This window comes from Chenopodium album, chromosome 7, assembly GCF_948465745.1.
Source record: "Chenopodium album chromosome 7, dcCheAlbu1.1, whole genome shotgun sequence".
NCBI lineage: Eukaryota > Viridiplantae > Streptophyta > Magnoliopsida > Caryophyllales > Amaranthaceae > Chenopodium > Chenopodium album.
In genome coordinates this window covers 70,760,111-70,902,298 of record NC_137840.1, presented here as the reverse complement: position 1 = coordinate 70,902,298, position 142,188 = coordinate 70,760,111, and the positions used below count along the sequence as shown (strand labels likewise).

Here is a 142,188-nt window from a genome sequence, read left to right as displayed (position 1 = left end):
ATAATTAACAAAATTCTGTTTGAGATAGCAGAATAATCTACAAAACAAATAGGTAAGAAATACAAACCTTGTCAAGCTTGAGTCCTCCAGATCCACCATGCTTGTTCCCCCAAACCACCTTCCCATTTTGATCATAACAAACTCTAATGGATACCAGCCCTCCTGATCGTGTTATATGTACTTCTCGAACCCCTGTATATATTCCATCATCGAAGTTTGATCCACCATCACCACCCCACGGTCCAAGTGACAGGACTTTCTTGTTAATCCCAGGAACTCTAACATGAGTAGTAGGGAGCATCTATTGTTGAATTTGTCAAAACGTTAATCAATTACAATTTTGAGTTTTAGCTTGACACAAAATAAATCATTAGGAAAAAAAAAGAGATGAAAATCTTGTCCATACCCTATGTGTCTCCAAAAGATTTGTCTGCGGTTTAGATTTTACGTAAACCCCGATTGAATCAAGGTATTCACTGCTCCATCCATGAAAACCCACTAACATCTCATCATTAACAGGCAGTGAGAAAGGAGCTCCTTGCTCAATACCAAAAGGTCCATATTTTTTCCTGTTGGTTTGCAAGGAAAGTGAGCGGACAATCACTGGACCACCTTTCGGAATAGAGCCACAAAATCCGCTAATTGAGACTAGATATTGAGTAGGGTAGTCAAGCTTGATCTGCACAACCATAGAAATTTATATATTTTGAGAATCTAAAAGTCATCTAATATACAAGCAGATTGTATAATGAACATAAATAATTTTGTTTTTGGTTTGAAATTGGACACCAGACAATAATCAAGAACAGGCTCAGATCATTATAAGGTTTTATACTACTCCGTACTCCATTAAGAAAATTGGAAAGCTTGGTTCAATCAGAAGGTAACTAACTGAAGACATATGAATGTTACCTGATCAGTCCTAGTACCATTGTTGCCACCATGCTTGTCAGACCAAATTGCGCGACCCTTCTTATCATACTCAAACTGGATGGAATGGATTCCAACTGAACTGGTAGAGATCACTACTTGCCTTACACCGGAATAGATTCCATCATCCCATTCATACCCACTTTGACCTCCCCACGGTCCATATGCTATGTGCTTCACCTCGCTCCCCATCAAGTTCTGTCAAGATCAGTTCACAGGATAAACAAGATCAGTGAATAAATTAACTGACAGAATAAAGACACAAAATGTATGATCAATGAACACAATAGCTTCAGTTACCTTTTCACTATCAGTTCAGCAGCAAATTCTCAGACGTTGTCTCGTGTGTAGGAGAAATTTGACGTATTAGAAGTTAAGCAGGAAAAACATTATGGTCTCAGTAGTTTCTGATTCTGCAGAAATCTGTGTTCCTGATTTATAAAACGGATAGTACAGTAGTTTACGTGGACGTCAATCCAAATTTTAGAATCAAATATTGTCTGCATCTCTTCCTTTAGTATAAGGCTCGAAATGAGAATATGATTCACAATACAGGTATGAAGAGTCCTTTCACAAAAAGCTGATTCTTAGTCAATTTGCAATACTTAACTGAATAGACAACGATATATGCTGATGCCTCCACTGTTAGTCACACTTATCAGCATCTATCATCTAAGTAACTTATTTTCAACAGAGAAAGAAACATACGCATGTCCAAACAATTGAATATAATATCCTACAAAATTCAAGGACGCATCTAATTTACTTACTTTCAACTGAGAAAGAAACATACGCATGTCCAAACAATCGAATACAATATCCTATCAAATTCGAGGAGGCATTCGAATCTCTTAGATAATGGCTAGATGCTAAGCTAAGGCATCTGCTTTATCTTTTCGTTCATTAACTGAGTAATATGCTAGATGTTGATCAAGAATCACCAGAAGATAATATGCCTTACCAATTTTTATTTAAAATTAAACCAAATCAACCACATTTCACGCAAACATTGGCTGCAGCGAGAGTGAATATGCAAAGAAAACTGAAATATCTTGCCAACTCTGGTATTGCAGGATAGAAAATTAGGCATGGAGCATTTCTGTCCATATATACTGCAGAATCCCCCATATCTTTGATCAACTTTCTCAATATTTTGCAAAGTTTTATGGTGTACAATTTGGATAAAACATATTCTAGCTTACTCACAACAGTCGCCGGTGTAAATAAGCCAAGCCAGATCAACCAACCACCCTATGTACGTCCATAATCACATACACAGTCGGTCATTGGTAACTAGCATAAGCAGACATTATACAAAAAATCACATTTGTTAACTTTCATTCCCATGTTCATCTTCATGTTCAAACACAAATATTCAAAATACTCGACGCGAATGCTGCTGTGTTGAAATTGGCAGAACCCTAAATTTGGTACCAGTAACATCACTTTGACCTACTCAATTGAAAAATATTCTACCAAAATTTAGAACAATATAGATTTCTTATTTATATCAGCTCGTAGTGATGTCGAAGATTTGATCCAAAAGGACAACATATATCATCTATAACAGCCAGTTAAAAGCTCGTTCGACCAACAAGTCTCTTCTTATATGGTCCAGTACAATTGGAATAGCTCAATACTTTTCCAAAGTATTTTATACCACCAAAATGCACAGCACCATCACAGTACTAAAATCAGTTATTACAACATACTCAATGAAAAGAGCATCAACACCAACAAATGGACCATAATCTTCAATGCAATGAAGTCAAAAATCTTAGCTTTTGCTGAACTTACGACCAGATAGTTTTTCTGACTCATACAGCATGTGATTTATAAGTCCTCTTGCCGCACTGCATACAAACAGATTGAAACCATCAGAAGTCCGAAAACTGGTTGTTTTAAAAAAGTAGATTAAGGGCATATCACAAGGAATAAGAGAAGCAATATGCACCTCAAAAACTCCCTCAGTTCATTTTATTAGCATACTAGGACCATTTTACTGATATATTTATATTAATTTAACCTCTTAAACATCATCCCTCTTAGAACCAGAAACAAAGGGGTATAAATCATGCAGATTAAATGGGCTAAAGAATATTGTGAAAATGAAATACTAAAAGTTGTTTTGTGTTGTCACAAATGGTTAGAACTAAAGCTAAAGCTTACTCATCCTTTAACTTGTGAATCTTCTCTGGATCTGTCTCATGCATGTTTCTTCTGAATTGCTGCCTCACCAAGTCAACCAACAGTTCTGTGTTATATTGCTGCATATTCAAGACAAAATCAATAGACAAATGTCAAGAAACATATATACTTTTTACTTTTATACACTTATATAACAATGGTTATAACAATGGACATAAACAACTGATCAATAGAATATAAGAGCAGCCTGAAGGTCAAATGGCGAGAACTTATTATTCCATTAAAATTATGAATCTTCTATTGTGGTTTCTGAATCTAAACAATAGTGGCCTAATAGCCATGCAATTGTTATCATGATCTGTGAATAAAGTTGCCAAACTCAAGAATTATCAAAACCATAGATGTTTTTAACAGTGGCTAATACATCCACTAAATTATTGAAAATTTGAAATCATTGATGAATTAACCCCCACCAGTCTTGACGGTTGTACAATTAATAAAAATCTCTAACCAAAGCTAAACTACTGCTCTAATGCCTCAAAACTCAGATCGCTTAAGACTATATTTTGAGATAAGCTCAAACCTCATACAATCACTCATCAGTGAAGCTTCAAGTGAATGTAAAAAGGCCAATTTTGGTTTCAAATTATCTAAGATGGGCAAGATCGTATTTAAGGAGACTTTTGGTTATATTTTTAAAGAAAAGAGAATTACTTAATCTGGAATTCTGAGTTCACTCATGTTTCATTTCAACATAATTCATCCATGTCATATCCCCTCAAACACCTTTCTAGGCCAAAGCAAAAAGGAAAACAAGAGAACTCCCTTTCTCTATTCACTCTTATTTCCCCTTATTCTTTGAAAGAGCTACAGTAGTACTGATCAATGATAGAAGCCATCTTTTTGGGGACATTAAAGAAGAGGGGTGCCTCAGCAGCATTAGAATCATCAGTCGAATGTAACAACAGCCGCATCCTATAGAATTCCATTGTGTTAAATTGCACACCTTCATCTCTATGCTTTGGAATAGACTAAATCTATGACATCACCTATAGTTAAACCATAATATTGGTTGTTCCACGAATTTCTACTCAAAAGTCATTTACCAAAGAAGTTCTGGACTTTAGAAAAAGGCAACTTTTATCATCTTCAAATTCAATTCTTGAACACTCAGTAACCATAGTAAAACGTACAGAGTTCCATATATTGTTATATCCCTGAATTTCTAGATCATATAGATATCACAACAGATTGAAGTCGCATAATATGGCCTTCAAGGTTCACATTCTTCACATGAACAGTGACCCCCAAGCCCCCCCCCCCCCCCAAAAAAAAAAAAAAAAAAAAAAAAAAAAAAAAAAAAAAAAAAAACTTTATATTTGATACCTACAAACCCATATCTAAGGCTTTGATTGATTGATTGAAATCCATATCCATATAAAAATCCTTACAAGTTTCGAATCACAAATTCAGCTTCATCATACAAATATCAATTCAATGTCCAACTAAACACAACCCCTATTGCACCTCCATTCTTAAAAAAAAGGCGATATAGCAGCAACATTGCATTTCGAAATCTCCAAATATTCCATCAATTTTCCTAATTTTGGAATGAATTGAGCCAAAGTTATAATCTAACAGATCATCATATACATATAAATTAATAACATTTCCCCTAAAACTAACGGATATCAAGTAATTCAGTGAACAAAAGATCGAAAAACCGGCGAAACGAAAATACGAACCTTAGCGCCAATATATTTAGCTCGTCGGAGGCATTCACGGTAAAGCTACAAATACACAAACAAACAAATGAAATTCAAATCTCCTACTACCAATTTAATTCCAAAAAAAAAAAATGATCAAATTTAAAGGTAAAAGAAGGAAAAGATACTAACTCTGATGGCATTGTTGGCGAGTTCTGGAGGCAATGAGGTTTGCAATGACGGCATTATTGCGATTTTCTGCAAATTCTGTGTGATTTCACCCAAAAAAAAAAAAATGAAATTCAATCTGAAATTAACAAGAAATATTGTAGAAATTAAGATGTAATTGAATCAAATTACATGAAAAATTAAACCAACTAAGATAATTAGAGATTAAATTTTCGAATTTTAGAGAAGATTGAAAAGAAGGGTTTTAGCGAAAGTTGGAGAGAGAAAATGAGAAATTAAAGAACCTCGGAAAACCTTGTTGACGAGACTGTGTTGTTCGGAATCTTCGACTGGGTAGAAACTGTAAAATGGTAAGCGTTTAACGAGTATTGTATTTTTTTTCTAGTACTGTTTTTTTTGGGCTAAGGCCCAGAAGATATGGGCCTAGCCATGTAGTAGCCCATTCACACTTCACCAGCAAAGCTACTGTGACTAAAAAGGCTAGAATTATGAGTTTATGACTTTGAGTATGACTACGGGATGATATCAAAAACAGAAATCAGAAAAAGGTGTTTTTACTTTTACGTTATCATTTTTCAGAATTATCATGATTTTAATAAGTTTAAATGATTTTTGATTCATTATATGACTTATTTCATATGGTTTTGAAAACCACAAACCACAATTATGCCAAACGAACCCTATATTTTATCTATAAAAAAATAAAAATAAAAATAAAAATAAAAAGTTTTGATGATTTAAATAGAGATTTAGAGGTGATCATGAGTGGTCATTGAGTTATATAGAAAAGAAAAGCATTACACAAAAATATCAATTTGGGAGGACAATATTCTCATGCCCAAAACATGATGAACAAACACATAATTGAACAAACACAAAATGTCTACTCCGTATTTACCTTTATCTTATGGACTACTTAGCAATCAACATTATAACTTGTCACCTATTGTTTCTAAGAGGCGAGACTAGTTTATTAATATGAGACATAGGGAGTAACATGGTGCGAGGCCTTAAATTGTTAAGAATGAATTATGTATGTCCATGCACTAGTGCGGGACTACTATGCGTCACTTCATATGTGGCTATGTGTATCTCGCGTGCGCTAGTGAGGCTGTGAGGGAGACCATTTTCATGGCTTTCAAGTAACGGTAGAAGTCTTATACATACAATAATTTTCTCTACAATCTAGATTAATTATTTCACCCTAATCCATTCCCAAGAACGTCCGCCTCTAACTTACACCTAGTAACCCAAACATACAAAAGTCAACCTACAATGAATAAAAAAGTATTATACCCTAACTACTACTACGGATTAATATACATATTTTCTTATAAACTTAACCCTTAATAACCAGCAAACATTAGCAATATTGTTGAAACCCATCACATCTCACTTGTAAATATCCTACACTAGTTAAACAGGAAAGACAGTTTATTATAAGTTAAATTCTTTTAAGCTTGTAATTGAACCGATTTTCCTCCTCCTCCTCTTTGTTTGGATTGCCAAGACTCGTTTTATTACTTTTATATAATCTTTAAAATGAACAAGTCACATGGTTAAGGCATGTTCTGATTGACTGAACTGAACTGAACTTATTGGAGCTGAACTAAACTGGACTAAATATTTTATGAGATAAGAAAATTAAGAACTGAATTGAACTTATTGGAGCTGAACTAAATTGAATTGAATTGAAAATAATCTAAAGAGAACAGACCCTAAGTCTATAAGACATAGGTAGTCTAATACTGAAAGGGTTCAATGGATCGCCCACAAGTTTTTTTTGCATTGAGAAACGTACGACGACGTAAAACATGAATATATTACTAGTTATCAAGGGCATCACAATAATTATCATCTTCACATGCATGCCCATTTCACATTATCAACCCTTGCTTGGTTCTTTCACTTATAAAGAAATACAATAATCAAAATCACAAGACCCCAAAATAATGAAAATATAGTACTAGAAGTGATGATAAAATGAGAAAGAGAAAGACTAGAAGAAGCATGTGAAAAAGGGACAACTACCCATGTCATGAAATTGAATATTGAGAATTGCCAGGTAGTTTATTTTGGGAAATTGGGTTTTTGAATTGGTTTCGGCCCACTAACGTAATCCAAACGCAAACCTTACTAGTAATATTTTGAAAGCCCGAAAACAACGTGAGTGACAAACGGCGCATCTACGGTGTCTCGGTGTCTCCTCTTTTTTTGTTTCCTTACTATTTTCAACTAATTGTACGTACTATACTAGTACTCATCACTTACTAATTACTATCACGCCTCTTCAACTAAATTCGTGACATTTAACTACATAGTCTACTACTACACTTATTAGTCGTCTACGTCACTTATGTCACCATATAAAATTGATCCGTAACATATTTTATATTCGGTGCAAAATGTACTTATATGACATGATTTAGATCGAGTGTTTGATACTCCGTTGGTTTTTTTGTTACTGCCGACAAAATAGTAATACACATGACATATTATAGACGTGGTTACATATGTGATTTAGATCAGACTTGTATATTGATAAGTTTACGTAGTCATGCGACATATATCATATTATCATAGTAATAAGTAATATGCTTCATTAATTCCAAATATATGACCTAAAATGAGCTTATGTGCACTCTAATTATCTTTCATATGCATAGATGATCTACATTTTCTCTTCCTTTTTTATAACTTTTGAAAGATACACATCAAAACTTGTTTATTTGTTTGTTTGTTGTTTGTTTTCCTTACTTGTTTGTATAGTTGTCCCACCTCTTAATTTCGAAGATTCGATACTATTATATAAGATCATTGACACAAATTTCATTATTAAGATGGTATATAAATTAATAGATTTAATACCATGATTAACACTCCCCAAATGGATAACTACATATATACGACCACCACCTCCCAAACGGCCAACACCATTTAATCACCAATATAATTAATGTAATATATAACATATGAATATATAATATCCTTGGCTTGGATAACAATGAAGATCATAGACATCGCATTTTCGTATTTATTAACTCAATGACATGAACCACCAAAATTGTTATTTTGCACTGGCTTGCCTCTTCTGTCTATTTGTTTTTAATACTGCTGGACCACTGGGTTTAATTTGGTTTGTTTTCGCACACAATTACTCTTTTTTTGAATATTATGTCGTTATATAATGTCATAACAACTAAATTTAATTACTCTCTTTTTTTAATATTATGGCGTTGCATAATATTATAACAACTAAATTTAACCAAGGATAAAGTACGTATCATAAATTATCATTGAGATATATATAGGTCTTCTGACAAAGATTAAGAGCCTTTATACGATAATTTATAGGCTTATGAGTACACAGTTATACAAAGGTTCTCGACGTGTCATGTCGTGTAAAGGATTTATCGCAAAGAGATCATATAATGATATAAATAGTTTAAAACCGTCTTATGTTCACAAATTTCATCATGCTACAAGACTAAACAACATTATCTTTACTTATTGGAAAGATTATGGATAAATAAAATGAAAAGGTTGTGAAATGAAAAGTATTATTCACAAATTATATATATAACCATTAAAAAGGTTGATGATAAAAATAATGGCTCCCATTTTTTATCTCCTTAGCGAATAGCGACTAAGGATACAAAGGTACGACCTATAGAATTGATCATATACAAGTATGGTCGTAATGGTTCCTTTTTTTTTTTTAAGGTTACATCATTATGGCATTTTCACTAATAACACAAGCAATAAAATTTAGTACACCGTTACACACGTTTACTCGTTTAGTGACGAGTAACATGGACATCATGAGTTTATAACAACTTTGCTTTAAGCCTTTTTTACTTTACTTTGATGTTTCCACTCTTATTTTCTGTTTTGCTTTCTTCTTTGAAATCTTACTTTTTAAAGTTTCAAACCCTGACAAGAAATTGTTTAAGGTCATTCTCCTGAAAATGAAGCACCATATTATTACTAATACAATTACTTCACATCTATAAAATATTTTAAATGCTAATTAGTTTTACATTTAACACCTTGAAAGTTTATTATCCGTCCTGATCTCATAACTAGATCGATCTACATAAAGTTAGAAATTTTCATACTCCGTAATTATACTTCACGCCTGTTCTAACTGAGCTGAACTCAATTGAACTGCTAAGAGCTAAACTGATTGGAGCTGAGAGAAGAAAATTAGAAAATGAACTGAAAATAAGGCGAAGAGAACAGACCAACAGTCAAAAAGCCGAACTCATTTTCTGGCTTGATTTAATCATGGATATTATATGATGCACAAAAGTGCGTAGTCACAGTTGTAATAAGGTTAACCACCTCGTTATAATTAATAATAATAATAGTGACGTTGAATGATCGAAAAAAGAAATAAATCCGCGTAAATAATCTCTTCCACCGACTCCAACCAAATGGCATAATTGCATGAACAAACGAAAGAACATTATGGTGGATAACAATTCAAGTCACACCTCTATTCTTTCAACACTCAATTAAACAATTAAGGTCGTTTTCTTACATTAGCTTGATTAGTTTAGGGTTTTGGTATTAATTGATGATAATGATGATGCGTGTGGGTCATACTTGTTAGCTTTGCTTAGCCTTATGGATTATGTGTTTCATGATTAATTCTTTGAACATATCTCATATTCTCTCTCGGATTTCTTCAATGCACAGAGTCGAGTACGTTATCATATATAAAAACGTACGGTTAAGTAAATGGTCAGTTTAATGAAGAAAAAAAAAGCACGTACTAGATGAGTACTGATGAAAATGACTTGAAGAGACAATCTAATTAATTAATTGTAAAACTTCAATTCTTGTCATAAACTCATAATACAAGCAATTTTTCATATTGAGTATCTAAAGTTAAATGTAGTTTCATAATTATTAGAAATGGAGTTAATTTAACAAATGAATTTGAGTTAAACGTCTATGTTAAGTCATTGACGTAGAAAGTACTAATTTGGTGAGGTGGACCTTCTTTTTCTAAAGTTTTCATTTTTTTCCACTTATCACTAGTATGTGTTTTTCACTCATTTAAAAGTTTTTATTTTAAGACTCATTTTACCGACAAAAAAAAAAATGATTTAAGTGTTTGATCATTTACAAGAATTTTTACTAAACATTGCAAATTAATTGATTTCTATCATATATAATCAAACTTTATGAATTTCAACTACAAGTCTACAACTCTAAGCTATAAGGGTCTGTTCTCTTCAGCTTAATTTCAGTTTAATTCAGTTCAGCTTCAATCATTTTAATTTAGTTCAGTTCAGATCCTAATTTCCTTCTCTCATAAATAATTCAGCTCAGCTCAAACCCTAAATCTATATTGAAGTAATCAAAACTTTAGTCACAACTCTTTCACAAGCAAGAAAACGCTCTCATTATCAAAACAAGTATGGAGTAATAAATATAATGCCACCTTAAAATCATATATTAAAAACCGCAAAACACATGTTGATTTAAAATACATTTTCACAACTCAAAAACTTTAGGATTTATAGTTATCATTTTATATACATTCAACTTTTTTTGAGACATGTCTTATTCACTAAGTTTGACTAAAAGGACTATGTAATCAAGAGGATTACATGTTAGAAATTTAGCTTACAAGCAAGTTACTAGCTTAGATCTAGTTACCCTTAATCATGTTGTGTAGTGTGATGATGATGAGATCTGTAGATTAGAAAATGATGCTAAAAATTAGATCTATATGACAAATGGAACTATGGTAGGTCCAATATTAAAGTAACTAATCTCTTTAAACTATACAAATCAAAATCTGTAAAGATCATATTAGGTAACTAATATTCATGTGACACGGTAATTGAAGACAAAGTTTACAATTAAATTAAATGAGTCTTTTTGACATTTAGTGGAATTAATTTATTTGAGTAATTTAATTAGCAAATGATTATCATCATAATATATTAATGCTTAAGTTATACAAGTACGAAGTCTTAAATTTTTGGAGGTTCCCTTCAAAACACAGCAGTCTGAAACTCTGAAGTCTGAACACTATACAGCAACGTTATTACGAAGAAATTAATAAAGAATTGTATTAGTTATACTGAATTTTTAGCACTTGCATTTGTCGTAGTGTTAAAAAGTTGGTAAATCTAGATTTTCTGGAATATATGAACATGTTACATGTATGTCCAATCAAATGCGCAATTGTGTTAAAAAGTTTGCTTAGCTTAGCTTGGTGCATGACTTTTCTTTATCGAACATGACATTATTGACATATATTATATCATTAATTATCGTGTATAACTTTTGAATTTTTTATATCATATAATTTTTTATATCATATAAATATATGATACACAAAAATTACATATAATTAATAAAATTCCCTCCATTCCTAAATTATATTTCTACTTTTATTATTTATTCCTTACATAATAGAGAGGAGTAGGAATATAATTTAGGGACGAAGGGAGTAGTGTATATATACGGAGTATTATTTTACCTCTCAAGAATATAACATATCATCCCTCAATATTAAACAACATTAAGTCCATCTCGGAAACAACTAAAAAAAAAGATCGGATTTGATAAAGAGGAAAATCATACAATAATTCAAATAAATAAAGTTGGTATATTCTTTTCTTTAATTTATTCATTTGGTTTGTAGCATGGGGTCTGTTCACATTTACTGAATTGAACTGATTGGAGCTGAACTGAACTTGAATATTTTATGAGAGAGGAAAATTTAGAGCTGAACTGAACTGAAATGATTGAAGCTGAACTGAACTGAAATTAAGTACGGAGTAAATGTGAACATGCCCTTAGTGGCAATGATTTTTTTTTGTTATTTTTTTTAAAGGTCATGTATTGTTAAATATAGTTGGTATACTCACCTTGTTCCTCCTCTTTTCGCCTCTATTATCTTATAATTTTACACTTACCCTATAACGAAAGGCTTGCTCTGATTTATTGATCTAAGCTGAACATGTCCTAATACTTTATATTAATGTTAAAAAAATGAACCTCCGTAGTATTAATTTGTTGAATAGCTAACAATACTAACTTAATAAAGAATCCAAATTATACAAATAGATTGAATGTACTACAATGACAAATTAAGTACTCAAAAAAGAGTGATGTTTAAGACAAAAAAGTACCAGAAACACATAAATAATAATGAGACAATAGTAAAGACAAAGGAAGACACATATAATTTTTATCAAGAACACTATAGGTCAATATGTATAATTAAATTGGGTCCAAAAAATCTAACTTCAAAAAGATGGAATCCTAATTTTTTTGACAAATTATACTAGTATTATAATTTGAATTTAAAAGCAGAAATACCCACGATTGAAGCCATATAGTACATTAGTAGCGCTGTCTTAGGGGCTATGCTCCAAAATTGTTTTCTAGCCATATCCTCGTGATACTTTACCATGTTTGTTTGCTAAGGAAAGTGTCCCCCCATTTACATTTCTACGTACAACACGAGAACTTTTACTCCTTATGGTAACAAAATGACAATGGATTGACTATGATCACCATTGCTACACTACAACATATGATGCCACCTCTAGATTTTAATAGCGGTCGAGTAGTCCATATAAGTAATTACGCTTGCACTTGACTGTCGAAAATTTATCTCTAAACAACATTTGTGAATTGAATTTTGTGACATTTAATATCATACTTACATAGATTATTTATGTATATATAGGGCGTGTTCGGCGCTAGCTTTTGAGTAGCTTTTAGGTAGCTTTTAGTGGTGGAGGTAGTTATTATTAAAAGTTAGGATTATTAGCTTTTGAAGTTAGAGGTAGCTTTTGAAAATTTAATGTATAGTTTTAAAAATAAAATATTGATTCTTAAATGTAACAGCTACTCAACCACTACTTTACCGAACACTCATACCTAAATTATCTATTTTCACAGCTAACAACTTGTTGACAGCTAACAGCTACATACACAGCTCACAATTATCTCCACAGCTACAGCTACCTTCACAACTATATTTTGCCGAACATGCCCATAGAGTATATTTTATTTATTTTTGGTTTTTATATCGGATTCTTGTAGCAATAAGCTAGTAGATTGTAGAATAGTCAAGTGAATTATTTTTTACATCATGTTAGATCACCAGGCCAACTAGTCTAGATCACTTTGCATATCAGTTATATTTATAGATTATATTAGAATTTCGAATATAATGATACCAAAACAATATACGGATTACTCAATAATTCATATTTGGCTATATACTAAAATTATAAAACTTTTGGCAAAAATTGGCGTAGCTTTGAAAGCATTCTTCCCCCATCCACAAAACCAAAAAGAAGAAATCAGAATAACAGCAGATAATGGTCTAGTTCATGATCTAAATAATGCCCCACCATCACAAATTTGAGATATTTTTGTGATATAAAATTAAATTATTTGTGACCATACCTTAAAAATAGTAGGACATACCCTCCAAAAATAAAATTCATAATATATTCATGGGCATATATAATTGTTTTTTTTGACAGAATTTGATAATTGTTAAAGGTAGGCAAAATAATTTAATGCCACTTTCTATAAATTCATAGAATTTGGTGTTAGAGATTGAAATAACCCATAACTACTTCCTTTTTTTTTTTTTTTTTTTTTTTTTTTTTGAGTTTCACACGGTTTACCTTAGGATTAATCCGGATTCGGGGATCAGTTTTGAGTGGTTAGGTTTCAGTCCCCTCCCGATTGTTGTTGTGGGGATCAAACACGAATCCTCCCTACTAAAGTGTAGTCCCAATCACCTACACTAACATCCAATTGGTACCCATAACTACTATGGATATACTCAAGGCCGTCAGCCTCCAAGTTCAATCTTAGGTGACAAAATATTTATGGGTCAACAAACTAAACTAAAGGGACAATATGTATGTTACATGTTTCTTCATTCCAAGTTATTATCTGACATACCAATTTAATAATAACCAGATGGAAGTACGATCTATCTTACTATCTAGATTCTAGACAGGGTTCTTGTAAAATCATGGGTTTTGATTAGTATGTGCATTCATATTGCTAGAATTTCTTGTTCGGTGGAAATTAAATACTCAAAATATTACGTATATAATGCATTGGAAAGACTGAAAGATTTTTTTTTAACTTCATTGTCAAGAATAATAATGTGAACGAATTTGGCTATAAACTAATATGCATGGAGTACATCTATAAGAAGATTGAGTACACAAAATAGTTAGACATTTTCTTTATATGGTGTAAAGAACATGTACAAATGTTGAAATGTACATATTATAAGTTCATGGTAGCTTAGGGTATATCGTAATGTGGTAGTAATTATGTAGTATGAGTAGAATTGATAATTACTAAATGTTTTTGATAAGATTGTTAGGATTATTTAGATATGATCATTATTATGTCTAAAAATAATCTCTTAATTTTTTTTTTTAAAAAAAAACAATAAAAAAGTATAATTAATCTTATAATATTTCAAACCGAATACATACCTCTTTTTGTGTGAATCAAATGACATTATTTTGAAACGATAAAGTTTAAAGATTTTCTCTGAATTTATTGGATACATAATTTTTTTTTTTGGTGTTTAGAGAGGGCGGAGGTGAGAATCGATCCCAGGATCTCTTGAAATCGGAAGGGAAGCTCTAACCACTTGAGCTATCCCTCACTCTCACCGGATACATAATTTTTACAAAGGAGTATTTCTTTAATAAAATCAAATAGAGTGAGTACAACGATAAAATCAGCATACATTAATGTGAAATTGCTCAAAAAATCAAACTTTGATATGATAAAGTTGGAGAATAGATGAATTACAATTACAATTAAGTATACTAAATGAAAATAAACACTACTATGAGATTGGTTTCGTTTGCAACCACTTTGAAATTCCAACCACTTCCATGGACTTATGAAGAACTACAACTACTAATTTAAGGGGAATAAAATTCATCACCATTTTCCTCTCATCCTCATTTTAAATGTCACAAAATGTTGAATTAACTAGTAGACATTCTACAAACATGTTTTTCCTAAAACCAAAGTAATATATTTTTGTTAAAAACAAAAAAGACAAATTTAAATATTAGCTTAGGCATATATTCAACCTAGTTGCTTTCAAAAAAAAAAAAAAAAAAAAAATCTAGTTGGATTGCAATAGTATTTTTTAACATGTATAATTTTCATCTAGTGACTGTAGGTTTTTACCAAATAATATACTTAATTTAAATATATTTGAATTTATCTGAACATGTGACCCTTAATCCCTTATGAACTCTCATTGTAGTCGTAGATTGAATTGAATTTAGTGCTATGTATACACTCTATGATTATGTTGATCCTATTTTTCCTCATAAAAAATGTTGAGCCTATTTTATTTAAGCGTATTAATCTTTATCTAAAATCATATTTGTTATCGTAATCTTACTTAGTTCTTGAAAAAAATAATTCAGATAAGGGTTAGGGTTACCATAGATCATCTCAAATTAATGGAAATTAGGCGAATAAAATTAAATACATTCTATGGGTGTGTTCAATTTCTATAATTTAAATAATCTAAATTTACATGATTTTATCTTAGTTGTATAAACTAGGATAACTCTTATCCCATCTTATTAATCTGAACTTATTTGGCTTGAAATTATTATTAATTATTAATTTAATTAATAAATGGAAATTAGGTGGACAAAACTAGACTGATATGATAATATAAGGGATAATATGTTTAACTAAGATAGGGGTCGAATTTGTTAGAAAAATAAAATAAAAGAGTTGATAGGCTAGGAAAGTAAAAGTTAGTAAGGTTCAAATATTCAATAAGATCCAAAAGATAATAGGGATAATAAGTTCAAATAGAATTAAAGTTGATAAGTTTAATGATAAGGGTTAACACGACATAATTTTTTATACACACGCCGGGTGCACATACACTTACGTGCACGGTGCAACCGAATGTGTATGAAAATTTTCAATAACACGATCCATATTTAATAAGGTCCAATAATATACGATAATACTCTGTATAATATAAGATATATGCTAATACGGAGTAATGTATAAGATAACTAGATAAGGTTTGATAAGTTCAGATATTTAGATAAATTCATGCATATGCATATCATATTCTATACGCAAGTAATGGTACTTACTCGTAACTAATAATTTTTCCATACGCAAATAATGATAACTATCAATTAATTTTCACAGTAAAATATGCTGGATGGTGGACTAGTGGTAACCATCTATAATTAACTAGTAATTCCTTTAAAATTGGGATTAGAAACTTATAATTAAGGATTAGAAACTTCTTTCACATAATTAAGTAGAGAAAGATACGCCTTCAAAGTTAAGCAAATAACCTTCTTCTTCCATAGTTTGCAGCGCTCTAACGTTCAAAACATTTAATCACCCACTTCTTTAGAACCACTTGCATTTTTACCACTTGCATTTCTTTATTTACTCCAAGTTAAAAAATCTTTTTTTTTTTTTTTTCTTCACTAATTTCCATTAAAAAAAGCTTCAAACTTTACCTTTTTAAAAAGATTATTATCATTTTTTTTTATAATTTTATTTATATATATTAATATATATTATATGAGCTCATATTAATAATGTGGCAGTGAGAATGAGAGTGTGAAGTGAACACATTGATACACTGTTGCATGGCCTACTTCTCCCACTACCTTCCAATCTACAATTTTTTTATTAAATTATTTTTCATTTAAAATTCTTTTGATAATTTTTTCAGCCATTTTTATTTTTTAGCTCAAATTTTAAGCTCAAATTGAGTACAAGTTAACTTCACAAATACTACTTTCTCTCTCTATCACATTTATAAAATCCAAAATATTTTTGGGTTTTAGAGAGAGAAACAATCCAAGAAAAACCCAGAAAACAGAGAGTTTTAGAGAGAGAAAACAGAGTTATTTGCAGAGAGAATGGAAACAATCTCAGTTTCCAAGCTGATTTTTTTGAGCATTTTTCTGGGTTTTTTCCATTTGATAAATTCAGCTAGAATTGGTTATGATAATAAGGGTATTACCATTAATGGCCAACGCAAACTCCTCATTTCTGGTTCCATTCATTATCCCAGAAGTACCCCTGATGTAATTTTTACTTACTTTCTCCCTTTTTGCTGAAATTTTGCTGCTTTATTGAATTTGTGCTTCTTTTTTTTTTTTTTTTTTTTTTTTAAAAAAAATAATAATTATTTGTTGCATTTTAAGTGGGTATGTTTAATTTCTTGATATTTTGAAATTCATTGTTAACAATGTAGAATATTTTTAACTATATTTTTGAGCTTTTAGATGATGAAATGGGTTTTTGTTATTTGTTAATTTTTAATATATAAAAATAAGTAGTATAGATATTTTGAAATTAATGGTTACATCGTGGAGCTTTAAAAATAAATTCTTGAGATTGGAGTTGTGGGAATTTGCTACTTGGTGAAATGGGTATATTATTGTTAAATTTGAATTACTAGTTGATAATTTTTTAATGGTATAGTTTAAATTCTAAATAATTTGAAATTAATTGTAACATTTAGATAATATTTTATTATTTTGTGAGTGCAGATGTGGGAAGATCTTATAAAGAAGGCTAAACATGGAGGACTAGATGTTATTGATACTTATGTATTCTGGAATGGGCATGAACCTTCTCCTGGAAAAGTATTGTTCTTGGATCTATATTCATCTTTATTTTCACTAATCGTAGTCCGGATTTAGTTGTCACGTTAGTAGTTCAAATTACACTATCCGCGTGACAATTAGTTTGGCACGACGTGAGTATAAGAATCTAATTTGTTGAATATTAATTGGAATTTGCAGTATCATTTTGAAGGGAGATATGATTTAGTAAGGTTCATAAAGATAATTCATAGAGCTGGACTGTATGTTAATCTCCGCATTGGTCCCTATGTTTGTGCTGAATGGAATTTTGGGTAATTATTATTATTATTTTTTTTTAATTGTTCTAGAATCAATTCTAGACTATATTTTCAATTCTTCATATTTTATAAGTGATAATTAAAAAAAAGCTTTCTAATTTTAGTAATAATTTGGTTTGTTTTCGATTTCCTCTTCGATTGGATGCAGTGGATTCCCTGTATGGTTGAAGTATGTTCCTGGAATCAGCTTTAGAACAGACAATGAGCCATTCAAGGTCCTGAATTTTCTTTTGCAAATTTTTTTAATTATTAAATGTACTGTAATCTCAGCAGAATTTTACTGAAAATTGTTATTTTTTTGGGTGTTACTGTTGTGATTATACAGAGAGCAATGCAAGGTTTCACTGAGAAGATTGTTGATATGATGAAAAAAGAAAACTTATTTGCATCTCAGGGTGGTCCTATCATCATGTCTCAGGTCTATTGTCTTATAATTTTCTCCCTTACCATACGCCGCTTTTCAGTTTTGCAGTTTATGGTTTTTGATGTGTTTAAATGAAGTCGCGTGACTAGCACTCACATAACTTGATCATGTTTATTAGATTGAGAATGAATATGGTTCGGAGGAAAAGGAATATGGGGCTGCTGGTAAAGCATATGTAGACTGGGCTGCAAGCATGGCTAATGGATTAAAAACTGGAGTCCCTTGGTTGATGTGTAAGCAAGATGATGCCCCGGACCCATTGGTAAGATAAACCTACCTTCAAATTTGTAGTGAAACGTGATTAGGTTCACGATTAGGTAGTATAAATGGTAGACCATTTGACTGATATATTTTGTGCTTTCTGGCGATAGATAAACACGTGCAATGGTTTCTACTGTGATTATTTCAAGCCTAATAAACCAAACAAACCCAAGATGTGGACTGAAGCTTGGAGTGGATGGTAATACATTTGCTTTTACAACTTATACCGCTACTTTCATTGAAGTCCTGTTTGCATTTTGTCATTCTTATTTTGGTAATAACATTCTTTGCTGTCATTTGTAGGTTCACTGAATTTGGAGGTCCAGTTCATGAGCGACCAGTTGAAGATTTGGCATTTGCGGTTGCTCGTTTTATACAAACCGGTGGTTCATACATCAACTATTACATGGTTAGTAACTATGTTATGATCATCCTTTTATTGTTTTACTGATTGATATTAGAAGGTTCATGCCTATCGTATTTTGCTTACTGATGATTGCTGCTACTCACAGTACCATGGTGGAACCAATTTTGAACGAACAGCTGGTGGACCATTCATTACGACTAGTTATGATTATGATGCCCCAATCGATGAATATGGTAAGACTTGAGCTTGCATATCTTTGTTTGATGGGTATAGGGTGTCCTAGCTCACAACACAACCTGTAGTAAAATAACCTGACAATATGTTAATGTCTTGTTCGTTGTTCGTCAATTCTTAAGTAGAAGACTTGAAGATTTCACTTGCTGTGATCAAGCAGTCTAATTAGATTTTAGAGTAGCTTACATTCATCATATATTAATGCAGATAAGTTTATAAAACATTGCATTTACATTAAGCTTGTTGAAGCGTTGCATTTGCATAAGAACATATATATTTTTTCGCTCTAAAAAGGTCATGTTCAGCTGGTATAAGAACATTATATTTTGTCCCATGGGTGCATTTGGTATGGTTGGAAACGGAATAAATTGGAATCAATGGTGGAATCAATAAAATCAGTTGCCACTCAGTTGAGGAGTGTAAAAGGTGGGTGGAATCAATTACCCTTGATTAAGGAAAATTGTTGCCACACCCTTCAAGCCAAACAATCTATAATCGAAATACTTACGTGATTTCATTTCCAGTCATGAAGATCTTCATATCCAAACATGCTTAACTTTTTTGTACAGCTTGGAGTTCAATTTGTATGACTATGCAATTATATTTTCCATAGGAGTAGTTTGAATTCCAAGTCAGCTCTTCAGAGGAGAAGCTTTTTCTTTGAAAACCCTTTTAGTAATTACACAAAAAAAGAACATACTACCTCCATTTCAAATTATGTGCAACGATTAGACATTTTCTACTCACACTTTATGCTAAATCGTTGCAAAAGGAGGTAGTAAATCAGATGAAAATATGAAATAGACCTTCTTTCCACCAAACGGTGCCTAAGAAACAAAAAAGGACAGTATTCTTGCCATTCTTCTGAGAGCTCTCTTTTTGCCCTTTTAGATTACAAAAGGGTGCTTGGTACCTATCATTGAGTTTAATTATTGGTGGTTATCTAAGACTTTTCCCATTAAATGTAATATTGTTCACAGGTTTAATTAGGCAACCGAAATATGGGCACCTAAAGGATCTACATCGAGCCCTCAAGCTTTCAGAACGAGCATTACTCTCTTCGGAACCAGAAATCACTTCATTGGGAACATATCATCAGGTCAGTTTCTATTTCTGTAAATTCACTTTTTCTTCGCCTTGTGTTGTTTGGCTGATCAACCATTTTTGCAGGCTTTTGTCTTCAAAGGTCAAGGAACTTGTGCTGCTTTTCTTTCCAACTTCCATTTTACTTCATCAGCCAGGGTGAAATTCAATAATGAGCACTATGATTTACCTGCTTGGTCTATTAGCATACTCCCTGATTGCAAACACGTAGTCTTCAACACTGCTAAGGTAAGTCATGAGTGTGTTTACTATTTGTATACTTTAATTGTGCCGAAACTCTATATTGATGAGGCTTCAATTCTTGTCATCTAGGTTGGAGTTCAAACCTCACATACTCAAATGATACCAGCCAATTCTCGGTTGCTCTCGTGGAAGATGTACGATGAAGATCTTTCTTCGTTGGAAGAAAGCCCAACAATGACAGCTCCTGGACTACTAGAACAGATCAATGTCACCAGAGATAGCAGTGATTATCTTTGGTACATGACCAGGTAAGCTCCCAAAAGTTACTTTTAGTTCTTTGTTTTCCTCCTAGTTCTCGGACAGGAAAAATAGAAAATGAAAAGAATATGACTTACCTACTGCTCCTAATTGTACAAGTGAAGGATGGTTTATGCAACAATTGATTTGTCCCCGTGTAGTCTGATTTATAAAAAATTACCTAAGAATTACCAGAATTCATAAAAAAGTACACTTGCTTTCTGTATGACTGTATGTAATGCTTCTTTCTATGGAATTGATGGCCCAGTGTGGAATGCACTTATGCACAACCAATTTACCATTTGTTATGATAGTCTGAAAGCTGATTTGGCATCTAAGCGTCTTACCTGGCCGCTTCTTTCTGTTGGTTTCCAAATTCGTCGAAAGGTGCTGCTTCTGTAAAATCTTGACATTTTGTTGTTTCTTTACTCCAGTGTCCATGTCAGCCCATCAGATTTGCATGGAGCTCCCAGTCTCATGGTGGATTCAGCAGGGCCTGCACTTCATGTTTTTGTTAACGGAAAGTTTGCAGGTATCTTTTCTCTTTAATCTTCAAATAACGATTTCAATTATTTGAGTTGGGAGTGATTATGCCAAGCACATAAATGTTGTGCGAGGATAAATAAAGACAGGGTTATGGTTAATGAAACAAAAAATGAAAAAGCTATTATTTTTATAAACAGGGTCAGCTTTTGGGACTAGGGAGGACAGGAGATTAACATTTAAAGGACCAGTCAATCTTCACTCAGGAATGAACAGAATTACTTTGCTAAGTGTGGCAGTTGGTTTACCGGTAAACTTCTGACCGTGATTTAAATGCTTCAAATTTTAGAACCTGATCTCATTAACATGCTAATAAAAAATCTTTTAATGATTTGTTCATTAAGAATATCGGGACACATTATGAAGCATGGAAGACTGGAGTTCTTGGTCCAGTGGTGTTGAATGGTCTTAGCAGTGGCAAGAAGGATTTAACATGGCAAAAATGGTCATATCAAGTGAGTTCCATACATAATCGACACATTAATTTGTTCGTTGATGAACCTTAAGAACTTCAGTAAACTAGTTATTTTGAATGACAGGTTGGATTGAAGGGAGAGAATATGCAATTATCATCTCCAAATGAAGCTTCGTCTAATGAATGGATTGATGCTTCACTTGCTGCACAGAAAACTCAACCCTTAACTTGGTATAAGGTAAGAACCTGTGTGTTGCATTTTTTTTCTTCCCTTTTTTTAGACTATTTTATGACTTTTTAAATTGTAATGAAAAGTAGTCTCCCCCATCCGCTGATATATTCGCATTGTAATGTTTTAGGCCAACTTTGATGCACCTGGTGGGGTTGAACCATTGGCTGTAGATATGAAAAGCATGGGTAAAGGTGAAATATGGATCAATGGTAGAAGTATAGGAAGATATTGGACTACTTATGCAAAGGGAGATTGCAAACCTTGCAGTTACGCTGGAACATACCGTCAAGGAAATTGCCAATCTGGCTGCAATAGCCCAACCCAAAGATGGTAATAACTGATTTTATCAGCATTTACTGAAATTTGAATGTAAGGGCATATCAATTTAGACGTGTTATCTGTTGAATTTTAGGTACCATGTTCCAAGGGCTTGGTTAAAGCCAACACAAAATCTGATGGTTGTCTTCGAAGAACTAGGTGGGGATGCATCAAAGATCTCTTTGGTGAAGAGATCAGTGTCACGTGTTTGTGCAGATGCATTTGAACACCATCCAATGGTTCAGAACTGGCGGGTAGATTCCAATGGCGATCAGCAAATAATGCACCGTACGAAGGTTCACTTGCAGTGTGGACCAGGGCAGTCCATATCGTCCATCCAATTTGCAAGTTTTGGCACCCCATTCGGAACTTGTGGAAGTTTCGTCAAGGGAGCATGCCACTCTGAGAGCTCCCACGATATAGTAGAGAAGGTACATCTCTATACTATACCTTACTTCGCTTCACCTTTTCTTCAAGTAAAATCTTGTTTAACAATATTTTGTTCCTGGGTGCAGCTTTGTGTTGGTCAAAGAAGATGCTCTATTCCTATATCCAACTCAAATTTCGGGGGAGATCCTTGTCATAACACGTTGAAACGACTAACAGTTGAAGCTATTTGTTCTTAAGCACAACCACCAAAACCAAACCAGTCGAAACTTTCCAGTTTGTAAAGGCTATGGCGCTCTACGACCACGTGTGTTCATATAGAAATTGATAAGGGAGGAGGAAAAGGAAGACGAAGATAGATAAATAAAGGTCAAAGACCAACAATGGCATCTTATCCTTATGGAAACGGATACACAATTCAGCAGATTATACAGCAAGGTGTCTGTGTATAGTTGCCATTCCCTCACCTTTTATTAGGGAATGAGATCGAAGCAAAGGAGTCGATAATTATATATTCCTAGTATTATTTATGTGTGTTCCAGGAGTAGGTATCTTAGAATTATGGTTGCTTTTCGATTTTTTCTTCTTCATATCTTTGTTTGTGCTCCATCCTTAATCTATGTGTTTTGAACTACTCCGTAGTATTGTTTATCATTTGAGCCTAATTCAATGAAGTAATTCATTTTTGGCACTGTTTTATGTAAGTTCTAGTCGCCATGAGAGTGATGGGCACATACATACAGATCATCAGCACTTCAGAATGCAAAAAATGCAGGCATGCAGCAGTCAGTCATATTGACTCTTGTTCATAACTTCATACACTGCAAGGAATATGACTTGAGTTTGAATTGACAAAATATATGTGTCCGCCCAATTAAGTTGGACGTGTTTTAATTTGAATTTATCGGAAAATAATAGGCCACTTTCTATCAATTTAATTCCTTAATGTTGCAAGTCATGTAACGATGCGTGCATGGTACACCCGTTAAACACCGTGCCCACACAAGAGGGCGGAGGGCCTGAGGAATACAATGCTTAAAGGGCAATGGTCCATTACTGTGTTTTATTGACAAAGCCTCATTTTGACCATTACAGAAAAGAAACCAAATATGAAATTGAATAAGAAAGACAGTTTAGATTTTTGTCAAAGTGAAAGCTATAAACCATAGCATTGATAACAAATAAGGATCTTTAACATCAAACTGTCCATTCAGTTCATAAATTGGTAGTAACCCTACTGTTTGAACAACAGATTGAAAAACCCGAACACAGTACAGAGAATGAGAGAAAACTATACAACTTCTATTCGGATTTGATTGTCAAACTATAGGTATAAATCACACAATCAACTCATCTAGATAAACATACCCACCACGAAAACACAATATTCTTTTATCTTAAAAACCATAAACCCAAAGCTGAATCATACAATAATAAAGTCATAATCCAGGATGTACTAACATGGCAAAGTAAAGAACTCATGAATAACATCATTAGGTGGATGGTGCGGGATCAGCCTCAGGCAAACTTCGACCAGAATGCTTAATAACGAGTTTCAGAAGAGTCTCTTTATTTGCACCTACGAACCTGTTAACTTCTTTTCCGTCTTTCAGGAAAACAAAAGTTGGCATGGACTGGACTTTATAATCCTCAGCAATAGTCTGAAAGCAATTGATTTGCAACACCAAGTAAATGAAGCTGCAATTAGAGTAAACATAGAAGTAGCATTGTGGCAAATTTATGCTTTCAGAATTTCAACTATTTACCTTTAGCTCATCAACATCAACCTTGAAAAACAACACATCTTCATACTTGTTGGCAAATTCAGACAGAATTGGTGCCATGAAACGACACGGTGCACACCATGTTGCAGTGAAATTGATCACAGTCTGCCATAAAATTATTCATTTAGTACCCAAGACTCTTAAACTCGAACAATTGATCATCGTTTTTTATCCTAACTCCCCAACACAAAGACATTAACAATGCCTTCGACAACTCACAACCTCAAACAAACACAAACACATAACTCGAAATCCAATCCAACTGTGGACAACTTCATATACTACCTCCGTTACATATTATTTGCAACGATTAGACATTTTTCCTCTCTACTTTATGTCAAATCGTTGCAAATAATACGTAACAGAGGTAGTATTAAACCATTTAATCTTCTATTCCATCCTAACCAACTAGGAGCAATTACCCTTAGTTGTGGAATGTGGATTGTTTCGGCTCCAATCCAGATTAATCAGAGTCTAATAGCACTAACTGTCACACTCAACGCTGATTGTTTCACAAAAAAGTCAAAGTAAGATCAATTCAAAAAAAGTCAAAGTAATATAGACGTATTAACATTTCACCGATCCAATCACTTTCCTCACATTTTATGAACAAGAAATCGTAAGAATCAATCAAAAATACACAAATACATGCAATTTAAACATCAATACCATCGAAAATCAAACAAAAAGATGACCAATAATCAATCAAAGAGACCTAATACATGGAGCATAACCTTCAATAATGAGTCAAATCCCCTAATTTCTCAAAATCTACCATTTAATAATACAAAGTTCAAAGAAAAATATTAATTTGGTAGCAAAATAAAAGTAATACGAAGTAATAAAGAAAAAGTTACCAATTTCTTAGATTTTCCATCCTCAAAATTCTGCTTAAATTGGTCAAGAGTTTGGCAACTAAGAACTTCCGCCATTGTTATTTCTTGTGTTTTCTTTCTCTTAGCTTTCAGAAGGTTTCGTCGAAAATAAGAAAATGCGAAAATCAATATTATCACTTTATTGTTTTATAGTTGGGTCGCAGAATTTTTGGTCTGGCCTTTGCTATTTACTGAGTATAATTTTATACTACTTTCGATGATTTTTTTTAGGTTGTAATTTTGAAATTTTTTATATCTCACAAATCAAAGTAATATCCCAAATTTGCAACTAAAAAATCCAGAATTATTACATTTTTTTTGACGTGGTATTCATTAATTTGTTAATGCGAGTAACAAATAAATTAATACTCCCTCCGTCCTTTTTTACATTTTTGTTTGTAAAATTACACGGAAATTAAGGAACTAAGGATAAAATAAATACAGTAACAATAAAACAAAACACAATGGGAAGTACAAAACATTAAATGATGTCTTTGAGTAAAACAAAGATAGATTAATATTTAATGATACCATGCCATTAATCCTTTGCAAAAAAAAAAAAAAAGGAAATAACATGCTCCTATTGGAAAATTAAGAACCAATCATATTCATCTAAATTTAAGAGTGAGAATAGGAAATAAGAGTGAGAAAATAAGAGTGAACATTAATTACAAAACAGAAAAAGAGGGATAATTTGGGATATTTGGAAAAAAAAATACTTACTTAAAAAGGAAAGGAGTAATGTAATTTTAAAATACCTAAAAAGGAAAGCAGAAATGTAAAAAAGGGACGGAGGGAGTACTATTTGTGAGTAATTTATTTCCATTTGTTTAATCAAAGATCTAGTAAATTATTTGTATTTCCATTCAAATTATACAGCTAGAGAATATTTTAACAATGAAAGATACAGAAAGTGATGAATGGATATGTTTTTAAAAGAAAAATAAAAAGATTGTGTAAATGGAATAATTGGTGAAAAGCTTATAAGATAAGGAAAGAAGTATGAAGTAAATCTACATTTATTACCACTTTAGAAAAAGGGTAATGCAATACATAGCCCTTAGGGCTATATATAAGCATTGAATTTACTCTTGGAAAATGTATAAAGTTAGGAATTCATGACAAAAACACGCGCAAATCGGTGTAATTAGTGTGTTTTTGTCATGATTTTCTAAATTTAAACAATTTTCAAGAGTAAATTAAATGTTTATATGTAGCCCTTAGGGCTATGTATAGCATTTCCCCTTATTAAATTGGTAATTACAAATTTAAACCTTCCGTTTTACCCATTTGTCCGTTCTTTATAGTAACTTCGAGTATAAATAAGGTAAATAAATACGGTAACAAATACGGAGTATATTTTCCAATACATTCATTTATTAATTTTTTTTAACGGACATATTTTGAATTAATTTTATGTTTTTCTCATAATAAAAGGCTATACATAGCCCTAAGGGCTACATATAAACATTTAATTTACTCTTGAAAATTGTTTAAATTTAGAAAATCATGACAAAAACACACTAATTACACCGATTTGCGCGTGTTTTTGTCATGAATTCCTAACTTTATACATTTTCCAAGAGTAAATTCAATGCTTATATATAGCCCTAAGGGCTATGTATAGCATTACCCTTTAATAAGTTACATCACTTAAATGTACATACCAATTAAGGATAATAAATTAATAATGCCATAATGGTATGACTCCCATATGCGTATATTAACTGCAATTTTTTTTTTAAAACCATTAATTGCATTTATACAAGGCAAAAGCTAACGAACGTCCCGGAACGTTGGATAAGCTAGCTAAAAATAGAAAGATTAAATTAAGAACATTAATTACACCGATCGACGCGTGATTTTGTCATGTTTTTCCAAATTAATACCATTTTAGATAATATTTTAAATGCTTATTTAATGCCCCAATGGTTAGAATACAATTATTCCTACACTGGGATAATCAGCATAATCATATCTCTAAAATGTGTGCCTCAAACTAGTGGGCATGAGGAATTCGATGCTTTAAGCCTTTTAACAGTCCCTGAAATTCGATTTTCCCATTTCGTACAAAGGTGAGATGCTAAGGGTGGTTTCAGAGCTAGTTTATATGAACTCTTTAATTTCCTTTGGCATAAGTTTGGTTTCAGAGCTAGTTTATATGAACTCTTTAATTTCCTTTGGCATAAGTTTTCGGCCTAACAAGTAATCCCCCTTTCGAACCACACAAAAAGACTAGCAAAGCATGGGTGACAACTGACAAGATTTTAAATCTTCTTCCTGAGATGAAGTTATTCAACAACCAGGTACTGGGTGGTAAGCCCTCCCCTGTCCCGAGAACCCCCCACAACGGGGTTCGATTTCTCATTACCTGTTACAGGGTATACTACTACTTCGACCTGGTTTTAATGGTCACGTTATAAGTACAGATCACACTAGTAATGCAACAACTAATTCCACGCAAAGAAAGCAATAATAATTGTAAGAAACAACTGATCAACTCTTAGTTTAGCAATAAGCATACCCATGAGAACACAAGTAATCCCACAAAATACAGTACATTATTCGCTATTCTGTCACTGGTAACAACCATAAACCACAGCTGAATCATACAAGTATTCATAACCCAGGATATGGTAAAACATTAATAATACTTAGAATAAATAAGTTTAACACGGTAGAGCAATGAGCTCGAGATTAACTTCATTAGGTTGATGCTGATGCGGAAACAGTTGCAGGAACTGCATGCTTCTCTATTTTGGCGAGGAGGGCATCTTTGTCAGCACCCACAACCTTGTCAACTACATTTCCGTCCTTTAGGAAAATAAAGGTCGGCATTGCTTCAACTTCATACTGCTCAGCAACACTCTGCAAGCAATGATTTCCAAAACAAAATTCATGACTGCAATTATACAAATACAAAGAAACGAAGTAGCTATGGGGGGCACAATTGTGGTTTAAGAGTTTCAGTTACATACCTTCAACTCATCAACATCAATTTTGAGGAATACCACATGTGGGAATTTCTTGGCATACTCGGCCAGAATGGGTGCAATGAAACGGCACGGTGGGCACCATGAAGCAGTGAAATCAATCACAATCTGCCATAAAATTCATCAGCTTACTAATCCAGTAATCCCAACTCGAACCACAAAGAAGAAATCATTGTTTTTGACAGCTCAAAACGTCAAACAATCACCCAAAACCATACTTGAAACCCAATTGAGAGTCAACATAACCAACAAGTGTTTTGATCGGCTAATAAGAGGTAATATTCTAGCTCAACCGGCACTAGTAAGGACCATATACTGATATACCTTCAATTGGCGCACACCATACTCGAAAGTTGAAACCCAATTGGAATTCTATTCCCATAAAACCAAGAAATCAATGACCAACAAGACTTTAGATCAGCTAGTTATCCCTCCAATTGGTGTATGTCCTCACTCAAATCCGGATTAATCGTAGTCTAACGAGATCTGGATTATTGGGGTCTCCTAAAAACATTACAACACCAAATATATCATACTACTTGTGGATTATTAGGGTTTCTTAAAACATTACTCACCCAAAATAGCATACATTCACAGAAAGTCCAATTTGTGCTTCTTGTAATAACTCCCAACTTTCTTCACTTTTATCCCAAATATCATCAATTCATCATTCCAATTACTTTAACCCTAAACAAAATTCTCAATTTATTTTCGATGAATTAGGGTTTGACATAATTAATTTTAATTCAAATTATCAAATTCATAAACATCAAAAATCAATCAAATTAAATTCCGTATAAAGAATTAATCTTTAAATTCATTCAATTCAACCCAATTGCACATGTAAATCAAATCAAATCAAATCAAATCAAATGCTCCGTAATTCATAATTACATAAATACTTCCCCAAGTTACATTATTAAATCACAAATTAATAAAATTTCATATAAATTACATCACTCCATACCAAACAATCACGTAAAACTTAGAAAAAAAAAAAAACACCCAATTCTTCACCATTTTTTTTTTTAAAAATAATGCAATCATATATAAAAAAAATACTAATAAATTCGTCACAAAATCACAAAAAATAATGACAGAAAAATTACCAATTTGTCAGGACTTTTGTTAGAATCAAGCTGCTGCTTCCATTGGTCAACGTTGTGGCATCCAACAACTTCAGCCATTTTAATTTCTTGAATTTCTGTTTTTCTAACTTTTTTGAGACAATGAAAATCGAAGAAGCGATGATTTAGCTTTGGTTGAAAATGGAAAGATTCACCTCTTCAACAGTTTATAAAGGAATATGTAAAGTTGGGCCGCGTATTTGTTGGGCTGGGCCCATTTTCTTTATTCGCACTATTAACTTTCCTTAACGCGGTGTTTTAATATACCTTCACGTGAGTAATTTAATTTTACTCCGTATTTGATTTTCTTCTTCTTTTTATTCAAAGGTTTTTGTAAATTTGTTTTATCTTTCCATTTACGAAACAGATAGAGAATATGCCAATATGGGATATTTGACCTTTGATATTGATAGATAAAGAAAGTAATCAAGTTTATTTTGATATCAAGATTATCACTATTTTTATGGGAATTTCCAACGCGGGTTCGTATAGGACCTGTTTATATTTACAGAACTGAAATGATTAGAGCGGAGCTGAACTGAATTGAACTGATTTGAGCTCCGAGCTTAACTGAACTGAACTGAAATTAAGCTGAAGTGAAAATACCCAATTTTCTACCACAGTCAATGTCAATCTCTGAATCCAAAAACCGGAAAAAAAAACTCTAACCAATTGAGATATCCATAATCCCTTACTCGCCTAACTAAAAATGTTTTATAAGTTACATGTAAGCCAGGCATGTCGATAAAGAAAAGATAAGCCCACTTCAACTTATAAAAACAATTACCTAAAATATGAAAGGAACCTGTTTTGGGTCAGCCTTGCCCACCTAGCGTGCCCATTAATTCTCTAATGGGCCAGGCCGTATTTATTTCTAGTCTAATTGAGCCCATCAGCCCAGTCGTCCGGGCTCGGGAGTACAGTCCTTTATTTATTTCTCTAATAAATGTAACCCAAAACCCATGAGAGTCTTAATGATGGCTACATTATTCCTAGTCTTATGCTTTTAGGTGACTAATGCCTTAAATCGTCAACATATTCAGAATCACAGTGGGTGTACAAGGAAACACTAGACAATAAGCAATTGCCAGGCTTGACACTTTGTAGATCTTTCCTTTATATATTCTCAACACTTAATTAACACGAAATATTTATCCATCTGTAGCGTATATTTAGCTTCCGCTTGAGTAGACAACCCTCATTCGCATCCCCGTGGGAGTTGGAGGTGTTCATTCGATAGACAGAACCCTATATATGTTTTTTTTTTTTTTTTTTTTTTTTTTTTACTTCTAACAACAAAACTCGATCTTTGACATGGTATTTACTAGCAAACGGGACACAATAGCGATCCCTCAAGACTAACTACTGTATAATCCACTTCCATATATGAATTAACCCTAGGAACAACAATTCTGTCACAATTAATATGCAGATTCGATTTACATATATCTTGTTGGTTTGAATAAAATGCTACATACACCCCAAAATCCGCCTTAACTTGGTTAGCCAATTCGCCAAGATGATACTGATGTAAGCTAATCTTGGTGTTAATTATAGTCCGTATGTACAACATTGGTGCTAATGTGCTATCCACAGTATAGCAAACACATAACGTGCTCTAAAATTGTCAAAATCGAACTAATAGTACTGCATTTTTATTTCTTATTGCCTAGGTTTATAAGGGTACATATGGCTAAATTAATACTACTTATTCATTATTTGTTTATAGAATTGATGTTTTACCTAAAAATTAATGGTTTTTAACATTTTCTTGGTGCAAACAAAAGAATGATGTATAAGGACTAGAAAACGTATAGGCATAGGAACATCTTAGCACAATCGATTCAATTCATTTGCAAGTTCAATGCATGTGTAAAATTCTGTATGGCTGCGCGAGTTTTTTTTTTTTTTGGAAGGGGGGGTGCAATTGGACATATGCTAGTAAAAGACTCAAACTAAGACCTACATCGAGGTTATTATGTATTCGAATGGTCAATTATACCATCAACAAAGTAATACATCTACAAAAACAATAATTGTAGGTCCAAATTAAAATCATGAAAAAAAATCTACATACAAAATTACAAGAGTGTGGAAAGTTATTGATGTATGAACAAATGAAATAAATAGAGAATCATATCACACCATAGGAATAGAGAACACTAGACATGACATGCATTAATTATGATGGTGAAACATGTCAAATTATTTGATCTAGCCTCTAAACTCTATACAAGTATATTACAAATCAGTGTATAGCAAATTATTATACCACTAATTAAATTTCAAATTGCTTATTGATTCTCCCAATTATATATAATCCGATATCTAAGCACGTTCAAATTGTATTTTATGACCTAATAAAAATTCTATTGGATTTAATGTGAAACGTTTTCAGTGAAAATTAGTTTTCATGAAAGACGTATTTTCAAGGAAAAGTACAATTGCACTTGTTTGGTTGCATACAAGAAAAGTTCAAGAAAAATAAAAAATAGGAGTGGGAATATGGGGATGGATGAGAGAGAAGTAAAAAAAGAGGTTATAAGGAGGAGGGAGGAAAATGTAGCTTCCCTTAGCTTGCTTTATAAAGAAAAATGTTTTCCATTAATAAGGATACAATTTTCCACCATTGGGAAAATTGTTTTTCATCCCTTCACAAATCTAATAAAAGAAAACGGGAAAATCATTTTCCATACAAACATTTTACTTCAAACAAAACGGAGCATTATTTATCCGATCCAACTCATCGATCCCCTCCTGATAAGATTGAAAGAATAGTAATAAGAGAATATAATCTCAAACGACTCCAAGTGCTCCTTGGGAGATCGAGTCAAACTAGTGACCTCCAAATCACAAGCTCAACCCGGCCCTTTACCACTAGTTAAGCAATTTTTTTTAGGGAACCATAAAGGCAACAAGGTGATGAAAATCGATTCCAGTATCACCTAATAAAACCGGGAAGCTAACTCTAAAGTAGTTAAAGAATCTACTCCTTTTGTACCCAATTTAAGCAATCACTTTGTAGATTTGTTAAATAAACTACAATTGATTTAATCATTAAATTTAAAAGATAATTTTAGAGCACAATTACAAGATAAAAGAGCACAATAAAACCCTAGTGCAATCCTTGATCAATCTTGAATTAAGTCTCCGATCTCCTTCCTTAGTTTAAAGATATCTTAGCTTCCAAATTGCAAAGTTCTGGCCCCGTACAAGTGCCATGAACTATGCATGTATAGTTGTATTGAACTTCAAATTACTTTATTAGTTCCCAAAATCTGATTGAGTTTTAATAGAATCTTATTAATGTGCTGGGCTTTATATTTTTTTTTGACTTTTTTGTCACCCTAATTTGTCAGCTAATTACAATTTGTTAACTAAGGAAATCACTAATGTGGCACAGGATTGGCATATATGGGTTATAATTCAATGAAAGTTTGCTTTTAAGGCTATGTGAAATTCGACTAATTTCAAAATTTTAATGCTAGCTTGTTTAGCATTTGACTAATTAAATTGGAACAAATTTGCATTGGTTATTAATTAATTAAAAAAAAAAAACTCGGTGCATAGTTTTATGTATGATGATAAAAATAAGATAAATAATAAATAATGCATCTCTCAGGGCTAAATATAAGAAGATCAAGAAAGAAAGATTAAGGCTATTCAAAAAAAAAAAAAAAAAAGAAAGAAAGATTAAGGGTCCGTTCTTTTCAACTTAATTTCAATTCAGTTCAGTTCACCTTACTTCAGTAAATCAAAACAAACCCTAAAAGTTATTAATTTAAAAAGGTTATGTTATATATAGCCCTTAGGGTTGCAAATATGCATTTAGGGCCTGTTCACATTTATTGAGCTGAACTGAACTGAACTGATTGGAGCTGAGCTGAAATGATTATTTTATAAGAGAAGGAAATTAGGAGCTGAACTGAACTGATAGGAGTTGAACTGAACTGAACTAACTGATTGGAGTTGAACTTTACTGATTGGAGCTGAACTGAACTGAAATTAAGCTGAAGTGAGCAGACCCTTATTTTGTTCACCTTATTTTCACTTGTTTCAGATGTAATAAATTCAGATAAGTTCGGTTAAGTTCGAATAAGTCCAATTTAGGAAAAATAAGTTCTAATATAAGAGATACCCAATTACAAAAATCAACTTAATTAATATATTTTCTAATTTGGTACTCCATATTAACTTAGGAATGCATGACAAAATAACATACAAATCAGTGTAATTAATGTTATATTTACATTTATGCATTTTTTTAACACCACAATTGTTTTTTCTTTTTAAAAACGATTGAAAAAAATTAAAACAATTATAAAAAAAAAGGTAATTTATAAAACCCCTTTTTTTTTAAAAAAAAAAATTTTAGGATAATTTTGTCATAATTTAATATAATAATAATTATAACGCACTCGGCACTCCATATTATATCAAATATAATAATCATATAACTAATATATAAAGCTAAACTTTTAGCCAGGTCACGAGGCAGCGACACTTGGCGTTCTAACTTTTCGCCAAGTGTCGCGCCACGTTGGATAAGTTCAAATTGACTTCATAAGATAAAAAAGTTAGTTTATAATTCTATTTTGAATAGAATTTTAGGATAAAATTGTTTAGTTAAAGTTTTATTTTCGATAAAATAAAATTTGAGTGTCACGCCACGTTGGTTAGATTTAAATAGAGTTCATAAACAACCCGGGCATCGCACGGGGCACAAAACTAGTTTCTTATATAAATACATGCATGTGCTCCCTAACTATTTAGTACAGCTGTACAGTACGATGAAGGATACTTAAGTCAAATTTGATCTACTAATATCATTATTAATGTGGGGGCATGCACAATTTCTGACCTAAATTAGCAATCCTCACGTTTAATTTGACAATCAACGAACACAGTTAGTGCTACATTTGGCTATAAATAGGCATCATAAATACCTCATTTATGCAATAACCTCAAAGTAGCAAACAAAAGAGAGATATTAATTACTCCATAAATCGAAAGATTAATTAATTATTACTAATAATAGCACATTATGGAGAAGATTAGAGTAGCTAATGTAGCAATTTTGGGCATGACTATTTGTTGCATGGCCTTTTGCTTTAATGTGGCTAATGCCTCTGATCCTGGTCTTCTTCAAGACTTCTGTGTGAGTGCAAATGATCCTCATTCCGCAGGTATATATATCCACCAAAATTATACTCATTTCGAAATGTTATTGATTATGCTTTTCACATTCTTACTTTATCGAGTATGTATTAATTATTTAATTTTTAGTTATGAGTCGTTACACCTTTCTTTTTAGTCTCTACCCTACACATAAAAATTAACTTTTTACCCACTTTTTTATGATATATGGAGCTAGTACTTAGTTACTTTTGCCTAAGAATTACTCTGAAAAGGCGAATTACTCTCAATAAATATATATTGAGAGTGAGAGATAGCCCAAATGGTTAGAGCTTACTTCCCAAATTCAAGAGATCATGGGATCGATTCTCACCTTGACCCCGCCCTTATGGTTCTCTAAAATCAGTGCCCTATTTTATGTTTAAATTCTCTCATTAGTATTGCTACGTTTATAACTTGAGTTTCAATAGTTGTATTATTGTATAGGTTGTACCCCGTACAAGCCTTACAAAGTTTTCAAACACTTAGCTAGTTAATTTTCTAATATTTCTCCGTAAATTTTATTTTTCAGTGTTTGTGAATGGGAAATTCTGCAAAAATCCAAACGACGTCAAAGTGACTGATTTCTTATTCAAAGGGTTCAATAAGCCTGGAAATACAAACAACCTTCAAGAAGCATCTGCCACAATAGTAGACGTTAACCTATTCCCGGCACTTAACACACTAGGGGTCACCATTGCTCGTGTAGACTTTGGGCCTTATGGTCTAAACACTCCTCATTTGCATCACCGTGGATCTGAGGCTTTCGCGGTGATGGAAGGAACCCTATACGCGGGTTTTGTCACTTCTGATAACAAACTCTTTGACACGGTAATTACCAAGGGGGACGTGATTGCGTTCCCCCAAGGTCTAATCCACTTCCAAATGAACATGGATAACACACATGCTTATGCAATAGCTGCATTTGGTAGTCAAAACCCGGGAAGAATTAATGTTCCTAATAGTTTATTTGGAACTTCACCGCGAATTTTGGATGATGTTCTTACTAAGGGATTTCAGGTGAGTGTGAGGGAAATCGAACAACTTCGAGCACAATTTAATAACACACCCATTGATACCGGGAGATCCATTCTCAAGTTGCTATCCGAACGTTCTTATTAATAGCCTTAATCCAAAACCTAAATAAGATGTTTGTCCATCATATTATATTCTAACATTAGATTGAATATAATCTATAATAATAGGTAATTACAAGTATAAGTATGTATTCCTTAATACTTGTAACGTTTGTGATGTTTTTTACTTGAGTTTTCACCTACGTACTTCATATGTAGTACGTATGCTTGTATTGTCTCTACATGACAACATGTAGTGTTTTGTATGTTTCAATAATAATAGACCGCATTTTAATTTGGTGGTTAAGTTTTCAATTCGCAATAAATGTTTGCTTTTTCAGTTTTATCATCCATGCAGGAGCTCAATAAGTACAATAATGACTATTAACCGGGAATTAATCTTATGTAAAGTGGCAACACCATGAGCTCAATAAATACAATTTTTAGTTTAGTCAAACGTGAGTAAAAACTAAAATTGTACCTGACTGGCATTTAAAATTGTATTATCAATGGGGAATTAACCTTATATAAAGTGGTCACACCATGTGCCTAGTTACATACATATAAAAATTTGTGTTACTCAGTATATATATTAGGAGATAACAAAACATAATTAATTTTTGAAGGGCAATGATATATGCATGTATTCCAAGATCTATATCCAATGTAAGCATTAGACTACCAACAGTGGTATAAAGTTGAAAACTCATGACAAAAACACATGTAAATCAATGTTATCTATGTATATCTATTCTTAATGTTTATCATTTTACTTTATAAAATGCATGCATGCATGGGCATGCCAGCCAAACACATGTACGTTTGAGTCATTGTGTGGCCTCTAAAAACCTAACAAATCTTCCGCCACCACTTCGAAGAGGTCCATGTCGTGCAAACGGCGTCTTGCACGGTGCGAGGCAGTGCACGGCCGTGTTATATATCGATAATCAATGCTACCATTGCACTTCCTTCTTCGTTACCTACTGAACATAGAATTGCTTGTAATTTCCATGACATATGCTATTGTCCTATTCCTATATTTTCTTATTTGAACCAGCAGCCTTTTTTTTTTCTTTATTTATTTATTTTAGGATAAATAAATTAATGTAAATCTTACATTATCATTGAAAGAAATGTCAAATTCTAGAGAGTAGAGAGTAAATACTGGTGTGGGCATACCTGGGGAGGGAAGGAGGTCAAAATTGTACTCCGTAATATGTAAAAGGAGATTACTTGTAAAAGTTGGTTATGTGTTTGAACATTTAATTTCTCACTGATTTAAATTAAAAATAATGACCAACTCCTATGATATTCAATTCCTATGATCGTAAATTCGGTTCAATTAATAATTCGTTTACTACGAGTATCAACTTTTCTTTTTCCGTCTTTGTTTATTACCGTTAATTTATAAAAGATGATATAGCCATAAGTGGTTTTGTTAAATTTGTCTCATTTTATATTTTATAAATATTACATTTTTTATAATTTTTACGTATATGAAAATAAAAATATAGTCATTTCAAGACACATTTTGGAGATTGTATACTCGTATATCAAATAGAAGAAGAAAAAAAAAAAAGGGGACAAAAAGAGTACAATACATACAAGTATGCAACAATACAAGATCGTGAACCGCAAAGAATCAATAGAACCCAAAATTAGAATCAACCCTGTTCTCGTTCTTCACGGGTCTTCATTAAATAATCCACGTGCAAGTGTGCAAGTTGTTCTTTTTTAATAATAAAAGTTATTGAAGTAAGATTATCAGATTCTATTAAAAAAAAAGTAAGATTATCAGATTTATTATCAATGATTTTGACAATGTTTGGTAATTGGCTTTTCAATGGCTTTTTTGTTAGCGTTTGGCTTTTGGCTTTTTTAGGTGGTCAAACAGCCAAAAAATGTGTTTGGTAATTGGCTTTTTAGTCAGGAAAAAAGCTGGCTTTTAAGCCAAAATGAAAAAGCTTTTTTGTTGGCTTTTGGCTTGTTGGCCCACAAATTATCTAATAAACAGCCAACAACCAACAATTAATTTACCAAACACTTTTATAAACAGTCAGCTTAAACAACCAATTTCAAAAGCCGTTATAAACAGCCAAACATTCCAGCTGGTCAAACAAGCCAAGTGAACCAGCCAACAGCCAACAGCCATTTGCCAACAAGGCCTTTTTTTAACTGGCTTATCAATGATTTATCTTGTATAAGTGTTAAACGCGACTAGTCAAATTAACTACTCCAAATATATTTTTATTTAATTTCTCCGTAATTATTTTTAGGCTCATATTTGCTGAAATAATATTGTTTATAGTCACTATTCAAAAAAAAAAAAAAAGAAAAAAAAAAAAGATTGTTTATAGTCAAGTTTTCAAAAAAGATTGTTTATAGTCAAAACATAGCATTGACGAGTTAACGACTTAGCTACAAGTTACTTGAAAAAATTATGTCGTACTCTAATAAAGATTATTTTCAAGAACCATATATAGAAAGTTCAACACTGCATCAAAATTGTTATGGTCAATTACATTGATTACATCTCATTGAATAAGGGATAGCTTAGATGGTTAGAGCTTTATGTTCCCTTTCGATTACAGGGAGTATTAGATTGAATGATCGATTCTCATCTCTTGTCTTTATATCTCTCTATAAAAATAAATAAATAAATAAATAAATAACAGCTTCTTATTGTTATTATAATAAAATAGGTCAGTTCTCGTGCTATATTTAGTAATTTTCAATAACTATATTAAACTATCATCATAATTAGTTTTTTAATAAAAAAAATCTAAAAATATATAGTTAACAAATATTGATCAAAATAATGGGGTGTGAAAGATATGTTAGATATAAAATGATGTTAAAAATGATCAAAATTATGTCAAATATTTGAGTTAATGATATGTCAAATCTTTTTTATTTTAAGTAATTATGTTGTATGGAGTATAAGATTAGGGAGTTATTTTTGTATAAGATTTGTTTCTTTATTAGAATTTTATTCACCAAAAAAAAAAAAAAAAAAAAAAGACGTAAGGACACACCAGAAGATGACACTTATTATCATTGCTTGTGTAAGAATATTGTCTCAATAGGGAATTGATTTTGGCACACTCATTGTGAGAGCATGGTTTTTTTGCTCTTCTTATCTAGAGGTGTGTCAAAATCATTTTCTCCCAATATAATGAATGAATGGCTCTTATTTTAGCCTTTTAGGAGCGTGTTTTTAATGTTGTTACTCCGTAGCATAATGGAGTACGATAGTGGTTTAGGAATTCTTTTCTTGTTAATGTACTAGTTATATTGAGTTATTCGACTTTGATGATAAAATTGAACTAGCACATACTACTTTGTACAAGTATGTTTTAATGTTGTTACTCAGTAGCATAATGGAGTAAAATAGTGGTTCACTCTTTTATTGATGAGTCACGGCCATCAACAAAAGAGTGAATCTGCTATATAAAATCACAAATTTAAAATTTCACCCCAAAATCATATGATGATACGGAGTAATAGAATTGAAGAGTAGGAGTAACTTTTTATTAGTCTTATATCCAAGGAATAATATGTTTAATTCTTCTCATGAACTTTTATTTATATATGGAGTACACAAACAATGTTGGATTTAATTCATACAGAATAGATATAGACCGTTATATTGCTTGCAATTTTCAAAGTCGGTGTCGTATCACGTTCGTACTCCACCAATTCGGTCTTCAGAAATTTAAGGGACTTTGGAAATTATTTCAGAACAACTTAGAACATACAATTGGCGTTTTGCGTGGACAAGATGATGTTGAATTGGACCAGATTCTGGCTACTAATTGCATTAAATGTGTTTTCCATGCATTTCATAAACAAGTATGAATTTTTCAAAAAAAAATTACGTAGTACTTCGTATTAGTTTTCTCACATTTGAACGGAGTTACATCACCAATTTTCCCGTTGAAGGTGTAATTAGCCACATATATACTTCGAATGAATGGTGATAAAAAAACCACATATGTAACTAGTCGCTATAAACACTCCCACTCTATGTGTTAGGATTCAGACAATCTACTCTATCGTAGTTAATGATTTTATTAGAGATTTGTCCATAATTAAAAGTTTCTCAAGAGCATCAAAATAACACCACAAATTTCTCAAAAAAGGATTATGATAACACCAAAAAAAAAAAAAAAAAAAAAAAAAAATCCAAAAATTGAATTTCAGTACCTCTTAACGGATTTTTGGATGAAATCTGTAAGTAGACTCACTCTGGACAAAATTTAATAAATTTGTACTATCGAATTTATACAACTAATCATCAAATTTGGTCATCAAAGGAGTACATATACAAAGTATAAAAATATTTGAATGCGTAGCAATTAGCAAACAAATTAAATGATGAATTTTGTGTGCCGCTCAACTCATCACATACCACCTTCCTCTCAAATATGAAAAAAATAAAATAAAAATTGCTCCGTATGTTTAAAAAAAGAAGATTCAAAAGTGCATGTATGTAGAATTATTAAGTAACTTTCAGCTTCTATTAAATATCGTCACCTTTAATTACGTCCTTGACAATATAATATCATGCATTTTCTATTTGAAGGATGACCTAACGATCGATGATTATAATGTTAATTAATTATATTATTTATATACATATACTCACGAAATTAATTAATAAAAGTAGAATCCAAAAGTTGGAGTTGAATTAATTTAGTAAGATCAACGTGTATATTCAAAATTTATATACTATATAGTAATTAGTAATGTAGACCACCCTTATTATCAAATATATATATATCACCATCCTAATTTACTTATTTGGAAAAATCCTAATAACATTAGCTAAAGAGTATAGGTTACCTATTCAATATAAAATAACATAAATTAATTGGTGATTCGTTAGTTTTATAAACAAAGTTGGTGTGATCCAACTCACATATGATCAAAAAGTATTATTTTTGCTTCTTTCTTAGCATATATATCTAATTAATTAGGTACCTTCTATTAGGTGAAATTACTAATTATGTACTAACACACATTGTTCTTTAAGTTGTCCACTTAATTGAAGAAAAAACTTCCTTTAGAAAAAGTCATGCATCTATATAAGAGTTAATGTAGTAGATTTAGAAATTGTGATAGAAAAAGGGACAATGTAAAAAATAGTAACAATAGTAGGATACACTTTACCTAGCTAGGGGTAATGTGTTTGTATGTATTACTAGCTATTTCCTTTTTTTTTTTTTTTTTTTTTTTTAAATTTGGAAGAAGATCAAATCAAAGTAATGTGATGTAAAAAGGTAGTGTGAAAGACAAAATTGGAAAAAAAAAAGTTGAATTTTGGGTCTCAAATTTAATTTGCACAAACAAGTTGAATTTTGGGTCTCAAATTTGACATTGCTAAATGACGTAAATACTCAATCTCATGATTTGAACGATTAGAATTGAAATATGAATTACTTAATAACTAACTCATAAATTCATATTTTGTATCACAAATCATTTAGTACGTATATCCTTTTATTGGGTAAAAGGTAGTAGATTTTCATTAAAAGAGTAAGTTAAATGCAAATTCGGGGCATTTCACCTGGATAAATCAACAATTCTAATAATGAGACAGCCAAAGTACAAAAATACAAATGGCGGTGGAAAAACGTCACACATGATCATGGTAAATTAAACTTGTACCATGCAAAATGCATATTGACCACATATATATAGTGAAATCTCACATTCTCACTCAATTTATGTTAGTGTAACTATCCACATGAGCAAATATTACTCATATAAAGGACATATTTAACTGTATCATGTGTGCGCTATTAATAATATACGAAGTGCAACAGAAACTACACCCTTGACATATCAGCACTTAGGACAATGATAAACACAACACAATAGAGACTAACTGTTTACGATAAACACAACACAATAGAGACTAACTATTTACAAAGTACTCCATATTAATTAATAACGTGTTTAATTGCTTGACCGAAAGCCAAAGTCGTACTTTTCGAAGAGAGGCAACAGATGAAACCTACATGTGAGATCGATGTGGGACGGCTGCGTCCAATTTGATATATCGCTTTCTCGGACTCATCTTAATTTTCGTTGATGACGTCGTTCGATATGCATGCATTGCTGAACGATTCTTTATAAACAGTTGCGCATTGTTTGCCTATAAATAGCCTGTTATTATTCTTGTTTTAACATCAAAATTTGTCTTAAACATCACCTACCTTTTATACAATAAGCAATCACTTATTATTATATATATTTTTTTACAATAAACTTTGATTAATACATTTGTGTATTTTCTTAAATTAATTAAGTAATTACTACGTCCAATGGAGATGAATAATTATCATACGGCTTTGTTCATGGTCGTTGCATTGTTGAGTATTACTACTCATCTTTATGTTGCCAATGCAGCTGATCCTCCTTTGCTTCAGGATTTTTGTGTGGGTACCAATGACCCTAATGCCTCAGGTTCGTCTTCTTGTTTTTTTCGCTCTTTTTGTTTAATAATTTCAGTTATATACCATGGTAAAATCGGATCTGATCTTATATAAGGTAGACTATGATAATTGTTTTTCAATTCTAATCGTTTAGCTATTTTTTTTTTTTTTATTATATAGTAGGAATGACTTTTTACTTTTTTGGAGATAACATATCCATGCTACTATTTACTAATTAAGGATTAGTTGTTATACGTAATATGGATGTGATTGGGGAGTTATTTTTTAATGAAACCATGTACATGTGTTTAAGAAATGTCACTATAGAGTAATAATCTAGTGAAAGGCATTTTAATTTGAAGGGATCATATGATGTAGTTGGTCAATCTATAATCTCTAAGATATCTTCAAAATTGAAGGAATTGGTGCAAAAAGCCAAAACCATATGGCTTTCATTGTTTTTGAAAGCTCAAGATTTTTGGTTTGGTACGTAGCTAGATTTTTCTTGATGAATTTTCCTTATTTTGAATAAAAAAAAAAAAAAAACTCATGCCAACTATGCAAATCATAAGAAAAATATAAATTGTTCCCTCTATTTTTGTAACTTGTCCTTTTCGTTATTATGGACAAAGTTTGAATACAAATTTGTTTAAAATATTTTTTCTAGGTGTCTAAAGGACATTCTCTTAAATATGAATCATATCACTTCCATAATTTTAATATAAATAACGTGAAGCTAAAGTTTGACCTTAAAAATTAAAATCAATTACTAATCATTTGATATAGTTATTACTTATTAGATTTATTTATTACCTAGCTGAATAATTAATTTCTAGTTCATGCAAATAAACCACTCTATTACCTAGCCGAATAAGCTAATAAATAAATAAAGATAAATTTGTTAGAAAGGTACTTATATGTTCAATTTTTTTTGTAAAGAAGGACCTTATATGTTCAAAGTGGTGAATAAAGGCCTTATAAGTCACTTTTGTTGTGAGGAGGGATCTTGACATCAGAATATGGCCATTGACTTTACTTTTCCGGTGTTGACCATCACTCACGTGGCACGTAATGTTTTAAAAAGGCCCTTTCGTTCACTTTTTCCCCACGTTTTCACATTTTCTCTCTTACTATCCCCAAATTTTCTCTCAAAATCCCTTCTCTTTCTTTAAAATCAAGTGAAAAAAAGAAGGAAAAGGCATTTTTAAAACATCATGTGCATATTACATGATGGTCAATGCCGGAAAAGTGAAGTCGACTGTCATATTCCGATGTCAAGGTCCCTCCTCACAACAAAAGTAACTTATATGGACCTTTTTCACTACTTTGAACATATAAGGCCCTTTTTCACAAAAAGGTAAACATATAAGTACCTTTTAGACAAATTTTCCATAAATAAACTAAACCTACTATTACATACATGAAATATGATAACTAAATCAATAATTTTATGCTTTAAATATTTTGATGAAATTCTAAGCTAACTATATGTTTCCTTTTTTTTTTTTTTTCTCAGTCTTTATAAATGGACAATTTTGCAAGAATCCAAAAGATGTGGAAGTAGAAGATTTCATACACAAAGGGTTTCACATTAGAGGAGACACAAACACCACTCTAGGAGCAGAAGCCACACTAGTAGACGTAAATCGATTTCCAGCACTTAACACACTAGGCGTAGCCCTAGCTCGCATAGACTTTGGACCCTTTGGCCTAAACACCCCTCATTTGCACCCTCGTGGCTCTGAGATCTTCGCGGTGCTAGAGGGAACTCTATATGCCGGTATTGTCACATCCAATTACACACTCTATGACGCGGTGTTGAGAAAAGGTGACATGATTGTTTTCCCTCAAGGTCTAATTCACTTCCAATTAAATCTTGGTAAATCAAAGGCTTTTGCTGTTGCCTCTTTTGGAAGCCAAAACCCTGGCCGAGTTAACATTGCTGATGGTGTGTTTGGAACAAGACCGCGTATTTTGGATGATGTTCTTACCAAGGGTTTTCAAGTGGATGAGACCGTGATTGAACGACTAAGAGCTCAGTTTTTGAGTAAGAACTTATCAACCAACACTGGAAGATCTATTATTAAGCTGTTGGCTCAAGAAGATTATTTGGCTGATGATACGTACTAATTAATTTTATTAAAATTAATTTCGTACGTAATATAATCAAGATTATTTATGGTAGCTAGCTCTAAACCACAAATAATCTTCTTATCAAGATATGATTTTACTTGGCGTTGTTTGGTGGTTTGGATTAATCTAGGGTTACTTTGTGCTTGGCTTTCGATCTGTAGTTCAAATAAATCAGAGGAATTAAGCACAATTCTGTTGTATGTTCAGTTTACTATTAGTTTCTAAGTGTGCTGTAAGCCTGTAACTCATCAAAATACATGTGTTTTTTTTTACATGTTGATTATGAATAAAGAGCTAGTCTTTGATCGGTGTTATGTGCTCAATATTCGTTAAAACCTAGAGTCTGTTCTCTTCAGCTTATTTTCAGTTCAATTCGGTTCAATTCACTTCCTAATAATTTCATTCTCTTATAAAATATTCAGTTCAGTTCAATTCAGTAAATGAGAATAATTCCTAAGCTTATTGTTTAATTATACATGTCGTATACTAATAATTAAGCAATTAGTTTTAGGGATATGTACAATTAGTAAATTGTAAACTATTATTGGTAAAAAATACTAAAGCTCTAAGAATTAACGGATAAAAATAAAGTGTCTAAATTGCTAATTATGGAAAGAGAAAAAGAAGAAAGTATCTTTTTTACCTCCTTTTCCTACAAAATTAACACATTGTCACATTCCACATTTCACATCACTTTCTTAATTATTTCTGTATTTAGGTTATATATTGTTTTTTTTTTTTTTTTTTTGATAATATATCTATTTAATAAGCCATGTATAGTAGCAGTTACAGATAATGAGAAAAGAAAGGAAAAAAAAAAAAAAGGTGAAATCCATGGTTAACTTCAACGAGTACGAAGTAATAAATAACAAGCATGCATGCATGCATGGAAAGTTTGTTCGGAGTATTAATTTTGACTCCGTACTTGAATTGATTGTGAAGCGAATTATGGTTATCTCACCTTCATCATGGACCATCCATGTTCTCCTCCAACTACATTGTATACAAAGAAAAAGTATTGATCGAAAACCTAATTTTGTACTAATAATTCATATTTTGATAAAGGCCATTTTATAGTATTTGTCTTTAATAATAAACTAGCCTTCTAACCCGTGCAATGCACGGGATGTTTATAAGGGGTACAATAGTAACTTTTATTTTATAATATGTTTTAATTGGAAAATGAATAGTTTATAAAGGAGAAGAAGGGGTGATAATTGAATGTAATTGTAGAGATATTAAGTTGGGGGAAAATGAATCAAATAACATTCATATATGTATTTTTTTTTTTTTTTGAAGGGAACATTCATACATGTATTGAATTAAAGCTAGTTCTTTTTTAAAATAATAAGAAAGGGGATTAATTAATGAAGGGAGGTGACATGTGGCATGATGGGGATGATGGTTTGTGTTTTTAAATACTAACTAACTAAAGTATAGATAGATTCTTTAATAATTTATACTATTTTTCTGAACAAAAGCTTCTATAGTTCTATATATTATGAATACTATGCATTGTATTCAAAATTGGTAAAATAACATGTCAAGTTTTTTAATTTTAATTTTGAAATGGCACAAATAGTTTTAATTAGTTAATCCCTTGGTTCTTTTTTTTTTTTTTTTTTTTTTTTGAACCCACCTTCCAATTTTTCGCTTTAATATGTTTGATTTTTTTTTTCCCTCGTACTCTTTTGCTTTATTCCTTTATTTTATCATTTTATGGTAAAGAAAATTTTCACTTCTGTTACTTCTTTCACCACCATATGGTCCGTGTACAAAAAACTAGATAATAATACTAATGTTTTTAAACAGATATTTTTTCCTACCTAAAAATACTTTAATTCGATATATATTCTAATCTTTGTATTAAATTAATTATGATACATAATTTTAAGGAAGGGTACCTAATTTCATGATGATTTGGTTGAATCTCCTTATTGATTATGTGTCTTCTAAACCAGCAAATACGCACATACATTAGGGTTTTCTCTCTATAATATTGATGGAATGTATTTGAAAATCTATGGTATATGTATTATCATAAGACATAACCTATACGTTTATTTGTATTGGCTCTTTTCCTAATTTGCCCATCATGTTCGTTTTAGAAAAGGCTAGATCGATAGGCACTACACATAAAAGACTAAACCTACACTACTACACTACACATACTGATATCAATTCATTAATTAACTCTTGTTTAATTTTGTTCTTCGACACTAGAATGTGTAATTGTAGGGTATAGTAACTTCTAAATGAATGTCTTTAAAGTTACGGAGTATCTATCAAACAATTATAAATTCCGAGAATTTGTAATAGGCCGAAATGACAACTTGCAACGAATTGACACCCATTATAATCAAATCTGATCTGAATTGGACTCTAAATTTCAAGGACTAGTAATAAATCTTTGGATATGTGGTTCGGGCCGGGTTACAATTTTACATAATCCCCACGTTCATTAGCTAACATTTTAATTTGTCCAATTAAATAAGATGATAAGTTAATTTGTATTTTCCAAAATTTTTTCTTGAATATTTTTTTACTATTTTTGTTCCTAAATGTTCTTTATACTTTGATTTTTGACATTATTCATAAATTTCATTTTGACCATGTATGTATGTATGTATAATGTAGTGTAAATTGGTGATTTTCACGTCCCTATTATTCATTCCTGATTAATTATTTATAGAAAAAATCTCTTTAATCATTCAAAAGATAAAAAGGTACTACTCGTATAAACGAAGCTCAACAAGACAATGAGATAAAATATTGGATAACATAATGAGACAGAGATAGTACAAGTTAATTTCAAAAATATTGGTTCTCAACCATACTTAAAGTCGCGTTTAATTTAATGTTGCATGTTAGGTTGAAAATTTATTGACGTCCTTGAAATGGCTAAGATTTTTGTTTGGATTGTGTGGTCGGCACTCTTGCGGTCTTACCCACTAGATGTATAAAACGCAAGGCAAGGAGTTCATTGTTGAGGTCTTGAGCAGTTGAAGACAATCATTTTCTTTATACTTCCGGCCCAATATAAACTAAGTGACTTGATTTTCTTATATGTACTTTGTTTTGATTTTATTAGTCCAAAGTAATATCAACATTATTAAAAAGGATACCAACTACCGGTAAAACCCTCTTTCCTCTCTTCTCTTTCTAAAACCCTAACCTCCATTGTTGAATTTTGAAGGGGCTTTCATCGGATTTACCGATGAAAGCCCCAATCGTTGTTTTTTTTGTGCCTTTTCTCTTGCTTTAGGTTTATAATAATTCTTTCTCTTCTAGGAGGAATATTTCTCCCTCGAAAGACAGGGTTTTTCTTCCTCTTTAGGAGGATTTGGCTCCTTCGAAAGACCGGGTTTTTCTTCTCTCTTTTGAGGGAAGATTTGCTTTTTTATTTCATGGATTGCTATAGAGTTGTTTCATGGGTAAAATTTTGTGCGGTATTGAAAAAGAGATTAATATTTCGACAACCATCGAACGAATCAGACGGAAATTTTCTGCACGGCTACAACAGATCGATAGACCCCCTCGCCGAAGAAGGCTGTAAATCACAGCGATATGAAAGAGGGTATGAAGAATGTACGATTTGCAACAACGATCGTAGCTTTGATTACAGAATGTTTTTATTTGATTCAATTATCATGTATTTGTTAGATCTAAGTCTCTTTGTAGATGTCGTATGACTTATTTATGAATCAATTTTATTTCAAAAAAAAGTAATATCAACATTATTCTCTCTTCGTGTCTTTCTATTCGTCCCAACTCCCAAGTGCTCTTTTTTTGTACAATTTTAAAAATGCATGATTTAACATCAATATCTTTAGCTATATCTATCTTACTTGTATAAAAAAAAATAGAGTACTTTTTTTTTTTTTTTTTTTTTTTTTTTTTTAGGGATAGAGTACTTTGTATATAGTTGATATACTACTTTGATATCATTTATCGAGACGAATCTAACAAGATTCTTGTTAGTGCAGAATTTTCCCACGTCCCAGAATTCACGGGATTGATTGACCGGTTCAAAGGGTCCACTCTCCAGCTTGCAGAAGAAGATCAATATGAAGTACCGTTGATTTCAAAGCTGAGAAGAATGTGTCGTCTAACTAACTTCCTATTTTTAAGGATGGGATAATTATTCAAGCCCAACGGCTAACTCAGAGGATCAAATCATTAGGTTAAGGGGAGAAATAGACTATAAATAAAGAAGGTTTTAGCTGTAAACACTCAATCTCTCTCTCACCGTTCTCATCGCAATAGCATTCTCATTGTAAACACTTGATTATTCACATAGTGCAATCGGTGGATCTCTCTCACCAGCTGTTTTTCCACTTCTTTGGGTTTTCTGCGCCATTAAAATATCAATTGTCTCTCTTTATTCTTGCATTTACTTTATTTCTTTAGTATTAATCATCTAGTCGTTTGACGTCCCAGCAGCCTAACGCCATTCTTTGACGATTTTTGGCATTTACAACCTCACATGTCAATGATTTTACTTATAATTAAAATACTCTATCCTTGATTTTTGAAAATTAAAATTACAAAGAAACAAAGGGGTACATAGGTATCATATATATCATCATTTTCAATCTACATATAAGGGCGGAGCCAGGGGGCTGGTGTGGAGGCCCGGCCCCCTGGCGCAACTGCCAACCCCTTTATATTCAAATCTGCCCCCATAGATATATAGGATAAAAATTTAATCCCCGCATAATTGTTTTTTTTTTTTTTTTTCTGAAATAACGCAAAATTGTTTTGTTTAGTTATAGCTCAGTGGCTGTAATAGTTTTTGGCAACTACAAGCACACTAGTTTGCCTATCGATTTCATTTCAATCATACTTTTTTTTTTTTAATTATTATTATTTTTTATTTTTTATTTCCCTATAATTCTAATTGACTAAATTACATATATTACATTTTGTTTACTTACTAGTAAAAAAATATAGTGTAAATTTAATTAATAGAGTGCAAAAGCAAAATTTTCACAATTCTTAATATGACTATATAGGAGTCTCGGCCTCCCCTAATTTTATTTTCTGGCTTTGGCCCAGTCTACAAACAATTTTGTATTATACTCCCTCCGTCCCTTATTGATAATCTTTTATGACCAATTTTAAGTCCCAAAATGATAGTCCCATTTGCTTATTTTTAAGTACCATTAACATTAATTTACCAAAATCCTCTTCAATTTGCAATAATATTTGTGCAAATTTAACTTTTCATGTAAAAATTTTGCTTTTCCATGTGCATTTATTACTTTGTCTCCATACCCAATGTAAATTTACTTTAATTTTTCAATATACTTTTACTACATAGTACTTCTTATTTATGTTTATTAATTTCCGTGAAAATTATCGAATCTTTTACCAAAATGGCTAATTTGACAAAAGTATTTACCAAAACGGCTAATTATATAATTTAATTCCCAAACTAGCTAAATTAATTGATTTGAAAGGATATCATAATTATTTTTTACTTTCCCGTGAACCGGTCACTTTATGTTTTTTTTTTTGTTTAATTTAAAAAGAATTAGTTTTTTTTTTTTTTTTAATTTTATGCCATACTTTAAAATATCTCATTAATTTGAACAATAACAATCAACATGCATAATACGTATGCAGCAATTCTCAATTTTAAAAAAAGTTGCACAAAATAAACAACCACTCAAAATATTCATATTAGCCGACATTAACAAAGAGTATACAATTAATAGACATGAAAAAGATGAACAATACCTTAAAATGCCTTATCGTCGTATAAATTTGCAGTAGTCTTGATAAAACAAAATAAATTGAAATTCTAAATTTTTGTGATTGGTATAATGAAGATGAAAATTTAGGACTTTTAATTATTTATTTATTTATTTATTTTTATCGAAATTAGGGTTCTGCGAGTCTGCAACTGTTTACGTTCTTTGTAGTTTTTGAGACTCTGAAACATAAATATGAAGTATATATATATATATATATATATATATTTTTTTTTTTGAAACCAGCAAACATAAATATTTATTTCACCCCTGCCAAGAGCAATGTTGATCAACGTTTTAACATACATTTGATGCATTACACTGAATGCAGAATAGAACTAGTTCCCTACCTCTTCTAAACCCTTGCGTATATGTTATTCCATAAATTTTCCAATTTAAAAAAATCTATAAGGAAATAAAAACAAAACAAAAAAAATTAAAAAAAAATTAAGTGAACCAAACCGGTTCAAAGGAAATAAGAAGTAGATAAATTCCTTCAAAGTTAATAAATTTAGGGATATTTTTTTTAAAAAAAAAGCTAATAAATTAGCTAGTTTGGGAATTATATTTTATAATTAGCCGTTTTGGTAAATACTTTTGTCAAACTAGCCGTTTTGGTAAAAGATCCAAAATTATCCATATAGGACTATCAATAAGGGACGAAGGGAGTAAATGTCTATGACATTTTTATTACGGAGTACTACGTACACATTCATAGTCTTATATTCATTTATGGTGATTATTATGTACGGAGTAATAAATACTGTCCTTCGCATTTAAAAAACGCAACAACTATGACTTTTTTGTCCTACTATTTACATATGGCAAAAGCTAACAAACGTCCCGGGGGCGTTGGATAAGCTAGCTAAAAGTAGGAAAGATTAAATTAAAATGAATATTAATTTACAAAGTTTCATATGTGGCTGGCCACATGGTGTGGCCAGCCACAATTTTTTTTAAAAAAAAAAATTCTTTCTCTGTCCTCTCTATTCTCTTTCTCTCTCCTCTTTTCTTCTTCTTCAAGCCAGAACATTCATCTCATTTTCTCAGAGAACGTAACACAAATTTCGCAATCGTCATCAATAGTCGTCTTCATGGTTCGTTCGTCGGAAGTAGTGGTTTCACTGGGAGGGTAGTGGTGGTTTGGTGATTCCGTTGTCGGAAAACAAGTTCAAACTTTTAAAGGCCAAATTCGGCCATGAAAACTCTAGATCTAGAATTTTCATGGTCGAATTTGGCCTTTTTAGCCAAATTTGAAGTGATATTCGAAACCTTTGTTAACATTTTAAGGTATTTGTTTGATTTGATTTTTTTTTTAATGGTTTGGTTGGATTGGGGTTTGTTTGTGGGTTAGGGGCTAGTGGCAAGGCGTTTAGGTTGGTAGTGGTTCGTTGGTGGTGGTTGTTGGTGATAGTTTTTTGTTGGTGGTGGGTAAGGGGTTACTAGATCCGGGGTTACTAGGTGGTCTGGTTAGGGGTTACTAGGTCATCGGTCAGGGGTTACTTGGGGTTACTAGGTCGGGGGTTACTAGGTCGGTTAGGGGTTACTTCGGGTTACTAGGTCGGCGGCCAGGGGTTACTTGGGGTTACTAGGTCGGGGGTTACTAGGTCGGTTAGGGGTTACTAGGTCGGGGGTTACCAGGTCGGTTAGGGGTTACTAGGTCGGGGGTTACCAGGTCGGTTAGGGGTTACTAGGGGTTACTAGGTCAGGGGTTACTAGGTCAGTTAGGGTTACTTGGTCAAGGGTTACTAAGTCAGTCAGGGGTTACTTTTGTCTTGGGGTTACTTTGTCTGGGGGTTACTTTTGTCATTTGCTGATTTGACAACCTGCCGCACAGCCGCACCAGAAACCCACTGATATTAATTACATTGATTGACGCGTAATTTTGTCATGTTTTTTCCAAATTAATACCATTTTAGGCAATATTTCAAATGCTTATCCAACGCTCTAGGGGCGTTCGTTAGCAAGATCCTTACATATTCCACTATAATCAAGTTAAGGCTCAGTTAGCTATAACTTTCTTATTTATGCTTAGTTAAAATTCAAGTAAGACAAATAAAGTTCAGATATATTCTTCTAAAAAAAAAAGTTCAGATTTATTAAGATAATTAAATAATTGATGTCATAAAGTGAACCAAATAGAGCCTTACAAATGTTTTTACATAAGATATTGGGATAAACTTTCTGTGTTTTTTTAAAAAAATTAATCGCAATTTTTCTCATTTTACTATTGTTGATGCATACATCTTTTATTATTAACTAAATAAAAACTTCCTCCATTTGTAATGTAGTAGTTAGTAATGCATAACATATTAACATCAACCATCATTAATTTTAGTTCATCACTTCATCATCAATATTTTTAATGTATCACCAGGCCAAAATAGCTAATCGAATTGAATTAGCGTGTTCATTATTTTTAATACATCACCAAGCCAAAATTGAACGATTGTAATTTGAGCCCTAGATTGTTTCATTATTTTCATTGGCATGTGTTTCAATATTAGCCATGTAAGTTAGGTACTTTGGAATTGATAGAGTATATAAACCGATTCTGGTTTCAACCATCAGCTTAACCTTTTGGTTAAGTTAACATGGTATCAGAGTTTAAGTTTAAGCTTAAAAGGAGGGGTGGATGAGATTCGAACCCATAACCTTTGTGTCACTAACTCTGATACCATGTTATAACACTACAAAAAAATGTCCATATAGAAACGGAATTCTAGCAACGGAATTTTATCCGTTTCTAAATTAGAGACGGAATCAAAAAATCCGTCTCTAAATTAATTTAGAGACGGAATTTAAAAATCCGTTGCTAATTTAGCGACGGAATTTTTGAATTGAAAATCTGTCTCTAAATTAGAAACGGATTTTTTTTCCGTTACTAAATTAGCAACGGATTTTTTTTTCCGTTGCTGAATCTAGCAACGGATTTATTTTCCGTTGCTAAATTTAGTGACGGATTATTTTTCCGTTGCTAAGTTAGCAACTGATTTTTTTTATTTTTTTTTTTTCCGTTGCTAAGTTAGAGACGGATTTTTTTTTTTCCCGTTGCTAATATGAGCGACGGATTTTTTATTCCGTCTCTAGATAATTTTTAAAACTAATTATGTAAAATATTACATTGGAGACGAATTATGTAAGTTAAATTCATCTCTAAACTAGAAACGGATTTTCAATCCGTCTCTAAACTAGAAACAGATGTTTAAATCCGTCACTAAATTAGAAACGGATTTTAAATTCCGTTACTAAACTAGAGACGGATTTTAAATTCCGTTCCTAATATTTCTTTCATTTATTATCAATTATGTGCGTAAAAGTAAACAAATAATATTTGGTATATTTGGTAAGAGTTTCACTATTTGACATTAAGGTCACGGGTTCGACTCCTACTAACTCCAATCTTGCGATTGGAGATTCAAGGAGCGTTACATGGAAAGCGGAGTCGCGTTGACCCGAGTGAGGTCGACCCAAATAGCAGCTCTTTTTAAGATTCAAAATGTTTTTTTTTCCGTTGTTGAATCTAGCAACGGATTTATTTTTCCGTAGCTAAGTCTAGCGACGGATTTATTTTTTCCGTTGCTAAATCCAGCGACGAATTTTTTTTTCCGTTGCTAAGTCCAGCGACGGATGTTTTTTTTCCCGTCTCTAAATTCAATTAGCGACAAGGTTTTTATCAACGGAGTGATTCCGTCGATATATCCGTAGCTAGCTATGTCCAGCGACGGATTTTTAGCAATTAGCAACGGATTTCACCTGTTGCTAACAGGCCAAATTTTTGTAGTGTAAGACTAACTCAATTAAAAATTTAAACTGATAGTTGAAGCCCAAAATCGGTTTATATACTCTAAGCTATCAGGAATGAAATAAATATTACTTGATTTTATTCAAAAAAAAAAAAAAAACATATTAACATGATTGCAATTTGACCCCTAGATTTAGAGCTCATTTTTCCCCTTCTACTTTCCTCCTTAAGTATCACGTAAATGAAACAACTTGCTTTTTGAGGAAATCAAATATCAGCCCGTCTTGTGTGCGGCCGGCCACAACGTGTGGCCACTTAAAGTATCCCCTATAGCATTGATTAAGTAACCCCTATAATACAGGCCGAGTAACCCCTATAACATTGACCGAGTAACTCTATAACAATAACAAAATAACCCCTTTAACACTGACCAAGTAACCCCCATTACACTAGCGAAGTAACCCTTATAGTGGCTGGGCACATGGTGTGGCCAACCATATATAAGGGCTTGTGATCAACGATCTCTTCTCCTAACAAACCTTATAAATTTGTGTGTGGACAACTAGAGATAATGAGTAGATAATGAGTTATTGGCTGACATAATTGACAAACGTGATTAAAAAAACAAGTTTCCCTTTCGTCAAACTTGTATACGTAAGGAAGACTATAAATGCATGAGTTGATATTATGTTCACTTGATCTACTATAATACAATTGCGCTAGATTTTGGGCTATAAATAGGCCATTTTAGCCACTACCATAATCTCAATCATAATCTCAATTACACAAACTTCAATTCTATAATAAACGACAAATCTTTTTTATCGTATTAATATTTTTAGTAATAAGTAATTTCTTGTTAGCTAAGTTAAATGGAGAAGAAAATTACGATGTGTGTTATTGCAGCTATATTTACGTTACTTGCAACATTCAGCTTTACTACTACTAATGCATCCGATCCTGCTGCCCTTCAGGATTTTTGTGTGGGTGTTGACGACCCTTATTCAACAGGTCTTTTTACCTTACATCTTGTATGTTAATTTAATAATCTAGGCCTTTATTATACGTTATTGATAGAGTATACAATCAATCTTATAATTCTAACTACCATTTTAACTTTTTGGTTGAATTTATGTGATATGAAAAATAACGTGACAAGATCAACACATAAGTGAACTGATGAGTATAAAATCAATCTTGAGACTTTATTTAATCTTTTTAGTTGAGTTGGTCTGCTAGTTATTTTTAGCCATAGTATATGGATGACGAATTTTAAATTTTTCATAAACTCTTCTTTAACTATTTTTTTTTTATGATTTGTTCACAAGGAAGACATCAATAGAATAAGTTGTGCATTATTAAGTGCAAAACACAAAATATAATATTGCACTTAAATTTTTTTTTTTTTTAAAAAAATATGACAAAAGTTTGATTTATTTTCCAATATCTCATATCTCTAACAATATGTAATTATTTTTTTCTTATGCAGTGTTCGTGAATGGGAAGTTTTGCAAGAACCCAAAGAGGGTGACAATCAACGATTTCGTGTACAAAGGTTTTAACAAAACCTCGGTTATTGAAAACCGTCAAGGGGCAGAGGCTACACTAGTGAGCGTTGATCAATTTCCAGGACTTAACACACTTGGTGTAGCCATAGCTCGTGTAGACTTTGCACCCTTTGGCTTAAACACCCCTCATCTACACCCCCGTGCCTCAGAGGCATTCGCGGTCATGAAGGGAAGTCTCTACGCCGGTTTTGTGACCACCGAGTACAAGCTCTATGAGACTATATTGAATGAGGGTGACATAATCGCGTTCCCTCAAGGTCTTATTCACTTTCAACTCAATCTTCGTAACACAACAGCTTTTGCTATCGCGGCTTTTGGTAGTCAAAACCCGGGAAGAGTTAATGTTGCTAATGGTGTCTTTGGTACAACGCCTAAAATATTGGATGATGTTCTTACTAAGGCTTATCAAGTGAATAGAACAGTGATTGAGCAACTTCGGTCGCAATTTTCGAGTGGTAAGGATGTATCAATCAACACCGCAAGATCAATGTTACTTGAGATGTTATCTCAAATCTAAGCTAAGGTTTGAAGGAATTATGGAATACTATGTCACACTAATGCTAAATTTATGTGAATTGTACGAAGTACATGTATTGGTTTGAATAAACGACTACTATGTCGTTATGCTTTAATTTATGCACGTTTCTCTTGTATGTGATTGTGTATGTTGTACTATGTTTAAGGATGGAATAAAGGACTACTATAATAATGTCATACATTTACAGGTTCATTTTAATTGACATAATTTTAGGCAATGCACGATTTCAAATGTCAATTCTTTAATATACGTATATATATTGAAAAGTAAATTGAGATGAATCTATCAAAGACATTAAATGACTTTAAACAAGTTATGTGAATAGAATCCAAACTTAATTAATTAACAAAAAAAAAAGTAGTATTTTCACCGTTTGATTTTAATTGACATAATTTTGTAGGCAAATGCATGATTTCAATTGTCAATTATCTAAGTTTATATTTGAAAGAAGATTTTAAAAACAATCACAATGAGATAATATAGAAAATTATGTAAGATGAATCTATCAAAGACCTCAAATGATCTTAAACAAGTTATGTAAATAGTGTCCAAACTTAATTAAGTAATTAAAATATGTATGTCAGTAATGCAGTGATGGATGCAAAGCATTTGAGTTGAGCATGAAAAAAAAAAAAAAAAAAAAAAAAAAAAAAAACTTTTTTCCTATAAAATTTTATCAAATAACCCCATTGAAATCCATCAAATGTATTTTAATCCCGTTTATTTATTTATTATTTTTTTTGATCCGCCAATGTCACATAATATGTAATGGCTAGAGAAAGTTACTACGAGCTTACGAAGTCTTTATAGCCGTCCCAACCCAAGACTTATAATAGCCAATATAAGCACGAAACGACCCCCACAGACGAGCCCATTAGGTTTTTCGTCGCCATTGAAAATAAATTTTACAATAAATAAAATGAATTTATTTATTGTTTAAACTTCGACATTCCCAACTCCTATACACACAAATAGTTCATCAATCAGTGGACCTTGCAGGTGCTTGTACGGTACATCATACAACTGTTTTGTGAAAAAAAAAAAAAAAAAGAAGAAGGTGGAAAGAACATAATCTAGAAAAGTAATGAACAAATAGAAATAGTAAAAAAAAAAATACTACTTATTAAAATGTATGGAACATATATCTAGAGTAAAAGAACATATTTGCCCCCCAAAAAAAGTGAAAATAATGAATATCCATGTTCTTTTATTGCTAGTGTAATGTTTTTTTTATTTGTGAGATAATGTTCATTTCTTATTGTGAAATGTTTTTTGAATTTTGTTTTTAAATTATGGTGGGTATATACTAATAATATTCATTACATAATATTATACATCATGTTCTTTATGAATATTACAGATGTTCTTTAAATATTTACAAAAAAAAAAAAAAAAAACAAAAAACAAAAAAAAAACAAAAAAAAAAAATTGATGTTCTTTACAAAATAGTTGCATATTCTTTACAAAACAGCTACATGTTCTTTCCGCGCTTTTTGTCTGTACCAACTACCAAACATGGTACAGACACCTATGCCTTAAAATTTTCATTAGTTCATCTTCTTTTACTTTCCTCTCTCAATACTCGTATAATAAAGTTTGAGGTATAGTATTAGGTTTGAAATTTAATTCAACTTATGTTTTAAACTAGATAGTGGCATAGTGCCCATGCAATACTAAGAATTTTTTACATTAAAAAAAATGTATAGTAATACGTATTGTAGAAATATATGTGTAAGCAATTTTTTTTTTTAAATTGATAAATTCTAGTTGGCTTGAAAATGTTGTCATTTCATAATATTTATGTACGACGTACATACATTAGAGAATGAAGATCAAAGGGAATATAGATAGAGTATTTAGTAAGAAACAATAACTTAATTACCTAATAAGTTTTCATGTTGCAATTTCCGACCCAATAATATTAAATAGGAAATTTTGCAAAAAAAACCACCTTTTATAAGCAATTTTTTGCAAGAAACCACCTTATAATTTAATTTTTTTTTTTTTTGCAATGACTACACACCTTAATCAATTTTTTTTGCAAATCAATACCTTTATGTCGGAAAATGAGGTTTTACCCCATTTTCCGGCGTTGACTTCCCCAATCTACCCACGAAACCACCTCTCTCCCCAGCCCCACCCACGAAACCACCTCCCTCCTAAGCCCCACCCACAAAACCACCCTTTTATGGTGTTGACCACCATAAACACACCCCTTTTACAGCGTTTGACCACCCTAAACACACCCCTTTAACGACGTTGACCACCTTAACCCTCCTCTATAGCCCTAGCCACCCTTCTCCCCTCCACTGTCAGTTTCGTGGGTGCAAATGGCGTAGTCAACGCCGGAAAATAGGGTTTTTTTTACTCTATTTTCCGGCATAAAGGTATGGTTTTGCAACAACAAAAAAAAATTTGATTAAGGTGTGTCTTTGCAAAAAAAAAAAAAAATTATAAAGTGATTTCTTTTAAAAAAAAATCTTATAAAAGATGGTTTTTTTTGTAAAATTTCCTATTAAATATCCTTCACGACCATTAGTTGTTTTATGGACAAATAATACATCACCGAGAATCATCTTCATAATACTTTGTTTATGAAGTGATTCATAAGACTTTTGAATTATTTTTATCATCATACTCCTAATTTTAAATGCTACATTAAAAAAATCGGTTATAATTTAAACACAAAATGTAGTATAATAATTACTTCTCCTGTTTTTTTTTTTTTTTTTAATTGCACGCATTTCACGTTTGCTGATGCAATACTTTGGTCATTAATATTTTTTTATGCTTAATTAAAAATTATAAAAAGTTGATTTTTGAAAAGTAAGCGTCGAGACCTATGCCTTAAAATTTTCATTAGTTCATCTTCTTTTACTTTTCTAAAACCGAATCCAAATTTAGTTTGGATTCGGTTTCAAAAATCTAAAACCGAAATAATTCGGTTTGGATCTAGTTTGGTGAAAAATCCAAGCCGAATACTGAACTTTCACATCTAATTTTAATGGTTTCCAATACATATCTTTTACCACAAATATACACAATTATATATGCGAGTAAACATTACAAAAAGTTTATATGTTGAAAATAAATTTCGAATCAAATCTAAAAAGCTCCTACGACATAATATAATTAATACAAATTTTTTCGGGGGTTACTGGTTTTGGTCAGGGCTTACTTGTAGGTGTTACTTGTATTCTGGGGTTACTTGTATGGGTGTTACTGGTTTTGGTCGGAGTTACTTGTAGGGTGTTATTGATTTTGTCAGGTGTTACTTGTATTCTAGGGTTACTTGTATGGCTGTCATTAGTTTTGATCAGGGGTTACTTAAGCTTGTATGGGTGTTACTGGTTTTGGTCGGGGTTACTTGTAGGGTGTTACTGGTTTTGGCAGGTGTTACTTGTATTATTCTAGGGTTACTTGTATGTTGTTATTGGTTTTGATCAGGGGTTACTTGTAGGGTGTTACTGGTTTGGTATGGGATTACCCCACAATACAAGTAACTCATACAAGTAACCTCATAATACAAGTAACCCCAGAATACAAGTAACCCTAAATACAAGTAACCGTGCCGCATCATGTGGCGTGCTACACTGAAAAACTTCTATATGATTAATGATTATAATACAATGTAGTTGGTTTTAAAAGTCTATGATAGAATATAAAACATTGACTATATATAGAAGTTAAAACATAATATACAAAAAAGAATGAAGAGAGTATTATCTAAACTATTTTGTATACGTAATCAACATAAATGCGCAAGTTGATATTTTTTTTTTTTTTTTTTTTGACAAAGATATTTTGTTAAGTTGATTAACTATTGTACTAGATTGTGATATATTACATAATATAAAAGTTTATAATACAAAGTAGTTGGTTTTAAATGTCAATGCTTTTATAAGCTGACTATAAAAATCAAAACACAACAAACAAAAAAGAATGAAGAGAGTACTATCTAACCAAAATTTTAGCCAATCCCTAATAACAAACCTATATATTTTGTATACGTAATCCAAGAGGTACCATAAATGCACGAGTTGATATTTTGTTATGTTGATTAACTATTGCGCTAGATTTTGAGCTATAAATAGGCCATTTTAGCCCCTATCAATCTATCATAACCTCAATCACACATAGATTCTTCTATAGTTCTATTTCAAATGAATTCAAAGTCCTTTTAAAGAGTTTTGTACAGAAAATTGTAGTGAATAGTTTCTTGTTAGCTAAGTAATATGGAGAAGAATATTATTACAATGTGGGCTATTCTAGCTCTATTTATGGTATTTGCTATATTAAGCTTTACTACTGATGCATCTGATCCTGATCCTCTTCAGGATTTTTGTGTGGCCACTGAAGTCCCTGAATCTGAAGGTCCGTTGTTTTCATTTTTTTTTTTTTCTAACTATTGTGATTAATTTATTATATATATCGATACAAATTGAAGTAGTTCTTTCGATACATTCGTCTTTTATTGTAATTGACTGTGTATATAAGCCAATCCTTTAAAGCTTGGGATTGGTTTATATATAACCTATTACCAATGTCTAGACCATTACAATATTCACGCTATATCTTTAAATCAATTTTGTGTTTAATACATATAGGGATGGAAAAATAAAATTGTGATCTTGTAAAATTCATTTTTATGTATATATACTTTTGAATTTGGAATGAAGTACCAATCATTTTTATACACTCAGGGTCGCAGAGGGGAGGGGGGGGGGGGGTTAGGGTAGGCCATGACCACCCCCTTGATTCTGTTATAAAATTAAATTCTTACACAAAATATTAATGTTTTGCAGTTAGCCTAGTTGGTTTAGTTGAAATAAGTAGGTGTTGTGTTTATATATGGTTGCAACTTCGAATCTTACTAAGCTATATTCTAAATTATTTTTTAAAAGTTCTTTGGAAAAAATTAATCCCAAATTATATTAAATTAAAGTATTATTCACATGCTTTATTAATCAATCTTGGCCCCCTAATATAAATTTTCTGGTTACGCCTCTGTATACACTATCTAGTATCTACGTACTACAAGAGCCCTATAGGTCGTAATTAGTTTTCACATTACTAGTTCAAGTTAATATACTTTGCTATATGAAGCACAATTATAACAAAATTCAACGCGATAAAATACTAAGCTAATTTATTTTTTCCTTGTGAAGTTTTCGTGAATGGAAAGTTTTGCAAGAACCCTAAGAAGGTGACAGCCGACGATTTCTTTTACAAAGGGTTTAATATACCAGGCGAAATAAAGATCCCTCAAGGAGCAGTAGTCACTATGGTAAACTATAAAAATCTTCCAGGACTTAACACACAAGGTATATCGATAGCTCGTGCAGACTACGCACCCTTCGGCGTAAACGCCCCTCATGAACATCCTCGTGCCACGGAAGTTTTTACCGTGGTGAAGGGATCTTTCTATGCCGGTTTTGTGACCACCGATAACAAGCTCTATGATAAAATTTTGAATGAGGGCGATGTTATGGTCTTCCCTCGAAGTCTATACCACTTTCAACTTAATCTTGGCGACACTAATGCTTTTGCCTTTGTCGCCTTTAATAGCCAAAATCCAGCACGAGCTGATGTTGCTCGTGGTGTATTTGGAGCTAAGGGTGTGTTTGGAACAACACCGAAAATTTATGATGATGTTCTTAGCAAGACTTTTCTAGTTGATAAGACCGTGATTGAACAGATTCGATCTCAAATTTTGAGTATCAACGTATAAGCACGTATCAACAGACACCACAATCTAAGATCATCAATGACTTAATGCTAGTTGATAATAAGGCTCTTGATAATAAGTACGTATATGGTTGATGCCTTGATGGTCTGAATTATGGATGACTACTACGTCACATTACTTATTATTTATGTGTTGTACGAACTACGAAGTTTAGACTTTATATATTGGTTTAAATAAAAGATAACTATCGTGCTTTAATTTATTTTTATAAAATTTCTGCTTGTATAATTATAAGGATTATTAAATGGACTATTACAATAATGTCATTATGTTTTAATTTATGTTCAGTCTATCTCAATGATTTGTAGCTTAATTGTAATTGCACGTAACTTTGTATGAGTGCATGCTTCGAATAATAAGGGCTAGCCAATTGTTTCTCATAACACCTTCCACCAATGTGATGAAATAAAGAGCATTATATGCCAAATAAAGCAATTTTGCAATTATTTATTTGTAACCTTGCAAAAAGTATTACGTTGCAATTAAACAAAAACAGATGTGGTATTATATCAGGGCCAATTATTAAGCAATGAAACCTAATAAAACTAGAAATTGTTATATACACTCGAGTGTATCATATACACCCAACTAACTCAGTGTTAGTTTCTGTTCTCCATTTGATGATTATATGAAAAACAATCATCAAAATGAGAACAAAATACTCATGGGTGTACGGAGCTTAGTAGAATTCTCAATGAGGACACTCAAGGTGTGGCTTTTCCTCGCCTAGTGCCTCCTTGATAGCTTTCTGTTTGCTTGTTTTTAGTTTTTATTTTCCTTCTTTGGTGTATGCCTCATTTGCAAAAAAAAAAAAAAAAAAAAAAAAAAAAAAAAAAAACAGTCCGATACAATCGGGTGTATATAACAACCTTTCTAATGCAACTACATAATAGGGCCTATTCTCTTACGTTGAAATTCAATTCAGTTCAGTTCAGTTCAGCTCAGCTCCATCCTAATTTCCTTCTCTTATAAAATATTCAGTTTAGCTCAGTTCAGTTTTGTTCAGCTCAGTTCAGTTCAGTTGAGTTCAGTCAATGAGAACAGGCCCTAAGGCTTAAAATTTGGTTAGGACCTTGAAACGATATTACTTGTACGATATTCATGACCACTTTACTCTGTCCTCTTTTATTTATTTATTTATTTATTATTTTTTTTTTTACATGATCACTTTAATTTGTCATGGTAAAAATTAGTGCGAGTACGAAAAATTGAAGATTAGTGGCAGGAAAAAGGATTAACACTACGTTATTCAAGATTTTAAGATCGGTCCTTTTCGTTTTTTCCTAAAACCATCAATGTGTCCCCATTACATTACCTTATAATAACGGCAACTGAATTTTATTTTGTTGCCTATTATCAAATGATGAATGATTAATACTCCATAATAAAGTATTACTAAAACACCAACTCAACCAGAAGGTTAAGTTAATGGTTGAGATCCGAAAATGTGTTTTATACTCTATCAGTTTATAACTTTTTCGTATTTAATGATTTACATTTATAAATCCGTGAATGGGTCCGATCAGATCGATTATTTTGATTAAAGGGCCTAGTGTTTTTTTTCAATTGTACGATGACTTTGTGATGTAGTGATGACGATGACAACCATATAATTTGAAAAACGATTTTTTTTTTTGAGATACTATATTACTATTGATAAATATCAAACATAACACCATTGCTAAGGGTCCCCATATGTTCGTCCAATAGAAAATGTATGGTTCTTGATTAATACTTCCCCTTCTATTTTTTTCCTATATATAGGCAAGTTATCACCTTAAATAGAGTGCGTAAAAAAAAACATTCTCAAAAAAGAGGTACATAATATCTACTAAAATATTTACCATTTTAGTCATCTATGGAGAAGATTATTAGAAGAGTTGGCTATAATTGGGCCACTTTAGCTTTGTTCATGGCCTTTGCAATGAGCATTGCTACTCAACTTTACGTAGCTAATGCCTCCGATCCTTCTCCCCTTCAAGATTTTTGTGTCGAGGCGCATCACTTTAATTCTGGAGGTATAACGCTCTTCTTCTCATTTTATTTTTGCTACTTATAACATGTAACTCCTTCGTTTTTTTTTTTTTTTTTTTAAATGCATCACTTTGACTTTTGCACTATTCAGATATTATGGTTGACTTAATTTTTTCACCTTTGTAAAATAAATAAATGTTATTATTTAATATAACATAATTAACATTAGATTAGTCATAATGTTTAGTTTTATAATATAATTTTGTTATAATTTTACTAATATACAATTAAAAATATTAACGGTCAAAGTTGCATCCCGAAAAATATATCACTCAAAATGATGCATTTAAAAAAAAAACAGAGGGGGTATGGATAACGTGATGCTTTCAGTCTACCACACAAAATTTTAACAATTTCAATCAAGTATTTCGTGACATGAATAGGATGTTAAGGGGTCACGTTGTTAAGTGATGTACATTCAACAATAAATGATATGAAGTATTAAGTACTTTTTGGATTCATCGTATATTCATATTACCTTATTCTCTGCTTATTAAGCTCACATAATTAGCACTTTTAATACTAATTGATCTTAATCTATGCGATTTAATCTGTTTTTCAATCTTCTACTCCGTGCAGCCTATGTGAACGGGAAGTACTGTAAGAACGAGGATGCAGTAACAACGAACGATTTCGTGTTCAAAGGGTTTGACAAACCTGGAGACACAAACAACACTCAAGGAGCTAAGGCCACGCTAATCGATATCAACAAATTCGCAGCCGTTAACACGCTAGGGGTGTCCATTGCTCGTGTAGATTTCGGACCGTATGGTCTAAACACTCCTCATTTTCACCCTCTTGGCTCGGAGATATTTGCCGTGCTAGAGGGCACCTTATATGCTGGTTTTGTGACAACTAAGAATAAACTTTATGACACGGTACTTAAAAAAGGTGACATAATTGTTTTTCCACAAGGTTTGTTACATTTTCAACTAAATCTTGATGATACGGACGCTTTTGCAATTGCAACATTTGGTAGCCAAAATCCGGGACGTATTAACATTGCTGATGGTGTGTTTGGAACACCTATCTTAGATGAGGTGCTTACCAAGGCCTTTCAAGTAAATGAGAAGGCGATCGAACAACTTCGAGCTCAATTTTCGACTGACAACGTCTCCGATGATAATCCCCGGAAATCAATTCTAAAACTATTGTCTCAAGTTTCAAGATAATAATGCTAGTTCATTTTTAAGTATGGTATGTTTGGAAAAAATTAATGGGTGATCAAGTTATATGATATTCACCCATAAGAGATAAAAGTAGTACGTGATTTGATGTTTGAGGTTGTATTGGAATTAAATAAAATATTGATGAATATTTCATGTTTTAAAGTCCTACAACTTTCTATTGTTTATGTGTACTGAGTGTATAGTATCACTTGTTTGTTGCTATTGTTACAAAGAAACAATAATAGAATCCACTTGACAGTAATATCACATAAAAGCCAAGTCAATTATTTATAATGGGTTAAAAACAATACTAATTAACTACGATACAAACAACACGAAAATTTATTAGTCATCCCTAATTGTGTCATTATATATGAACTTATATTGGTTTAGAAATTATCCACGATATAATAAGTTGTACCTATATGCTGATATAATAGTTTAATCAAATTGATAAAAACTTTGTTATATTGGCTTTTTGGGCAATTTCAGACCAGGTTTGGATTTTTAGCTAAAAAGTTTTTTTGGCTTGCTCAAACCCGTCGTTATTTGGGCTGGATTGGCCGGTTAGTAGGTCAAACTGTAATTGATTACCATTAATGTATGTAGAATGTTCGGTTGTAAGATAAAAATTGCGGAGATATAATTGGTGATGATGTGGTATTCTTCTATGCTCAGCTCCACTATTGTTATAAATCCAACTAAGCACATTTTGCAACTTATGAATAGTTATTGTCATGTTATTGCAACAAGATAAGAGTGGCAATGGTACATTTCAATTGAACTGGCATCCATGTCCAATAATTGACAATTGTCCAGACTACTGATAGTAACCTTACAAAAATTTGGACACTATATAACTTAGATTTACGGTTAGGAAATTATTTGAGTCACGTTGTTTAATTTCGCACCTTTACTTTGCATTTTAAAGTTTGGTAGATTTTATATGTAAATGGTGAACTCGTGAGGATATTTATTAGGATTGGAAACGGGTCAAAAACCTTATATAAATTATAAAAATATAGAGCATATATTGAAAATTTAGACTTATTTCATGCACCTTCGTATTGTAAATAACTAACTCGTACTATTTATACGCTTGCAATTTATGGTGTTTAGGCTAATTGTTTCAAAGTCTTAAAAAATGGTACGGAGTATGTAATACTTGAAATTTTGAGTAAATCGTGTTTTCATTGTGATTTTAAATAACGGTAATTTTAAAAAAAAAAAAAAAAATAATCAATATGCCTGTGCAGAATAAATAAAGGTTGATGAGACATTATTCGACACAAACTTTAGTGTATCTTGTCTCCGATTGTTGTACTATATATGCAATTATGGTACATACTCCATATTTTTTTTAATGTAAGATGAAGAACCCTACTGAACCACTACCTCTCACAAGTTAAATCAGTCTAACTCCGTAGGTTAGCGCTTGAGAGTAGTGGAGCGAGGTAGGGAGTCCTCCTACCTTCAGGCAAATATAGTTGGTGGGGCTTAAACTTATGAGATCTCAAAACTCATGAGATCTAGTCTTCAAAAAATAAAAAAATAAAAAAAATAAAAAAAAAAAAATATCACAATGTGAGTTTCCAACAAATTCCACCAAGCAAACTTTGTTACTTATTGTACTTCATATGATCAAATCCATTTACTCCCAAATTTCCACATATAAATTAAACTAGTTGTATAACATTCATTATTCACATGTACATACTCACGCTCTAATTTTAAATTTACATAGAGGCATAGAGCACTCTCTAAATGTAAAAAAAATAAAATTAATTGTATCATGTATGTTAAACACTCGATTGTATGATAGAAATTATTACATTTGATCCCCATTATGATAAAAATAATACCAAAAAAAACAAAAACAAAACATCTATAAATCTATAATGTGCAATTGAGCACATTATATTGGCACCGTAGTGAAGAATGTCATGCATCATGTTATTGCAACTACGAGTGGCAATGTATATCCAATTAAGACAAGTGTCCAAACTATTGATAGTAACCTTTGCTTAAATGGACACTAACCAATCTTTAGTTGAGAAAATATTTTACTCACGTTGTTTGATTTTCCACCTTAATTTTTATTTGCATCTCAAATTATTTTCGGTATAGTTATATTGATTTGAAGTGGTTATGAACTCGTGATGAAATTAACTAGCCTCGGAGACGATAATATTACAGTATTATGAAATTATTTTTGTTAAACTAAAATTATATTTATTTAGCTGATATAAGTATTATTTATATTTATTATTCTCTATTTTATAATATATATTTTTTCAATACAGTTATTGATATTTATTATTTAGCTGAATTTATTTTTATTGGACGTAGATTAATTTTTATTAAATTGAACTTATTTTTAAGCTGAATTTATTTTTACTAAATCATTTTAGGTATAGCTTAAGTGGTTAGTGCTTCCCTCCCGATTCCAGGAGATCCTTGGATCGATTCTCATCCTCACCCTTGTGGCCTTCTAAACACCAAAAAAAAACTTCAATTCATCAATTAAATCTGTATATTTCCGATCATATGCATATTTTGCTATTGACTATAATACTAAATTATATATGCTATGATATAATAGCTTTATTTTCTTTCCCCACATGAAAGATTAAAAATTCTTCAAAAAAAATTGATTATTTTTTGCTAGATGAACTTATTATATTCTTCGATCAAGGTCTTAGCTTAATTAATTATTATATGAGGTTTTAATTGGTAAAGCTAAAATGCTTTGGAGTGGAAGAATAAAATGAATAATTCTGATAAACCATCCTTAATTTAACTCTCCAAGCTTGCCACTAAATGAGCCAAGGTATTCCTAGCCATCTTCGCATGAGAAATAACAAAATCAGTAAAAGACGACGCCTATACCATCAAAAATTAAATTGTTAATCGGTTTTACCACGTACTTGTAGATTGCATCACCTTCAAGCCAAAGTATTATACTCGAAATTAAACATTGAGTAGCTTATTGTAAGCCATTTAGTACAACCTCGGACACAAGTGTTGGAAATAGGTAATGCAAACGGATGCTCGCGCCCGATCGGCGGAGGTGACCAAGGAAAATAGGAGAACTCTCGCGCCCGATCGGGCGGCCCGCGCCCGATCGGGCGGCCCTCGCCCGACCGGGCGGCGGACTTGAGTTTTTGACGAGCCCGATCGGGCGGCTTCGCCCGATGGCTCGCCCAGGATGGGGTTTCTAGATCGCCCAACCGGGCGCTCGACCGGGCGCCCGACCGGGCGGTGTTCGCCCGATCGGGCGCGACACCAGGTCTGGAGAAACTTAATCTCGCGCCCGATCGGGCGGCATGCAGCTCGCCCGATCGGGACCGCCTTTTTCCTAGGTCGGTTTGTTTTGCGTGTTTCCTTTTCCGGGACTCATATAAATACGAGTCTTGCCTTTTCATGAGATTCATTCACTTTTCTAGCCGAAAACACAAACCTACCTTTTGAGATCTGAACAGTTCTTGAGCAATTCCACTCTTCGAGTTCGGGTGCACGGATTACGGAGATAGTTGCGTTAAACTTGGGGGGCGTGCGTCACTAGGAAACTTGTATCGGTGGTTGCGTATTTCGCTTCTAAGGCAGTGGACTTTGTTCCACGGCGCGACTGTGAGTTTGAGATCTTCAATCCAGGAAAGTTCTAATCTTTTTTTGTTTGTTATTAATTTCAACAGTTATTTTACCAACAACAAGTCATCCAATCACATCCCACTCCAGTACTCCACCTCAATACTCTGTTGGAAGTTCTTGATAGAAAAACAAGAGAGAGAAAAACAAATGAAAGGGGAAAAGTCCCACGTTGGTTGGGGAGAAAGGTTTTGCCTTGTTTTTATATTGTAGTGCCTTAGTACTACTTAGTTGGGTGAGTGGGAGGTATGTGTTATTCCACACACGCACGAGCCGAGCCAGGTCGGTTTCGAGCGTGGGTCCTTGTTATCTTTTTGGAGAAATTTTATTTCTTTTCTTTGTTAACAAAATATTCTTTTTTAACTATTGAGATTATTCTTTTATTTTACTGTTGGGATTGCGGAATTTAATCAGTCATTAATCCCTTGTTTTTAGCTGACTGATTCAATTCCTTGATTATTGCTTCTGTTCCAGTCGGGTTTGTGAGTGCACATAAACTCCAGCGCCGTGCTTATTTTGGAGGGCGACCGCTTCTAGTCTACTGCACCGGGAGGTAGCGCAGAATCGTCTTTTAGGTCAGTGGTTCTCCACGACGCGGCTATTGTCAGTTCGGTTTACGCATCAAGAGATAAGTAATTTCAGTTTTATTGCTTAGTAGTATAACAAACTTTTCATCGTAGCCATTTTTATTTTACCCACATTTTAAATTGTGTAATCTTACGTCCATATTTATATTATCCTAGCTAGATAGCCACAAAGAGAATGAGATCGACCAACAAGCAATTGAGAATTTGAGATTATCGTTGATGATGGGGAAAGAAGAGTAAAACATTTTTTCGCATATGAACGATAAAACTCTACTTCTATGTTATTTGAAATTTAAATACTAAAGGACTCATTGGATAACGAACATTTTACATGTATTTTTGAAAAAAAAAAAAAATCTTTATATATATAGTCAATTATATTAGAGATTCATGTCAATTGTCAAGGGAAATATATATGGCTGCAATAGCAAATGCAGTCATTCGTTAAGAAATTTCTTTAGTTTAACGTGCAATATTTTTAATTTTTGCTCGGAAATTCATGCAGATTAATATCACTACTAATGTTATTACGTAGTACGACTTTTAAAAAAATAAATAAATAAAAAAAAATCTACACTTGCCTAATAGAGTTCATTTATCATTATTCATTAGCTTATGTTACTGTACATGATAAGATTGTCAACCATAAAATACTTTTTTTGATCTAAATCAACAGAAAAGTATGACTATTTCAAGAAAAATTGCTTTTAATTATTGCAATCTCAGCTATAAATACCCCCCATATAATATCATTTATACTACAACAAATCAAAAATTTCAAGTATTAGATACATAGGATTATAAGTTCGTTCATTTACTTTGCTTAATATATTATTATGTCAATTTTTGGTGTGACTACGTTATACGTAGCCCTTGCTACGAGTTTTATGTTCTACGTAGCCATTGCATCCGATCCTCCACCCCTTCAAGATTTTTGTGTAGGTGTAACTAACCCTCATTCAGCAGGTCCGACCTCTACTCGAGTACTCGCTTACTTGAATTATAAGCTTATTTAGTTATTCTAGAGTACGTACCTTTGCATATGCACGCATATGCTTAGGGGTACGTGTTCCTGAATCATGAATGTTTTCCTTGTTCATTTTATCAGTTTTTTCGCTTATTTAGATTTTTGCTTATTTAGATTATTCTAAAAGGCTGATAGAATGAAAAACAAAATATATACCTTAAATGGATACTCCTAGTTCTTACGAGTAGTTGTTCACCTGAAAATAAGATAGAGGTGTTATACAGTTATATACCTATTTAATTTGATAGTAACATTTTTTTTATGATCAACATTTTGCAGTGGTTGTCAATGGAAGGCTTTGCAAGAACCCTAAGCATGTGACAATAGATGATTTCTTGTTCAAAGGGTTTAACATTCGCGGAGACACAGACAACACTAATGGAGCAAATGCCACCCTAATCGACATTACTCGATTTCCCGGTGTTAACACACAAGGGGTGTCCATGGCAAGGGTAGACTTTGCACCCTTTGGCCTAAACACCCCTCACTGGCATCCTCGTGGCTCGGAGATCTTTGCCGTGGTAGAGGGGTCATTGTATGCCGGTTTTGTTACAACCGATTATAAGCTATATGACACTATACTTAAAAAAGGTGACATGATTGTTTTTCCTCAAGGTCTAATCCATTTCCAAATTAATATTAAGAAGACAGATGCTTTGGCTGTTGCTTCATTTGGAAGCCAAAATCCGGGGCGAGTTAATGTTGCTAATGGTGTGTTTGGGACTATACCGCGAATTTTAGATGATGTTCTTACTAAGGCGTATCAGGTGGATAGGAAGGTGGTAGAGCAACTTCGTGCCCAGTTTTTCAATGAAAACATGTCAATAAACACCGCGAAATTGATTAGTACATACTAATCATGTACTATATCTATACTCTATACTTTTATAATGTGGTCATGAATGTATGATGCTAAGTATTGTATTGTACGTTTTATTGTAGTTATGTTTTTAAGTTAAGTTTATGTTTACCAGTGTTTAAAGTTAAGTTCGTTATGTTTAATCCAATAGTTGTAATTTATAAGCGTGTATGTAACGATATTTGCAATAAATAAGCTTTACACGTAGTAATATTTTATCAAATTCTACAAACTGTATAATTGATAAGCATTTAATGTTATTCCACAAAATATAAGATATTCTACATGGTTTTTGTCTTTTTGGGATGTAGATAGCTATGTAATATTTTCATTCACCTTATTATTTTTTTTTTTTTCCTTTTTAATGATCAATAGATGTTTGCATGCGTAGTATAGTATGCACTTAGGCGCACATAGAGACTTGAATTTGCCCTTCTCTACTCTTGAGTAAGACACTTCTTCTAGTATAAAATAGATGTAAAATCCAATAGCATTTTACTTTGTTACATATGCTTTCAATAGATTACTGAAAATAAGTGTATATATAGATTTAAATTAACTTATGCAAAACTTATAAAAAAAATGCATTTGACAACTGCATAAGTCAACTAGATGCGCATAGAAGTCATTAAGTATTTAAGTGTTGTGTCCAGAATTAGGCCAATTATGTTATTGGGCTTTGATTTTGTCATTTTGATTGGGAGTAGCAGCTTGCAATTTTGCAAATACCAAACTTTTTTGGGCTTTTTTTGTTGATGGGTTGACATTTCTCTTCATAAATCTTATGTAGCAAGTGGGTTTGCATGATCCAACTCTATTTATGATTTATCTCTAGACATGTGTAGAAAATCATAAATATATAGCTCCTATGTCTAAATTCTTGATTACATATGCATTTTCTGTAACAATTATTGCTATTATACATTTAAACCCAATAATACACAATTGTTGAGCATGAATGCAATATGTATACCAAGTAAATTCCATCATCCAACCAAAAATACATGAAATGATATATGACTATCAGGAGGCTAGAACGGTTAACTAACTCTCTAACTTACAAACGTGAGGTGAGAAGTCAAATCATATCATGCTCCTTCTCTAAATTTCCCCGTGTAAGATGGACTTTCTCCTTACAATTACTCACTCGACTCAAAACCAAGGTCACATCTTTATGATCCGAATCAAGTTATGATTCTACGACCCATTTACAACCTCGTCCCTACACGGCTACACATTCAATCTTAACTTATTGAGTATGATTTTTCAAAGCAAGAAATCATCATCCCTCTCAAGTAGCACGTGCCACACAACATACCAAACCCAAAGATTATCCAATCTCTCACGTGTAACCCCCCAAAACCACATCCAAAATCCCTAAAAAAATCCACAATACCTCCCCAAAATTCCACCACCCAAACTCTCACTCATTCCCCTTTCACCCTCACTCAATCAATCCCAGAAAACACAACCATCTTCATCTCCTTCTTCTTCTCCCTCATCCACAAAACACACAATAATGCCAATCATTTTTCTCTCTCCTCTAACCCAAATCTACAAAACCCAATAACCCACCTCACATTTTCTCTCTCCTCCTCCTTCAATGGCGCTCCCTCAATTCCTCCATTACTCCACCTCCCTTAAACCCTCTTTAAACCCTTCACCTCCAACCCCCATTTCACTCCCATCAACCCCGCTCTGTCTCAGCTATCAACGCCGTAAGCTACAGCGCGATATTCTCCGCTGTTCCGCCTCTTCCTCATCCTCCCAACCCCAGAACAACCCGCCATCCCCAAACCCAACCCCACAAAACGACGTCGTTGAGCTCCCAATCTTCCCCCTCCCACTCGTCCTCTTCCCGGGGTCAATCCTCCCACTACAAATCTTCGAGTTCCGATACCGAATCATGATGAACACCCTCCTCCAAACCGACCTCCGATTCGGGGTTATCTTCTCCGACACGCTATCCTCCTCCTCCTCCGCCACCTCCGTCGGTTGCGTCGGCGAAGTCGTCAAACACGAGCGTCTCGCCGACGATCGCTTCTTCCTAATCTGTAAAGGTCAAGAGCGATTTCGAATCAACAAGATAGTACGCTCCAAACCCTACCTCGTGGCAGCCGTTGATTGGCTCGAGGATAAGCCCTCCTCTGATGGGTCCCACGAAGATTTGGAGAGCCTTGCCAAGGATGTGGAGAGTTACATGAGGGATGTGATTCGCTTGAGCAATCGATTGAATGGGAAAGAAGAGAAGGAAATTGGGGATTTGAGGAGGAATTTGTTTCCGACACCGTTTTCGTTCTTCGTTGGGAGTACGTTTGAAGGGGCTCCCCGTGAGCAGCAGGCGTTGCTTGAGCTGGAGGATACCGCGGCGAGGTTGAGGAGGGAGAAGGAGACTTTGAGGAATACTTTGAACTATTTGAGTGCTGCTTCTGCTGTTAAGGATGTGTTTCCATCTTCTTGATTATATAGGAGAATGAGAATGAGAATGAGAGAAGGTTTGTGAATAGATAGGTAACTTTTTATATTTTTTTTGGTTGGAATGAATGAATGTATTGGTATAAAGGTTGTAAATGATTGTTATTTATGCGTAATGGGAATATATTTTTATGAATGTAGTTAGTTGTTGTGTTGTTTTGTGTTTTTGAATGAGTGACAATGAGGTTGTTTTTTGTGTGATACAACATGTTTAGTCACCCGGAATCACGGAATAAGTCAATTGTGCTAAGTCTGTTGTAGACAATATATCCGTTATATACAAGACCTACCGGACTGATTACATCATTTGTGGGAGAATGCTTGTGAATCTATTATGTGTGAGAGTTGTTTGACTCCATTGTGGAAATAGCTAGCTAGCAATGTCTTGGAATTGAATTGTGGATTTGGTTCATTAGTTATATAGGCTAGCATTCGGAACCTAGAGCAGGAAAGGGAAGGGAATGGAAATGAAGGAGAGTACTTTTGTCTGGTTTGTTCTGCTGGAATTGATGGAATTCCTTTACTTGGTTAGCTAATTGTTGTACGTAATCTTTTCTGCCACATTTGATCCTTATTAATGTCAAGATAGATATCCTTCCAGAGGGTAGCAAGTAAAATTGTCATACCAAATCATTTACATTTCATTGTTTTATCATGGATAGTTTGCTGTTGTTTCTGCAACCTCTCTTAATAGAGGTTTAATTAGGCAAATGGACATTCTCAGAATTGTTCTAGTGACAAGAAGTTGTCTATGACCCAGACGTCGAGGGTTGGGGGGAGTTTGGTGGGATTGTGTGTGCATGTGAATAGGTCATGGTAGTGTAGGCGGTGTAGCATTCTGGCAACATTTATAGCAGGCTATAAACTCCGCTGCAGGTTGTTTACAAGCTTGGGGCTGCATTGCTTTGTGGTGTACTGCAGAAGGAATTATTCCTATGATTCCTATCTGCTATCTTCTGCTGATATCAATTTTTAAGTATCCTTAGGGAAGGCTTAGATGGTATTTATTAGTTACCTTCTGCTCATGAACTTGTACTTTTTGTATCCTTGCTGTCACGGTAATTGTTTTTTAGAAGTCATTTGCAACAATCTATGTGACCGAAGCAATTGTGAAAATTGTATATGCTTATGGCTAATTTTCAAGAATCCTAATGAAGAGATTTGAGGATGGTTTCCTTCTGTATTTTTAAGACTGTTGTGTAACTTGGATACTGTGTTCTGTCTGTAAAGGTTGCCCATCCTTTTTTTTCCCCTTCTGAGTCTGGTGTCCTCTCTGTCATTTCCACCTTCTAGCAATGAACATGCTTTGAGTGGCATAGTTACCTCAATTTCGACGAAAATATCAATGCAGGTGATGGTTAGATTATATTACTGCTGCATTGCTATAACTTGACAATTAGAAACAGCCTGGTTTCCTGCGCATAATCTGATTTACCTAGAAGCCATGGCATTTCCTCCTATTGTCTGATTTACCTAAATGCGACGGCAGTTCCTCCTATTGCGGCATGGGCATGCTGTATGTACGCCTCTGCCTTATCATTGTATATACAAATCAGGAATTGAATGGTCTCACTGAGTCACGGTTTTCTACTTCAGAATCAGTTTACAAGAACTACCACATCTGTGTTTGAACTTTGTAACTGCTTAAGTGCTTTAAGATGTATATAGAGATAAGTGACTAAGCGACTATTTATCGGTTTTGTGGAGATCTGAGATTTGTTGAAGAACATTTTCACTGTTTTGCTATGAATTGAAGTTTCTTATTTCATAAATCAGTGTATGAGCACTGACGTGACGGGGCTATTTGATAATTTGATATGCATTCAGGCACAGAATTGTTCAAAGTTTTGTTCAAAGACCTTGCTTGATACTGGTTCTTGTTCGCAGGATTTGTGGTCTTTGCTGCTGTGCAATTACTTATGTTAGAGGTTACTGAGAGTCTGAGATGGCCATATGCTATAAAAATCAGACACTCTATATTTAGGTCACATTGTCTAAACTCTAAAGTCTTGACTCTTCATCACTCAAGTAACACATGATTTTACGTCTAAGGATGCTTAATGATAGTTGTGGTCTATTATGTCATCGCTAGATAACTAAATTTTGTCATGTCAAAGAATTGAATCATAAACTCAATTACTCCAGGAAATGCGGCAAACGCCAAACAGCTTCATTAACACAAATTTGATGAAGCATGCATTGGCCTTGGTCATGGCCTTAGGAGAACCCAAATCTAAAAACTTTTGAAGACAAATACTGATCCAAGTTTCGGCGCCATTTTGTTTTAAGACGTGTTGATATAAACCTATCATACTTTTGCGGATCGATTACTCAATATTTTCTTAACGCAAGAACTACGATAATATTAATTAATCAAAGTCGAAGCTTGACAAAAATCGACTAACCCTCGTTATGTTACAGATTTTTAGCTGCTTTCCTCATCATTCAGGAGTCCAATTTTATTAATAGAAAACACAATGTCACCAAGAATATTTGAGCCCTGAACCTGTTTACAACCATAGCAAGGCAAATACCAGTATATTACATGAACTCATGAGAATCTAACTGTCGGACCATAATAACACTGCTGTAAGAGTAGAAAAGCTTCTTCAGCAGAAAACTATGATATTAACAAGGCATATATAGCAAAATCATCACCCTCTACTCTCCTTCAGCATAAACGATATCAAACTGTATCTATTTTCCACCATGTACAACAGTACAAAGATGCGCAATGTCGAATATACTGCATGAATTCCTCTATATAGCATGGGGAGTTTCATCTACCTTCCCCCCCTATTGTCGAAATGTGATAAAGAATACGTACAAGCATCCAAGGATAGTTTCAAACACCAAGTTCCTGAATACAAGGGGCCTTCAAACTGCCAGATTCTTCACAAGCTGCTCTGTCTGCTGTTAAATGGTTTGGCTAAAGTAATATTTCCTGTTCGCTGCAAGATCAACAATTTTGAGTTTGTGTTAGTATTACCAATGTAAACACTTCATCAACTACATAACAGAATCATAAAATTCAAATTCCAACCAATTGCAAAAGAAATTGTAATAAAGTCAAATTATTACCAATGTTAATAAGTCATAGCACACAACCAAGTAAGCATGATAAAATCACAAAACTCAAAAGGAAAGCCTATTGCAAGAGATAACACAGCATGATATTCAAACAGGTGTTAGAAAACATTCTTAGATATGAAAAACTAAACCCACCAGGAAAACAGTTGTATCAAACGGTAAATAACTTATTGAGAGATTGGTGCTTTTTTTTTTTTTTTACCTTTTAGGGATGATCTTTAATGTCTTGGTGTTTGAGAGTTAAAGTGAGACCCTCTTAGTTACTCTTAACACAATTTATTTGAACTTCTTGTCTAACAAAAAAAAAAAAAGAGAGACATCGTGTCTCAAACACAATTTTACACACAGCAGTCAGAAATTTAAGTGTATGCACAATGGATGATCTTTTCTTTCCTGCTATTTTAATTACCCCCAAGCTGTCAATTAAAAATTTGCTAAACAGAATGAACTAGGTACTAACCTTGAGACAAAGATTTCTTTGTGTATCACATACTGGATAGTCATGAGGACAACAGTGGATATGATCTTTGCAGCATACTGCAGAATTTAACTCGCAGCATTTCCAAGTTGTGCATATACCAAGAAAGCTCCGTGCACAACAGCAAGTCTGACCTGCTGGACAAGATGTGAACAAACTACATCTAGTAGGTCCGGGAGGTGGTGGTGGTGGTGGATTAGGGGTTGTTTTTGTGGGATATGATGGCATCACATTGATGCCACAAATTCCACTTTTATCTCCACTGTTCCGCTGCATGTGTACAAAGCCATTCATACCCCAAGAAGTTCCCCATGAATTTTTAACTATCCAGTAATCAACTCCATTCTCTGAACCATAACCAACAATCAGAACAGCATGATCTACAGAGGTGGAACATGGGCCCGAAAAGATTCCCTGAAAGAAAAATAAATAAACAAGTAAAATCTTCATGTCAAAACACAAATACTCTTTGTATCAGAAAAGCCAAGAGGTCCAAGAGCGAAGAAATAAACCTTAGAGTATAACTGGAATGCTCTCTCACTGCCACATATGCCAACACTTACTGGTTGAGCGGCTACAGCTTTTTGGAGTTCTTTCTCATTATTAGGAGGGACATCAGCATAACCATCAATAGTTACCACATGTCTCGCAAGCTGTAATATAAAAAAACAAAGATTTCTTTGAGTTCTATTTCTCAAAAAGTCAGCAACTACGAGAATATAAGACAAGCTGAAACAGGAAGCATTAGATCCATTAAAGGGTTTGTTTGCTTTCTCTCTTCTTTTCCACAGTGTTTTTGAATTATGAATGCTACTTCAATTATACTATTTATACCCTTTAGTAACAGCTGAGGAGAAAATTTATATCGTCAAACTTGTACGTGTCCCAAGTGTTGAACTTCTATATTTTGCAAAACACTTCTTTCTTTGCAGTCCAAAATGAAGAGTCTAGTGTCCATACAGCCACACTCATGTCTGAGTGTTGAAGATCCATATTGGACTTTCAAGTGCATAAGGCAAAATGAAGTGTACAAGATTGGCAAAATGAAGTGTACAAGATTGGCAAAATGAAGTGATGACATGAATTCAAGAAGCAAAGTTCTTGAGTATAGATTATAGAATGATAATTACACCCTGTCACCTAAGCAAGCCAGGTTAGAAGAATTAAACTCTTGCTGCAATATTTGTTTTTGCATCATGCGGTTATGCCATTAAGAAAAATATCTCTGATAGTTTAACAGACGGCATATAGTTGTTTTCCCAAACTGTCAAGTGGGCATACAAGTGGAAAATATAGCGGGACACAGAACTGGATCAGGATGAATTTTTCATAATAGCTGTCATTGCATCAATTATAGAGCGCATGAAATTAGTCCTCATTGTGCAGAATGCTCACCAGGCTAATATGTCATTAAACTAAATAAGACACCCACAGATGAGAAAGGATTTTACTCTCTTAGCTCCATCCACTTTAATTAAGAGAGCAGCACAATCCTACATTGGTTAAAACTTTCAATTTCCACCATCAAATATTGAGGTGGAGCTAAGAATCAGTTGTATTTAGAGCTTAGACAAGAAAGTTCCGTCTCTTCCCATAAGACTGTATTAACAATGCAAGTGACTCAATGAAAACAGCTGTTTTCTGCATTGTTATGTGTACGAGCTAACCTAAATCAGCCATGATATTATGTTTATAACGATGGAAGACTTCTAAGATTTTCAAATGATCAGGAAAAAAAATCACCTAAGCTCTCCAATACTAAATGTTAGTAGAATTTTTTCTCCATACTTGAGGTGTGGTTAGTAAGATAGCGTAAACATAAATATAATCAAAAGATAAACCCATAGGAAAGTGTCTTACCTTGTTCCTATTGCAAGATTTTTGTTTAGCCTGGTATGGGTAGTCTTTCTCAGTGTCAATACCATGATTATCTATAACAAACTGGTAAGCATAGTCCATGAGCCCTCCATCACAGCCTTCATTGTAACTTCTATCACAGTCAATTAACTCCTGCTCAGAAAGGCTGACAAGAGAGCCTGTGACAATTTTGTTTACACCTTCAATTGCCCCTGTGGCGGAGAAAGCCCAGCAAGCACCTGAAAAACAAACCAGTACTCATTAAAAGAAAATAAGGGTTTGTTTCATAAGCATACTTCACTAATTCCTCCAAGAACTTAGAAATAATAATCTAATTAAATAAAATAAAATAAAAAATAGAGCCTGTTTCAAAATATTAGCAATCAACAACATCAGTATTATATAAACAAAAAACATAATCAGTATTGTCTCAATGCTTCTAAGAAGGCTTTCAGCTTATCAGATATCTGCAACCTTACCCTTACACTAACAGTTAAAAGAAGGTCTTTTACAGTAGGCTGTTGATCTGAAAGTAATGGCAGTAGGGGTAGGCTTCTTCACAATTATATATATGTACATCCAGTTCAATTAGCCATTTTAATTGGGGGTTGTTAAACAGCACCCTCAATTCTCCAGTTAATGCCCGCAAAATAAAAGTTATTTTACGAACATACCCTTAATTGACCAATCTCTCTATAAACTACTATCACCACCGTGGCACCGTCCACCACCACCTTCGCCTCCCATTTACATACAAATCACCGTCACCATTGTCACAGTTTAAAATGCGGGCGTTACCCAGTAAAATAAGGGCGTCGTTTAATGTTTCATTTGGTACATTATGATCCAACAAATATTAAATATTTCAGCTCCATTGAAAGTGGAAAGTAATAGGCCATCCGCCATTGTCACAGTTTATTTGATTTGACACCTACTATTAGTAGTCTTAAAATTGCAAGGAGGATAACCATGAATAACCCAAGTCATATCTCTTTTCAATTCAAAACAAGATTGGATGTCATTGTCCAAAGCATTATTGGTTCATTTTTCTGTTACATTATAATTCAGAAAGATGAAATCCTAAACAAAGGGGTGAGTTAGCTGAAGACCAATTATCTCCCATATATCAATCAAATCAACCCAAAATTCTCAATCAATAACCAACAAGGCAACAGCCATAAAAACTTTCTTTAAAATGCTAATTTCCAATGTTCAGTCAACATAACCCACAATTTCTTAAAATAAAAAGAACCACAATAACATAAACACAGAACAACCCAATAAACTAGAGGGGAAAAAATCACAATTACAAAAACCCCTTAATAATAGCCAAAAAATTCAATTTAATTCACAAAAATACTAAAACCCTCAAAAAATTAATAAAAAAATAAAGAAAACATACCACAATTTCCTTGATCCTTGACATTAGTAACAGCACCTTGATTCCTCCAATCAACAGAATCAGGAATACCCAAATCAGGCAACTGAACAGGATTTTCACTATGCTTCAACCTGATGAAATCATTAGCAGAACTAGAAAGCCCAAGCTTAGAACTTCTAAATTCATGGTGGGTTAAATCAGCATAAGCATTCAGAGCAAGGGTATAAGTGGAATTTCCCAAGCTGTTATGGTGGTTGACAAATTCTAAATTATCTTCAAAAATTTTGAGCCTGTATTGTCTTTCTTGCTCAGATGGGTATGTTTTGCCATGTTTTTTGCACCATGAATCAAAAAGATCGGAGCTTGATTCAGAAAGATGGTGTGAAAAATGGAGGGTGAATAATAGTAGCAATAGTAGAGAAAGTTTGCTCATTTTTGGATTGGGAAATGATCAAATGATTGAAGAGTAAGAATGAATAAGCAAATGAGTAAATGACGATATATTAGGGTGAATTTAGATTGGTGTGAAAAACAAGTTGATTGGTACGTTTAGTTCTTTGGTGTTACAATTACAGCCAGAAGGTTGGAGTAGTTGCGAAATTGCCAATTACATGCATGAACCTCGTGGTTTTATCTTGTATTCTTGTTCTCTTCTCTTATTTGTCAATTTGTCATCACTACATGGATTTGTTAGGCACAAAAAAGTTGTAAGGGAATTACCTTATTTCTTGGACTCTTTTGAAAATGACTCTAACAATACACGTTAATATTTCACATGATACCAACAACAAATCATATGATTCATATCAATATCAACAAATATTTTACCTTCGTTGGTATCACTAAATAAGGTGGTTGATATCATGGTGATACTATCTAAAGTGTAATGAAATACCAATATGTGTTATGACATTAATTTTTTCAAGTGCGGTAAAAGTGAATGGACGGTTATGCCCTTCTAAAATGACTCTAGCAATTAGAATCCAAGAATTCCTCAATGTTAATAGCGTGAAATCATGTTGTCGACTGTTATTTGATTTTTTTCAATTTTGTTGTTCTTCTTGTTTGACATTTTAAAACCTATAACTATAATAAAGTAATAACTAATTTTACCGCTGATATTACCACTCATGTGTTAGCTTATTAAAAAAATTTCATCCAAAATATAAAAGACATTATTTTTTTTGATAAAGCTAATGTTTGAAAAAGGTAGATTAATTATACATTTTTTTTTTAGGGCAGATTAATTATACATTTTTCTAAAAGCTTTTATGACTAAATTTACTAATCACAAATTTATTATAAAAAAAAATACAAGTAATAAAATTAATGGCTGGTCTCTTTCATTTTCTTCTAGACGATATTGAATTTTTTTTCCAACATTTTATTAATAATGTATGAGTTTGAATTTTCTACTATTTATTAATTCTTCAAATTTTTTTAAATGGAACAAAACAACTAAGCTGAGATAATGTTAACATTTCATATATTTTATTTTAACTATGAAATTAATAAGAATATTTAACATCATTTTTGTTAGCTCAATTTGTCTAACAAGAAAGATCATTATTTATTATGTTTATCTTAATTTATTTATATTAAGCACATAAGAGCAAAAATTTAAACTATGCATCGCACGGGACTAGCCTAGTGGGATGAATTAAAGTAGAGGGAGCCTAGGTTAATGACAGAGATAAACCCGAGTTCTTTATTTACATGATTATTGTATTGTAAGTGTATTGGTTTTCGCGCCGACCTATTAAAAATATATTTTGTTGTTCATTTGCCATGTGGCAGTGACATACGGAGAAGGCGAATGTTTGCTACTGTTTGCAAAATTCATCATCTTCCTCCTCTCACCTTCTTCTTCTTCCTATTCATCTTCTCCCTTGTTCATCTACTTCTTCCCACCTTTGACTCCGCCAACACAACCATTTTCGGGACTTAAACGAAAAACATAATAACAAAGGGATAAATAAAGGGCATGGGTAACCCTAAAGGGTAGGTAAACTTTCCTTTCCGCATTGATTTCACTTGTTTGATTGTGAAGATTGAAAAGTCATTATTTCTGCCATTGAAATTAAGGTTGAAGTACGAAAGAGAAAACTAAGGGGGGAGAGAATGAGAAATGACTTTACGTCAAAGTTAAATGCTAATTGCATAACCACTTAGTGATAAACAAGAATTGTATCTTTGTCATAAACTTGTATTTACCCATTAAAGTAATAGAGATTTAACATTATTTTCAAAAAATATGAAAAGGAAGAAAAGACAAGGTTGTTTATGTGGTGTTTGGGGAGAGAGAATGATGACCAAAGATCAAAATCATGTATGGAAGCGTCAAATAAATAGTGGAAAATTGTATTAAAATTGTTATAAAAGTCAAAAAGTATTAGTAAATGGAAGACTTTTTAAACCTTCATGATTGGTAAAGGAAAATAACAAAGAGGATTAGAGAGCATTAAGGCGTATTTGAACGTTGAATGTTGTCCATCTTAGTATTAGTGAAGAAGTCTATTGGTACTATCAAATCTTAACTTGGTTAGAGTTCCCTCCTTTTTTCAGGGATCGATTCTCATCATCCACCTCAGTGGCTCTCTAAACAAAGCTTTAAGTTCTAATTTTTATATTTGCTGGTACTATAAAGAAGTATTTTGTACCTAATATATTGATTACTAGTTACGCGTAATTGTGTTATGCCATGCTCTACTAAAATTTGTAAATGAAACTCACGCATAAGTATAACACATGACCTATTGGTGTGCGATACTGCGATGTGCCTACCTCTCATGTCATGTCGAGCTTGCAAAGTTGCAATAGGCTCGTGACTTCGTGAGTCGTGCCAAATTGAACTATTTTTGTATCGTGCCTAATCTGCCCTAGTTAGAAATTGGAGTGTAAGTAGGCCAGTAGGGTATTTAGGGTGATCATCACTCATATACTTATATGCCTTATAAAACCAAAAAGTCTTCCAATAAATTGTTATTTCTGTATTTAAAATCTATTTATACTTAATTCAAAATTATTGGGTTATCTTTCTTCTCTTTCTGTCTCTCTATCTTCTCAATTCCAATCACACGGGCACCTGTAAATTCTTCTCAACGGAGAGATGGAGTTGGATCCGCGGCATTACGAAAACATCGTAAGTTGTATTTTCTCTAAAATTTTCAATCTTTTTAGGGTTTTTTGTAATTTTTTCAAAAATTAAAAATTCCCTTCATTGTTTTTTACTAATTTCATCGAGTAATTACTTCAATTTTCAACTTTGCTGCTTATGTTCTACCCTCTGATTGTAATTTTTGTAAAAGGGGATTTTTTTCGCAGAATAAGCGAAAATTCAAAACCCTAATTTTTTTTTGTTAATTGTTACTATGTGGTAGGATTTTGTGATTAGAATTGTTTTTGGAAATTGATTTGAACAATGTAGGTGGGTTGTATTTCATTTTGGGTGGTTTAACTGTGGTTGGTTGGAAGTGTAATGCTTGGTGCAATGTTATTTGATCTGGTTGATATTGGGGAGAAATTTAATATTTGGGTTGAATAATGTTTGGCTAAGTTGCTTGGGTGTTTTCTGATAAGTGTCTAATCTAATAGTTTCCGAAAAGGTTGCTTCTTGTTAATATTTGATGCAATTGGTATTTGTTGCAAGTTGATTTGTATTAGGGCATGTGCTTTAACCGGGTTACATTGTGCTAATTGTATTTGGCGATGGTGGTTTTTCGGCATCAAAAGTCTACTGAATTGAATGTGTTGGTTAGGTATTTAGAACATGCTTTGAGTACCCTAGTGATTCGGAGGAAGCAATGTTACTTTAGTTGGATAAACGAGCTTAGGTATTCTTATTTTTTGATGTTATTTGTTACGGAGTATTGCATAATGAGCAATGAGTGTAGCCAACATGTATGGCTGCATTTTTTTGATTGACCCTCCTTCTATCGCTTAATAACATCGCTTAATAACATGCCACATTAGACCGCAGTGATATTTTGTTATGAATTGAGTTAATGCAACATTATTTATTCACTATTCTAAGTTTCACCTTTCTATTGTAGTATTGTACTCCGTACCAAATTAGTCTCAAGTAACCTAGCCTTATTTGCATATCTAAAACATACAAACTCTGAATGTATCAATTTGATCTGGATAACCGTGTCCAATGCTGCCTTGGCCAGTTTCATGAATGATATTGATGTAGCCTAGTTTTTAAGTTTCCAGATTCTGTTTCCGTTATAGTTTTTGCTTGTTGGTTTGTCCTTATAGAATATTTAGAGTGTATATATGACCTGGTTTAATTGATGAGCTCTTATTACCAATTTTCATCCGGTAAAGAATTGAGAAGGAGTGTTTGGATCTGCCACCTAGTTAAATGTCCTTAAGCTGTCCAGAGCTTATAATGTACTAATTTAGGATGTGATTGAGAAGTGTTGAGGACATTATGTCTTATTGGCTTCAAAATCAGTGTAGAATATACTTTCTGTGGGGTTATATTTGAAATTTGGAAATTAGATGAACAATTATGTCTCTTTTTAAATATGTTGCTTATGTGTCATATACTCATATACTATTCTGCGATAAATTTTATATTAAAACTAGTGGATTGTATATACTCGTATACTATTTTGCGATAAATTTTATATTAAAACTAGTGGATTGGGATTGGATGTCGAATTACTACAAACACGTGTTTAAACTTTTGTATTACTATGGGTGGAACGAGGATTCCAATCATTCTGTATCTGACAACTTAATCTTATTAGCAATCAGTTATAGAATATTTGTCATTACGTTTTATATGTGTTGATGGATGGTTTTCGTTCTAGCGGGGATTTTCAGTTGCAAATTTATTTAAATTACATGTGATCAAATGATCATTGAGCTCCCTGTATATTGATTACAGTTTTATATTGTCAGTGCTTTCAGTTATCTCATCTTTTTTTTTTTTTTTTTCTTTCCCGACAGGCTGTAAGTGACGGTGACACCCACAACATCGTGCTCTCATATCTTGTACATAATTGTTTTAAAGAGACCGCGGAGTCCTTTGTTGAATGTACTGGCATTAAGCAGCCGACTGATTGTCTTGAAGATATAGATAAAAGAAAAAGTAAACCCTTTCTCTAAGACTCCAACTACTTTCTTATAAGTGAGTTTTTCTATGATTTGTATATGTGTGACATAAAGCTATATATGATTTGAAAACAATCCTATGTTTTAGAAAATGGTGAAGGTATCCTTAGACCTTAGGTATCAAAACCCTATTGTTTGAATTGCTAGGTCCTTAAAAGGGCATATGCAGGAGTGATATAAGGTATTAGTATATTCACTTTTAATGTCTGATTAAGGGTTTGTTATGTTCACTTATTTCAGGTTTAATAAGTTCAGTTAAGTTTAGATAAATTCAGTTCAGGTTTATAAGGGTTACCCAAGTACAAATTACAACTAAGATAAGTTTTAATATGTTCCAATAAGTTTAGATAAGTTCAAATCAGTGAAAATCAGGTAAATAGAACACATCATAAATGGATGATTTTTTGAAATACCAGTCACAATTATGGTACTTGTAGACAAGGAAAGTTTAAGATATGTCTTTCTCAGTAATTATTGAAAGGAAAGGTATAGATGAAGTTAGGTACTCTACAAACTCTTGAAGTATGTGGTACCGCTGAAAAAGAAGCATGGAGCACTTGAATATATAGTTTCCCTCTGTGAGCATGGATTATGATTTTCATAGAAAATCCAAGATTGAGAAGGGGGCAAACCTAGACTCTCAAATGTCTTAATACGTTATAAACATTTAATTCAAAGCACTTGTGCCATCCCAGCCTATGAAGGCGAAGTGTATTTATATCTTTTGAGATTGCTAAAGTCAGACTTTTCTGGAACATGACATTTGTGTCAATCTTATGCAAAGCCATGTCCAGATGAAACCTTCACCTAAAAAAGAATCCACATGAAGTTGGCTACTAGATTATATGAGAGAAAAACTAGTTTATATATTTATGGAGCAATTATCCTTTGTTATGCAGCCTGGAAGGCAACATCTAGATGTGCTGTTTGTTTTTTCTTCATGCATTTTTCTTGCTCTGGCTTTACTCCAAGTATGTGTTTTGACTTCCTATTTTTGTTAGGAATCATCAAGTTTATCTTAGAAGACAACACCCTCAAAGCTATTGAACTCACAAAGGAAGTAGCACCAGATTTACTAGAGGAAAATAAGGATTTGCACTTTGATCTTCTGAGCCTTCACTTTGTCAAGCTTGTGTGCTCAGGACAATGGTAAATATAACACTTAATGCTTCTCGTACTTCACAAGGAATGTCTCTTATTAATAGATTATTTTCTCGACAGCGTCGAAGCTCTTCGATTTGCTCAGGAGAATCTGAGTCCTTATGGCAGCGAGCAAAAGTATGTTGTGAAGCTTGAGGTATCATTTCAACCATGTCTGCACTGCTTCCTAGTATACGTGTATGATGTTATCTCTGAAAATAAGTTGCATTTGCTGCAGGAGTTTTTGGCTTTGCTTGCTTACGATGAACCAGAAAAATCACCATCGTTTCATCTTATCAGCCTCGACTATAGACAAGATATTGCAGATAAGATAAATCGCGCAATTTTAGGTACATGTATGTATATAACATGTTTTCTGGCTCATATACTTTAATGTATATCTTTTTAAAGTTTAATGTTGTGAACTTTGTATTTGAAAAGTAAAATGTCTAGCTTGTCTAATAATTTCTCTGGAATTCATTGGTGTAGCACATACCAAGCAACCAAGCTATTCGTCCTTGGAAAGGCTGATCCAGCAGATGACTGTTGTTAAACAACACTTGAGCCAGGAACCTAACAAGGTAATCTTGTATGAATACTCTTTATCTGGATGCATCAATGCTTCTTTCACCAATATCTTCTGATATACACTTAATGTAGGATAGTAGTTGAGAGAGATCATTCTCCTATTATGATCCAACACTTGAGTAAAGAACTTAGTAAGGTGATCTTAATATGAATGCATAGAGGCTTCTGTTTCTCATCCATCTTTTTTGATAGCTGTATGATATAGGATAGTAGTTGTGAGAAATCATTCTCCTTGTATGTAGTACCAAAGTTTCTACATTGGATTGGTGCTTTTGAAACTTCATTTGCACCTGAGTGGGGAAGCTTATACTTTTACGGGGCCTAGTTTGATGGGCGGGCTGGTTATTGATAGACAATTTGTTTGGCTCATTAGTATTCTGTCCTCACGTGCTGTTCTTAATATCAAAGGCACAAAAAATCTGCCTAAAATGAGATCTGTATTCTAGAAGTTAGACTTATCGGCACACTGGTGTGTAAGTTGCCTGGTTTCCCTTCTATCAGTTCTATGAGACCTTATGTTTTGAGTTTTCTTAGTGTTTGGTTGTGTGACAACTGACAAAATTAGGTTGCAAAACCCCATACTATTTCGGAGTCTGTCCTAATTCATACTCTAGCACCCGTGCAATTTTTTTTTCCCCCTTCATAAAGGAATTTTCTACAACTCTTTTATCGATTTATTCATGACAAATGCTTTATGGAACGGTTGATCGTTGGACTCAAATGAGTCAAATCTGAATGAATTCTATGCTTTACTTGTGGTGTTTTCAGGATGGTCCTCCATTTTCTTTGAAGGATTTCATTGATTGCTGAAAACAAGATATAATTATTCTAAATCAGGCAAGGCCACAAAGAGCCATCAAGGTGCATGCACATCCAGATCAGAGGCAATGCATATGTTAATTGGTTTTTTCAAAGATATGCACAATAAATCAAGTTTGTTCATAGGAGATGCCCTTTGAATTTTGGTCTTCCTGGCATTCGCTTTCCGGTGGCTGAATATAAAACCGTCATTCCATTGTACAGACTGTAAATTCTTCATTAGACTTGGTAGTTGAGTGTAGCTCATTAAATCTCACTTACAGTATTGATTCAAAAGAGCGTGATTGTTGGGTTTTCAATTTTTTTTAGACTAATGTTTATTGGATACACCGGTACATCAGAAATCTCTAGTTTGACGGAAGGATTCTAACAACACTACAACAACATAATTTCGCTTGTTAAGGGATACCGAAGTTATCATCCTACAACATTGATGATTGATGATGGGCTTGATCATTTTAGGGCACTATTATTATGATTGTGTAATTAGACTGATTAGCTACTTGTTACAAATATAATCAAAGTTCATATTAATTTGGATATAAAAGTGCAAATGGGACCTCAAAAATTCAAACAAATTTTATTATTTCATTTGACGTAGTAATAGTCTAAGGCCTCTGAGCTATCATTTTACTTTTGAACCTACCCAAATACGGAGTTAGTGCTACTCTCACAACTCACAAGTTGTCCATGCTACAATAATCTCAAAACTTTCCAAAACATGGGGTTAATTATGAATAATTTAAAGGTGAGATCAATTTATTAAAGGAAATTTTATCACTTAACTAACTTTTGTATAAGTGGCTTTGGATATTACACCACAGTTTTCAACCCCATCTCCCTTCCACCACCGTCAATGCTGTCAAAGTCATACCAGAAATATTAGAAAAAGTATTGTGTAGAACGGACTTACGGTGAATCCATCTACACATAAACACCAAATACCAGGAAAACTTATTCAGACACAAGCCCACAAACCTCTTTGCCACCACCTCTATCTCTATCGCCACCCTAGCTACCCACAAAACAACTCTCTCCTTGTCACGTTATCTCCTCCCTAACTCGATCCTCCTCTTTTCACATCCAAATCCCCATCATAAAGTTAATCGCCGTCAAAAACTCCATAAAAACTAAGTCTTCGTCTAGAACCCCAACTGTACAAAATCAACTAGCTGTGAATTATGATGAGAGAAACCTAGAAGGTGAGTCCAATCTCACACAATACCTTTCGAAATTTTTTTACTCCAATTAGTGCTGGCAATGTAAATTACGTATAAGTATGTACTCCCGTATTAATGCAAATCGCAAAACAACTCGTTTTCTTGTTTAGGCTGGTGTCAAAACGACACTGTTTTGTACTTGTAGACATTAAGCTTCAATTTTTTATTATACGATTTTTTTTATCCTTTCATTGCTTTAATCATTCATTTCACTCTCTCTTCTCTCTTTCTCTCTCTTCAACTGTGCTCGTTAAGTTACAGTTAAACTCTCAGTTCACCGGAAAAATGGCAAATTTCACTATCGTCTCTTCTCCGATAGCACCATTGTCGACGTTCCGCCGGAGTTCTCACTTTCCCGGAGAATCTCCGTCTTCATCTTCTTCTTCCTCTTTCTTCTCTGACCTCCACCTTCCTTTTCCCAGGTAACACACATTCTATCTCTTTCTTTAATTTAGGTTTAATTAGTGTTTTTTTTTTTTTTTTTTTTTTTTTTTTTGTGATTTTTTCAATTGGAATTAAAATTAAACGAACAATTCATTTCATGTTGCTTCTACTCTTGACCTCATGTAATTTCATGCAAATTAGTTCTGTTTTAGAAGATTAGATGATGTTAATTTTGAATTTTGTTACATTTATCATCTTTTGCGGCGCTTCGTATTGAATTTTGTTGGTAAATGTTCATGAGTTGGTGACCTAATCTGTTCATTCAATAATGTGAAAGACAATTTTTGATTTTGAATCAAATGTGACGAGAGGATTATTGATGAAGTTATCAGGTATATTGGTACAAATGTAATTGCAGAATGTGTAGCAGTTAGCTGTATTATACTCCCTTTGTCTCTAAATGTTTTTCTTAAGTGGATGTATCACAAAAAGAAAGTCGAAGTAAGAACAAAATTTAGGAATGGAGGGAGTATGCAGAACTTGAGCTTCATCTTTACCAAGTTTAAATCTTCATTATTGTATGCTTCCTTGGTTTTTTAATTCCAAAAATAAAAACATTTCGATTATCAAAGAACGTTCGGAAAACTTTATCATGTAGAAAAGCATTACTTTTATATCAACTAAATGTAATTTAATAATTTAACACAAATTTAATTAGCCAAATTAGATACCAATGAGATGTTGGTGTAGTGGTGATTGGGGTTGCACTTGGTAGAGAGGACCGCATGTTTGATCCCCCACAACAATAATTGGGAAGGGACTGGAACTTAATTAGTAAGCCCCGAATCCGGATTGACCCAAAGGATGAACCGGGTGGAACACACACACACACAAAAAAAAAAAGCCAAATTAGATTGATATTTATTTAGGAGAGAGAGTATGTAGATGATATATATTAAAACTAAAAGAGAGAGTGCAAGAGGATTAAAAGAAATCCTTGTGGATGTTGGAAAGGAAGAGGATAGAGCTTATGTAAAGTGAAGTATATGAAAGAGAACCATTAGTGATGGGCCAACAATTTATTTTTCTGTATACCAAGTTGGCAAGTATAATTTATTTCGTTATTATAATAAAATTGGAAAGTTTGCAGGAGAAATGCATGTGTGTATCTTGGTTGTAAGTCAGATTCATTTAACCTAATCATCTATTTTTGGAAAAGGAAGGGTGATAAAGGGTACTTGAAAAGACGTTAACCAGTTTGAGGAAAGATGAAGAGAAGGTTTGTGTGTGTGTGTTGGGGAAGGGGGGTTATTATAATCCCCCCCTCTCTCTTGTTTTGGAAGAAAATAAAGGGAAGTGAAGCAGGATTGGGACACATGGCATGCAAACATCTTGTTATAAAATATTAGTATAGAGACTATAGACATAGATATATTAGTATAGATATATGTATGGGTTTGATTGGATGGATATCTTTGTTGTTTAATCAACTCATTTAATTTATAATATAATTTTTGGTAATGCAAGAGAATTCTCTTAGGATGTAGGTTCGAATATCAATTGTTGGTATTTTCTTCAATAGAAAACTATCTGACTTTGATGTTGAATCACATGGACATTGATAGCTCTTTATCTGCAAACTCTTTTCATTCCACACCACAGGAGTTTTGTGTTTTTGTAAGGCCCTTTAAATAATTTTCAGACTATGTTAACAGCTTGCTTTCTGATGCTCAGTATGTCTTTTTGGTAGGTTTGATCATCAAAGAAGCAACTGTAAAAAGGTTAGAATTTGCACAGTTTTGTGTGCTGCTGTCAAGGTCAAAGAGTATTCTTCGTTAGCATCGGATGCTTTCATGAAGGAGCCACATAAATATTTTGATCATGTAATCATTAGTGTTCGTGCTGGTGATGGGGGGCATGGGGCAATCTTTAAAATGCCAAACCAAAAGGCTTCTTCCAAAGTTGAGAATAAATATGACAAGGTGGAAAAAAGAAAAAAGATTTCATACAAAAGGGATAGTGATGGATCTCTTATACTTCCCCTTGGTGGACACGGTGGTGATGTTGTGATTTATGCTGATGAGAGTAAAGATACACTGTTGGAATTCCACAAGCAAAACCGTTATAAAGCAAAGCGTGGTGGAAATGTTGATGCTATGGGTGTTTTGAACTCCAAACAACGAGATGGATCTGCTGCTCCGACATTGCGAATACCTGTCCCGTTAGGTTCTTATAAAACCTTTAATGGCTTTTTTATTTTTTGTTTTTATCCAAATATGTTGTGATACATCTCTGTTTTTGCTTATTCATATTATTATAATCATATTTTATTCTTGAGTCGAGGTTGAAGGCAATATAAACTGCTAAACTCATTTAGTTGAATAATTTAGAGCTCAAAGGTTGTCTACATAGGAGAGAATCAATACTTTAGTATGAAATATACACCTGTAGGATCCAAATTATGTGGAATACTAATGAATTAATGGCGCTCCCTTTAATGGCTTTTTTATTTTTTGTTTTTATCCAAATATGTCGTGATACATCTCTGTTTTTGCTTATTCATATTATTATAATCATATTTTATTCTTGAGTCGAGGTTGAAGGCAATATAAACTGCTAAACTCATTTAGTTGAATAATTTAGAGCTCAAAGGTTGTCTACATAGGAGAGAATCAATACTTTAGTATGAAATATACACCTGTAGGATCCAAATTATGTGGATACTAATGAATTAATGGCGCTCCCTTCCCCCCCCCCCCCCCCCTCTTGTTTATGACAGGTACTGTTGTAAAACGGAAGCGAGGTAAACTTTTAGCAGATCTTGCCAATCATGGTGACGAGGTTCTTGTGGCAAGGGGTGGACAAGGAGGGGTAAGGCATCAAATTTTTGAATTTGTAGACCATTAGTTCATTACTTGAATCAGAACTTTGAAGTAGAATTTTGCCGTCCTCTGTTATGTTTTTGAACTTAGGCCACTGTTTTAATCTATAATGAATGAAAATTTTCCCTATAACCATGTAGCCAAAGACTGTAGTCTATAATTTTGAGCTGTTGACAAGAGAGGGGGTGAAGCAATATTACCTCCGTGTTGCCTGAATAGTAACTCTACTCCATATAAATAGATCACACCCTGTTAAGCCTTTCTTTTTTATCTTCTCAGGTCAAGTGTCAATCATGGATCCCGTATGCATATTGTGTCATGTTGTGTTGACATTGTTGTGGCAGCCAAAATTCCAAGTTAGACAGAGATAGCTCTAGAGTTTTTAGTCAAGTATTATTGATCTTTCTTTTATTTATTTTTTTTTTTTTATTTTTTTTATTTTTTTTTTTCTGTTGTGTGTCTTTTCCCCTAGGAAAGATACAGGGTTGGGGGATTTTGATAGTATCTATTGGCATCAGGATTCTAACCATGAATTTGGTACTCTGTCTTTTCCTCTTGGCAGATAAGCCTACTAGAAATGCCAGAGCAAAAGAAAAGTATGATGGCCGCTTTGACAACAAACATATTGAGAGATGACAGTGATAAGGTTAGTCTTCAATATTTTCCAATATAGTATGCTTTGTGCACTCAAGCCTTTTGATCTATGTAATAAGGGGTTACTATACATTTCCATTTGCAATACAGACATTTTGAAAGTTTGAAACATGGATAGGTTAGAGCCAAGAGGTTGAAGTTTGTATCAACTGATTTGTATTGGGTCAGCATTCAGGTTATTTTGAAACTGTATATGAAAGATATAAACTAGATTATCATTATGTATACTTGTACTACATATTCTGTTACAATTGCATCAACTTTAGGTTCTGTTGGTATGAATTTGTTGAAGTTCATTCTACTTTTAACCCTCTCAGTGACTTCTGGTATGTTTGGGGTGTTAATTAAGATTTTGAGCTATAAAAAGCAGGTAAATTTTTCTTCAGTAGGGAAAAGTTTATACTTAATGAGGTGTTGGGAGTTGAAATGTATCCTTAGGTAAGTTTTAAACTATAATTGCTTATCCATAATCTCATAGAAAATTATGGAACAATCTCGGTGGATAATTTTTTTTTTACGGATTTTTCATCAAATGCCCCTTTGTAATTTTTGTATTCACCATATACCCAGGTGAAAATTTTCAAATTCACCATATACCCACGTGTTTTACAAAAATGTCACCAGATGCCCTTAATGACTGACGGTGGTTAACTTTGTTAGTCATTAGGGCTAATTATGCCACATGGCAGCACCTGATTGGTTATTTTTTAAATTATTTCATTAATTATAAAAAATTGAAGGAATTTTTTTTTTTTAGAAAAATTTTCAAAAAAAACCACCACCCCTAACCCCGCCCACCAGCCACCTTCCCGTTTTTATTGCCACCCTCGGCATCACCGGCCAGCCCCTGGTCGTCGGCGCTAGGCCTTCCTACCAGGCCTTTGCTCCCTCCCCCACTGACGCTGAACACCCGCTCACCCCGCCCTACAACAGTGGCCGCCGAACCATCAAACATCCCTCACCGCCTTTCCACCTTAGCCGAACCTTAGCGAACCACTCCGCCGAAAACCTTTGCGGCAGCCAGGTAACCCCCTCCACGTAGCCGCCGCCAACCTTAGCCGAAACCACCACCCCGAAACCCTTAAACCCCAAAACCGAAACCCTTAAAATCAAAATCTAGGGTTTCGATTTTGGGGGTTTTTAATTTTGGGGTTTTGGCGTGGTGGTTCATGGGGTGGAGATAGTAGGGGAGGGGCGGTTTGGGTTTGCTGATGAGGAGATGAGAGTTTGGATGCCGGCAATGGGGTAGGAAGGGGTTTTCCAGCGGGAGGGGCGCCGACTAGTGGGGTGGAGATGGTGGACGGGTGAGGGGGAGGGGTGTTGGCTGGCAATGATGCACGGGTACGCCAACCTCCTGCCGTTTCCCGTACCGGGGACGGGTATGGCCCAGATACGTCCCCAAGGTGTACCCTTGAAAAGTGGTACGGGTAGAAAATTTGGGGACGGCTTGGAGCACCTTCAAAAACGTTTCGGGGACGGATCACCTCCACAAAAACGTTTCGGGGACGGATCACCTCCATTTCCGACGTCCCCAATAGAAGCCTAACCCACTTTTTTTTTTAAAACACCCCAATTTTACTTACCTGATTTTGATTTCTTGAAAACCCTAAAAATTGAAGAAGCCACCTACAATATTGCGCCCCACGATTCCTTGGAGGCGACCACTTGCAGATGACACTACTACACTAGTGGTTGGCGATCTACAAGCAGCCATTTCTGAACCTACGAGAAGATGAGGAAGAAGATGTTTTTTTTATTTTATTTTATTTTATTTTATTTTTATTTTTATTTTTAATTTAAAAAAAATTATCTATCATTTCAATTGGTAAAAGGTAAAGCAGTTGTAAATGTAATTTTAAAAAAGGGTAAATTAGCTGTAATTCTCTAACTTTTTTCACTCTCCTTTTTTTTTTTTTTAGTCTTACTTATCTACAGTATTACTCCGATTTGTACTCAGTAGAATTTAAAAACATTGCATGGGTTTCCTAAAAAAAAAAAAAAATCAGTTGGTTTTTCAATAAACATTTTTCTGAATTTTAATTTTTCTGATTTTTTAGCCGTATCCTTGCTGTACCCGTTTTTTATAATTTCTATTTTGCCGTTTTTCGTCCCCGTATCCGTTTCATTGCAACCTAGCTGGCTGGTGGGGTATGAGTTGGGGTGGCGCCAGTGCGGTGGTTTTTTTTTTTTTTTTTTTTCCAATTTTTTTTTATTATTCCCTACGTCACCAAAACTTCGACCCTTTTGGGTTGATTTCGCAGTTATTAAAAAACTTAAACAAAAAGAAATAAAAACATATTGAAAAGATAAATTACATGGGGTTTGTAAAAAAGTAGAGGGATAAAGTATTAAAAATACATGAAAAAACAAAACTTTGTAAGGGGAAGCTAATTTAGCACAAATTTGTTGTAAATTGGTGTGTATTTTAATGCAAATGGACCGATCATTTTGGGACTAAAATTAGGCCGAATGGGTCGAAGTTTTGGAGACGGAGGGAGTATTATTTTTTGATAGTTAAATGTATAATTATTTTAAAATTAAAAAACAAAAAAACAGCCAATAAAATGCTGCCACGTAGCAATTTTAGCCTTAATGACTCACGGAGTTAATGTCCATTAGTCATTTGGGCATTTAGTGACATTTTTATTAAAGTTAGGGGTATATGTTGAATTTAAAAATTTTCATGGGTATTTGTTGAATAAAAAAAAAAACCCATGGGTATATGGTGAAAAATTCTTTTTTTTAATAATTATATTAGGTAGAACTCTCTCCCTTTAATAAAGTTGGGTAATACTTCTAAAATGCAGATATTTATTAGTTTGTTTATCATAATAATTACTCTTCTGTATAGTTCAGTGCAATGTAAGCCATATATTGGGATAAAGTTAGAAAGTTTTACCAGCTGGTTTCTATTGAATTTTGATTTAAGTGGAATTATAAAGCACTTCCCCAGTCTCATGTCCATAGTAGAAACGAATCCGCATAGAAGGTTTGATTACATTGAGATCAACACAAATAGAATAATAAAGCCAAAATATCTAATCTTATCTCTCTTTCAAAGTGGATGATTTATTAGGGTAAAATTAGGGTTTTTGTTAATTTTATATAGTTGCATACATACCTTTTGTCATTAAATGACTTAGGGCCTATTCTCATACGTTTATTTTCATTTCAGTTCAGCTCAGCTCCTAATTTCCTTTTCTTATAAAATATTCATTTCAGCTCAATTCAGTTCAGCTGAGTTCAGTCAATGAGAACAGGCCCTTAGTATATCTATATAGATATAACCTCATTCACAAAACCTAGAAACTACCAATACCCAAAACCCTTGCCTATTAGCGTCTAACTTAAAGGCCCTTAGTGGTGCCTATTAGCTTCAGTCCAATCTTCAATCCAACTCAATTACAGGTTCGATTGCACTTAGTAGTAACCCAATATCCAATTGATCAACAAATTGTATATGTACTAGATAAATATTACAGTCATCTAAATCAAATTAATTAATTGTCACATGGAGGTGCAGCTTGTCAAACTCCCGCACCTCCATGCCACATGTCAAAGTAAAGTGGTCAAATTTCTTATCATATTAAAGCATTTGCGTAGTTATAATTAGCCTATTGTTACTACATTTTATTATATGTCATTTGAGCACGCTAACACCACGCACATATACAATATCAGTAAAATTATTGAATAAACAGGCATCCCCATAACAAAACCTTTTTTTTTTTTTTTTCATTTCTTTTTACATAACCATTGATGATGTCAAATGACGTGTTTTTCTTATACTTAAATAATCATCCAACTACATGTCTGTTAGAAAATTAATTGCAGCTACAATCGTTATCATAACATTGTCATAGGCGGTAGATAATTTAAGAAATGGAGAGAGAGGTGAATTTAGTAGGCAACAGAAAGGACAATAATTTAGAATGTTCGCTTGTAATGTACACTGTTGTCTCAAAGTAAGGAAAGAAAGAGTACCAGACTTCTGACAACCTTCTAATATTTTAACTATGCTGATGTGGCAAGGGTTCTAATTACAAACTTGGTTTAGTGAGCTATGAGTTAACTAACTAATACGCACTAACAGCCCAACACCCCATGAACACCCCCTGCAAGCTCGAGGATTTGACAAGTCAAACTTTCGGGCTTGTTAAGAAGATGTCAATGTTGAGCAGAGAGCAAAGTTTGGCAATAATATCAGCAACCTGAGGACTTTGTGGGAAAATTACTGAGCTAAAGAAGACATGCGAGTACCTTATTCGGATATCCCTTGTGTATACACAGTCCAATTGAACTTGATTAGTCTTCTTGGTATGTGGAGCTAGAGTAAGAAGGAAGATCTTTGAGGAAGAGAGGGAGTAATTATCATTTCCTGCAAGTTTTAGAAATATGTAGTCAAGTTTTTCTTCCTTACATAGCAATCTTGTGTTTTCTGGGCCTCCATAAAGCATCTTTTTTCTATCATATTATGCTGTTTTTTATCACAAGGACTTATTCACATTTGTGCATTATATTCTTGCTGGTGAGTTGCAGGTTCTAGTCCTTGGTCAAGCTGGGGAGGAAGTCAGTTTGGAATTGATACTCAGAGTAGTTGCTGATGTTGGTCTTGTGGTATATTCTCTACTAGTTATTTTGAATTTCATAATCCTTTTGATGCTTATTCTGTGAACAGGCAACATAGGAGACTGTTTGGGGCTAAAAGAGACAGCATTACTTTATGCATTCCCCCCAACCCTGTCAAGGATCTGATAGTTGAATTTGATATTTCCTAGGGACTCCCAAATGCTGGAAAATCTACCCTTTTATCAGCTACTACACTTGCGAAACCGGACATAGCTGATTATCCCTTTACGACTCTGATGCCAAATCTTGGTCGCCTTGATGGTGACCCTTCTTTAGGGGCAGCTATGTATTCCTCTGAAGCAACATTGGCAGATTTGCCAGGTCTTATTGAAGGTGCTCATTTGGGCAAGGTACTTGAACTGATGCAGTTTCAATTACCACTTAATCTGGCACAAGTTACTAATTCTGTAACACACATTCTGCAGGGTTTGGGTCGTAATTTCCTTAGGCATTTGAGAAGGACTCGGTTGCTGGTTCATGTTGTTGATGCTGCTGCAGAGGACCCTGTGAAAGACTACAAAACAGTCAAAGAAGTATGCATTGTTTTCCTCATACAGCAGCTAATTGAACAATGCCATGCATAGCAGTTCCTATGTTCTATATAACATTTTGATGAAACCTTACTTCATATACTGTCCTCGTGACAAGGTTACTAATGACTGTCAAGTGGTGTTTTCCTAGAGGCTAGAATCAGTAGCTAACTGTGTTTGTTACATGTGGTTTGAGACTCTGGGTTATAGTATGGGGCTACAAATTATCTAAGATATGAGATTGGCTGGTATATTACCTTTTGCTGTATTGCAATTATATGGGTTCTTTGAAACAAACTCTTCTGATATAATTATATCCTTCATATCTTTCTCAAGTACCTGATTGGTGTATAACAGCAGATTATTAAATGATTGCAATTTGTCTGCTTTAGATCCTGAAAATTTACCTAAATTAGTCCAAAACTAATTTACCTATGTGTGTGCAGGAATTGCGGATGTATAATCCTGATTACCTTGAACGACCATTTATTGTGGTATTAAATAAAATCGACCTTCCTCAGGTATTGTCATTTTCTGTGCTGGTGGTCTTGTAGCATTTTCTTACCATGTTTATGCATTTTTTTTTCTTGTTTACTGATAATATATTATTGGATGATGTTATGAGTAATTGAGTTTATGATTAAGTACAAACACTAGTATCATAAGACTTCTTTTTGTGAAAAACACCTAGACATAGCTGATTTGCTTCACAAGTTTGTATCTCAAAATATTGCTACTATCTAAAAGTGTGATTGCATATGTGGCATAGGTTGATAAGCAAAGCCATGCTCTAATGTCCTGCCAGTATCATCAAGGACATTTGGTGGTGTTAACAATAAATTTGTTACTATATTGGGTTCTGATCATCACGTACAATTTTAAGTGAATTATATAATATTGATATGAACTAAAGAGCATTTGCAAACTGATTATTTTTTATCTAGCGGTATCGGGAACGCATATTGATGGAGCATTTGATATGAAAATTGGCTGCCTTGTGACAGAACCTCAGTTTAGGTCTAAAAGTGTACTGCCCTGGAATTTCATTCTTTGTGCTTCTGTTACTTTGTAATGACACCTTGTCTTTGTGTATTTTCTTTTTTTAGTTTTTGAAAGTTAATGTACTTTTTATCTGTGCAATTTTTGTGAAATATATCCTTATATAAAAATGTTCCTTCTTTTCTGGTTTTAGATTTTTATGTTTTGTGTGAAATGACTGAAATCCCAATGATGCGCTTTATTTGTGATTTCTCTTTAATTCATCCTCAATGTTGCCTGTTCTCTATATTAATTTATACTTCCTTTGATTTTATATTGCAACAATTACTTTTTAAAGAATGTCACAAATGTTGCATTGTTTACATCTCCTTTCACATTTTAAATATCCAATATGCATGTACTAACTAACATCTCTAAGTCCCTTAATCACTTGGGTTTTGACGGTAAAGGTTTGTGGTCCATTACCTTTTACCCACATTTTCTTAATTTTTTAGCCTCCTCTCCACGTTGCAATATATCTTAATTTATTTTGGTTGAATGTTATCATCTACTCCGTCCGTTTCTTTTTGTTTGTCCTATTTGCTTTTTACACAGTTTTCAATGTAATATTGTAATTAAAATTTCTCATCCGACGTATAGCAAAAAATATTTATAAAAGTTTTATGTTTAGAAACCACAAAACCTAGATGAATCTAACAAGATTCCATATGACCATGTTTTGAAGTGTATTTTATCCTTAAAATATTAGATTCCATTTGCTTTGGAATCTCCTAAGATTCCAAATAGATGAATCAATGTGATTGATTAAGATTTTCTGTCTAATTAATTTTTATAATCTTTATAGACTTGGCCTTCATTGCATTTCTAACCTTGCTTTTCTTGAAATATTATTCCCCCTACTTGGTTAGATTTATGACTGCTTACATGATACATTTAGATCGCACTTGACTCCCTATACTGCCAATAGAAGGATCCATGCTAGATTGTTGTTATTTTTTTTATTCTTGTATGATAATCTTAATTCTCGACTAAGATTGTTTTTGTTATTTCATGATTATTACTTTAATTGCTACTAGTAATTCATTTTGTTCTTATTTGTTCCAGGCAAAGGATAGACTCCCAACCCTGACTGAAGAAATTCTTAAAATTGGTCAGGACTGTGGATCCACTCCCCTGGTGTTAGGTGCAAGCTCTGAAGATACAGCTCATACTAAAGCCGACGATACAATTCCATCAGCTTCTGAGATTAACAAGAGAGATAAGGAGATTGAGGACTATCCACGACCCCTTGCTGTTGTAGGAGTCAGTGTTTTGTAAGTAATCATTTAATTTAGCATATGGCTTACGCACTGTGTTATCAGCATTTTTATCGTTATCGAAGCTTTAGATATGTGCATGTAGGACATAGTGGTGATCTCATTAGGCTGTAGATCTCTGTGTTTTTTTTATTTTAGTTTCTTACATTTTTCATGTAGATACAATGCTTTGCATTTATGGTCCCATGTGTTGTGGTCGAGTTGAGTAGTCAAATTTGGGTTTTAAAGCAATTTCAATCCGCTAAAAATGTTGCGTAATTTAAGGAATCTGTTACACTAACTCTGTTGCTAATTGAAGAGATTCAATTCCCTTCTTGCACGCATGCATACTATGCGGCATGGATATCCAAGTGTTGAATTAGTCCGTTGTGTGATGAACTGTAAACAGGCTGGAATGGCAGCTTGAACACCTTGAAGAGTCAAATTGATCCACTTATTCACTGTTATTTTGCAATGAACATTTTACAACTATATTTGGAACTAAATTGCAAGCTATAAATCTCATGTTGTACTTCCTTTGTTTCATAAGAATTGTAACACTTTGTGTTTCACATATTTTAGTGTTCACCTTTGACCATTAATACCTCTAATAATAATCAATTATATGACTATCAATATAAATGAATGATATTTTATAGTATATTGATATATTTATGAAATGAAGATATTGATATTATAATAAATATGGTCAAAGTTTGTACAAGTAAAAGTGTTGCAACTTTTATGAAATGAAGAGATTATAAAATTTGAGATAGGAGTTCTTGTCAGTTATAGATTCACTTCATGGTAAGAACATTTATCTTGCACCTGGGGCAAGATAGATTTTGTAGTATTGAGAGGCCTTTGTTTACCCATAGTTATTAAGTTGAATTATATTGTTTTAAATAATAATAGCTCAATGCTTTAATATGAAGGAACTTTGTATAGTAAAGAGTAGGATGGTAAAAGTCTTAATTGGGTAGGTTTTTAATTCAGCTTTGAATTGACCTGTAAAGAAATTAATATGTGCAAACACATACCCAGAATTTATGTAGAATGGCTGGAATTATACTTATATAGACGCAAAATTTAGCAATAGACAAGAGTCATGCATAACTTTTGATAGTTTATCAGGGTATAAATGTAAAAGCTAGAAAAAGTGAGGTAATCAGATAAAATTTCATGAATTGCTGAAAAACTATCCCTTGGGATTGCCAGGTTACCCAATTTACCTACAAATACTCTTAATGCATATACTCCACATATGTTCATGCTGACTATCAGTGGCAAGAAATTTTTGCATGTAGAAAGGGTTTTCAAGAATCTTATCTTTCCATTTTCCTTGCGTCAATTGCATCCTAACCTTTGATAGTTTTTACCTTTTTCCCAACAAGAGTATTTAAGCTTGTTATTATTCCTCTTGATATCTTGAAAACCTTACAACAGAATCCAGGTGTTGGGAACTTGGGACTAATCATATCTTCATCCTTGCCCAACAACAACAACTAAAAGCCTTAGTCTCAAAATGATTTGGGGTTAGCTAAAATGAATTTTCATAAGGAACCGTACAATATTAAGAAAGGGATATAACAAGATAATCATTTGAAAGAGTTTGAAAAGGTTAATAAACTGAGCAAACAAAAGAGTGTCCAAGAAAAATTAAGGGAGTTTTGAAAGAGAACTAAGAATAAAATTTAAGAAAGTTTTAAAGGAGTGATTAAATTGTTGGTGTAAAAAACATAAAAGTTTGAGAAAAGTTTAGCAAAGGACAACAATACATAATCTAACAATTCCTGCAGTGGGAAAAATAGCCTGATTCAACAATTCCTGTTGAGGGCCTAATAGAACAACTATGATGTATTAAGGATTTTCTAGCGCATCAACGTGATTTTAGTGAGACTTTAGTAGCTAACATAGTTACATGAAAACTATGTGAGCTTAATATACAAGCTTCTATTCATAAGTGATCACGGTAGTTATGGTTATCCAGGTAGAATACTCATGTGTATATGTTTGTTTGTGAAGAGCTATTGACATTGTTTATAAGCAGTTAACACCATATTCAAGCACAGTAAACAACATTATCATCCTAATGCATCTAGTTATGGTCCTGTGTACAATTTTGTTCTGTGTCCAAGCCATTTGTGCAGTGGCTGAAGCTTGATTTGAAAATTTATGTGGACATTGTCTTATGATAGATAGATTTTGTTCTTATAACAGCATCAAGTGTTTCTTTCACTCGTTTAAAAATGAAGACTTAGTTCGTATTTTAGAATAAGTTAGGATCTTTCTGAAAGATGTTTACATATTATGAAAGAATGTGGTGACGTTTTTTCCTTATGGTGTCTTGTGCTTTTACTCATTAATAGAGTTAAAACATCCTGGTCTCATATGTAATTCCCTGCATCTCTTAAGGGTGCTGAGGATGCAAGCAGTTTCCGTTGATTTCCGTTTCTTCTCTATCCTTCCTTTTGTTTTACACCAGCAGTTTCACTTGTTAGACTTGATCCGGTCTGGATGTGTGTGCTTCATTTATAAGAAAAATAATTATGGAAAAGCTTACCATTCATCTTGTATCATCAGGAATGTAATCTGTGTTTGTAGTATATGACTTGTATCACCAGGAATGTGCTCTGTGTTTTTAGTGCTGTGGAAAACTTTTCAACTATACTTTCTATCTGCATAATTTACATTAATTTGTAAATAATATTTCCTTGTGACCATTGGTCTTTTGCACATTTTTAGGAAGGGCATCAATGTGAAAGTAATGTTAGAAGAAATAAGGAAAGCGTTGCGGAAATGTCGAGATACTCAAGAATTCCCTCTTGAGTTTCAGCGTTAAGGATTTTCCTTGCATATCACAGGTTTTAAAGAGATGACATTACGGCAAAAGGTCAGGTCATTTATGCAGATGACCAACAACATCAAGGTAAATATCATTTTTCTTGTGATTGTCAGGCATTTATCTGAATCTAACATTGGTTCATCAACTTATTATAGAGGTTTATATGGCTGATGTTTCTTTCTACCAGGCTTATAAGTTATGAAGAATCTGAGCATAGAGTTGAAAATTCATGCTGATTCTTATGCCTTTGCAACACATAATTGGGTTTCTTAAATGTTCAAACTAAGTTTTCGGACCTCTGCGCTACAGCTCTATCGGTATGGAAGACTTCTGTTTCTAAAATCATCCACACGCACACATCACTAGTGCCTAGATTAGTATGAATAGTTTCTCATTTCTTCTCTTGTGTTTCCCATTAGCATCATAGTATAGTGAACATGGATGAAACATGGTTATTATGTGGGTATAAATATACAGTTTCTTAGTACCTCTTTCTTGAGTTACTCCACTGTCATTTTCACTGTTAACTGAAACATTATTTAATGGGTACACACTTATACAATGTCAAGCCTAATTCCACTATCATTTTCACCCTTTAATATTTCATCCACTATGACATCTTAATTTTTAAAGAATCTCTTGCAACGTACATAACTGTCATTCGCACTGAAAACCATTAGTTTCCCAGAATACGAGAAATATACTGGTGTAACCTTTGGGTTTGGCCGCGCCTACTTTTAACTCCTCGAACAATAAACCCTGTAAACTCTGTGTCCCAAAAAAAAGAACCCCTTATGACGAGGAGTCTTAGGTGCCAGCAGTCGCCCCGTGCCTTCGACAACTGTCGAAGCAAACAGGCCCCACTCTGTCTCAGAAACATCAGAGGTACAGAGCTATGATTATACAGTAAGTTCTATGAATCTTGAACTTAAGAGTTTAATACGTCAGAGATGATGGTAGAGAACTTTTTAACGACAGTCCCACGTAATCTTTCTTGACATGCAGACTCCTGCAAACTGTCAACCCAGTGAAGGGAAGACCTTGCAGACTTGCCTTGAGTTTCCCCGGTGTGTGCTTATCCTCAATCCTCTCCTGCTTGCTAAACACACTTGTTTAAAATATAAAATTTAGGAGAGAGAATTTTTTTGACACCCCACCCAATAGGAAATCGGTCCTATCCAAACCTAAACTTTGATTCACACTACCCCTTGACCCTTACCCCTCTTTTTCCCTCTAAAAGCCAAGTTAAATAAAATCTAAGTTCTTTTTTCTTTCTCTTTTTCTTTTTTTCAATGAAAATCATATATCTAATCTGTCTATGTTACTCGGACTCTTTACTTCATTTCAGTTACTTGTGTCGGATTCCGTCTCTTTATTTCAGGCAAAATCATGGAAGATTGTCACTAAATAGCCAAGTCGGACACTTAAGACACGTATCCCTGTTTGCTGCGAGTACCTGAGTCTGAGTAACTTATCATTTGGTTTTGGTTTTGTTATTTGAAATAAAGAAAAAAAAAATGTGTACAAATTCAGTTTGCCAAGTGTGGATGTTGTATGGAGCAGGGAGATATTAAAGAGACACGATGAACAGGTTTATGCTGACAGCTATCAATCCAGATTTCACTGTAGACACGTATTAAGGGGGAAAAAAAAGTTGAATTTTCCCACCCTTATTAATACATATTCCTCTCCTATATTGCAACATATAAATAACAGAGGAGTTACCCATCTCAATAGTGTCCAGGAGTGCAGCTTAGCTCATCAGTAGCCTTATTATACACACGAACTCACATTTTTCTCACTTTCTTTCTCTCTCTCTTTATTCATTGTTGTAAGTTAATTGACTGATCTCTGTACTAGTTTCTCCTACAATGTTGAAGTCCAAGCTGGGCTTAGGGGAGAAGAAACAGGGGAAGAAACATCAGGTTTGCCAGGCTAGCTCTAGGAAGGGTTGTATGAGGGGCAAAGGGGGACCTGAGAATGCCCTTTGTACCTACAAGGGTGTCCGACAGCGAACCTGGGGCAAATGGGTGGCCGAGATTCGTGAGCCTAATCGCGGTGCTCGCCTTTGGCTTGGCACCTTTAACACCTCTCATGAAGCTGCCTTAGCTTATGATGCTGCTGCTCGTAAGCTTTATGGCACTGATGCCAAGCTGAATTTGCCTGAGGTCTTCCCACCCCAGCTTCCCAACTTGACCCAAACCCATGTTCAGGCTCAGGTTCAGGCTCGAGTTCAGGCTCGAGGCCAGGTCCGGATTCCTTGTTATCAGAACGGGTACAACCTCTGTTGCTCATCTGAAAACAGCTCTCTTTCTGGTGCAAGTGACCTTAGTTTTCCAATTGAGGAGACTAATTCTACTTCCACAATCACTGATAGCACTACCACAAGTGTAGAGAGCTTTGGTGAGAATGAAGTTGGGGTTAACCATGGTCTCTGGGAGAATTCCAACCCAAGTTTACCAGAGCTCGACGATTCCTTGTGGGCTGAGACTGCTATGACCCTCGGATTTCCTCCCCCTGTCATCGATCCACAACCCGAATTCTCAATCTCCGACGAACCGGGGTTATTGTCCGGCAACTTATATGATGACAGCTTCCAGTTTCTATGGTCTTCTTAAACAAAAAAAACCAGCCACATATTTGAAGGCATGGGATGGGATAGAATAGCCACCATGAAGTCTAATATATAGTATATGTAGAAGTAGATGAATGTGCAAGTGAATAAGGGTTTAAGAGGAAGAAAAACTTGGATGTGACAGGTAAGGAAGGAGTAACAAATATGTATATATAGGACTATTAAAAGTACCTTAGTTTTTTTTAATCCTTTCTTTTTTTAGTAATATTGAAATATGAAATAGTAGTAGTGGAACTTTCTATATTTAGAAAGTTTAAGATTGTAACTTGTAAGGGAAAGAAGTAGGAATGGTGGTAATTCTCTCCCCAATCATTTGGGTTTTCTTTAAAAGGACTTACTATATATAGTTGAACATGTGTACAAATTTTATAGGGTAATAATAATATATAAAAAGTGTTGCAGAGTTTTTTCTGTACTAAAAATACTGTGGAAGTCATTCTCATACTCGTTTTAGTCGTCTCTTTGCAATCTCCCAAATCCCAAGTGTTTCCTACTAGAATAGTAGAATCCCCTCCATCATTCTAGATGCTTAGAAAATCACAGCTTCATAACATTAAGAAATTAAAAAAAAAAAAATTCTCATAATTAACATGTTATACTACCTCCGTTTCTTATTATGTGCAACAAAGGAATATTTTATGTCTCACAAATAATACCCCTTTGTTGCACATAATAAGAAACAGAGGTAGTAATAACTTTATTAGGATTTGTTCTGTTTACCTTATTTTCATTATGTCAAATCAAGTTCAGATAAATCCAATTTAGGAAAAATAAGTTCTAATAATGTTCAAATGACAACTAAAATAAGTTCTTAAGTTAAAATAAGTCCAAATAAATTTAGTTAAGTTCAGATAAGTGAAAATTAGGTGAATAGAATACAATCCAACCTTTTTAGTTTCCTTAAAATTACACATACTTTCTTCATTTTTTTTTTATTTGTTCCATGTTAGATTTTTTCGTTGGTGTAATGCAAAATTTGATATACTCCATAGTCCATTTACAATGTATATCTACAATAATATTAAACATTATAACATTTGTTTTATTATTAAAAAAAAAATTACTATCAAGTTAAAAAAATCTGAGTATTATTGTACTTTCAATGTACTTATGTACTCGTATTGCTTTCAAATGATTGTTATGCTTAACTTTTTGCATATTTGTGAATTTGTGATGCAACATTTTAGTATAAATATCTTCAAACACATGTTATACGTGGCTAGCTGCACCGTGAGACTAATCATTACTCGGTCAGTGTTAGGGGTTACTTTGTCAGCATTATAAGATTACTCGATCAATATTACAGGATTACTCAATCAGTATTATAAAAGGTACTTTATTTGCACTGTTTGAGGGTAGAATCTCTTACGTGTTCCCTTCACTCTTAATGGATAAACTTGTGTGAGATTCTAGTACGGTAGCACAATCCTCCGTACCACTCCAAAAACAAAAAAAATGTGCCAATAAACTACTATCGTGCACCATATATTTGAGAATGAGACGGAGAGATTAAATTCATATGACCCATAAGATGGTGACAGTGTTTGGCAGAAGATTACTTATTATAATCATTTAGCAAATTAAAGTAAAGAATAGCGGTTACAAATATCTACTGGAATCTGTTCATACTTCGTTCCGCCGAAAATATTATCTCAATTAGGATTAGGATTAGGATTTAGGACCCACAATTTGTGAATCTGAAGTCTTTAATAATACCAAGTATGTTTTACTTAAAGAAAATTGTTAGCTACGTGCCCTTTTAAGGTGTATGAACTATGTAGAGCGATGAGGGAGTATGTAATACGTACAGCAATACTGATATTTTAGTTTTCGAAAATAAAATAATTACTTTATACGGAATATTAAATGCTTAAATAAGGTGTACGGAGTAATTGTTTGGTTCGATAGAGAAAGTACACTGTAATAATTTAAGTTTCATGAGTTTATCAACCCAACAATTTTACTCCGTACATTCTTTTACTTTCTAAAAAAATTCTACTTTCATACGGAGTGGTGGTCATTTGAATAAGCACGTACGGTAATCACATTATTGTATAAACTACGTATACATTAATCACATTATTGTACAAAATACATATAGGAGAGCTACATACCATCTTAAATATTACTCTATTATTTTCTTGTACAATAGACAACATTCTTGACATAAACATTTTTTACGGAAGGCCCCAATTAGCAACCATGTTGATATGCGCCAATGACCAAACTGAGCTGCAACATATAGAAATAGAATTACTCTTGTTACATTGAAGCGACCGAAGGTTCTTCTTGTATAGGATGCCAATATCTATTGTGAAGCCATAAAGAATCTGCTTCCACAGCATATCCATCTTGATTACGGTGCCAACCAAAATAAGCATGTGTTCTGTTCTTGATATCGAAAATGCCATGACCAAAGCTGGCCTCGCGATAAGCAGAGTACTCTGGCTGTGGTTGGGTCATCCTGCATTAGAGTAAAACAGCAATCTTATGAAACTTAATTGTTCTTCTACAGTTTCTACAAGTATTGAAGTGAAAATAGTCAAAATACATTTAATAGTCCTATTTTATCAATTCGAAAAAAGTGTAGTAAAAACATACTCGTAAACCAATCCTTCAAGATTCCCTCCGTCTCCAATAGTTATGTAAACTGGAGCTGACTGATCGCTGACAGGACCACATACACCATTACTGATGTTATATGCTATGTTGGAAATACGTTCCTGCATTAATAAACGCAAGCAAAGTGTTAAGGGCGTGTTGGTTGTGTGACAAAGAGAAAGATAGTAGATCATAGATTTATGATACTTACTGATCTCTCATAGGCATGTACATGACCAGCAAAGATGACGTCGACCTTGTATTTGACAAAATACAGTTCATACAGGACTCTCATGGTTTCTCCCTCCATGTAATGATGCACGTAACTACTATACATTGGGCAATGCATTACAACAACGAGCCAAGGGGTTTCGGTCCTATTAACCTTAGGCAGTTCATCCATTAGCCATTTGTATTGAGGTGTGTATTTCCCTGCAAATGTACAATGTATATGAAGAAGTTCACAAAGCAAACATCATACTATAATATTTACATGTTCTTTTTGCGAAATACCATATGACTATACCTTGCCAGACTAATAAACTAAATTTAAGGAGACTTGGATCTATGATACTACAAAAATAATGAAAAAAACCTACCAAAAGCTGAGTAGGATGCCATGACTATGATATGGGCTGAAGCTCTTTTAATAGAGTACCAATAAGGGGCAGTACTGTGTGATGCTTGATACGGTGTTGGAAACCGATATGTATATGGCTTAAAAGGTATAGTTTCACCCTGCAAGAAGCAACAAAACTCAGCCCTTAAGGTTGCACCATTTTACTGATGAATTGAGTGAGAAGGATCAGACTTAAAGGGTATAATTGATTTCGACTTGCATTATATCCTTGAGTGGCAGTCAAGTGTCAAGAACCCAAAATTCACAAGTTCAAGATAGAGAATAACAAAAGGCGGATAGAAAAAAACAAAGAAAGTATATGTTCTTATTTTGAAGAATATGTAAGCCTTTTTGTTTGCTTAGCTATTGATAAACTAAAGCAAATAATATACACAGGAAGCTGTTAGTAGCAGTATAAGATGTCCATTGAAAAATGTCCACTTGTAACCCATGACTCTAAGAAAGGCAGGCAAAGATTGATATCTGTTTGAAGTAGCAGCAAAACATTGAGGAAACATACCACTTTTGGTAGAAAATCTATTTCATGGTTTCCGGCAGACCAGATCCATGGTTGATAAGCAGCATTTCTTTCAATAAATCTTCCCCATGTATCCCACCTTGCATTATCATTGTTTGGGTAGTTGTCTGCATATGATAGGTCTCCAACAAACAGGAGTGTCTTGCCTTTCGTTGGGTTTAACTCGTAATGTGTAACTGTCCTGTTTGAATCATGTGTCTGACCAAGGTCCCCTGCTTGTTGAGAATTCACCACAACAAATAACGTATATAGTTACCATACTCTAGCCTTCTTAACAGTGAATGCTAAGAAAAAAAAAAGGACAGATTTTAGCATTTGCTGATTAATTCCGTACTTAGCATGTAATCGATCAGAAACAGGCAGTTGTGACTTTTGTGAGTAACATGATTGGAAACCTTATAAATGAAGCCATACCTATAAGACCAAAAGTATAAGGGACATCAGGACCAGGTTCTGGTGGCGTAAGGAACCAAAATTGCCTCAATGAATTGCCAGATCCAACCTCATAGTAATATTTTGTATCAAACTACAGCCAGCAGCATGCTAAGTTAAGCTAAAATTTTGGCATTTAAAGGGAAGACATAATCTCATAGTAAGAAAATTTCCATGCCCAAATGCACTTAGGAAATGCTTGATAAAGTTAACTTGATAACCGAACTAAGAAAATCATGCTCGGGTGTATACCTCTAATCCCGATATAGTGCAATGGTGAATGTAGCCTGAAGTGTAATTGACAAACTTGTAAGTAAGAACAATGCCTTCTGCAAGTTTCTTTTCTGTGCTGTTTTCAGCCCAGTAAGTTACCGTGTTTGATCCAGGCTCGTCTGGAGTTGTCCAAGAGACGATCACAGCTCTACCAATGTGGTCTCCTTGTGTTATATGAACCTTCAATGAACCATACTCACAATATAAGAAAAAACAAGCATGATCTGACCTCACTTCAGATCATCAACATAATAGGAGGTCTAAAGATTCAACCAATAGTATTTTCGATTTCTCTATGTATGTCAATAAATGTTACTCTTTGTCTCCTTTAGTCCTCTAGTCCTATAATACCCCCTCCGTTCCCATTTACTATTCATGTGATTGAATTTTGAAAAATTTGTCCGTCTCTAGTATATAGAAAGTGGCCTATTATTTTGGGACGACTTAATTAAGAAATGCAGCTAAGAGTATTTCTCAAGGACAGGAATTAGATTTATTACAAAGATGCCAATGAATGATTTATAGTTTCAGAATCATACACAGAATAACATGTTACATATTCATTTGCAATGACTTGAACAATGATATTAACTAAAACATACAATTTCCAGCATAGATGAATAAATCCACAGAATACACAAATAAATCATCATGCTTAATAATTAAACACACCAGTAGAGCTGAGCACTATATGTCAGACCCTAACAACTTAGTATACTATTAATCACTAATCAGACATCATTTATGCTAAATTAGAATATTACATACTATAAAACCCAGAATTAATTGTAAACTATTATGCAATAAGATTAGGAAATTAATAATACATATAAAAAATTAATTATAAGAAATTACCTGTTGTGGAGCATTATAACCAGGAGGAACTTGGAAAACATCGCTATCTAATGGCATATCAAGTGAAAGATCATTACTTTTTCTTGAGAAGCTACTTGTTATACCCCCTTCACAAATTTCTGAAACATTTAAGATAATTAGTAGCAAAATAACAAGATTAGCATAAACCCACTTCATAAACATCTCTATCTTCTCAAACCTAAGCCTTAAAAGCTAGAATCTTTCAAATTAATACAAGATTATCTATGTTTTTGAAGTGGGTTTTCTTTTTTTGCATGCATAATCTATTTGAAATTGAGCTGTAGGAAGCACAAGAACAAGGTGCCACAAAACTAGTTAAGTAGAGAAAGAATCAATTTTTTGTGAGGAATTTTAATGTATGAAGTGGCAGTATTATGTCCTTATTTGGAAGGAATATTCATTCCAATTATTCGAATTTTTGGTTATCTGATGATTAATGATTTAATGTTCCAAACTAATACAAGTAGGGTTTTGAATTTTTGATTGATTTAGGGATTAACACTAATCAAATTGTTGGTCTTTGAGTAGGTAGGCTTTTTTGGTCACATTAAAGAGGCTGAAAATAGTTCCATTTGGGCCTATAACAATCTCTTATATAGTCATATAGTCATATTGTGTTTATTATGGCATTTAAACCAAAGTATACAAATACAACTTACAAAGTTACAAGCATATTTCAATTTTCTCAAGAATCAATTTTATATTGTGGATGGTCACAACTCCATAAGGCTAGATATGGAATATCCAATTGTTGGAATATTTCCAATAATTATGTTATGTGTGGGAGGCTATCCCACGTGGAAATAATAAAAAGGTGATGTATTGTTTATATTTGTAAACAATTGGGTATGATTTATGAAATGGGCTAAGTGGCGTTTTGGAAAAGTGGGCTAAGTGGCTTATATATATTTATAATCAAAGACTTAGCACTTAGCCACTTGACACGGACACGGAAATAAAAGTTGATACGACAATTACCATTATCATAACTGCTTGTTCTTATCCTTTCATGTAACTGTCAAATTTGATCTATAAAAGATCAATTCTGGTTGATTGAACGATCATCCCATTCTTCTCCCCCTTTCTTTGTTTTCCTCTAAAACTCTAGGGACTCATGATCAAAATGTGTTCATCATAGCCTTGTTAGTACGGTGGGGCGAATAACGTTTTTAGGAAAGTGTTATTTGTACATGCCTAGATCCATTATTTCTTTTTGGTGTTCCACATAAATTACACCAACAAATTTGTATCCAATTATCCAATTTGAATCACTTGACTTAAAATCTAAAATATCGGTTGATATTACTTGACTTAATTAATCAATTTTATATCGTGGATGATCACTTGACTTTTTTCGTTCTCAAATAATTTTTCACTGAATCATGGCACAAATCTAATTAATCTGATCTGAATGACCCGATTATCACTTCTACATAATAGTAACAAGAATACATTTCTTTGATATCAGTTAAATTAGTAAAGCACTAATATCTAAGGCCCCAAAAGTGCAACATATATTCAACCAAATACTGGGTACGTCTCAACCAAACCAATTGCATATAATATGAAAAAGTTAGCCATTCTTATCTAGCACTATGCTTACACAAAATTTACATGGAAAACCATGGAATGACTTAAAATTTAAGGAGCAATATAAAATCGACAAAACACGAAAATATATGAACCCGCCTCAAATAGACAAATAGTATTTTGTCATATTAGTCTATTAACCTACCGTTCACATAATGAGTTTTCTACAAAAACAAACACTAGTTTTTTCCTTTCACACAAATCTAAGGGGTATCTCATTAATGTTGTAAATTAAGGCTACGTATTATGATTTGTAACTATGCATATTTACCTATTAGTAGTAGACTGGTAGTAAAAAGTAGATTGTATTTTAGGTAAATGATTACCATGCATGGTATAGTTGATAGAGCCTGATTATCAATTGCAATTCTTAGAGGCGGAGATTTTCTTATTCTCCTTCCTCTATTCTCCAAGAGTCAAACTTGTATAACTAGGTTTTTTTTTTTGAAAGAAAGAACTTGTATAACTAGGTTGATTATTAATTTTTCATAGACATCAGTGATATAGATTACCCGGAGATAACACCATCTTTTATATACACCTAGCCGACTTAGGTGCATGTAAAGATATGTGCACCTAATGACCTTATGAGCCACTTCAAGTAAGAAATTGTTTATGTTAGACTTGGTACTAAGAAGGATTTAGGATTTTAAGTTCAACCAAAAGTGTCACCACTTAAATACATACCCATCTCCCAAGTCCCAATCTTCATGTTTTTGAAGGATTTCAACCTAAAATACCTCTGAAGTACAGCACGAATTTCCATTGATCTGGCAAATCCCAGTAATGCTAGGCTCGAGCCTTCGTCCGAGAATTTTCACCGGAAAATGAAAATCTTTCCGTAATTGGTAATTGGTATGTTTTTATTTGCAATTTTCCTTATTATTGCCCTTTCAATTCACTATTGTAAGTGGTAAGTAAGATGAAAATTCCATGATTTACATGAATATTTATGGGTTTATTTGGCTGATTAGTTATTGTTAAGAGTTTTGATTTTCATTTCACAAATTTCCCATTTTTATTCTACTTTAACATGTCTGATCTTTGATTCAAATTTGTTTTTGGGAAATTGCAGAAATGGAGAATGGAGCTTTTAAATTTCAATCAATCACATTTGTGGTAACACTTTGATGCACTCAATTTTGTTAATTTATGTTCAAATTCAAATTCCATTTTTTTTTCTTGGTTAAAATCTTGCTATATTGTGATATGGTGTTTTATAAAGAGCTATTAGTGACAATATTGCTAGATTAGTGATAACAGTGATTCCAACTTCCAAGGGTGTCTTTCTTCTTTTTACTAGCATTCTGTCAAATTTCAATCAATGGTATTCCTTTGTTGGAGAATACCATAGTTCTAAATTGAGGTGTATATAAGTCATTTCAGTATATTACCAGTGATATATGCTTAGGAAGAAGCTGAAAAGTTTAGTAATTCTGAAGTTTTTGATATAATGCTGTGAAATTCTTTGAAATTTCATTAGTTGATGACATCCAGGCCTCGTTTGGTTTGATGTAAAATGTTTTCATGGAAAATGATTTTCCCATTTTCCTTTGTTTGGTTTGTGAAGGGGTGGAAAACAATTTTCCCAAAGGTAGAAAATTTTGTCCTTAATGACGGAAAATATTTTCCTTTACTAAACAAAGGAAGTCACATTTTCCTCCCTCCCGCTTACCTCCTTTTTTACTTCCCTCTCTCCATCCTCACATCCCCACTCCTATTTTTGTTTTTTTTTTTTTTTTAAATTTTACTTGTACGTAACCAAACAAAGGAAAACTAATTTGCAATTGTGTTTTTTCTTGAAATTATTTATTCCATGAAAACTAGTTTTTCATTAAAATTGTTTTACATTAAACCAAACGGAGCCTCATTGTAAAGAGATACAAGGGTTTTTAACTTTAAAAAAAAAAGAATATAAGGATTGATCAGGTGGCTAGATACAAATGGTGGCTGTTAATGCGAAATGTTAACTTTAAAACGAGTTGTGTAAAATTTCTAGCGGTGATGCATGCATACCCTGACATCCTGAGCTCCTGACAACTATCTGTGTATATTTTCTTGAGAATGTGGGGAAAAAAAGGGTTATATGGACTTATATCGTCTACTCTTTCTTTGTCAAGATTTGGTTCCCATTGCTTAGCATATGGATTCAAACACCTTTCAATTGCAGATCTTCTGTCTAATCTATGTTGAGGCAAATAACATACAGTTACTCCGTATTATGAGTTTGTAATTGCCAGATTATGACTTGAAAGTTGCAAGCTTTGATCCCTCTACATTCTCTAATTTGACCAAATCCTTTACTTCCCAACTTTGCTCTCATACTATTTTAAACTTTTTTTCTGAATTTTGCTATTGCTCAAATAATCAAATCTATATTTTAATGCTGATATTGCGATTTTACAAATTTAGGTATGTAGAAATTGTACACAGAGGATTGATTGAGGACAATGGCGTTGTGAAAAACAGTCTTAAAGCTGATTGGATAACAGAAACTGCTGGACGAATTCAACAATACTATCATGGTAAGCTAAAATTTGCTCTTTATATCTTCCTTTTTGATGATAATGCATTTCATATTGTTTTATTACTTATTTGCTTGGTCTATCTGGCTTAAAGGGGTTAGAACTTAGAATGCTCAGGTTAGAGTAAGGTCACAACAGTGGTTTACTGTTTTCTTTAATATGGAATTTCAAATTTTCCTTTCGCAAATGTTGGCTAATTGTGACAGTGATACGGCCAAATTTATTATAAGCATCCAGGAGTTCTTACTTGTATACTTGAACCAAACTATATACATTAAAATATCTTATTAATGACTCAATCTTACAATATAAGTTTTGCTGGGCCTGGTTGCTTCCTAATGCTTGAATTTCTTACAAAATAATGTCCTGTTATCTATTACAAAACGCTTTTCTTCTTGACCCCCTAAAATCATTGCCGGTACTGTGCACTTAGTGAAAACCACCTGTCCAAACAAAGGGGGTTGCTCAGGGTTGGGGTTGTGCACATAAATCTGCTCAATGCAGTCACCATAATTTCTGGTTACATGGTAAATATAAAATTGAAAGTTAGTTACAAAATCATAGTAACATTTGTTAAAATTAGTAGTTTTGCACAGGATTGACTTAACATCTTAACCATTCTTAACTCACAAGTAGTTGCAATTCTGTGTAACTAGATTCTAGGGAAAAATATAAAAAGTGTTCAGCTAGCCAGTTCATCAAGCGGTGCAGGCTGGTCACATATGCGTAATGTTTACCCAAAATTATTTAGACTAATTTTTAGTGTCAAGCAAATGAAGGCATGTATATATATACATACCTTGCAAAGAAATTGGTGACCTGATGGGTTGACAGGGGACGTTTTCTTGCAAAGGTGAAAAAAATGGATCTATCCTCTATCTTTGTTTTCTCAAGCTTTGGCTCCCATGGCTGAGCATTGGGATTCAATGCATTAAATTTCTCCATGTCTTAAAAAATTTGTGAGATTTTGATGAATATGTGTAGTTAACAGGAAAAGTAAGAGATGAGAGACCTGTATTTGTAACTTTTTGGTCTGCTGTTCCACTGCGATGGAAAATGCAGAGAGCAGCTGTGAATTTATAATGTTTTTTTGGTTTCAAAAGGCGATGATGTAGACAGGATTTACTTCCCGGTCTTGGATTTCACCCCCTTGACTAAGTCAGTTGCCATTGAATTGTGAATATAGAGAGATAATTTAAGGAAATTATCAATTTAGATGCTGATCTATATTGATTTTACTTATCACTATGGATATTAATTCATTTTCCCACTACCTTATTTTGCCTTGATTTCTCAATTTTCTGTTTTATGATATGAGGTTTCTAAAGAAGAAAAGATGTGAAATCGAGCCTGATTTCTTTCTTAATAGGTTAAATGGCTTAAATCAATTGTGATTCATAATCATATATGAGTTGCTACACATTCGAGCCTATGATTTTTTTCCCTAGCCAATTGCGTTGATACGATAATCCTACATATTATAAATGACTTAAAATCAGTTGTGATTTATAACCATATCTGAGCTGCTATCACATTTGAGCCTATGATTTCTTTCCCTAGCCAATTGCATTGATATAATAGTCTGTATATTTTAAAATCTTAAATCAGAAAAGATATGTACTTGAAATTAGCGGGAGATTATCTGAAATCAAAACCTTTATATTTTATTAGATTGCTATTTGGGAGAATTAGGCCATGTTCTCTTTACCTTAACGTAATAATATTTGGTAAAAATAATATCTGTTCAGTAAAAGTTATATGGACTTAGATCGTCTTGTTTTTCTTTTTAGTGAAGCTCCTACTTACATGAAAGACTTTAGGCTTATAGGGTTATGCAACTCCATATATAAACTCATTACTAAATGTATCGCTGAAAGTTAAAACCCTTAATGTAGAGCTTACATTGTAATACTTTCCTAAATAATTTCTCTTGGAAGAGAATGTGGAAATTTAGTTTTGGAAAACTCATAAGTGGTCAATGAACCATTTCGAGGCTGCATTCAAAACAACAGGTCATATCCCTTTCAAATATAAGGTATTGTGGAAATTTCTTCCTGCTGCTAGTGTTTTAGCACAAAAAACCCAGATTTTAGTCCTGCTTGAATTCGTTGTAATGCTCCTGTTGGAGATTACCTTCACCTTTCTAGGGATTGTCCAACAAGCCTTGCCTTTTGGTCCATAGTGTTTGAAAAAAATTACAAAAAAAAATATTGATCTGCATTTGTTTACAACACCAACTTTACAGATTGGTTAAACTTCAACTTGAATATTGCTGGAGAATGGAAGATACTTTTTTATATATCAATCTGGCATTTGTGAGTTGGTGGAGCATGGCTGTTTTTGAAAACAAATTTCTATCGGTCTACTTATTTTCATAGTTTTTGGGTTTATTATCAGAATACTATTAACATGAAACAGGTTGGTCTGAAGACTCTGAAGTCTGAACCAGCCATCATCATCTGATGTTGGAATGTTTAACTGAATTTGGGCGCCACCACAAAAAGGTATTACAAATGAAACATGGATGGATACTGGATTGCTATGGATAATGCAGGTGGTGGAGGGGTGATTAGATGTGACAAAGGTCTTTGGGAAATAGCCTACTCGCTCAAATTCAAGATAATAGGTGCTGCTTCTGCCAAGCTACTAGCCATTAGAGAAAGCTTGTCTACTGCGTGGGAGAGAAATATTGAGCTCGAAACTGATGCTTAGGCCTTGAAATACATGCTGAAAAATCCAGCAGCCTACATTGAACACGATTTGGGAGCATTGATTAAGGACATGTTGGCTTGTACTCTTGCTCATGGCCTAGCAAATATGTGTAGGACGCAAGCGGAGGAGAGGGATCCATCACTTTGCTCCACCAAGTGATCTGGTCTCTGTCTATACTCGGGACCTTATCAGGGCTGATTGATTTTGCTGCTATCCAGGCTGCTTCTCTAATCTCAGAACTTAATGCTCTTTGTAACTATAGCAGGGGAGGGTGTATTACTTTTGCATTTTGGCTTGTTATGCTTTAGGCTCTGTAGTAGAAAGACTAGAAACAGTCAAACAACCAATTTTCACTTTACTTTTAACTATGTTTATGTAATGATGCACTCAGATCAAGGGGTTTATAAATTATTATTTTTATTATTTTATTTTATTTTATTTTATGTTGGAATTACCACATTATTGTCTGGATGAAAAGAAGAATCAAATTTCTAGCTGTTAGCTGCAAAGACCTGAAACACTACTTTCTAAGACCATATTTATCTTGTCATGTGAATGTTATGCATCTTTTTTCAAAGAAAAATTACGAGATTATCATCTTTGTTTATCAAATGACAAAATTGTAAATAAATCATTAACTTTTTGTTAAACATGGGTCCTGCACTGGTTGATATCCCTATACCATTCGAGCTCTTATGAAGGGAATGATTCATCTAATAACACTCTAATTACTTTTTGGAGCTAGCTAGATTGACCTAACCCCCCCCCCCCCCCCCCCCCCTACCAAAGATCTATTTTTATTGGTTAGACAATCACCTAAGCATGTCAATAACATTACGAGCACAAACAAGCAAAGAAAGTCCCCTAGGCTAGGTATTCTCTATTTTCATAGTCTTTCTAGCCTAATGATTAATTTGAGGCAACCCCTTAAATTCATCTTTCGATCTTTCATTAAGGTCTAAGGGTATCTGTATGATGTTTAGTGATGACTAATTACACGTAGAAAATACCAAATTAGTCAACCAAAATCAGCTCAAGTTAGTGAAAACCCCATACTTGAATTAAAGATTCATGAATTCAACCATCTCAAAATGAAAATGTAAAAGGATCAAAATAAGGTGAAACGGTGATTTTATTAATTCAAAATACCAATATCGGATACATAAAACGTGATAGATTGATCAATATCGAATATTACCAATTTATCATACACTTCCTCTATCTTTCAGACTTTCACCCTTCGAAACTTCTCTTTGCCAAAAAAGATTTTGAAACTTTGGCAAAAGAATACATAAAACGTGATAGATTGATCAATATCGGATATTATTAATTTACCATACACTTCCCCTTATCTTTCAAACTTTCACCCCTCAAAACTTCTCTTTACCGAAAAAGATTTTGAAGCTTTGGCGCCAAAGAACATGGCTTCGGCCAAAGCAACCAGCAGTTACAGGTCCCCTCTCAAATCTCAATTATACTAATTTTAGGGTTTTCGATGTATTGCTCTTTCGTAATTTTTCAATTTCATACTACTTTGCATCATCTGATTTCACCTTCAATCTCTTGCGCAATTTCAATTTCCATAAACCTAGGGACAATTTTTGCTGCTAATCGTTTCAGTCCGAAAGAATTACTACGTATAATGGCAGAAATTCGATTAGGAAGAGAGAGATTACATTCATTACAACATTCTGGGAAATTAATCAATATAGTTGATTAAGTTGGCCTAGTTAGGGTAAGAGAAAGCTATCACATGTCCAAAAAATGGAAATGTACGAACCCAATTACAGAATTCGGTGAAATTTAGTTAAAATTGTTGTTTTAGTACTGTCGATTGGCAATTTGGCATGTTGCGTTGAAATTGATATCCGTTTCATATTATTTGCAACGATTTGACATAAAGTAGAGAGAAGAAATGTCTAATTGTTGCAAATAATATGAAATGAAGGTTGTATGATATTGATGTTGTAAAGTGACATATAATGTTGTATTGGAGTTATAGAAAGTAATTTGGTTTAGGCAGACAGAGAATTTAGGTAAAGCAAATCATTCCGACAATATTGAAATGAGCTCGAAATTTCTAGCTTAATTGTTAAACAAGGATAAAATGAAAGTATTGATGTCATTTAGGATAATAATGATGATTTGAGCTGTAATTATCAACTCTGAAATTGCTTGCTTTGCTTTGGACATGATGTTGCTGATAGATTGATGCTACTAGCTTGAAATATTCGTTGGTGTGAGTTGTGTTTTTAATTTAGTAAATGACTATGATAGTTGATAGCGTTGACAACTACCAATATAATGTAGTAATTTACTATCTCCTGACGAGAAAGTCCTCACCAATAATTACTCTAAATATGAATGACAATAACCAATGTCCACGAGTACTTTAAACCTCATGTTGGTATGAATGTTGTATTAACATAAGTTCTAAAAGTACCAATAGTCTTGTTTGTATGTTTAGACTCCAAAAGATGTACAGACTAGTAAATGATCCATAGTTCTTTAAAATGAAATCTTTTCTTGATCTATGCAATTTTGGCAAGTTTATTTATCTGTGCCATAAGCTACTTACTTGAGATTGTTTCGTTAAAAAAATTAAAATATTTCATATATTAGCATATCCTGATTGCATTGCCTAATGCTTTCCTGCTGTTAGTGTTAGTGTAATTAAATGGTTTTTGTGGTAATCGTTTCACTTTCCACATGATGGAATATAGCTGTTGATCTTATGTTCATGCTTCTTGTTTTTAATAGAGAGTAGGGCCATTTTATTATGTTTCATTATCTTTGGGAGAGTTTACGGAAGAAAGGTTCATGCTCCTATATTAAATTTGTCATTTGCTTTGCTTTCATTAAGATTCGAGTTCCTGTAATACATTGAATCCATGGAATTTGATCATAAGTGAAATTGATTAGGAAGACTTTATGTAACTGTAGGTTTCTTTTCTCCATGAGGGGTGAACTTAATGGCTGCAATCCACATCTCTGTCACTGAGTTACTGTGACTGGTAGAAGTTTAGTGACTCTAAGTTTCCTTAAGATATAGTCTAGGTTCAGAAAACCAATCCTATCTCTAAAGGTTCATCACCCGGATTGCTTGTCTTTTTGAGTGTTGGACAGATACTCTAGGACTGGTTCTGTAGGGAAGGTAGGAAGATCTAGTTGGACTGTCGGAGATTAATGGAATACGAAGTACACTGTTAGTGTTGCCTCCATCATATGATGAAGTGTAAAAGGATCTTGGTACTAAGAACTGATGACCAAGAGGAAATTGGAAAAAGAAGAGGCGCGGTAGCATGGTGGGGCAGATTGAATAGATTAATACTATATAGGCTTAAAGAAATTGATATAATTCACCTAATGAAAAGAAAAGGCACCTCCTCGAAACAAATGCTTTCTGGAAAGGCTCTAATTGTTGTAATAATACTTATAGTCCTTGAGGAGACATGCATTTGCACTATGCTCCTTTGGGATCTGTTAAAATTTGGCTTGTCCTGCCTAAAGTTTTTAAGTAGCTGGAATTGCAATGAAGTTTTGGGGTTGAGGATGGAGAATGCATATTAAATCAGCTTTGATCTATATTTATTAATATATATCCTATATTTTCTTATAAACAACTTATACTCATGGATTACTTGTATTTTATTTTTCTTAAATTTCATAGATTACTTGATGCTTCTCCAAAACTTGTTCATGTATCTCTATTTTAGTCTTCATGTTAATCTTATTTACATTTTGGGACAACTTTCTTTACCCCTGTAATTTGGGATGTGAAATGGATTTGAACTTTAAAACCCCTGAGATTTGTTCTGTTCCTTGTTCAAACTATCAACTTCTAAGTACTAGCTGCATGTTGCAATCTGTGTTCACTAATTTTGAAACATTTGAGCCTACTTACGATTGAATTTAATATTCATATATTGTGATATATTGTGTTCACTTACGCTTTGTTTTGATAGAAAACAAGGAAGGAAAGGAAGGGGAGTGATAGAAGAGGAAGGGAAGAGAGAAGAAAGGGAGGGGTAGGGGAGCTTCATTTTCCCTCCAAATCTCTCCAAATTTGGAGGGATTATATGCTTATAAAAGAGAGAGGGAAAATGGATCCCTCCCTCTCCTTTCCCTTCCTTCCCCCAATCCTTTACCCAAACAAGAGAGTGTGTCTCCCTTCCTTTCTCTTCCTTTCTTTTCCTTTTATTTCTTTCTATCCAAACAAGGTGTTAGTGTTGCATACTTTGTATATTCCTTTGACAATTCTGCATACCTGTATGTAAACAATGACAGTATAGATGCTTAAGGCTCAAATTCTATAGTTAAGGAATTCTGTACAAATCTTATAAAATGTAACTGTCTTTAAAAAATGGTTAAAATTTATTAATTCTGCTGTCAAAGTAATGTTACAATCTAATCTAATGTTAGCTTCATCTAGATCCGATTGTCAATGAACAACTTATTGCAGAAGGATTTTTGATAATGCTGATACTAATAATCCATATTCAAAAGCCACTTATTAACAAATTATTGTATTGTTTATTAGTGATTAATGTAATTTCATCTGCATGTGCTTTCTGTTGCTCTGTTTGTTTTACAGGAGCTGAGTTTTCAGCACATTGGCAAACGACTATAGTTCAGATATATTTAATTCTTTCCCCAGCAAAGTCTACTGCTGCTTCTCTATAATTGTTCATGGAATCCTGCAATGTTGTCTCCCTCATCCAGGTATCTAACAAACCTTGGAAAAATATATTCCATTTTGAAAATTTTGTTATTGAAATTAGATATTCTGGCGTGTGTTGTGGTTATTGCATTTACATGTGTTAAAATTATTTACTTATGTAAATATGGAATCATAATTGATCATGATTTACATAAATCCATAAAGTCGTCAGAATTGGTTGGTTAGTTTGTAATGAAATCATCACATATAAGTCATTACCATAAAAGCGCAAAAAAGATGAATATGCATTTCCATTTCTGAATAGTGTTTAAGACAGAAAATGGACATGGGTCCATACATCTGGCACGCCACAAAATTTTTCTTGAAAGTGCATTTTCTTTCTTTGTAAATCAAACCATTAATTACGATGTAAAGCGTGGAGTTGGTGGGGGTGTGGGGGTTTAAGCTCCCCTTTATACACACCTTTAGAGATAGTAAAAATCATCACATTCTTCCCTAATACCTATTCCTTTTTACTCCCTTTAGGCTTTAGCCCATCTCCTAGTGAGAGGACACTAATTGAATGAAAACTTGATACACACACCAAAAAAACAAACGCTCTTGACGCAGTAGTAGTAGTTTGCTTGTTTTCCAACCTGAGCCATGACCAATTCAAGTTTCATTTTGTTGTGGTCACTAGACGTTGTCTGATGGGGGGAGAAGGGGTTGAGTAAGTGACTTTGCTTGGCTTGATGTCCTGTTGTTTCCATGCTCTGCTGGAGACTGGATTGCAGCCTTGGCAAACTTTGCCTCCTCATTCTTACCCCACAAAACTTGGTAGAGTCCCGCTATGATCAATATTGCCCCTAGGATCCTGTCAACATATTTTTCGATCATTGTTAGTTAGATTACTCATCCAATTTAAAATTAAAACTCTATCCAATATTGTCTAACCAAAATGACTAAATGATATGTCACAAACCTTATGGAATACTACCTAACTTAGCTGCAAAATGGGTCATGCAAGTAGGTCATACTTAATTGCATGATTGATGAGTGCTCTGTTTTTTTTACTTTTCTAATTTCATCCCTTTTTTTTTTCCCTTAATTTAATCTCTCCTTTTTTTTTTGTGGGGTGGAGTCTTAATATTGATTAGAGTTGCCTAGGATAGTGAAAGTTGAGATAGAAAGTTTGTGGGTGGGGGAGAAAGATATAGTAATACAAGAAGAAAGTTTAGTACTGACCCTCCCAAGTAGAATTGCTCTCCCAAAGCAATGGAAGCCATAATAGCGACAACCAAAGTTTGAACAGGTTGATAAACTGCTACAAACACTGGGCCTCCCCTATCAATACACCATATTTGTACAGCGAAAGCGATCCCTGATGCTACCACTCCCTGCAAATGTATTGAATTAGTTAGCAAATTTTTCAAGTGAACATAACATTTCACAATAATATCCCATTTCAATTATTATTAATTGCACCCTTGTAAAGTCATTAACCGGCATTTCTTGATCAACTTAAAGTTCTGTTTACTGAAAGTAGCCAGAGCACCTAACCTATCAAACTTTAGGGAAACTGTTTTGTGCATATGTACATGGTATGTGAGCGATGTGATAACTTACCTGTTAACTATGGTCTCTTTTATCCGGGTTTGAACCTAATGGACATTGTTCCTTGGTCATGGATTCAAGCATGTAATCTCTCCCTCATTTCTTTATAAAACCAAAATTTGCTGACCTAAATATGTGGTATTGTACTTCCTTTGTTCACTTTTAGTTACAACATTTTAAAAATTTACACTTTTTTCACATTTTAACATTTGACCACTTTTGTTAATTTATATGTTGGGCAATATATAGTTATGTGAAATCTTGTTAGATTCATCTCAATTTATATTTTTACAATATCAATTTTTTATTTTTTTTACTCATGTATAAGGATATAAAGGGTTGAAATTATGCATTGACAAGTGTGAAAGTCAAAATGTTGCAATTAAAATTGAATGTAGGAAGTATATTTTAGTAAGTTCAAAACTTTTAGTATAAAATAAATGTGAAGACACCTTTTAGATAGTTACATTGATCTTACTTTAAAATCTCCTGGTGTCGTCACTTGTTAATCTTGTAGTTGCTTTTGAGGTTCCAAAGAGTTGCAAATTACATACTTAATTCTCTAAGAGGAGTACATTGTATATTCATATATGCTTGTATTGCTGTATTTTGTACTTTTACTATATAAATTTAGTGAGCTATAAGTCCTACGAGTTATGGAATCCACATGGGTTGGGGTACCTATGATTATTGAGTGGGGAAATAGTTAAAATGTTACTTTACTGACCAACCTTATTCTGTCTTTTTTCAACTAATTGACTAGACTTAATCTTACAAATCTCCCCCATTATTCAGCTCATTACTTCATATGAGGTGCTACATCAACTGAAAACTACAATACATGGGAGGCTATTGAATGTATGTGCCCCCCCTTATGTATCTAGAACAACTTCATAAGTTCTCCAATGGTTTAAGTAATCTAGTGAGTTGCTGAGTTAAAATATCTCGTCGATTGGTGCCTCTTTTAAAGGTTGCACCATAAGGATGATGATGGTATAGTATAATAATCACAGCATAGTCTCATATGAATAAACTGCCTTGGTCTCTTGGATGTTCTTAATTTAGTACTGATCACACGGTCATTGAACGAGCTAAAAAAAAGAAAAAAGCATGCATGAACAATTGGACACAAAAGGCTATGTTAGGGTGTTATGATGGTATCTAATTTCTAATTTGTTGCCTAGCTAGTAGCTAATGTTAAGAGTGTGAGAGGAAAAATTTTCTGTAACAACTATTTTTCACATGAACTTGATGTTATTGTATAGTACTGTATAATATGCTTTATATGCATAATAATTAATGTGTATTATTGGACTGAGAGAAAGGTAGTGTGTTTAAACTTAAGATTTTGAGTTGCTTACCGCATACATGATAGTGAAGAGTTCACTACCCGAATGGAATTTCCAAGCTTCAAAGTCCCTCTCAAAGATAGCAGCGATAACCATAAACTGTATCAATCCAAAGAAGCAAGTGTAGGAGGTGACAGAGAGCCGTGCTGGGTACTTCTTCAGAACGGGTGCCTGGAAGACTAGCCAACCAGACCATGACAGGCAATGTCCTATTAGGAAGATGCATCCCAAGGTCCAACTCTTGCCATTGGCATCTCCTAATGAGAGAAGCACCGGCGTTGTATCGTGGAGCTCTTTGTTGGGGGAGTATATCACTGGACCTTGGTATAATGTAATAATTGTGGCCCCTGCTACACAGCATGCTGTTCCTAGCACCTTCGCTATACCATCCTTTCTGTCTAGTCTCACCTTCTCTATCCTGCAGAATTTACAACCAAGCTTTTCAATACCACCGTCCCGCTGTGATTGTCTCTTTTTTAAATTTAAAAAAAATAAACCATTGTTTAAAAAATACATTTATTAGTATTATTACATGTCCAGTTCATGTCCTCATTATCTATTTATTAGTTAGTTTGTTAGGATTATCTTATTATATTTTGGATATAAATGCCCAATCGTGTGTAAACTGCACTGATTACTTAGATGTGACAGTTCTCTTTGGAACAAACTTAGAAAGAACTTATAACACACCTAATGAGATAGAGGGGAGTAATTGTTTTTAGGTACCTGTTTACCTTCTAACTTTTTCTTTATCAATAATATCTGAAGTATGTTCTTGTATAAATTTTGACATTTTTCTTGTGAGATTTACGTTGATGGTGTATGCTCTTTATGTTTTGCGTAAAACACGTGCATGTTTAATCTGATGTGCAGTTTGATTGTGAATAGTGCTTTAAGAGATGGACTTGCTGACCTGAGAAGTGCAGCCATGAGGAAGGTGAGAGCAGGGACAGAATTCTGAACAGCCGAGGCGAAAGTGGGCGATGTATTGTCCAAACCCAGCAAATAGAATCCTTGGTTTGCTGTTATTCTGTGAAAAGGTACGTACATAAGATAATTCATTAATTATTTTACATGTCACTGCACTAAATTGTTATAATTGGAAGTGTGTGATCTTCTTGTATATGAATCATACCCAATTAGTGCCAGAAGGAAGAACTGAACTAAGAATGAAAAAGTAATGGCAGGCCTCTCCTTCCTGATAGCAAAACAAGACAGTTAATAGCGCTTCATGTAGGTTAAGGCCAAATACAGACCCAAAAAAACACGTGAAATGTAAGAAGAAATGAGTGATCACTGTTCAAGGACATACTTTTCGAGAAAATAGGCAAAAGGAAGGAGTAGAAGCAAAGCGATGACATTCCTATAAACAGGAAAGACAAGCTTGCTCACTCCCATGTTAAGGGCAGCTCTAGAGACCACATGAAAACCGGCATACCCAAACTGCAACGCCAGCATAGCGGCATGCAGCTGGAACTTTTCGGGGATCGAACACCACATCCTCTTAGAGTGAGCGGCACCACTATCCGCCATTTTTACTAAAACTATTAAGCACTAGTTTCAGAATTTGATGAGAGTAAAAAGAGAGGGAAGGATATAGATGTTGAGATTTTTGGACCAAAGTTGTGGAGTATAAATATAAGAATACAAGGGAGTGATTGGGTCCCTATATGGTATAACTTCATGGCCCACAATGTAGGGCCATAAAAGATGTTATACAACTAATTTTTAAAAATGAGGCTTCCAAATGAATTTGGTTGTTTTCCATATATATCCTTGTTGCTAGACTTTTTCTAATTTTCTCTCTCTTTATGTATTGCTAAGCTGAAAAGACAGTCTCTAATTGCTATAAGGAACAAGGTTCTGTTTGGAGGCATGCGAATAATCATGGGTAATAGAGGAGTAGGGAAAAAGGGAGAAAGCCAGAAAAGAGAAAGAAAGAGGTGATTGTCTATGAATTGAAGCCGCCATTGATAGATAGAATAAGATAGCATGCACGCACGAGGGGTGGTGGGTTACTCCCATGCGTGCCTTCTTCCTTAGTACCCCACCATCACCCTCCACAGCCCCACCCTCCTCTCTCATACGTACTGTCATATACACTTGTAATAAATATTACTTTAATCTCTTTATTAACTTTAATAAATACATGAATTAATACAAACAATATTGACTATTATAAACAATTATACTTTTCTTTTCTCCTTTAATTTCTCCCATCACGAATGCATTATCATCAATACAACTATACATGTAAATTATAATATGGCTTGGTCATATGTTTTGTAGATGTGATGAACAACAATGTTTTCTATTGTCTAGAAATATTAACATTTTTTAAGTTGTAATATTATTCTTCACAATATTTATTGCAGTCTTCTCTGTGATTTGGAAGATTGAAGAGAATGTTGTATTTTATAGGAAAATTTTCTTCTATTTCAGATAGTATCCCTGAGCTTTAATTTATTCATAATATTATAAGAATATTTTATAGTGGTCCAATGGTTTATTAAATCCTCAGTATCAATGATATTTTTTTTAATTACATTTTATAAGACTCGCTACGAGTATTTCATAATATTATGCATCTTATGATAATATAAGATATAGAGGAAAAACTTTTTGACGGTTTAAGTATATTCTTATATACATGTACAATAAACTTCTATTCATCATATGATAGTATAGAAAAAAAAGGAGTGAAGACTACTTTATTTTAAGAAGGTAGCAAAATTTTAAAATATTCCATAAACATTTGACTTTTAATGTAGATTTTTTGGAAGACTTATATAGTCCTGTGCTACCTGCTTATATTTTTAGGTATGCGACTGTTTGAAGGTGGATGTTGGATTTGCTTCACTATAGACAAGATGAACATGAATACTCTATGATATGACCTCTATTACTTGACCATAAGAATGATGTTCGGGATCATTGTGTCTAAGATGAGCATTTGAAGCTTAATAAAATTGTGATCAAGTAATGTCAAGTTTTAAATTTTGTTTCATGACAGGGATCACTGAGTTATATCTGTAGTTGATCTCTAGAGGCCGCTTAGAACAATGTGAAAAGGGTGTTCTTGAGTTCTTGACCGTTTGAGTGGCGGTGATGAAACATAGGTAATTAAAAGTGTTCAATGGTGGCAGTAGTGGTGGCGAGCATAAGGTGTTACTATGATCGAAAATTGTGGTGTCACATAGCAGAATGCTTAAAATTGATGTAGCAGTATTAGATGGTATTGCAATAGGACATGTGGTCACTGTGGTGTTGGGAGAATGGAAGGGAATGCTTAGGGTTTTTGTTCTTGATTTCTATAATTATAGTTGATCTATTTACACTCACACACATTTATCAATGCCTAGTCAAACAAGCCAAGTAAATTAGTCTAACCAGGCCAATTTCTTTCGAACACATGAGAATTCTGGATTATTGCAATAATATCATATGGATATACAGAGTTATTCATCACAGTTATGAATTTCTCGAATTGAAGTGTCCACTTTAGTGGTATTTAGATTTGGTAATGGCTTGCATTGATAAAACTGATGAGACACCAGACCTCTTGAGAAAATTCTTATGTAAAGGTCTTCAAGCTCAGCATAATTAAAAGAAATACTTGAGTGTTTGGAAGCTTAGGTTTGGAATAATTGGATGTATTAGAGAATAAGAGGTAGAATTAAGTAGTGGATTGAGCTTATAGGATTATATTTGACAATGATGGACATGACCGTTTATTGGAATTAGTTAAGGGTTTGAATTCAGACAGTTGATCTGCTTTGATTTTTATTCTCTGTGCGGGGATTTTTTTGCTTATGGTTGTACTATTTTTTTTTATCGGAAGTCTCTTTTAAAATTAAGTAATTTTATCTAAATGTATTTACCCTTATCTAAATCTAAATTTATTTTTTAGTCTTGAAAGATCTTATTTGAATTTATTTTGACTTTTTTTAGCAGAAGTATAAACAACAAAGCCATGTGTATGCTTCTTTGTAGACCTACTGTATTAGGTGTGCTTATCATTATAGGTGGGAGTTTGATGTATTATTATTAGTATTGTTGTGTTTTTGTTTGCTTTTCTGGTTATGGAAAAACTAGTACTCATAATTATATCTCCTCTTGACAACCTATTATGGAATTATCTACAAACTATGTGTGTGTAATATGTGGGGTTTTCATGAATAAACAATCTCTAATTGTTGTTTCTTGTGTCACTTGTATGGTATGGTTGTGTACTCTTGGACCGCCTCAAACCAACCCTAGGAGCTCCTCGTCGACTCAAACCACATCTTAGCAAGGTTTACAATGAAATGTTGAAATTATGTTTGTGTTATAGAAAACTTTCACAAATAACCAACTTGAACCCTTGGACTTTTTTTTTTTTTTTGACAAAAAACCCTTGGACTTTGTTTGGTTGATGGGATTTGGCTAGAAAAGAAAAGAAAGGAAATTTTATTATTTCCCATGTTTGGTATTATAAATGATATAGGAATTGGTAGGAAAGGAAAGGAAAGAGTCTTTACAAAAATTTCACTTTCCTTTCCTACCAAAATTGGAGGAATTTGAGAGGAAAGAGAAAAATAAAAGATGTTTCCTTTCTCTTTCCTTCATTTCCTTACATTTATCAAACATCGAAAAATAAAATTATTTTTTTCTTCCATTTTCATTTCTCTTCCTTTCCTTTACTAAGAAATGCTTGAATCACTTCATACCAAAAAAATAAATAAATAAAAATAAATGCTTGAATCAAAGGAAATTAGAACCCAAGGTACCAGAAATTAAAAAAAAAAAGAATATAAATATTAAATGCCAAACTAGAATCTCTGCAAACTTATTCAATTTGGAAAATTTTATACTTTAATAACATACCATCCATCATAAAAGCAAACTCCTTTCGGCCGTACATGTACTGCTTTGCTTATATAGTTATATACAATTCTATGCCATTATTAACTCTTAATTGTCGGTTGCATCCCTCATTATTAGGTCAAATGACATAATCAGTTTCAGTCTAATTAAAATGTTATGAATATTCATATCTGCTGACTAGCAATAGTGAAATGAAAAAATGCAGCTAAGAACATGTGTGTAGCAATGTACCAATGGTGCTCTTTTTCCTGTCTTTTTTATTTTTTATTTTATTTTTATTTTTAACAATTAAGTGAGATTTGATAATCTTTTTCTTATTTGTGCTTATACAAAAGATTTTGGAGTTATGGAAAGAGTAAAGAAAATAGTTTATACTTTTGATGCAAACATCTTGTTTATATAAGGAAAAAATTTCATTCCTTTAACCTTTTCTTAAATTCTCACTTTATGTGAATCCCAATACAAACCTAGTGTCTGCTGAAGAATGAAGATGCCATTGAGTGAGCCTCATCATGACACTCTGCACAGTTAAACAGTTAGTAACAGTTTTTTAAAACTGTATAAAATAAATCATATGCTAAAGATTGTTCAATCAAGCACAAATTTTTTTAGTTAAATACTACTGGCTAGGAGAAAGAAAAGATTTTTAAATAAATACTCCCTTCATTCCCAAATAGTAGTTGCATTTTATTCAATAATTGTTAGTTGGTGGTGAATTTGTTGTCACTAGCAATAAACAAACTATTAAAGTAGGAAATTTCGTTATTATAAAACAAGCAAAAAAGTGTTACTTTTTTGTAAGAATATATGGGGTATTCAATTTACAAAAAGACCTTTTAAATTTAAAATAATCGACATTTTATTACATTTTTCACCACATAATTTTAGTAGTTGTATATTAGAAAATTCATTCATAAACCGTTATTACTGTGTAAGTGAGATTTTTTTCACATCCAAAATAATACTTGTAGACTCATACCAAGAGCATAGCCATCCGTTGCCCTTTTGCAATGAGCATGAAGAGAGAGAAATTAAAATAATATTATAAAATACAAAAAATAGTATTTTTGGAGAGAGAAATTTCATGACCAGGTCATGGCCATGACCTCTAGCAAATGGTGGGCAAAAGATGAGGGTGTGCCACTTGTCTTATAATAATTGGTCTATAGTGTTATTTTTAATAATTTTCTTCTTAATGCTCTATGTGCATTAAATATTTATGACTAGGGCAACCAATGAGAGTATATGGGCATAACTAGGTATGAAATTGGACATGGATGAAGTGGATGAGAGAGATATCTATTAAATATTTGATGATCACCATTAGGTTGAGCGACTAATGACTTTGCTCTAAGTATACCAGATTATTAATTCAAAAAAACAGTATTACTTTGTTAGCGAGATTTTTTCAGGAATTCAGGAGTATAGGGTCCACCCATTTGATCTTTTAATCCCAAATTTGCAAAAATAGACTACTTTTAACTGGTATTGCACCATGGTGTTGAAAAGATGAAAAGTAGCCAACAAGAAGAATCCAACTTTACCACCAGACATTCAAAATCATAAATCTAACATAATCTTTTTTGTATAACTACCCACAGATTATAATCAATATGATCAAAGGTCATTAATTTTCTTTTTAACGCCTTCTTAAGATTGATTATTAGTCCTCTTCTTAAGGAAAACTTAATAGAGGTGCTTCCACTAATGTTTCCTCACTGAGCAGGTGTTCCCTTATTGTGGGTTATGCTCTGCTATCATCACCTCTACTTTAAGAGACATACTGACCCCTCTTCCTCTCCCTTTGACACCATCATCATCACTGTAAATTTCAACTTCTTTCTTTACATATTTTAATATCAAAATCATGTTTATATTTAATTTAATATATTAAAATGGATAAAAGCTGCACTAACCAAGTAAAATAGATTTCTTAATCTGACAACCCAAGCTTTATTATGTGTAAGCCACAATTTTATTTTTTTTATTGCTATATATTTGTGTTACATATAAAGGTGTCAAAAACTAATCCGATCCTATTAAACTTGACCAAACTCGAGACCCAAATCATAATTTGACTTGCATGGGCATAATGATTTAGTATGACCTTAACCGAAGTACACCTAACTAGACCCAGTCAAACCTGACCCGGTGTTCAAAAATGACATCTCTAGTTGCATTAAACATGTCATAAGGGTAAAGTAGACATTTCAGTATGTTATGGTATAAATACTAGAAGGGTGACCCGGCCTGCATGAACCGGTCGGACACCACCCTGACCAATACAGGTTGTGAAATTGATTACCCATCTGCACAACTTCCTCCTCTTTTGGGTTACATAATTAAGTACATGGCTGACAGCTATAGCTGATTTAGTTTTGCACGAGAGGATCTCTTCTATGGTCAAATTTGTATGAAATATTGACTCTTATTTTGGAGATTAGGACTATTCAGGATCCGACCTGTTTTTGGTCGGGTCTTACTGTAGCATTGTTATAATTTCTAGGGGCAGTGGTGTTGTGTTAAGATCCTGGCATGTATACCTTATGCTCATTTTGATCCTATGGTTGCTTCTATTGTTAGTCACCCTCTCAATCTCTCATCACATGCTATAATTTCTGTTTGGAGTGTTCAAGAAATGGGATTGATTATAATGACCAAGTGTCCTTTGTTCTATCAGAAATTTTCATGTAATTTAAGTCATGATCTCATGAATGAAGAGTATTATATCCATGTGATGTCATGACTTGAAATTTTATTTATGTGGAACTTGACTATGTTTTATCGTATTTAGGCAAACATTGTTTTACGGATATCTTATGCATACCGAGTCATATAGAGTGTTATACGACTTATATCCATTATGTGGCTTTACAATTAAGTAATGTAGGACTTGACTAGGGAGAAGTATTTTTTATATTTTCTTTTTGGATAATTCATGCAAAATCATCCATGATCTCGAGTTATATTCCCTTAAAAAATCATCTATTTCTATGTTTTTTCCTCTTTACATATAATCACTTAAACCTCTGAAAACTTTACAATCTGCCATCTGTTGTGTTTGGAGCTAGCATATTACCTTCCCCTAGTGCTTCAAGTGACAATTATGTCCTCAGTAGTGGAACATTAGTATGAGTAAAATATGAGATATTAGGTGTGAAAAGATTATTACTTTCAAATGTAATGGATAGTTTACCACAAATCTGAAACTAATGTGCATTAATACCTGTAACTTTCAAGCTCAATGGTGACCCTTTGCATTCATTTTTAGGAAGCTTTTTCATGAAGTTGACAGTACTTTTGTTTTTTTTATCGACTTTAATGCTAACCTGTCTTTTTTTTACAAGTTTAAAAAATCCTAATTTTATTAGTTATCGTGCAAGGTGTGGAAGGGCGGGATATTCATCCATTGATAACTAATATTATTTTCTTTTCGTTCCTTTTGTCCTCTTATCTTCCTTGTTTCTCTTTATGCCTTTTTTCTTTGATTTACCAAATCTTGATGGTGTTGTGCAAGTTAAAGGGGAAAATGTATCTTTTACTAGGATACACTATTACCCACCTTAAATAAAGTATATACTGCCCCTTGTGAGAAATATCATGTAGACAATAGCGTGTATAGTATCTACAAAGAGACTCGTACCTTGGACATGATATGGTAATAGGAGATTGGATGTACGCAACCTTACTTTTACTATACTGCAAAAAGAATTTGAACTAATTGACACAAGAGGCTCTATTAAGAAATACAAAATTACTTACATGATTGTATAATTGTCATGTTTGATTGGCTTAAGTCTTATTTGCATGCATTGAATTTTTGTTGTCTCTCTACTTGTAAATATTTCACCCTGTTGTGTTTTGTTCTTAATAATTGTTTTACTGTTGTCTGTTATTGCATGTGAAGAAACCATTTAGAATTTAGCTGATTCCTTTCCCCCTTTTCCTCAGCAATAATTGAAATCACAAGATTGCTATTCATGGTACATCCTCTTCAATTGGACAATCTTATGATAGAAGCTGCTGCAATCTGAGAACATTTCTTACGGCTGCTAGTGAGGCAGTGACTCAGCCTTTAGCTTTGCGGCTGGAGCTAGTCATTCATCTCTTTCAAGGTTTGACTCTAAAATTTCTAAGACCAGGTTGGACTGTTGGAGTATGTGTTATTCTTTGATTGTTAAGTAAGTAATGAGAAAGCCTATACCACTCTTTTAGATTTTAAGAATATGCTTGTACTAGCGCGTGTTGTGCACACACTAAACAGACTAGCATGTGGATCACATAATGACATATGCTAAGGGGAGCTTATGTTTTCAAAAACATGGTATTGACATGCAAACTGAAAAAAAAAAAAAAAAAAAAAAAAAAAAAAAAAAAAAAGCCTTTTTAGGGTTTGTTCTTTTCATACTATTTTCATTTCATTTCAGTTCAATTAGTTTAGTTCAGCTCCAATAAGTTAAGTTCAGTTCAATTCAGATTATTTTCAGTTCAATTCAGTTCTAATAAGTTCAGTTCAGCCAGTCAATCTGAACATGCCCTTAGACCTTAAACCTCTAATAGGCATCCTTTCATCCTTTTTACACAATTGAGGAAAGTGAAATTTTCTTTCCTTATTCGCTCTCCAACCCCAACCTTACCTTAAACGTAGAAGTCAAATCTTCCCAAGTTTTACAGATGTATCAAAATTTTGGTGTTGCTTCAATATGTTGAGATTGGCCATGCTCGAATTATATTTGTCAACCACTCTTGATACGTCTATTCTTTCATCTATTAGTTAGCAACACAAAAGAACATAATTAAATTGTGCAATTAGACGTTTATTTGACATGTGTACCTAATTTTTATAAATCAGATTAGAGCAGAACATTATGGAAAGGAAAGATTTCCAAAGCAAGAGTCCAAGAGTATGTAGTGAACCACTTTGGTTTGTAAACTGTCTGGAAGAAATCATTGGGCTCGCCCTAACTCGATCTATCGGTTTCTTATCAAGATGAGTGAGCAAGAAACTATTACCCAAAAAAAACACTGTTTGTTTTTTTCTTCTAGTCTTTTTACTGAATTTGGTATTTCATTAAGCAAATGCAATATGGCATAGGAGTCTTTCTTCGGATTTTTCAATCTTCTCATGTCCCTTAATTTGGGAAGATCTCTTTAGCTCTATGTAGCTTGGCACATATGTGGCTCATTTCTTCTAGTAGGTATTTTTACTACTAATCCTTTTATTGCTTTTGTTTGGCTGTTATAAAATAAAGTTATTCCTAATTCTTGCCCCTACCATGAAACAATTTTCTTGATCTAAGAAGAGGATTAAAGTTAGATACGTAGCATTTATGTTTGAGGCTACATTTTGGCTAATATATGGATATTAAGGTCTTTTGAAGATTAATGTTTCTATGGAGATTCACTTTTGAGGATTTAATCTATGAAGCACAAATATTTTTGGGGCTTAAGGTTTCTTGTTTCTGACATCCTTAGCACTATGTTTAGATAGAGAGAAATGGAGGGAAAGGAAGAGAAGAGAAAAGGAGGGATGCATAATCCTTTATTTGGATATTTGATGTAAGGACGAAAGGGTTTGAGAGGGGGGGGGGGATTTGAAGGATTTACTTTTCATCACCCTTACTTTTATTTAAAATCGTAAATTCCTAGATAATAATTTTACTAGTCTTAAAGTCACAATGAGTCCGTAAAGTAAAAATGCACCATCTAAAACTACAAGTAGTTGTAAATTTAAATTTTGAAGCTATGTATGTATGTATTGCATGATCAAGCTATTGGTATGCAATAATACCTAGAACAAAAAATCGGTGGATGAATGAAATCATGAATGGAGGTACCAATTTGTGTTTGTTGATATTTTTTGTCCCTTTTGACTGGAAAATCCTATTGATATGATGACTTTAATGCTATCAAGTATTGATACAAGCTAAAGATTTGCATGGCCTCTTGCTTTTCTTTTTACTGATGATCACTCTCCACTTTGTTTATCTTCTCACCTTTTTAAGATTTTCACAAAATAAATGGATCTTTTGTCAATTATATTTAGAAAAAGGTTTTTTTTTTTTTTTTTTTTTAGTGGGACGACAGGTAAGTTAATTTAATTAGTTTTAATTAATCACGCCATTAAATCAAATTCCTATGATATTAACATGAAATGATGTTAAATCCTAAGATTAACATGTTAAAAACCTTTGATTATATAGTACAACTCTGCTGCAATTTGTGACTTGCTTTAGTTGAACATACTTGATGTTGAAACTACTTTTTCTGGCATGGCATGGTTGACAATTGATTACAAATGTTTCTCTATGGGATTTTTTATTAAAGTCCTCACTTTTTTAATTTTTTAAAATTCTTTTTATTACTATGTTTTTTTTTTTTTGTTTTTTTTTTTTTTTTGTAAATATGTAATGTAAGGATGGTGTGGGAAGATGTTTGAAGATATTCATAAAAGATTAAATTTTGCAAGTTTTTTTTTTTTTTTTTTGGTTGGCTGAGGTTTAAGAGGCACTACTGCTTATGAGATATTGGATAAATCTGTCCTTTAACCTTTGTCTCCACAATCCTCCATTTTGCTTGTGCATTTGCTAGATGCTGCTAATAGCAATACCACCGAATTACCATTTATGAACGTGCATGCTATTTGGCTATTTGCCCCCGAGTTTAGACTATAGCATTGTTGGTCAAATGGTAAGAAAATGATCGTTTAACCTTATGGTTGAGGCTCTATTAGGAATACTTACAAGAGAAAATACAAGTACTGTAATATTCTTCTTCCCAACAAAAATATGAAGTATCCGTATAGATCTACAACGATTAGTGAAAAAGATTGGGCCATTTCAATTTCATCAACTTGGTACTTGTGATTGGGCCATTGATAATTATAGGCATAATAATGTTTGTTTTAAAAATGCAAAGAATGAGGACCCTCTTGAAATCTTATTCCAAACTTGTCATTCTATGTTTTAAACTACTCTCTCCGTGTTTTTTTTTTTTTTTTTTTTTTTTGCATCACTTTGGATTGCACAAAGTATTAAGAGAGTAATATAATATTGTGAATGAGTGAATAAATTATTATAGTAAAAGTAAGATGGGAACCATGAAAGAGAAAGCATGTGAAAGAAGATAAATATTTTTATTATTTTAGTGAGAACTATAGAAGAGAAAGAAATGATAAAATAAGTAGAGCAGGGTTTAAAGTAAGAGGGAGAAACAATAATAATAAAATTTGGTGCATTTGAAGCTTCAGATTTTCAGTTTGATTTTCAGTTTGATTCTGAGCATTCTTCCGCTTTCATTCAAAAATTATATGAAGAGAAGAGTATAGGTTAAAAAGATAGTAAGTTAGCATATTGTTGAAGCTTAAAGGTTTTGATGATGATGAACTTAAACTAAAGTAAACTCAACTAATAAAGGTTTTTAAGTGTTTGATTAGTTTAGGTGAAATTGATCTTGGTGATGGAAGAAGTAACTTGAGCTAAGAAGACTAAAGGAGCCTTTAAACAGAAAGTTAAACCAAGTAGAAGAAGAGTTCTCTAACAAGAACTAAGTTCCCTAACAGGAACTTGAACCAGCATGCTGAGGTGTCAGCTTGGACTGCGACTGATTAGTCTGCGTGACGCCCAAGTAATCTACCTATACAGAATATGGCGCAACGATATTATTTAGTTAAGATTTTATCTTCAAGTTTTATTGTTAAATATGTTAAGTATGTTATGCACGAGATTTATTAAAAGCGTGACAAGTTGCTTGGTAAATAAAGATAAAATTGGAAAAGATAAAAGATAGATTTTATGAAAAGATTTTATTTAAAATTTGTTTTTTAAAATCGAGTTTTAAAAAGATTTTATTCTTTTTAATATTTATCTTTCTATTTTATTTTTCCGGAAAGGATTTCCTCTAAAACTGATTTACTTAAATTGTGTTTTAAGATAAGGCAAGTTAACTTCTTTATCTTTTAGAAAACCTACTTGCTATACAAGTTGTACTTGTATAAATAGTAGAGATCGAATTGTTTTAGGTTTTTGTAAGTTTATGCGTGGAAAAATCACAGAGCTTTAATTGAGTAAGTTTACCAAGCTTCTAACCTTGTCATATTAGTTTCGGATTTCGTGCATTGCTTGCCTATCATATACTATGTTTCATTACTTGTATTGGTTCGGTTATTTTGGTGTGTGTGTTTAATATTTACATACAGTTTGTGAGAATTTATGTACTTTGGGAGTACGAGTGAATCTAAGTGTGGTGCTTAGATTGGGTAGGATAGGGTCCTACTGTGTAGCAAGTTCTTTCTGAAACTTGTGAGTAAAGGTCTGATTATAGTAGGTTGTAACTTGGTGTTTGCCCTATTATAGTGAAGTTATTTGTGGTTGAAATCCCTAAGGTAGGGTCGAGGTTTTACTTTCGGTTGGGCCCTGTAAGGTTTTCTCGTAAAATCTCTGTGTCTTTGCAAGTTCCTATAAGCATTGTTTTAGTATTCCGCAAAAAGTAGTCACTAGGAACTCACATACAATTCACCCTCCTCTTGTATTGTTCGTCTCAACTAACACATATTCACACGTAATTGTCTTGCAATGCAAATTGGAGAATGACTGCAGTACTTTGTTAAATATACTAGCTAGGTAGGTGTTACCTTTGCATGCATCTAAACATGCATATGCTAATGTATTCTTTCTAGCCATTTGATCAATAATGAGTTAATTAATTAATTATTAATTGAATACTCCTAATTGAATAACGCCCAACAACAAGAATTCCTCATTATTGTTAGGGCTAGCTTGCTTATCATTTTTTGTAGACACGAAAAAGAAAACAAACCATTATTATTATTACCGATCAACTAAAATAATCCTCATACAAGCTAGTAAGAGACCTACACAATGCAAGCTATAACACGCAATAACATTATTGTAACAGCTGAATATAGCTAGAAGATAAGAGTTGCCCTTACTAGAGATTACCATCTAAAAAAATAGCTGAACATAAAATGAACATCTATTACCCATATTGCATTTTGAAGCCGATTTCATTCCTTTCTTTAATTTTTTGACTTCAATTACCCTAGGAGGGAAGAAATTCTTGCATAATGCAACCCAATTTTTATATATATACTTTTTATTATGTAGGATCTTGTTAGAATCGTCTAAATAAGTACTATCACAATATAACTTTTATAGTTTTTACTTATAAAGTATTAAAGTTATTGATGGTTAAACTTGTGCTTCGACAAGCGTGATAAAATAAACAGGTCAAGTAAAAAAGAACAGGTATCTGATTTCTCCCAATTATGAATTAATACTTCGTGTCGCTCATGTAAAATATGGTCTTACGAATTTTCAATATTAGCTGCATGTAATGAAAAATTATAAATTAAGTAGAAAATTCAAGTGATGTTGTATCTAAAAAATTCTTGTAAAATATCTAAGATGAGTGTTGTAGAAATATCTAGAAACATGTAATATTAGACAAGAGTTGAATCTAGAGAGTGGGGAACAACTACAAATATGTTATATGGGGTTTATATAAACTAAGAGTTCTATCAAGAGGGTGAGAGACATAGAGTTCTATCAAGAAAGTGAGGCACATGAGATCTCACAAATATGTTTGTACAATTTATGATAAAATTTTATGAAATTAGAAAATTATGTTTGTATAATTTATTATAAAATTTTATGAAATCATAAAAGTGTTATATGATATCTATACTAACGTTTCCACACATAACCAATGCGCTTAATATTAAGAAATACAACAATTCTTTTCAAAAAACATGTCACCAATCTTTTTGTGCATTTAATTGAAACATGTCTAAACTCGCAAGATATTGAAAATGAATTTGATATCTTATTGCTCGATTTCTATCTTATTGCTCGATTTCTATGTATATCATGTGATCGATTCTTATCATCTTGCCCTTGTTGCTCTCTAAATACAAAATAAAATAGTATCAATTGTCTACAATATTACGTGTATTAAAAGTGGAATTTGAAATCTAATTGTTATCTTTTCTTGACAACCTACACTAACTTCATCCCTTATCAAATAATCTATATATTTAGTAATAAAGAGTAGCAAAGTTGATCCCCTAGTGATCGGTTTCAAGTGATCTGGGATCGATTCTCATTACTCGCCATTGTGACTCTTTAAACCCAAAAATATTTTTTTTTTAAAAAAAAAACAATTTTTCTTGTTTGCCTTGATTGAGAGCAACCGACATGTCATTTTGGAACACTACCACTACAAACATCAATAGAGAAGATTTTACTCCTTGATTGATATGGCCGTCATTTCATATATTTTATTTAAGAAACATTAGTTTAACAATATTGTTAAATTAAACAATATGGCCGTCAGCTTCATTATCTCATTCATCTTGTATTCTGAACGATTTCCATAAAAATTGTTGAATTGTAAATTAATTCCCTATTTGCGTCGGTTTAAAAACTTATTCCCATAATATTGTCCACGTAAGATTGAAAAAAGGTTTGGTGTTTTTTTTTTAATTTTTTTTACAAAGAACCGCTAACGGTGATTGCGGTTCTATACTTGTTATAAAACCGCTAACGTCATTAGCGGTTCTTATATTAAGTTTTAACTTGTGAAGTTTTCTTATACAACAACCTAGTACAAGAACCGCTAACGACATTAGCGGTTTTATAAGTATAGAACCGCTATCACCGTTAGCGGTTCTTTACAAAAAAAAAAAAATCTACCAAACCTACGTGGACAATATTGTGGGAATAAGTTTTTAGACCAACGCAAATAGGAAATTAATTTACAATTCAACAATTTTTAGGGAAATCGTTCAGAAAAAGTCTAGATAAAAGAAATAAATAAATAAATAATAATGTTTTTTTTTTAATTGTTCCATAGATGAGGACAATATGAGGTATTGTAGGTATGGGTGTTCATAGATCGGTTCGGACCAAAAAAATGGACCAGACCACCTCGGACCCACCCCACACCGAACAGAACCAGACCAAACTAATCGATCCGGTCTTCGGGTCTAGAAATTTATTTTTTCGGTATGATCCAAAACTCTAGCCGGTCTTGGACCGTGCCAGTTTTTTTATTAAAAATATGCGTGAAACCTTAAATAATGGTTAAGATTACCTTAATAAGCTTAGAAAACTTTAAATTTATGAGTTTTTTGTACTAAATATACAAACAAACAAAAAACGTTAGAGTGTAGATTTTCCTTTACTTTTTTCAAGTTTTCCATAAAAATATTAAAAAAATTAGAATTCTTTTTTTAAAAAAATCTTTAATCGATCTGAAGCGGTCCGGTCCGGCCCAAGTTTGGTCCTAGCTTAATCGGTCTGGTTTTCGATTCTAAAAATTCTAATTTTCGGTCAGGTCCAATCTTGGACCAATTAACAACCTTAATTGTAGGGGAGGCCACTCAAATGAAATTACAATTTGCCCTTCCTCTCACATTAGCTCGTCTCATTTTTTGTATACTTCTGAGTTCTAACACCATATAGCAAGCTACACTATTTCTATTTATCTAGTCATGGATTTTAG

General features: G+C 33.2%; 17 protein-coding genes, 2 long non-coding RNA genes and 1 pseudogene across 23 annotated transcripts in view; 13 read left to right on the top strand and 7 right to left on the bottom strand.

The window, feature by feature from the left end:
* The window catches only part of LOC145640616 (myrosinase-binding protein 2-like), a 12,836-nt gene extending 10,418 nt beyond the window's left edge, over positions 1–2,418 (bottom strand). The window contains exons 1-4 of the mRNA XM_081691868.1: positions 1,231–2,418; positions 913–1,128; positions 407–679; positions 68–301 (exon numbers count right to left, since the gene is read on the bottom strand). Coding sequence (XP_081547994.1) covers positions 68–301; positions 407–679; positions 913–1,122 — 717 coding nt within the window. The 5' untranslated portion in view covers positions 1,123–1,128; positions 1,231–2,418. The remainder of the gene's footprint in view (positions 1–67; positions 302–406; positions 680–912; positions 1,129–1,230) is intronic.
* Positions 2,419–2,567: 149 nt separating this feature from the next.
* LOC145639386 (uncharacterized) lies at positions 2,568–5,314 on the bottom strand. Of its 2 annotated transcripts, none has more exons than XM_081690610.1 (5): positions 5,268–5,314; positions 4,977–5,051; positions 4,824–4,868; positions 3,100–3,197; positions 2,568–2,783 (listed from the first exon to the last, which is right to left on the bottom strand). In XM_081690610.1, exons 2-5 carry the CDS (start codon positions 5,028–5,030, stop codon positions 2,708–2,710), a joined length of 273 nt encoding a protein of 90 aa, XP_081546736.1. In that variant the 5' UTR covers positions 5,031–5,051; positions 5,268–5,314; the 3' UTR covers positions 2,568–2,707. The 2 variants fall into 2 exon arrangements, with proteins under 2 accessions (XP_081546736.1, XP_081546737.1); XM_081690611.1 differs by having other exon boundaries at positions 5,258–5,309.
* Positions 5,315–16,603: 11,289 nt separating this feature from the next.
* On the top strand, positions 16,604–23,393 carry LOC145639383 (beta-galactosidase 3-like). Its single transcript, XM_081690609.1, has 19 exons — positions 16,604–17,095; positions 17,564–17,659; positions 17,819–17,931; positions 18,086–18,152; positions 18,263–18,355; positions 18,480–18,623; positions 18,733–18,821; positions 18,926–19,031; positions 19,135–19,222; positions 20,204–20,322; positions 20,394–20,555; positions 20,640–20,818; positions 21,242–21,339; positions 21,491–21,600; positions 21,695–21,805; positions 21,890–22,003; positions 22,125–22,327; positions 22,410–22,746; positions 22,831–23,393. The coding sequence occupies exons 1-19, from the start codon at positions 16,928–16,930 to the stop codon at positions 22,939–22,941; spliced, it is 2,508 nt and encodes an 835-aa protein (XP_081546735.1). The 5' UTR covers positions 16,604–16,927; the 3' UTR covers positions 22,942–23,393.
* Positions 23,394–24,035: 642 nt separating this feature from the next.
* Positions 24,036–25,498, bottom strand: LOC145638323 (thioredoxin H5-like). Its single transcript, XM_081689293.1, has 3 exons — positions 25,344–25,498; positions 24,469–24,591; positions 24,036–24,363 (listed from the first exon to the last, which is right to left on the bottom strand). The coding sequence occupies exons 1-3, from the start codon at positions 25,416–25,418 to the stop codon at positions 24,196–24,198; spliced, it is 366 nt and encodes a 121-aa protein (XP_081545419.1). The 5' UTR covers positions 25,419–25,498; the 3' UTR covers positions 24,036–24,195.
* Positions 25,499–27,840: 2,342 nt separating this feature from the next.
* On the bottom strand, positions 27,841–29,632 carry LOC145638322 (thioredoxin H-type 1-like). Its single transcript, XM_081689292.1, has 3 exons — positions 29,464–29,632; positions 28,340–28,462; positions 27,841–28,229 (listed from the first exon to the last, which is right to left on the bottom strand). Exons 1-3 carry the CDS (start codon positions 29,539–29,541, stop codon positions 28,068–28,070), a joined length of 363 nt encoding a protein of 120 aa, XP_081545418.1. The 5' UTR covers positions 29,542–29,632; the 3' UTR covers positions 27,841–28,067.
* Positions 29,633–34,458: 4,826 nt separating this feature from the next.
* LOC145638321 (putative germin-like protein 2-1) lies at positions 34,459–35,947 on the top strand. The gene is made up of 2 exons (XM_081689291.1): positions 34,459–34,667; positions 35,189–35,947. The coding sequence occupies exons 1-2, from the start codon at positions 34,526–34,528 to the stop codon at positions 35,776–35,778; spliced, it is 732 nt and encodes a 243-aa protein (XP_081545417.1). The 5' UTR covers positions 34,459–34,525; the 3' UTR covers positions 35,779–35,947.
* Positions 35,948–42,017: 6,070 nt separating this feature from the next.
* On the top strand, positions 42,018–44,550 carry LOC145638320 (putative germin-like protein 2-1). The gene is made up of 2 exons (XM_081689290.1): positions 42,018–42,203; positions 43,689–44,550. Exons 1-2 carry the CDS (start codon positions 42,062–42,064, stop codon positions 44,300–44,302), a joined length of 756 nt encoding a protein of 251 aa, XP_081545416.1. The 5' UTR covers positions 42,018–42,061; the 3' UTR covers positions 44,303–44,550.
* Positions 44,551–53,493: 8,943 nt separating this feature from the next.
* On the top strand, positions 53,494–55,891 carry LOC145640615 (putative germin-like protein 2-1). Its single transcript, XM_081691866.1, has 4 exons — positions 53,494–53,520; positions 54,548–54,609; positions 54,747–54,817; positions 55,296–55,891. The coding sequence occupies exons 1-4, from the start codon at positions 53,494–53,496 to the stop codon at positions 55,889–55,891; spliced, it is 756 nt and encodes a 251-aa protein (XP_081547992.1).
* Positions 55,892–60,049: 4,158 nt separating this feature from the next.
* On the top strand, positions 60,050–62,018 carry LOC145638319 (putative germin-like protein 2-1). Its single transcript, XM_081689289.1, has 2 exons — positions 60,050–60,286; positions 61,081–62,018. Exons 1-2 carry the CDS (start codon positions 60,148–60,150, stop codon positions 61,641–61,643), a joined length of 702 nt encoding a protein of 233 aa, XP_081545415.1. The 5' UTR covers positions 60,050–60,147; the 3' UTR covers positions 61,644–62,018.
* A 1,417-nt stretch (positions 62,019–63,435) lies between these two features.
* On the top strand, positions 63,436–65,026 carry LOC145638318 (putative germin-like protein 2-1). The gene is made up of 2 exons (XM_081689287.1): positions 63,436–63,679; positions 64,275–65,026. Exons 1-2 carry the CDS (start codon positions 63,520–63,522, stop codon positions 64,865–64,867), a joined length of 753 nt encoding a protein of 250 aa, XP_081545413.1. The 5' UTR covers positions 63,436–63,519; the 3' UTR covers positions 64,868–65,026.
* A 4,829-nt stretch (positions 65,027–69,855) lies between these two features.
* Positions 69,856–71,271, top strand: LOC145638317 (putative germin-like protein 2-1). Its single transcript, XM_081689286.1, has 2 exons — positions 69,856–70,065; positions 70,406–71,271. Exons 1-2 carry the CDS (start codon positions 69,936–69,938, stop codon positions 70,981–70,983), a joined length of 708 nt encoding a protein of 235 aa, XP_081545412.1. The 5' UTR covers positions 69,856–69,935; the 3' UTR covers positions 70,984–71,271.
* A 1,127-nt stretch (positions 71,272–72,398) lies between these two features.
* On the top strand, positions 72,399–73,596 carry LOC145639382 (uncharacterized). The gene has a single exon (XM_081690608.1). It carries the CDS (start codon positions 72,589–72,591, stop codon positions 73,444–73,446), a length of 858 nt encoding a protein of 285 aa, XP_081546734.1. The 5' UTR covers positions 72,399–72,588; the 3' UTR covers positions 73,447–73,596.
* Positions 73,597–75,983: 2,387 nt separating this feature from the next.
* Positions 75,984–80,809, bottom strand: LOC145639381 (low-temperature-induced cysteine proteinase-like). The gene is made up of 5 exons (XM_081690607.1): positions 80,288–80,809; positions 78,889–79,124; positions 77,541–77,681; positions 77,011–77,442; positions 75,984–76,411 (listed from the first exon to the last, which is right to left on the bottom strand). The coding sequence occupies exons 1-5, from the start codon at positions 80,697–80,699 to the stop codon at positions 76,355–76,357; spliced, it is 1,278 nt and encodes a 425-aa protein (XP_081546733.1). The 5' UTR covers positions 80,700–80,809; the 3' UTR covers positions 75,984–76,354.
* A 2,413-nt stretch (positions 80,810–83,222) lies between these two features.
* Positions 83,223–88,326, top strand: LOC145638315 (uncharacterized). Of its 2 annotated transcripts, none has more exons than XM_081689284.1 (7): positions 83,223–83,408; positions 85,226–85,367; positions 86,392–86,539; positions 86,612–86,687; positions 86,769–86,886; positions 87,020–87,111; positions 87,887–88,326. In XM_081689284.1, the coding sequence occupies exons 1-7, from the start codon at positions 83,376–83,378 to the stop codon at positions 87,926–87,928; spliced, it is 651 nt and encodes a 216-aa protein (XP_081545410.1). In that variant the 5' UTR covers positions 83,223–83,375; the 3' UTR covers positions 87,929–88,326. The 2 variants fall into 2 exon arrangements, with proteins under 2 accessions (XP_081545410.1, XP_081545411.1); XM_081689285.1 differs by having other exon boundaries at positions 83,224–83,408; positions 86,769–86,880.
* Positions 88,327–89,199: 873 nt separating this feature from the next.
* Positions 89,200–103,862, top strand: LOC145639379 (putative GTP-binding protein OBGC2). Its single transcript, XM_081690606.1, has 11 exons — positions 89,200–89,579; positions 91,292–91,767; positions 92,321–92,412; positions 92,986–93,069; positions 97,617–97,694; positions 97,856–98,056; positions 98,132–98,239; positions 98,683–98,757; positions 100,340–100,548; positions 103,276–103,459; positions 103,563–103,862. The coding sequence occupies exons 1-10, from the start codon at positions 89,233–89,235 to the stop codon at positions 103,370–103,372; spliced, it is 1,767 nt and encodes a 588-aa protein (XP_081546732.1). The 5' UTR covers positions 89,200–89,232; the 3' UTR covers positions 103,373–103,459; positions 103,563–103,862.
* Positions 103,863–103,997: 135 nt separating this feature from the next.
* On the top strand, positions 103,998–106,426 carry LOC145639380 (dehydration-responsive element-binding protein 2D pseudogene; annotated as a pseudogene).
* Positions 106,427–108,047: 1,621 nt separating this feature from the next.
* On the bottom strand, positions 108,048–111,691 carry LOC145639377 (purple acid phosphatase-like). Its single transcript, XM_081690604.1, has 8 exons — positions 111,329–111,691; positions 110,453–110,653; positions 110,183–110,294; positions 109,751–109,980; positions 109,211–109,349; positions 108,823–109,043; positions 108,612–108,733; positions 108,048–108,474 (listed from the first exon to the last, which is right to left on the bottom strand). Exons 1-8 carry the CDS (start codon positions 111,509–111,511, stop codon positions 108,273–108,275), a joined length of 1,410 nt encoding a protein of 469 aa, XP_081546730.1. The 5' UTR covers positions 111,512–111,691; the 3' UTR covers positions 108,048–108,272.
* A 1,906-nt stretch (positions 111,692–113,597) lies between these two features.
* LOC145639378 (uncharacterized) lies at positions 113,598–118,769 on the top strand. The gene is made up of 4 exons (XR_014114876.1): positions 113,598–113,794; positions 114,015–114,058; positions 115,352–115,464; positions 117,883–118,769. It is a non-coding gene; the product is annotated as an uncharacterized LOC145639378 (long non-coding RNA).
* A 748-nt stretch (positions 118,770–119,517) lies between these two features.
* Positions 119,518–135,007, top strand: LOC145639376 (uncharacterized). Of its 3 annotated transcripts, none has more exons than XR_014114874.1 (4): positions 119,518–119,629; positions 122,771–122,898; positions 126,688–126,839; positions 134,617–135,007. It is a non-coding gene; the product is annotated as an uncharacterized LOC145639376 (long non-coding RNA). The 3 variants fall into 3 exon arrangements; XR_014114873.1 differs by lacking the exon at positions 134,617–135,007 and adding an exon at positions 128,620–129,585; XR_014114875.1 differs by lacking the exon at positions 134,617–135,007 and adding an exon at positions 128,620–129,585 and having other exon boundaries at positions 126,673–126,839.
* On the bottom strand, positions 123,118–127,412 carry LOC145639375 (protein WALLS ARE THIN 1-like). Its single transcript, XM_081690603.1, has 6 exons — positions 127,112–127,412; positions 126,935–126,997; positions 126,713–126,829; positions 125,812–126,217; positions 124,082–124,233; positions 123,118–123,710 (listed from the first exon to the last, which is right to left on the bottom strand). Exons 1-6 carry the CDS (start codon positions 127,330–127,332, stop codon positions 123,533–123,535), a joined length of 1,137 nt encoding a protein of 378 aa, XP_081546729.1. The 5' UTR covers positions 127,333–127,412; the 3' UTR covers positions 123,118–123,532.
* Positions 135,008–142,188: the final 7,181 nt, after the last annotated feature.

Coding starts and splice junctions, on each gene's coding strand:
- LOC145639386 (XM_081690610.1), bottom strand. CDS start 5,030: ATGCCGTCATTGCAAACCTCATTGCCTCCAGAACTCGCCAACAATGCC. Junction 4,869..4,976: donor TCGCCAACAATGCCATCAGA/GTTAGTATCTTT, acceptor GTGTATTTGTAG/CTTTACCGTGAATGCCTCCG. Junction 3,198..4,823: donor CTAAATATATTGGCGCTAAG/GTTCGTATTTTC, acceptor TTGAATATGCAG/CAATATAACACAGAACTGTT.
- LOC145639383 (XM_081690609.1), top strand. CDS start 16,928: ATGGAAACAATCTCAGTTTCCAAGCTGATTTTTTTGAGCATTTTTCTG. Junction 17,660..17,818: donor ATGAACCTTCTCCTGGAAAA/GTATTGTTCTTG, acceptor TGGAATTTGCAG/TATCATTTTGAAGGGAGATA. Junction 18,624..18,732: donor ATGATGCCCCGGACCCATTG/GTAAGATAAACC, acceptor TTCTGGCGATAG/ATAAACACGTGCAATGGTTT.
- LOC145638323 (XM_081689293.1), bottom strand. CDS start 25,418: ATGGCGGAAGTTCTTAGTTGCCAAACTCTTGACCAATTTAAGCAGAAT. Junction 24,592..25,343: donor ATGGAAAATCTAAGAAATTG/GTAACTTTTTCT, acceptor ATTTTATGGCAG/ACTGTGATCAATTTCACTGC. Junction 24,364..24,468: donor TTGATGTTGATGAGCTAAAG/GTAAATAGTTGA, acceptor AATTGCTTTCAG/ACTATTGCTGAGGATTATAA.
- LOC145638322 (XM_081689292.1), bottom strand. CDS start 29,541: ATGGCTGAAGTTGTTGGATGCCACAACGTTGACCAATGGAAGCAGCAG. Junction 28,463..29,463: donor ACAAAAGTCCTGACAAATTG/GTAATTTTTCTG, acceptor ATTTTATGGCAG/ATTGTGATTGATTTCACTGC. Junction 28,230..28,339: donor TTGATGTTGATGAGTTGAAG/GTATGTAACTGA, acceptor CATTGCTTGCAG/AGTGTTGCTGAGCAGTATGA.
- LOC145638321 (XM_081689291.1), top strand. CDS start 34,526: ATGGAGAAGATTAGAGTAGCTAATGTAGCAATTTTGGGCATGACTATT. Junction 34,668..35,188: donor AAATGATCCTCATTCCGCAG/GTATATATATCC, acceptor TTTATTTTTCAG/TGTTTGTGAATGGGAAATTC.
- LOC145638320 (XM_081689290.1), top strand. CDS start 42,062: ATGGAGATGAATAATTATCATACGGCTTTGTTCATGGTCGTTGCATTG. Junction 42,204..43,688: donor CAATGACCCTAATGCCTCAG/GTTCGTCTTCTT, acceptor TTTTTTTCTCAG/TCTTTATAAATGGACAATTT.
- LOC145640615 (XM_081691866.1), top strand. CDS start 53,494: ATGGAAAGCGGAGTCGCGTTGACCCGA. Junction 54,610..54,746: donor ACACAAACTTCAATTCTATA/ATAAACGACAAA, acceptor ATTCAGCTTTAC/TACTACTAATGCATCCGATC. Junction 54,818..55,295: donor TGACGACCCTTATTCAACAG/GTCTTTTTACCT, acceptor TTTCTTATGCAG/TGTTCGTGAATGGGAAGTTT.
- LOC145638319 (XM_081689289.1), top strand. CDS start 60,148: ATGGAGAAGAATATTATTACAATGTGGGCTATTCTAGCTCTATTTATG. Junction 60,287..61,080: donor TGAAGTCCCTGAATCTGAAG/GTCCGTTGTTTT, acceptor TTCCTTGTGAAG/TTTTCGTGAATGGAAAGTTT.
- LOC145638318 (XM_081689287.1), top strand. CDS start 63,520: ATGGAGAAGATTATTAGAAGAGTTGGCTATAATTGGGCCACTTTAGCT. Junction 63,680..64,274: donor GCATCACTTTAATTCTGGAG/GTATAACGCTCT, acceptor TACTCCGTGCAG/CCTATGTGAACGGGAAGTAC.
- LOC145638317 (XM_081689286.1), top strand. CDS start 69,936: ATGTCAATTTTTGGTGTGACTACGTTATACGTAGCCCTTGCTACGAGT. Junction 70,066..70,405: donor AACTAACCCTCATTCAGCAG/GTCCGACCTCTA, acceptor AACATTTTGCAG/TGGTTGTCAATGGAAGGCTT.
- LOC145639382 (XM_081690608.1), top strand. CDS start 72,589: ATGGCGCTCCCTCAATTCCTCCATTACTCCACCTCCCTTAAACCCTCT.
- LOC145639381 (XM_081690607.1), bottom strand. CDS start 80,699: ATGAGCAAACTTTCTCTACTATTGCTACTATTATTCACCCTCCATTTT. Junction 79,125..80,287: donor CAAGGATCAAGGAAATTGTG/GTATGTTTTCTT, acceptor TTTGTTTTTCAG/GTGCTTGCTGGGCTTTCTCC. Junction 77,682..78,888: donor AATCTTGCAATAGGAACAAG/GTAAGACACTTT, acceptor TTTATATTACAG/CTTGCGAGACATGTGGTAAC.
- LOC145638315 (XM_081689284.1), top strand. CDS start 83,376: ATGGAGTTGGATCCGCGGCATTACGAAAACATC. Junction 85,368..86,391: donor AGATATAGATAAAAGAAAAA/GTAAACCCTTTC, acceptor TATTTTTGTTAG/GAATCATCAAGTTTATCTTA. Junction 87,112..87,886: donor TGAGCCAGGAACCTAACAAG/GTAATCTTGTAT, acceptor TGGTGTTTTCAG/GATGGTCCTCCATTTTCTTT.
- LOC145639379 (XM_081690606.1), top strand. CDS start 89,233: ATGCAAATCGCAAAACAACTCGTTTTCTTGTTTAGGCTGGTGTCAAAA. Junction 91,768..92,320: donor GCGAATACCTGTCCCGTTAG/GTTCTTATAAAA, acceptor TGTTTATGACAG/GTACTGTTGTAAAACGGAAG. Junction 98,758..100,339: donor ATAAAATCGACCTTCCTCAG/GTATTGTCATTT, acceptor TATTTGTTCCAG/GCAAAGGATAGACTCCCAAC.
- LOC145639377 (XM_081690604.1), bottom strand. CDS start 111,511: ATGTTTATGAAGTGGGTTTATGCTAATCTTGTTATTTTGCTACTAATT. Junction 110,654..111,328: donor GTTATAATGCTCCACAACAG/GTAATTTCTTAT, acceptor GGTTCATTGAAG/GTTCATATAACACAAGGAGA. Junction 110,295..110,452: donor GCACTATATCGGGATTAGAG/GTATACACCCGA, acceptor TGCTGGCTGTAG/TTTGATACAAAATATTACTA.
- LOC145639375 (XM_081690603.1), bottom strand. CDS start 127,332: ATGGCGGATAGTGGTGCCGCTCACTCTAAGAGGATGTGGTGTTCGATC. Junction 126,998..127,111: donor TTTGCCTATTTTCTCGAAAA/GTATGTCCTTGA, acceptor TTTTGCTATCAG/GAAGGAGAGGCCTGCCATTA. Junction 123,711..124,081: donor GAGCAATTCTACTTGGGAGG/GTCAGTACTAAA, acceptor ATATGTTGACAG/GATCCTAGGGGCAATATTGA.